The sequence below is a fragment of the Diadema antillarum genome, unplaced genomic scaffold (assembly GCF_040938485.1).
Source record: "Diadema antillarum isolate AM-2024a unplaced genomic scaffold, OU_Dant_1.0 seq00000484_RagTag, whole genome shotgun sequence".
Taxonomy (NCBI): Eukaryota; Metazoa; Echinodermata; class Echinoidea; order Diadematoida; family Diadematidae; genus Diadema; species Diadema antillarum.
In genome coordinates, this window is record NW_027271447.1 from 156 (window position 1) to 144334 (window position 144179).

At 39.3% G+C, this 144179-nt stretch overlaps 5 protein-coding genes and 1 pseudogene across 5 annotated transcripts; 3 read left to right on the forward strand and 3 right to left on the reverse strand.

Moving 5' to 3' along the window:
- Positions 1–3997: 3997 nt before the first annotated feature.
- On the forward strand, positions 3998–36097 carry LOC139733594 (uncharacterized). The gene is made up of 16 exons (XM_071644406.1): positions 3998–4120; positions 8116–8176; positions 14872–15031; positions 16946–17013; positions 17559–19379; positions 23043–24854; positions 25662–25738; positions 26571–26753; positions 27507–27635; positions 28787–29050; positions 30577–30879; positions 31565–32002; positions 32731–33078; positions 33302–33757; positions 34042–34164; positions 34767–36097. The coding sequence occupies exons 1-16, from the start codon at positions 4058–4060 to the stop codon at positions 35358–35360; spliced, it is 6900 nt and encodes a 2299-aa protein (XP_071500507.1). The 5' UTR covers positions 3998–4057; the 3' UTR covers positions 35361–36097.
- Positions 36098–45885: 9788 nt separating this feature from the next.
- LOC139733595 (40-kDa huntingtin-associated protein-like) lies at positions 45886–67228 on the forward strand. Its single transcript, XM_071644407.1, has 12 exons — positions 45886–45979; positions 47377–47423; positions 47802–47874; positions 49139–49298; positions 51021–51089; positions 51809–51871; positions 56873–56930; positions 59514–59668; positions 61351–61429; positions 65270–65319; positions 66201–66256; positions 67141–67228. The coding sequence occupies exons 1-12, from the start codon at positions 45921–45923 to the stop codon at positions 67226–67228; spliced, it is 957 nt and encodes a 318-aa protein (XP_071500508.1). The 5' UTR covers positions 45886–45920.
- Positions 67229–75751: 8523 nt separating this feature from the next.
- On the reverse strand, positions 75752–129637 carry LOC139733597 (delphilin-like). The gene is made up of 28 exons (XM_071644408.1): positions 129495–129637; positions 122089–122772; positions 111510–111664; positions 110626–110700; positions 109770–109855; positions 109238–109402; positions 106443–106645; positions 105705–105775; positions 104826–104977; positions 104107–104259; positions 102293–102367; positions 99940–100011; positions 97384–97572; positions 96278–96325; positions 92957–93175; positions 91095–91489; positions 90198–90411; positions 88455–88660; positions 87575–87659; positions 85976–86011; positions 83989–84057; positions 83408–83535; positions 82843–82911; positions 81526–81681; positions 81132–81218; positions 80401–80583; positions 78146–78391; positions 75752–77313 (listed from the first exon to the last, which is right to left on the reverse strand). The coding sequence occupies exons 2-28, from the start codon at positions 122746–122748 to the stop codon at positions 77278–77280; spliced, it is 4233 nt and encodes a 1410-aa protein (XP_071500509.1). The 5' UTR covers positions 122749–122772; positions 129495–129637; the 3' UTR covers positions 75752–77277.
- LOC139733612 (uncharacterized) lies at positions 111925–114874 on the reverse strand (annotated as a pseudogene).
- On the reverse strand, positions 113184–116648 carry LOC139733622 (uncharacterized). Its single transcript, XM_071644433.1, has 2 exons — positions 115282–116648; positions 113184–113308 (listed from the first exon to the last, which is right to left on the reverse strand). Exon 1 carries the CDS (start codon positions 116646–116648, stop codon positions 115299–115301), a length of 1350 nt encoding a protein of 449 aa, XP_071500534.1. The 3' UTR covers positions 113184–113308; positions 115282–115298.
- A 5381-nt stretch (positions 129638–135018) lies between the features above and the next one.
- Positions 135019–143173, forward strand: LOC139733583 (palmitoyltransferase ZDHHC4-like). Its single transcript, XM_071644396.1, has 5 exons — positions 135019–135166; positions 139645–139727; positions 140390–140694; positions 141349–141593; positions 142683–143173. The coding sequence occupies exons 1-5, from the start codon at positions 135038–135040 to the stop codon at positions 143022–143024; spliced, it is 1104 nt and encodes a 367-aa protein (XP_071500497.1). The 5' UTR covers positions 135019–135037; the 3' UTR covers positions 143025–143173.
- The last annotated feature ends 1006 nt before the right edge of the window (positions 143174–144179 follow it).

Here is a 144179-nt window from a genome sequence, read left to right on the forward strand (position 1 = left end):
ATAATTAGGCATGAATATTCATGATGAAAAACCAATGACTAACACGCAGCGGACCAAGTAAAAACGTTTTTTAAACGTTCATTAAAGACGAAGTTGACTTAGTAGACCTAATAAAAACGTTTTGTGGACGTTCATAAAGGACGAAGACGTTGCAGACATAATAAAAAGTTTTGTAACGTCCATTGACGTTTTTAAAACGTTTTCCAAAAAACCTGTGCTTTGCGGTAAATGCCAAGTCCCCACTTTGACGTTGTATGTACGTTTTAAAAAAACGTCCATTTTATACGAAGACGTACGGAACCTAAAAAAAAAAACGTTTAGGAAACGTTCTGAAAACGTTCTGAAAACGTTCTGTGTTTGCTGGGCTGCTTCTCTCAATAACTTTCCTAAGCGTTTAGGTAATGACCATCAAATTCACACCACAGGTTCACCAAAATTAACACGCAGGTCAAGTTTGAACACTGATGAAGTCCGACAATTTAGGTCAAAGGTTGAAAGGTCAATGAACTTTCCCTGATAAGCACCGTTATAATTAATACTTGTAATATTGTGATGTATTCTAAGCAACTTTCCACAGGTTTGAGCTATGACCACCAGACTCACATTACAGGTATGCACCCTACATTATCACCTGAAGATGCCTTAGTTCGAATGTTGGTGAAGTCCGACAAGGTAGTAGGGTCAATGAACTTACACTATAGCTGAAAAAAGTCTATACTCACAAATGCAGGCGAGACATTGCCTGGCGTTTGCCTTGTTTATATCTTTTCCCTACCTAAACGATGGTAGCGAAATTCTAACCTTTTCGCTAAGAAATTCGGGGTGTTTCATAAAGCTGTTCGTAAAGTTACGAACGACTTACGATCACGACTGGTGATCAGTTCTTGTGCTGAATTATGGAAATTCTGATAAGAAGCACATCAGAACAGATCACCAGTCGCTCATAAGTTGTTCGTAGCTTTACGAACAGCTTTATGAACCCCCCCCCCCCCCCCCCCCCCCCGGACAGGTCTTCAGTGACCTTCACGTTAATAGGGAGTTTTCGATTGGGTGAACGAGAAGGACGTGCCGCCGAGCGCAACCGTACGTCAAGGCGTCACGTCTGTACGTTGACCCGCTGCTAAAACACATTTCGATTTCGGGAGCCGGCAGGCGTCACGTCTCGTGGCGTGTGCAGGAGGCAACCTGTGCCTTGCGTGCATATATGCGGAATTTGTGACTCGTTTCAGTACTTGTAATATTCATTTTGACTTTGACTAGATGCGTATCCTGGGAGGAATTATGTGGATTTTAAAACATGATGCATGGTAAGACTACTAGGCAAATGCACTGCTGCACTAGCTAGGCCAAAAGCACCAAGATCTGTTTGCGTACAGCATTACGTGTACATGCATGTGTGGGACTACGGTAGGCAGTTGCAAAGTGCGAAACAGTGAAAACGGGCAAATAAAGTAGGTACCAGAGGCTGTAGTTTGTATGTCAGCGCTGCTGCTGTGACGTATCAAGATCATAAGCTTTCATGTAATTAGAATATAAATATTCTCTCGAAAGAAAAAGGAAAACAGGTGAACTGAGCACGTATTTCCCGAGAGTCATCGTGCTCTTTCGCACGATACCCGAGAGGAGTGTGACGTCATAGCAAGGTGGGTTGAGCGCGGCGCAACCGATTTGGGTGGACGGTGATAACCGGGGTTAACGCGTTCGAAATTTGTACGATGAGCCGAGGGTCGACGCTCGCGCATGCGCAGTACGTAAAAACTACGTCATAACAGGGTGACGCCTGGCTCAACGTGCAAATCGAAAAGTCCCTAATATTGCGGCTTAATTGCCTGTAAGTACTCTCAGGCTGGCTTCACAACAAGAAGGCTTTTTACGATTTCTAAGCTGGCTGCTCAGCACTTGTAGCAAGAATAGACGCGACGCAATGCGCAGTGCGAGACTTCACGACAGGGCGCGGCAGCGCCGTGCATGCACGCGCGCTACGTCACCTCATTGCAAGTGCACGTGCGTGCACGCCTCGCCTCGCATGCACGACGCAGCACCCTCGAATCCATCACTCTTTCAATGGATGGTAATTATAATGGGGGGAAACTTTTCAAGCTGGAATCTCTTGGAGAAAGGAAGAGAACATTGCGTCAAATCATCATTTTTTTTTTTTCATAGGAGTGTCGGATGAGGTCATCGAATAAAGCTCTCAGACTGTAACATGCAGCCATAGTTACAATGAAATTTGCTCGGTTTAGAAGGATCCAAATCTCTAAGGCCCTAAACTGGCATATCCTTGACCAACGATCATAGGACCTTGCTTTTAAATATAGGGCCTACACAAAAAGTTCACTGTTTGCTAAGGTGGCAAATAACCACTTGACCTCAGTGAGATATGTTTACGATCAATTTGTTTATGTAAGATTAAAAAAAAATTAACTTGGAAGTGAACTTAATTTTTGGTAACTGTGATGTGCATTAAAGGCCTGTCAATATTGCAGCATATAAGCGTACAATATTAGGCCCGTAGGCTCAGTGTCAACTGCACAGTGGTGGTGTCAACTTTAAATGCTGTGTTTCAACAGTAGGCCTACTATATTGTGTGGTAGTTCGTCATAATGTCCTCAATCACGTGTTCCCATTTGATTTTGAACTTTAGCTTTGCTGTTCTAGCTAGTCACAGTAGGCCGCACTCCCAAAGTCTCATGGTAGGCCCTACACATACACAGTGAATTGAATGGCACTCGGTCCACGAATACGTTGAGAAATGGCTGTATGACATCACACAAACGTACTCGGATAGGACCTTTATACTTTCCCTCTGAAAAGTAAATGTCTGGAACGAAGATCGATGACATAAATTTATATTGTTGTAGGCCTATCCTTTGCAATCGTTGATCGTATCCATGATAGGCCTACTGTATTTTTTTTTTATCATTCTTTCTTGACCCATGAATAGAAGCATAATATTGCACATTTTATAATCTTTAAATCTGTCCCAATGCCATATGCACTTTAAAGTTTGAGCGAAATGTAATCCTGATTTTTGTTGCTTTGTAAATCAGAGATTTTTAAAAAAAAAAATCAGAGAAGTAGAAGGGAATAATCTATACGCAAAAGGTAGAATTGTAAAAGTTTGGAGAGGAAGACGAAATAATAACGCATGTTTTTGAAGTTGAGCATCTTTTCATTCTGTGTATACACAAAAATGAACAAATTCTGTCTCTTCTCCAGAGGGAAAAAAAAAATCTTCAGACAGGGTTATGGCTTATAACATTATGTATTTAACAGTCTTATTTTTTTTTTTCATTGTCCTCAGTGGATAATTAAAAAGTACTATTTACCATTGGGAGCAGTGATTAAAAAAAAAATTGCAGTAAAGCCTAAAATATAAGGAGATAGCTAGTCCTATCACTATCTTCTCAATAAACCATAACTGTAGACGGTTTAGTCTAGAAATATTTTTATTATAACCATAAATCTTTTACATTTAACTACAGTCTAGGCCAAATGTTTACATTTTTGGTTCTATTCCTGACTCACATTTTAGAACTATTTTGAAGCATTGAAATAAGCTGGGTTTTTGTTTCATTTGCAAATGGTAAATTATGCCTTTAAGTTCTGTCTGTACCCAAATATTTGGAGGAAATCAAATTTACCAAATTTTTGTAGAACATGAAAGAACCTAGAACATCTAAACTCTTAACCCTAAACGTCTATTGTTCCTTTTTTGGGAGGGGCGCTTGTCCGATTCATAACTCATTTTATGTAAGAATATCCCCCTCCTCCCGAATTTCACAGATTTAACTCTGATTAAGTTACTCACTGGTTTCCCGTTTTCATACAGACCAACTTAGTACTAGTATCTAAATAGAATTTTCAACGAACGTGTCGTCAGCCAGGGGACTTATGAACTAAGTACATCGACATGTAGGCCTACATTTAAATTTTCATCTGAGTCGACGGCGGCGCGCGCGTGAGAGTTCATAATTTTTATGTTTATCCGTATAAAACCGTGCTCGCTTTAGTTGTGACGCTTGAAAGACACCATACCGGTGAACAAAATCCTCGAATGTTCAACTTTTGTCCGAGTGAGTGCGAACCTTCGTGTAAAAATGGCGTGGTAATAGCCCTGGTAAGCGTTAATTTTTATCAAGCTTTTGTGTATTGCCAATTCTGTATCCATTTTCGTATTTACTATAGTATTAGTAAACCGAATATTGTAGTGTTGCACGGACTCGAATGCCGCTTCCACCGAAATTCGACTTCGTGCAGTACGCGAACGCGCTGCGCTGCGCCGGTCCCGCGGTGTGAGTTCTTTCCTCGCAATAAACCTTCAACTGTTCAAGAGATTCACTACGCTACGAGCGCTGGAAGGCATGCATAGTTTGTGGTTTCGCGTGCTACAGTAATCCGTACATGCATATGGCTATGGTTCTATTTTATTCGAGATAAAGTGTAAATAACATACCGGTAGCTCACTTTTAAGTGCTGCTAAGAGATCAGGCAAACACGAAATTCTTTACCTCTACCCCTCCTTCATGTAAAGGCCGATTATATATTAGAGTCTATCCCGACAGCCTACGACTACGAGCCATTGCTTTCAAGTTAAAATCAGAAATGAGCCGGAAAACAGTGTCCAAAGACAAGTCAGCAATCCTTGGCTAGTAAAGATTCACATGAACTTTTTATTGAATAAGGCAACCTCACGTAAATTAACGAGCAGATAACTTTATCATGTAACGTTACACAGGGTCTACATCAACTATGGACGGGGCTCTACATGAGTATGACCCGAGTCCAAGTATAAAACATTCAATAGTAGAACCAAGAAGTCTACTTTTTTACTGTAGATTTTTATTTATTTTTCTTTTTTTTTAAAGAATCGAGTAAGTAGACTGGTCTAGAAATTCTACAGTTGTACACCATTTACATAACGCCCAACGGTTAGGCTAGTCAGTTAATCTGGCATTTATTTTAACAACTTAGATTTTGTTATCTTTACGTGTAACGTTTTCGTTACTGTGACGTTAAGATTGTTTTATTTTTTTAGATTTTACTACCTATTTGATATGACCATGGATTGTACGTACTTCACATAATAACTGTTGCATTTTAACACTTCCATAGTTCCATACAAACAATGTCACTAATGCAGAGTATTGTTAATCAATGTCAATATTATTGTATCATTCTACTTTGCTTTGGCCATTGAATAGAATAAATTAAATTAGAGTCTATTGTAGACATTGATGGATGCTTAAGTTGAACTTCCACATTATTTGGTTTCCGTGCACCCAACAAAAATGTGACAGTCGGTGTCGTCTGTCCATGCATGCAAAACCTACATAGACCAGCAAGTCTATGTAGGTGACAGAATAATCAGCATGTTGATTGCGGTCACTCACCAGGAAGAAGAAGTCTAGAAGTGGTATAAAATACAGTATTAAAATTTAGGGTTGTTATTTAACACCAAGTAATGGCAGGCCACTCAGTTGAAAAACAACAAACAATTTTCAGTGAACATTTACTATTAGATTTGACCATCACAGAGACAAATATATTACTGTATGAGCTGAAATTTTCATGTACAGATATTTTCGCGAATTGCTACTTGGAGGACATTTTCATGTGTTGTTAATTTCGCGGTTGCGAGGGTCTAACTGAACTTAGTTATTCACGCGTTTTTTCGCATGTTGTTATTTTCGCGCTTGAAAGACGATTCGCCAAATTCGCGAAAATAAAACCACCGCGAAAATTTCAGCTTGTACAGTAGTAGATACCGGTAGGCAAGTACCGGTATCCTATTACCAAACAGTATGCACACATTGAAGCGTTTTTGGAGAATACATTTTACACACATGGGACTATGCACTGTTTTCTCACAGGGGAAGCCAGTGGTGCAGAAAATTGCTAAAATGTAGTAAAAGAGTAAATATAAATTTACCTCTACAATTTGCATAAGTACTAAAAATTTGATGTTCGATAAATCCTGCAATATCACCCTGACGGAAAATACAATGTATGAATTGCCCCATATAGAGGACATTTTCATTGGTTTAGGGGCCTAATACAATTTGCATTAAAATGGACAGCTTCTGTAAGGTTTATTTGAAACAAAGATATTTAAAGAGCCTCTACGTGGCATATTTTTCAAGGAATACCATTACACTAAAATCATCGCATTCAGCATTTCCATTATCCAATAGGAGATTTTTAAGTCAAATGCATAATAATGCCTGCTTGGAGCTACTGAATAAAAATCCTTTGGTAATAAATAGTCCATATACTTCCATTTACATAATTGTCCATGAAGCATTATAACGTGTGTCTGCCCCCAAATTTTTATTTTTGGGGGGAGGAAAAAAAATCTAATCATTGCTTGTTTAAACAATTTAGGGTCATGTTATGTCTCAAAGTGTGCTGAAAGATCATATTGTATGGGGGATAATGCACAATTGAAACAGAAAATAACATGACATCCCTGAAATGGCCCCTTTTACTGTGGAAACACCCAAATACAAATGATGTGGAAAAATGCCTTTCACCAGCATTACATACCAGTACAAGAGGCAAGCACAACAATTAGTCAAAGAACAGCATGTACAATGTTTGCATAGACACACTACAAAAAAACATCTGGCAGACAAAAATTTGGAAGCATTTTTGTTTATGAATATATCAATACTTTATTCTGTATGAGAATTGGTATTCTTACAGTAATTTGTGTGTGTGTAATATGCAGATGTATGTTAATGTTGGATTCACAGGCTTTTGTTGGTTACATGTTCTCACAAATGTTACATAATTACTGTGATGTGTAGAAGGTGATTGATGATTATGTATGCCTGACAGGCATGGGGTCACTTGGCATTTTGAAAGTGTCTCTGTTTAACCCTAAAACGGTTGGGGGATGGGATTGAATCAACTCCCCCCCCCCCCCCCCCCTTATTTTTTTCCCTTTATTTTCAGGGGGGGGGGGGATAATTTTACAAGCATATGAACCCATTGAGGACGAGTCCCGAGTATACTTGGGCAAGTCTATGGGAAATGCGCATTGTAGCAAAATCAAATTGTCCTCAATGGGTTAAAGGTTTCTCCAGGCCTTTCAAGATCATTGGAGCCATGAATCTTACACATCATTTGATACAGAAATAACCACATTAGGACCTTCAGTTCTTGCGCAACGCGATATTTTACAATCATGCATGCGGCCAAAAGTGATTTTTTCCTATGTTATAACACACGAAATAGCATGTACACTAGTATGGGATGAATTGTGTATATACAATATGTATGAATCATCTGTGTATGTATGCCATATTGTTTACCAGTGAACAAATACATAAAATTATTTTTTTTAAATAAATATTCATGAAGGTCAAGGTCCTCAGCCCTATTTAGAGGCAAGAAAACAGAAAACAGATATATGAGACACAAAACACAGGGAAAAACTAAAAAGAATTCATGTAGAAGAAAATTTTAGAATAGAAAACAGAAGTTAATTTTTTTTTGTATAAACCTAATTTTAGATTCAGTGTTAGGAATGTTACAAAGAATATTTACATCAAAAGTGAGGATTCTAGGAGCTTTATTTCTGATTTAGAGGAAAGTGTATGATTTTACCCATAAATTAGCATAATTACTATAAAAAAATTTTAAAAGGATGAAAATTTTATTTATTTATTTTTTATTTTTTTAATTATTATTATTATTTTTTTTTTTTGGGGGGGGGGGTATAGTTTGATAGATTCTTTGCCTCGGGTTAACGTGTGTGCCAATTTTTTATGGCGATTGCAGGAGGGACAGCACAGCTGGGCCTCGTCTTATAAAGCCTTCAAATCAATCACAAGTCCCCAAATCAATTGCAACTTGCATTGCAGCACACACAAAACTTGTGATTGATTTCTATCACAAGTCTTTATAAGACAGGCCCCTGATCTCACCCCTCCCCCCTGGCCAATATGCTTCTGTACTTACTTTCATTTTGATCAATGAAAATGCCAGTTTCCAACAACAATGCTAACACTGATTAGAACTATGTCTTCAGAGAGTAAATATGAAGTATGCTTTTCATCATGTTTTCAAAGCAATATTAATTTGCTGCACCTTTTCTTTAATACTCTGCAGGTTGTATTGCCAGGAAACAAAGCCCCTGATCGGACAGGGCTACTGGGGACAATGCAAACAGGTATGTTGTTTTCTGTTGTTGATTGTCAGAATATTAAATCATTAGGGTTATCAAGAAAATTCTTTGATGAAAGTGCAAAGTACCTGCCGGTTGGTATACATGCAAAGCAAATGAATACTATGCCAGTTTTGTCACAATTATGTTACCATGGCAACTGCCTGAAAATGCTTAAATTATACAAGCTCATAATAATGTAGTTAACATGTACCAACATTAAAAAGGTCTTAATGCCTTTAAAAGTTAGCTCAGTACATGTACTTTGATTTCCCTCTTGCTTCATTCAGAGAAACTTTTTGTCCGTCTGTCTCAGAAATTCACTTTTACTGACCCTGCATGGAGTGTTAATTGATTTGGTTTTCTCCCACAGTCGTCAATTCCAAGGGTGCGTTCGAACGCCCTAAAGCGAACCAAAGCGAACTGATCTAAAGCGTACCGTACCGTACTTGTGCCAGTTTTGGAGCGTTCGAGCGCTCTGTTGAGAAAGCGTACCTCACGAGCTATTTTTAGAAAAGGTCACGCTTGTTTACAGCAAGAATGTCATTCACCTTGCGCTTGACCTACTTACAGTTGTCCCGAACAAAGAGAATGATGTCTTTGCATTGTGACGTATGCGCATGATACGTGCATGCTTTACAACGAACTTTTGGTACGCTTTGGTACGCTTTTGGAGCACATCGGGAAGTGGTCCACTTTTGGCTCGGTACAGTACGGTACGGTACACTTCAGGAGCGTTCGAACGCTCCTCTGGCGCTGGTACGGTACGGTACAGTTCGCTTTAGGAGAGCGCTCGAACGCACCCCTAGTTTCTTCAATTCCTTTAACCCTTTCACTATAATTCAGTTAAATCATGTAATTATCACTTCTGTGGCTATGTCAAGGCACATCATTGTATTTTCAATACAGTCAACTCCCACTATAATGAAGTCCTTGGGACCAGCTGTATTCCCTCGTTATATCAAAATTTTGTTATATAACCGAACAAAAAACAGTAAAAAAAAAACAAAGTGGGGATAATGTTTGGACCCTAATTTTTGCTTCCTTGTTTCAAATTGGAATTTTGTTATTGTTACATAGTAAACACTGTTATTATAAATTTGCAGCCACAATGAAGCATTCACAATGTAAAAATATAGGCTGCAACATTATATGCTCTATGCTCTGTATAGTTTATTTGTTCAGCTAGTACTGTAAAAGTGTATATTTTCGGTGTAGTATTTTTTCGTGCTCGGCTGGGTTAGATGAATTTCACGTGTTTTTAATTCTGCAGAATCAGGACATTAACTACAGGAATGTATTGTATGCAAAAATATTCACATGCTTTTTAGCTCACCTGAGCCGAAGGCTCAAGTGAGGTATTGCGATCACTCTTTGTCCGGCGTCCGGCGTGCGTCGTCCCGTCCTGCGTCATCCGTCGTTCGTATACTTTTCAAATTTTCATCTTCTTCTTGAGAACCCCACGACCGATTTTCACCAAACTTGGCAGGTACAGCATCCCTAGGGGGATAGGATCTCAATTTGTTCAAATGGGCACCATGGCCCACCTGGGGGACCCCAGGGGGGCCCAAACACCCTAAAATTAAGGAATCTTTAAAAATCTTCTTCTCTAGAACCAGAAGTGATAGGGCTTAGTTGATACTATGAGTAAGTACATTGATGACTGTAGTTTCAAGTTTGTTCATGGGGGAATCAGGGGTGCCCCCCTTGGGGCCTAGGGAGGGGGATGGGGAGGAGTCCTAATGGGGCCTAAATTGTACATTTTTCATCTTCACTTTGAGATTGCCATGTCTGATTTTCACCGAACTTGGTAGGTAGCATCCCTAGGGGGATAGGATCTCAATTTGTTTACATGGGCTTCATGGCCCACCTGGGGGGCCCCCAGGGGGCCCAAACCCCCTAAAATTAAGGAATCTTTAAAAATCTTCTCTAGAACCAGAAGTGATAGGGTTTAGATAATACTATGAGTTAGTACATTGATGACTGTAGTTTCACATTTGTTCATGGGGTTGGCAGAATCAGGGGTGCCCCCCTCCCCCCTTGGGACCCAGGAGAGGGGATGAGGAGAAGTCCTACAGTTGTAATGGGGCCTGAATTGTACATTCATCTTCTTCTGGAAAACCTCACGATGAATTTTGACCAAACGTAGCAGGTAACATCCCTAGGGGGATAGAATCTCAATTCCTTCAAATGGGCACCATGTCCCTCTTGGGGGCCCCTAGCCCCCCCCCCCCCCCCCCCCCCCCACACACACACACACATTAAGGAATATTTAAAATCTTCCACTCTAGAACCAGAAATGATAAGGCAAAGTTAACTCTTAATGTGCCAGGCCCAAAACCCCTAGCGTGCCAGAGGTTTTTACCTAACGCCAGAGCGTTTCGAAACTGGATTGACAATGAAATTTAAAACCGCCATATCTCTGAAACTATTGACTGTTTTGAATTGAGTTCTACACAACATATATCAAGAAATGTTTGCTCTTTCGTGTCATGCAGTCAGTTTGCCACAATATCTATCTGAATCTGAAATATTGCAGAAATATTTGATACATCAAAAAAAATTATTAGAAATTTTTGTGTAGTATGGAAAAAAAAGAGTCAGTCATGTTTTTTCTTCAATGGAACGCTCCCGTGACTCTGTGAGAAAGTTTTAGAGCAACATCTCCTCTTTCAAATAATAACAAAATTGCCTTCTAGAATTTTATGATTCCAAAGATACTAGCAGTTTATTTTGTCTTAGCAATTTCTCTTTCTGCCTCAGTAATTCATTCCCAAATCTGAGTCTTTTAGTCCCAGATCCTGTATTTGAAACTAAAGTTATTGTCCGGGGCCCTGGAATAGTGTCTTTTGTCCACCTGAGAAGGAAGAATCTGCTAATCCTCCTTTTGTCTACGCGGACAGCGGGCGGGCGTAATCTATTGAAATCGGCAGGCCTTCGTCCGCGCGCAATTCCTATGCTATCGTGGGGACGATTAGTGACGTTCACCAAAACAAAAGGATGAAAGACTTGACCGACGAACGACAGCTGACCCTCTTTGAGGGACAAAATCAAAGCAGCTTCCCGCAGGACAGCGTCCAAGCGGAACAATGCGAGTGGACCCGCATAGACAATACACGCAGAGTCAATAGCATACACACGCGTGGTTTACCTATGAGACTTTTGATCCATACACATCTCGAAGAGTGTGCGCCCGCTGCGGATTTTCCCGATGTGAAAAAAATACATCTAGCTGAAAAATCGTGAATTTACTCAAAATTTTCCAATGTAAGCATGCCCATATTTTTAGTGGAAACGATGGCTATGCTAATCAGCTACCAGTACATATCATTGGCAGTTGCTGGGTGTAACACATTACGGAACCGCAAGAACTGAAATGATCAATGCTTTTCTCGCTGTTCTTAGTCGCCGATCGGCGACCATGGCACGTCAGGTCTAAGGTCGCCGTTTGGCGACCATGGCACGTTAAGAGTTAATACCATGAGTTTGTACATTGATAACTTTAGTTCCAAGTTTGAATGTGCTCACCTAAATTTCCAGTGTTCGTAGGTAAGAGTGTGCATGAATGCATGGAAGATGAAATTGGCCTTGTGATACTCAGGTGAGCGTGTGACCCCCGGGTCTCTTGTATTTACGTGCTAGCTTCCCTGGAAGTGCAAAATGCATGAAAATTTTCACACCATAAAAATTCCTCTTTTACAGTATAACAAAATTTTGATCTAATGAAAGAAAATTGCCATCCCGAGGACTTCGTAATATTAACAGGAGTCCACTGTACCGGTGCTTTTCTAAAGGCAAGCTACCTAGTCTATGAAACGTTGGGTTGACAGGATTTGGGTTAGGTTTGTTTTTGTTCTTTTTTTCTTTGTCAAACTGGTAAAACACAAATACTTGTGATTTTGCAAATTTGGAATATAACTCTACTGTAGACATTACTTACCAAAGTCACCATGTTTTCCTCCAAGTTCATTTTAGATGTAGAGTGGTCATGAAGTCTGTGTATGAAAATGCAGTACTTTAAAAGTAGAAATTGCATGAATATTTTTGCTTCTACTGAATTATCCCTTAGATACTGCAGAATTTAAAACACTCGAAGTTCATTTTATCCGACTGAGCACAAAAAATAACTCTGAAAAATTTCAACTTTTACAGTATAGATGTATTCAACACAGACACACAATGGGCATGCACCTGCTTGCCAGAGTTGCCATGATTACAGTCTCTAGCATAATTTTGACCCTGTAGCATTTAACTTTTGTTATGCCTCTGCTGCTTAGTATTGCCAAAGACATTGCATTTTGGGGTTCTCCGTCAGTCCCTCCTGTTTTTATTTGATTTTGTGGATGGTGTAACTTATGAACAGCTTGAGATACCCAAATGAAACATGGCATACAAGTATGTATGAGTGGATGAAGCTGCTCTTGCTGTGAAACCAGAAATTTTCATGTGCATGAAACTTTTGCAAATTTCGTAGGGAGCCAAGATTCGCAATTTAAGTAAAATGCATGCCAAAGTATTTGTTCACACAATACTGTATACGCTATAATTTTCGCGTACATAAATTTTCGCAAATTGCCGCTGTCACACATTTTCGCAAGTGGTTAAATTCGCGATTGAGGGACCAGAGAAAATATGAAGTGGCAAAGAAAGTGAATTTTCAACTTACTAGCAAATAAGAATGATACTAGTTATACACTGCATGAAAAAAACTCACCAAACGCTGCGAACTAGTAAGTTAGAATTCAACATTTTTGAAGTGGTTAAGTCCATCGCGCTAGATTTCTGACGAGTGGTCCCCTTGCGATAATGGATTGGCTCTCTACAGTATTCGTAAGTAGACGTGGACGTGCGGAAACAAGCTTAGCCAGTATGGTCTGTTCGTAAAGCCATGACATAGTATACTAGTACTGAAATGTTCCTATCATCAAGGCAAGGGATTCATTTTGGAAGGTAATATTTTCGTGTGTTGTTAATTTCGCGAATAGCTCCCGACTCGCGAAATTCGCGAAAATAAAACCCCCGCGAAATATATAGCGTATACAGTATCCACTGAATGCCAGTTGCGATTCTTGAAAGTTTTGTGCCGCGACAAAGGCCTTTGGCTCTAAATCTCAAAAGATTCATGCTACAAATGTTTCTAGTTGTTAAAACATTTAAATTTGTGGATGCACGCTCTCAAGGTCAATACTGGTAGTCATACTTCAAGGACAAATTTTAAAATTTTACTATTCTTCCCATGTTTCTGCAATGCCTGAAGGTACGTGAATTCATGAAACGTAGTATATTACCCTGTATAGACTCTCCAGGGAAAATTTGGTGCTATTAGTCAAAGGTTAAAGTCAACTGACAAAGCTAAAATTTCCCTTGTTTCTCCTATCTCGGAAATAGGTCAAAATATCTCCCTGAAACTCAGAACATTATGCATATTGCCTGACAGTGATTCTTATTGGGAAGTTTTGTCATGTGGTCAATTGTGAGGTTAGAATTTGGTAAGAGTTCACTTATTTCCTCTGAAGTTAACACTATTTTCTTCGTACATTTGATATTTGTATGCATCATTGCACAACAATTCTGTATTGAAGAATCTGGTCAATGGTATCAAAGGTCAAGTCAAAACTGTTACCATAATTTCACTACTTTTTCCCATAAATATGTTGAAAATGTATTGACATGAAATTTGATGTACACACCAGATAGTAACTTTATGGAGAAAGTTGTTTGCCATGGGGTCAAAGGTCAAGGGTCAAAATTCTGTCCAGTCATGTAAAACTGTTGTCTTACATTGTCAAAATGTACTGTAGAACCAATGGAAGGATAATGTGATATAGCGGAGGCATACCAGTCACCATGTGAAAACATGATTTCAATTTTTTTCTTTTTCAGACAAAAGCAATGAAGCACTATATATCTCATTGGCCCAAAGCATAATTTCAGTTCTGGTGTATGTACCACATGGATCACAAGTTCTTCTGAAATTGTGCCCGAATATGAGCAATTTGTTCTTTTTCCTTTCCATTCTGTGCTTAAGCCACCTTTTTGCAGTCTCTTTGTGCTGACCATCCTTACATTTATTTTGTTAATTGTCAGCATGGTTGTTACCACCACAAATCGTGGTTTACTGATGGCAATGGCTGAATGAACTGAATGAATATCAATGATATGTAAACTTTGTCACTCTTTGTTTTTGGTGCAATCAGGGGGGCACTTCAAGAAGCACTCTGTCCGACAAAGTTGTCCGACAAATTTGCCCTCAGCCAATCAGATGCAAGGATTTCAGTAGCTTGTAACAGTTTGCCAGAAAAATATTCGAACAAAACGCTTCATGAAATGCCCCCCCCCCCCCCCCCCCCCCCCCCCGAAGCATACATTTTGGAATGAAGTTTCAGTCTCATGACCCAAAGAGCTGCCGGGGTAGTTGCAAAGAGCACGGAGGATCTTATGCAAAATGTTTTTGCCTTTCAGATCACTCTGCAATTTGCTTTCCAAATATTGTCTTTTATGGTTTTGATTCTTTTGTTGTTAATGTCTCTTTCCATAAAATTTTAATAATGGCGAGTGTGTGGACTTTTCCATGCCTTCTCCTTCCCCTTCTCACCTATAGAATGGAGGCTGAGAGTCAAAAGTGTAGTGCTGCAGCTTATAAAAATTTCAATTTTTTAGGTTCAATTTAAATTGATTATGTTGTCACATTTGTTTTCCAGGCCAATTAGACAGTGCCAACAACATAGGTGTTGTGACTCGCTCTCTTGCGACCCTCAACCAAGGCATAATTCACAATAAACAAGTCACTGTCCCATGCCTGGTGAAGCTGGACAGATTGTCCCCGTCTACTAAGAAGATCCGAGTGAGGTGCAGAAATGGGTGAGTTCTCGCAGCAAGCATTGTCCAGGTGTAGTCTGTGGGCTCTAAACAAAATTTGCTGATGGCCAGTGCTTTGTAGTCTGAGCATGGCAACACAGAAGTTGGGACATCTCAAATTTCCCCTGAGAAGAGATGAGTTATGGAAAGGACTTGAATTTTTCAGGGAAAAGTAGACAGGAAAAGAGAGTGAGAGAGAGGATTGTTCTGAGACAAAAAGAAACACACACAATTGAATTGCTCTGCTCTTTACCATCAGGCAGCTCAATTGAGAGGTTTCCGCACGCTCATTTGTGTCACAGCAGGGCATGCTAGCACAGAGTGTGAGACTGGGCTACCTATGCTTGTAACAATTTGTGGCCTAGAGAATAACAGGTCAAAAGACTATGTAAGATTATTGTTCATTTTGGTCATGTGTGTGAGAGATCTACAAGCACATGATATACAGATTTTCAAAGGCAAAGACTGAATTCCAAGTCTTAAATGGCCTATGATACTAACCATACTCTTCTCCAACGGCACACTTTCAAATGTTTCTGCTTTCATGCATCGTGTAGTGCTGTGCAGAGCACTACGACTGGAATGTATTCACTGATAACTGCATCTAGTTACACTGCTGCATACACCAGTACTTGAAAGGATAATGTATTTGAGGTTATATTTGAGGAAATGTTGGTATGTAATGACACCCCATGCAAAAAGGGAAAATGCACTGGTGTCGTATATGATTATTAGTAGATTTGCATGGTGGGGACAAATGTCATGTCATTTACTTGAGGTGGAGACATGGATTCTCTTAATTGAAATGCAAGTCAAAGGAAATCTTCATGATCAAATGTTGCTCACCAAATTCTTCACCTCATGCTGTATCGAGATCTGTACACTTGTACTTAAAACTGTTCTCGAAGCACCTCAATGGTGACAGAGGCATTGCTTTGAGAACAAATTTCCTTTTGTCTTTGCCTTCATGACTTGTAGCTACCACACTAACATGTACTGTAGTGACTCAAAATGACTGAAACTCATGTCATTGAATGTAATTAAGTGTGCATCATCATTTGCTTAGATTTGAGGCAAGATGAATGCAACTAGTTTCAGATAAATGAGCTGTATTTTAATCTTAGGATTAACAAGAACCAAAGGTATTCGAAATTTTTTGCGTTCAGAATTTACAAGCCATCAGAATAGCAAGCATCTCATGATAGCTCTCATGTACCGGTAATCATCTTTAGGAATCACGATTTTAGTTGTGTTTTGAGGTATGTTACCTTTCAGGTACTAGAATGTAAAAAAGAGAGCCCTGAGTTTCAGATGATAGAAAAATGTCTCTTGTCATCATATTTGTGAATCTCATTTGTAATCCTGATTCAAGTTCTGGAGGTACAGTGTACAAGCATCCTGACCTGTCAGTCAAACTCACAAACCACATATGCTCACTAGTGCAGTGCAGACCTGTAGATTGCTGTACATTTCACATGGTCTGTAGATTGAAAGTGTACATTATATGTAAATGTAGGGTCAAGTTAAGCTCCACCTCCTTGATATTTTGGACGTCAAGCCTTTCAGGCGAGAAGCGTGCTCCATGAATCAAGCAGATCAAGATTTGAAAAAACCTCTGAACTTCGATTTGCTAGTCCAGATTCTAGAAGATGATTATAAGTTGCTTGTCAGATGCAAGAAATATCTTGATTATAATCGCAATTCTTGTGATAGAGATTATAATCATGATTGCAGGAGAGATTTGTCTGCCTTTGGAAAGGGGGAGTGTTTGCATAATTAGAGTAATAATAACATGGTATGGTTAGTATAACTTACGTGTAATTACACTCCATGAATAGTGCCAAACTCAGTGATACTCGATGAACAAGCTTTATCGTTATCAAAGTGACAACTTATGTATGTTTTGTATCCTTGCAGTTATTACACTTTGGTGAAAGATAACCAGTTCTACAAGATTGAAGAAAGCAGACTCCTGAGAACTAGAAGTGAGTCCTTCTCTTTATTCCTGTTGTACGAAGATTTGTTTCTTGTGTTGCGTTGGTATGCTGTCATTATGGATTCTTGGTGAGATTACTGCAACTAAAGTATGAAACAGATTTTTACCTCACAGAAGTGATATGCATATGTGCTGTTGTTGAGTTCATCTAAACTATTATCTGGTGATCTCAGACAACATGACTCAAAATTATGTAAATCAAATTGTGAAATATCCACTTTGCCACAGGCTTCATTAACAGGTGACTGATTTTGTGAGATGAAATATTAGCCCTCGGTGCTGTGGGATGTCTACCACAAATATTGGCATCTTCTTGCACCATAACTGAGGGCGAAGGATTTCAAAAAGTTAGATTTGACACCATGCATTTTTTGAGTTATGGCTGATTGTGGGGGTTCATTAGCTGAAGGTCCATTTTCTTGTGCATTTGTTGTTAAAGTACATTCTCTCTTTTAGAATGTGTTTATGAAATAGATGGTAATTGATTTGAAGCACACACTCATTGAAACTGTACTCTTTACTTTCCCTATTCAGACCGATCCATGTCAGCCTCTGCCCTGAAGAAATTATCGAGTATGAATCGTCCGGATCCGCGAAAAGGTGGCAGATATCTGCCCTTTCAACATGGCAGAGCCAACAAGCGACCATTCGTCCCCTCACAACAAGAATACTCGAAGCAGCACCGCTATGAAGATTTTGATAGAAGCTTTTCTGGACAATCTAGAGATGTTAGGGGGGAACATGAATACAGTACTTCAAGGAATTCATGGCAAGGAAGGGGCCAGTATAGACATAGAGAAACAAGGGGACACTATGACAGGTATAGACCTGGTTATCGTGGACATAGAGCCCGAATAGCCTCTGGAGAGTTCCACAAGAGTAGAGCTTTTGGATCATCCATGGACAAGCATTGTGACAGCAGTCACAGAATGGACAATTCTCTCTCACATGGTGGATCAAACAGATCCTTTGATATTGAGCATGAGCACAAACTTGAACGGAAGAGACACTCGAGTGAGCAAAGCCATCAGCAGGAGAAACAGTCATTGGCAGCAACTTACAGGCAGAATAGTTCCAGGTCGGCTGAGCGGTCCTTAGCTCGGGACAGCTCAGACCCTATAAACTCAACAGAACAGTCTTCAAAGGATTTGAACAAGAATGCACAAAAACACAAATCTGGCACTCAGGAAGCAGAGGCTGAAACTTCTGCAGCCCTTACTGGAAGGGGGAATGTAGGTCACCAGTTTAAGACAGTAAGCCACAAAAGTGACCAGAATCCGGCCAAATTACAATCTAGCCATGAACCACCTCTTTCAGTTGAGTCAGTCAGGGATAATGACAACAGGAAGAAGGAAAGTTCAGGAGACACACTGCCAAATGGAAGTTGTAGTAATATAACAGAATCAGAGGTGAAGGTAGCGGATTCTGTGAAATGTGTAAAGAATGCACTTCCAACAAACTTAGACATTTCCAAGGAAGGAAGTATCCCACCTGGAGATTCTGCTTCTATCAGTGAAAATGTATCAGTTAATAAGAAGAAAAAGAAGTCACACGGCGTGCTGACCATGGCCCAACAAATAGAGATGTTCAAAAAAGAAAAGAAATCAACATCTGTATCGTCACTGCCTGTAAATAACCAAACAAAACTTTCATCATCATTACCCTCGAATAAAAATGATAAACTTGATCCTCATGAGCCAGGAAATCAGCCATCAGCAGGCCCAGAGACTGAAGAAAAGGTTAATGCCAATACAAAATCGGTGTCTGAGAGCACAAACAAGCACAAGGATACTGACTGTCAAGGAAGTACCAACTCTGGTGAATGCTCAGTGGTCGTTCCATCAGATTCATCTGAGAAATCAAAAAGCAGTGCAGCAAAAGGCAGCCCCAAGGTTGACAAGCAGCAGAAGATGGCTGTGAGTCCAATGAGAGATGGGAAAAGAGTGTACAGCGCCAGGAAGACCGCTCCATCGTCTGCTGTAAGCAGTACGCAACGGAAGGAGATGCTGCAAAAGCAAGCAGTGCTGAAAGCTCAGCAAGAAGCAGAAAGCAATTGCCAAAATTTGCCAGAGTACACCAAGAATGCAAGAATTGGTTCTCCGTCGGCGCCATCTGATGACAGAGAACCTACAGCTGTCATTACTACTGACAACAAGCCGGTCAGCGCTTCTGTTGTAGAGGAAGACACTGTCTCAGACATGAATGAGGACTATGCATTTACTCCTCCCAAATATGAAGATCTCATTGTCCTGTCTGACACAGAAGATGGAAGGAACAGTCCGCCATCCACAAAAAGTGGAAGTCCACCATCCACAAAAAGTGGAAGTCCACAAGGAGCAGGAGTAGCAAGTCAAGGTGAGATTTATAACTTCTTTAGGGTGCACTTTATGCAGTAGTAGTTGACATTAATTGATACAGCCTGGTTAGTGAATGGCCTGTTCCAGCTCGAGATGAGCCTCAATGTATTGTGATGTACTGTATAAGCTGTTATTTTCGCGAGGGTTTAATTTTCGTGAATTTCGCGAATCACGGCTGGATCGCAAATTTAACAACACGCGAAAATGTCTCCATGCGTCCTGTTAAATAGTGCATTAACAGAAGCATCGGCATCAGTTCGCGAAAACAACATCTCGTGAAAATGTCTATGGCCTTGTCATTCGCAAAAATATCTGTACGTGAAAATAACAGCGTATACAGTATACCAAGGCTTTTGCAAGTGGAGAACTCTATTAACAGCCAACATACACAACAGGTTTAAACAATTTAAATTTTTTTTTTCTTAATTCTATGATGTCCTTGCCCAAATATGAGAATTCTTTATATGCCTCCGCCACGAAGTGTCGCCGAAAGCATTATGTTTTCAGGTTGTCCGTCCATCCGTCCATGCATCATTTTGTCTGTCCGTTTGTCCGTCCTTCCTTTCATACGTAATAAATTTTGTAGACAGTGTAACTAAACAAACTGGGTGATTTCAAGTTCGGTGCTAGTGCTAGTGCTAGTGCTGAGATAGCACTAGCACCGGCGATAAAACCGAACTTGAAATCACGTCGGTGTTGGGAGTTGACCTCAAAATTATGACGTATTTCCGGTTGCTGGTGCTGGGCTCGGTGTTGAATGTCGTCTGCTGAACCGAGCTCCGCCGTTTGTGTTAGCGATTTACGTGCTTTTTCTCCATTAACTAACACTAGCCCCTAGGGATTATCATTTTCGTCATTTCAAGTTCGGTGCTGGTGTTAGCGTTGCCGTGCGAGACTCATATTTACGTCCATAAGTAGTTGCACGTTTTACGTGCAAAGTCTATGCTAATGCAGTGGGTCGCCCACGTAACGTAAACGAACACCATCGACATGGCTTTATAAATTTGAGCCTATGAGCAAAATAAGGATAATTGTGTTTTGAAGAAGTGATGAAATTTGTGGCATTTTAATCCATCTTCCTTGTTATATGTCTAAAACTAAGCAATTTTAGCTACATTTTTAAGTATTTGACTGTAATGACACGCCATCACTTTTTTCGTCGCGCAATTCCCGCGGAGCTCGCGGTGCTGCGATTCCAACACCTAGTGCTGGTGATCGATAATTTTGATCGGTATCGCCTCGTTAATCTGACCGTCGGTGTTGGAGCTCGATTTAACGCTGTTATTCGGGGGCTAGCACTAGCACTAGCACTAGCACCGAGCTTGAAATCACCCACTGTTTGAGCTATTCTAATGAAACTTGGCATGCATAGTATGAGTGGGCAAAGTTGTGCCTATCAAGTATTGGGTGCACATGCTCAAGGTCAGAGGTCTCAAGGTCGAATGCTCAAAGTTTTACTATTCCCCCAGTATCTATGCACTGCCAGAAGGTATTTTCTTGAAACTTAGTGTATACATGTACTACCCAACAAAGATTCTCTAGGCAGAGTTTCAGGTCATGAGGTCAAAGGTCAAGTGAAATGGTAGAATTTCACCTTTCTCTCCATATCTCGGAAATGGTTCAAGGTATCTTCGTGGAACTTAATGTGCATGTACTAACTGGCAGTGATTACTGTAAACGCCATATATTTCGCGAGTCTAAATTTTTGCGAATCGAGACTTCCCGACGATTTCGCGATCGTGGAGTCCAGTACTGAACAGAGAAATGTGTACGGGTACGTCACATTTATATCAGGATCAGAGTCAATATTTATACCCCCGCCAAACGAAGTTTGAAGGGGGTATATAGGAATCAGCGGACGGTCGGTCGGGCGGTCGGTCCGTTGCAAATCTTGCGTCGCGAACTACTTCCTCAGTTTTCAACCGATTCCCATAAAACTTGGCACAGATGTGTGCCTTGGGTTGTAGATGTGCAAGACGTATTTTTTGACAGTACCCAAAAGTACGTTGCCATGGTAACGGCATATTATGGGCAAAAATGGGTACAAATCTTGCGTCGCGAACTCCTCCCACAGTTTTTGATCAATTTTTATGAAATTAGGTACAGATGTTCATCTGAATATGTTAATGTGCAAGACACATATTTCCGCAGTGGCAAAAAGTGCGTTGCCATGGTAACGGCATGTTATTGGTAAAATATAGGGCAAAATGCTTCATGGCAAAACTGCTTCATCAGTGTTCTTCCAATTCTCATGGAATTCATATTGAATGTTTGTCTTAGGATATAGGTCAGCATGACACATTTCTTGACAGTGACAAAAAGTATGTTGCCATGGTAACAGCTCACATATTATGAGCCAAAATGATGGAAAATTTTGTGTTGCAAACTACTTCCTCAGTTTTTGCCCAATTTCCATGAAACTTGGTACAGATGTGTGCCTTTGGTTGTAGATGTGCAAGACGCATTTTTTGACAGTACCCGAAAGTACGTTGCCATGGTAACGGCATATTAATGGCAGAAGATCAAGGAAAGATCTTGCAGATTTAACTACTTCCTCAGTTTTTCAACCAAAGCTTATGAAATGTGGCACACACCTTGATCTTGGTGGGAAGATGTGGAAGACATCTTTTTCGGACGTGTCGGAAGCTGCGTTGCCATGGTAACGGCATATAAATGGCAGAAGATCAAGGAAAGATCTTGCGGATTGAACTACTTCCTCTGTATTCGACTGAAGCTCATGAAATGTGGCACACACATTGGTCTTGGTGGGAAGATGTGCAAGTTTTTTGGACGTGTCGGAAGCTGCGTTGCCATGATAACGGCATATTAATGGCAGAAGATCAAGGAAAGATCTTATGGATTGAACTACTTCCTCAGTTTTTGACAAAAGCTTATGAAATGTGGCACACACAATAGTCTTGGTGGGAAGATGTGCAAGACATATTTTTCGGACGTGTCGGAAGCTGCGTTGCCATGGTAACGGCATTTAAATGGCAGAAGATCAAGGAAAGATCATTCCTTGGGTAAGACTGTCGTCACGGGGCGGGGGTATTAATCACCTTAAGTGATATTTCTAGTTTCGTGTGTTTTTAATTTCGCGAATAGCAGCTGACTCGCGAAATTCGCGAAAATAAAAACCTCGCGAAATATTCGGCGTATACAGTATCTAGGGAATTTTGGGTCATGAGGTTAATGGTCAGGGGTCTAAGGTCAAGATCATCTCCTTTAAAATGTCATTATTTCCCTCATGTCCATGCAATGCCAGCAGGATTTTTCTTGCAACATATAACAAACAAGTCATTACATTTTTTGTGTCGCTAAATTTATTGTCACCTCACATTGTCAAGAGATGCTGTAGACCCACTGGGAGAACCATGGAATGTGGCTGAAGTATACCTGTCCCAATAATGACATTTCTAGTTTTGTATAGTTGTGTGTAGTTCACTTGATTTGGTGTTGTTGTTTTCTGCATAACGATGGAAGCACTATTTCATGTAGTGCCGTAACCCTCAAAATATCCTTGAATGGTAGGACCATGGATCATTCAAGTTATCATGAAAGTAAAGCACAGACAGGATTGGGAGACCCACGTAAACGAATAAAGAGTTCTTTCAAAATTAAGTATACTATTACTAATGAGATATCCTTGTCTCATATCTAGAACCAGCCAAGGAGCTTGCCAAAGACGACAACATGAAGGGCAAGGAGAGAGCCATTATGAAGATCAAGGAAAGTCTTAAGTACCTCCGCAAAATCAGAACCTCATCCCCAGGATTGCCAGCCATTAGTCGTCCAGAAACGCCAGAGGAAGTGGAAGGAGTGTCTACTCAAGAGGTCGCTGCCAAAGTTGCCGAGTCCAGCGAACACAGTGTTTCAACCAGTGGCGATGATATCAAGGAAACTCCAAAGTCTTTGAATACCAAGCACATTCCAAAATCACCAAAAGCAAATGTCACAGCAGAAGACAGCCTTTCTGGTCTTGTAGAAACCAATGATGATAAGGTCAGCATGAGTGCATCTTCAAAAGGAACAGACATCTCTGATTCTAGAACTCTTTCTGCAGGACCTGTTGAAAAGGAGTTAACTTCCACAGTGACCAGTAATACCATGGATTGTGCTGAAGAGGATTGTTTACCAAACGTTAAAGATGATTGTGTAGCAAATGTTGGTGAGGAAACACCATTAGAAAACTCTGCAGTCATTGAATCAAGCAAAACTGAACAGGTAGCATGTAGAAAAGAGCAACCTCAGTCTCCCAGTGCTTTGGTATGCAGTAGCAGTAATTCTCTTGTGCATGAGCCCTTGAAGAAAGAGAAGGTTGTTGACACCAGTGCTGAGGAACCAACAGGTTCTGGGGAGCTTGATGACATCAGTATGGGCTTGAGTCCTGAGCCTTTGAAGAGAGAGAAGGTCATTGACACCAGTGCTGAAGAACCTATAGATTCTGGGGAGCTTAGTGACATCAGTATGGACTTGGGTGTTGATGACCCAAATGATATGGATGTTGAATCAGCAGATGACGACATATTACTGGAAGATGAAGGAGAAGTTGTAGAGGACTGCACTCCAGAAACGGGAGTGTCAGATGGAACACCATGTGAAGTTCCTCATGTTACAACCACAGAGGCTGAACAAGAGAAGAGTGACAGTTGTCTGGCTGAGAAGGGCTGCTCAGAGGAGAACAAGCCGTCTGAGATCTCTGACGCTGAAGACATAGATATGCCAAGTGCTCCTGCTGAGTCACCTCAGGATTCGAAAGATGTTTGTATGGTGACTAAACAGGCTAAGTGTGTCATAGATTCAGTAGATGTAGAAGCTAAACAGAGTGCAGAAGAATTGTCAGAGGTTCCTGCAGAAGAGCCAACTAGTTTAGAGGATACACCAGAGACTCTTGTTAAACAGTCTCTCAGTTCAGAAGACGAGGTATCTACAGAAGGACCTTGTGCCCAGGAATCATCCAAGGCTGCTGCTGCAGAAGAAACCGAGGGACCAAAGGTGCCACCAGTATCCTCTTCTGCTACAGAAGAGCCTGAAGGTCCGAAAATGCCTTCAGAATCCTCTATAGAACAAGATAGCTTGGAGGAGTCATCAGTAGCACCTGGGCAGCCTTCTTTTCAGGATATCTCAGAGACTCCTAATGAGCAGCCTGAATGTGTGGAGGATCCCTCAGCTCCTTGTGTGATGAGTGAAGAAAAGCCATGCTCATCTGCATTAGAGAAACAGGATTCAGAGGAAAATTTCCAATCTGTTGCTGGAAGTCAAGAGGAAAATGACACAGAACAACCCAATAACTCATCTAAGAGGATGACAGATCCAGTGGAAGACCTCCCATCTGTTGCTCAGAATCAAGAACAGAATGACACAGACCAACCCAATAGCTCTTCAAAGAGGGTGAGAGATGCAGCTCAGAAATTAGAGGATGCAGAACCAGCATCCAAACGGACCAAAACTGATAATGATGGAAATATTCAAGGTAAGTAAAGCCTATTAATATGTTTTTGAAGTAGCCTGGATGAGGGATTTACTTAAGTATTCTCCGAATATGGGAAAATTTGATGGAGAAGAGCCATTTTTTAACAGTAAATACATCTGTGTTTAAAGGAAGCAGAGCAAACAAGAAAAAATTTAAATTGTAATATTCTTGTAGAACTTAAGCTTTGCAGAGTGTCTAGCACATGTGGTATCAGTTATATTCAAATTTGGCTGTATACATGAGGAGACATTTTGTGTGTTGGTACAAAGTCTGCTTTGTTTTCAAGCGTTTTCCACATGTATTTATATACAAATATAGTGTCAGCTATGTTAAAGTGTATCTTTGGTCAAAAAATACTTTTTGATATGTGAAAGAGATGTATTTTAGTAATCTGTTGCACCAACAATCAGAAAAAAATGTTACATATAAATGAAGAAAAAGTATATTTTGATATAGAAAATAAGAACTAAATCAGTGAGTCTGAAAGGAAAGACTATCAACTTTCTTTTGTTCTCAGGAACCAGCAAGGGATTAAGGAACCAGCAAAAGATTAGACAGGCTGGGAACAATAGCAAAGTTATAGTCTTCTTTTCAGACCCATTGGCTTTAGTGGTATGTTTATAATTTTAAATGTATTTTTTTTTTTGCTAATATTGATCTTTTTTTTTCTGATTCTTGGTGTGATAGGTTACTGAAATGTAGCTCTTACACATATCAAAAAATATTTTTTGGCCAAAGATACACTTTAAGTATAAGCCTTGACGAACTCTTCCACCAAATCTCCTGCTCGCCATTCTTGTACTTCAGGTTCCAATAGTAGCTCTGCCAGCAGTACCAAGGAGAAGAGTCAGACAAGTGACGCTCCAGTAGTCTTCACTGCACAGGTATTGTGGTTTCTTTCTTTTGTCCAACAGTACACAGATGGATGCTATAGAATGCTGTAACTGTCTCGAAATTGTAGAGATAATGCAATGTGGCTAGTTCTGAAGTGGAAACGGAAGACTTGGCAAAGAGAATGGCTTTGAAGTTATCTCCCTGGCAACAATGAAATAAAGCATCTCACTGTTAAGGATGACATGTATAGTGGAATTCAGTGCATATTCATGTCAATGTAGGGCAATTTATAGATCAGTTGCAATAATTACATCTTGACAGAAGAATTTCATGAATTTTAGAGATTAGTTTTTGAAAAGTGTGTGGTCTTTACATTGTGTGAATTGACTGGCAGGTCACCCAAGTGAGAAGAGGAAAAGCTTTTCCTACAAAAAGAGAAGAAAGACAAGAAAAAAGGAAATCCTTCATGAGGGATATGCCTTTACAGTGTAAACTTGGCTGTCAAGGTCATCGCAGCAGGAAAGGTCTTACACACCCAGTTAATGGTCTTATGAGTGGCAGATAGACATTTGTATCAAAATCCATTACTAAACATGCTGATGTGTTGGGCAAGTGTATTTACAGTTCTCTGTGATGTCTGTATTGGCCTTTCCATATCCTTTTGTGGTGTTGACTGTTCAAACCATGATTATAACACATTTTAGCATCTCTCACATGAAATGTAATATCACATACTCACCGCCCTAGCTCAATTTTTTTGCCCTCTCAAATTTTCTGACATCTGCAGAAAGCTGGACAGGAACACCTTTCTACCATCTGTTGAATGCAATGTTGCCCACTTTGTCCCCATTTTATGTGACATATGACCCTTTTCCTCTACAGGAGTGGAAAGAATTCTCTCAGTCCATCAGGGATAAGTACGAGAAGCTGGTGCAAACCTTCAACCAGAAGACCAGTGCCGTCAACGAGGCCAACTTTCGCTGGCAGCAGGAGACACTGCGTCTCAAGAAGGAGTTGGCCGAGATGACAGCTAAATATTCACAGCTACATTCCAAGCTCAAACAGGTAAATTTCCCTTGCAGATTTGTGTTTCCCTCTGCAAATCTCTTACGGCATCCAAGGTGCAGATGCATCACTTTTGAATAGTTGGACAAATTTAATCTGTTGGAGACTAGTCCAGAGCATGATTGGGCAGGTGTCTATGGGAGGGTGTTATATCAAAATCAGCTCATCATCAACGGGTTAAAAGAGCTTAACCTCAGAAATAAATTATGAGTGTCCTTCAAAGAGTTTTTCCACCTGTCTTTGAATCTACTCGAGACTTTGTAAATTTAATCGTGGTGAATGTGAGTTAAGATAGGATGACTCATTGCCTGATTGCTCTTCTGGGTAGCATGGCAGATGGGGGGACCAAGTTTGGTGTTTGTACTTCTACTCTGTTGGTACAGGAGGATATAAGTCAATTGTCATCCAGTTGTTAACCACTTGAGGACAGACTGACTTAGCTACAACACGCATTTTCTACAGACCACTGCCCGAGTGTACTCGGGACTCGTCCTCAATGGGTTAAGGAGAAGCAGAGTATGCATTATATCTTGTGAAACATAATAAAGAGATAGCACATGGGTAGCACAGGACTTGGACCCTGATATTTGTCTGTAAACACTGTTTTGCCTGCAGTTTAGTAATGTGCTTCTCCCTTCTGTGTGAGCCTTGCAACAATTCTACAGGTTGGAGTCATTTTTGTTTTCTTATTTTTTATCGAATTATTCAAGAAGTACAGCTTTCATGTGTGACACTTTCTCCTTCTGTCTATAGGAACGGACTGTGAGCAGCAGAAGTGTTGACGTACAAACTGTCACTTACAGGAAGACACGACTCTCCAGGAGAAAGAAAGAGCCACTAAAACACACTTCTCAGGGAACTGATGTTCCAGCAAACCAAATGGTAAGAGTCCATTCACCCCAGTGGTCGTGCATGCAGAAAAGTTGCAGAGGGCACCCAAGTGTCCCTTATTCTGTATGAGGCTCCCCTGAAAACTTGAATATCTCATCATGTCATAACAGGAGAAAATCAAAGCTTTCCTTATTTGGGGATGGTTTTTGGTTATTAAAATTCATGGAGCACACAAGTATTTTCATGATTACTCTTTGGAACCTCCCTGATTGTGATATTTGAATGTTGGCCACCTTGAAGGTGTGGTATTTGAGTTTAAAGGGATGGTATAGTATTGACTGAGGTGAGGATTCCATTTTTAAGTATTGCAAGATATTTAGAAACCACTTTGAAATATTAAAGAGCATACAATTCTAAGATGAATTGAAGGTTAATATCCAGAAACAAGGGCAAACGAAGAGATCGTAATAAAAGTTGTGGCCTGTCACATTTTATTAGTATTACTTCTTTTGATATCAGCCAGTTAAAAACCAATTTTCATGAAATAAACTGTGCATTCCTCTAAGAATTACATGTTCTTTCATATTTGATAAGAGGTTTCTCATTATTTCTCAAATATACACATACGAAAAGTTGGAAACCTGCAGCCCATCTGGACCAAAACTGGACCATCCCTTTAAGCATATCATTCCAAGCATGATTGACAATATCGTGGGCAGTAGATTTTCGTACATTGTTGCTAATGAGACCAATGCTTTGAATACAAAATGACCGAACAAGAAATTTGTGCTAGAACACCTCTCACCTACCACTCAAGTTATAATGGGTATTAGGATAGTGAATTTCAGATGTCGTCAATCGTTGACGGCATTTTCTTAAAGAGTTTGATTTCTGTGTGATGAACTACACAGTATCAGGGAATCGCTATTTTAAACTCTGTTGTAAGACTCAGAATAGTATTTTCTTGCTCTTTATTTGATGATGAACAACATATATGATATTGATTGCTTTACATGTCTTTGAATAAGTAAAGAAGACTTTCAACTGCTTTTATAGGGCAATTCTGTTACCTTGCACAGTATCTTTTTAGTAGTGATGTGAGTGCAGTGGTAACATAGAAGAGGCCTTATGAAAGGCACATTAGTACAGGTTTCTGCAGTGTTCTTGTTTTCACATTTAGCACCTCTGCCTTTTCCTTACAGGAACCTGTATCAGGGACAGCCCAGAATATGCAATCCCCTTCTGCTGCAGGGAACAACTCAACTACCTCGGGTGCTACGTCAGAGTGCCCACCTGCACAGGGTGCTGCTTTGTCAACCTCTGCCGACCAGGACAAACTTGGAGTGTCCTCCGCCCCTCAGGGCAACCCACAAACCACCCTCACTGTCTCCAAGCCTGGCTCACTCCTGCAGGCAAAGCGCAGCTCCTTCAGTGCTACCCTCAGCAAGGCCATACAAAGTGTGAAGGTAATTGACTATCTAATTCACCGTCAGCGTTCAAATTCCTTTCCTAGTGATCACATTTTAACTACTGCAAATAAATGGGTTGGTCTGATTACTTAAAAAGATACAGTGTTTTTCATTTCTTATTCATTTCTTTTTTGTCTCGCCCACCGGAGGTGAAGGCGAGACTAAGGGATCCAAATGGCGTCCGTCCGTCCGTCGTCCGTCATAAATGTTAAAGTTTACCTGCAAGACTCTCTTATGATGCATAACTTGGCAACTGTTATTGCAATGGCAGCCACACTTGGGTAATAGAAGCACTAGGGGTATCGTCATGTTATGGTGTTGTCGGAGGTAATGTGATGATGTCAAAGGTCATTTGAGGTCATATATTAAAGAGTATGTGCAAGACTCTCTTTTCTATGTTAAAGTTTACCTGCAAGACTCTCTTCTGACAAATAACTTCACATAAGTTGCTTGGATTACAACCTAACTTGGGTCATAGATGCACTGGGGGTACCTTCATGTTATGGTGCCGTTGGAGGTCACAGGATAAGGTCAAAGGTCATTTGAGGTCATACATTAAAGTTTACTTGCAAGAATCTCTTATCACATGTAACTCGACGCATGTTGCTACAATGGCAATCAAACTTGGGTGATGGATGCACTAGGGGTACCTTCATGTTATGGTGCCGTAAGAGGTCACATTATAAGGTGAAGGTCGTCACAAGGTCACAGACAGGGGTCAACAAACTTTTAGGGCCCAATGTTATGTTTTTAGGGCGCGTTTTGATTGTGACTCATAACTTTTGATCCCTATGTCCGTTTGTGACCAAACTTGGACGGTAGATGTCCCTTGGGGAGTTAAAGGTCATCAAAAGGTCAAAGGTCACAGAAAGGGGTCAACAAATTTTTAGGGCCCAATGTTAAGTTTTTATGGCGCGTTTCGATTATGGCTCATTACTTTTGATCCCTTTGTCCGTTTGTGACCAAACTTGGATGGTAAATGTCCCTTAGGGTGTTGAAGGTCACCACAAGGTCAAAGGTCATAAGCAGGTCAATTAATCTCTGGGAGTTATAAAAAATATTAATTCCTTGTACGCGAATGGGCGAGACACAATTTGGCGATTGCCTTGTTTGATCAAATGTATTTCATTGTTTTATCATTTAGAAAAGTTATATGTATTCACAAGTGACATTAACTAAAAAGAACCCAATGAAAATATAGTTTGAAAACAGTATGTGTAATATATTCTAGTCCCCACTGACACAAACAAATTCAAAGTATCAAATTTTCTTGACATGCTATGTGAAATAACTCTGTAATCGTATATGCAGGGCGTGCAAATTTGGTATCCAAAGTTTCGCAAAACTAAAAAAAATTCAGGATTACAAAATAATCACATTTTGATAAGGGGGGGGGGGGGGGGGGGGGGAGTGGGCTTGGGCTTTTAACCCCCCCCCCCCCCCCCCCCCCAGTATTTTTGGGCTTCAAGATTATGCTGCCTTCTGGAAAACCTAATTTGAAAACATTTCATTCTTCCCACCAGAACTGTGCCACATCCGGTGATGGATCGCCATCTCCGTCAGCCCAGAAGTCATCCCTAGGGGTGATAAACTCGATATATCCGGACTCGTCTGACCAGCAGTCATCCCCATCCAGCCACCTTTCCCCTCAGCAGACCCCTGGCGGTGACACAGGGGCTACTGAGCAGGACAAGATTACCCCTACTGCAGGGGCAGTCCCACAGGACCAGGAGAAGGAGATTAACCAGTCAGAAAAAGTCAGCACACTCTTAGACTCCAAGGCCATGTCCACGAGTCAGGAATCAGCAGCCAAACCAGATGAGATGGTATGTGTTGTTGTATTTTTGTAGAAGCTTCTGCATGGATGGCTTCATTTTTGTATGATGAATATCTGTTTATCAAGCACTGATTGATGCTTTTTTACTCAGTTTATGAAATTATCCAAATTTCCATATCTATATTGCGTAGAATAGTTGGTTGCTGCAGAAGAGAACATAGAGATTGTCTGTATTCTTTAGTGAATACTAAATTCAAAGCTGCAGTGGTCTTTCTTTATTTCTAATTGTGAGTAGTTGCAGGAACTATAAGATTTAACAATGTTAGGTCCTGGTGGAGTGGGTGTGTGGGCCATAAAATTTAAATTTAAAGGAGTAATCAGATTTCAAACTCTCTTTTAAATGTCATGGAAGGGTTTTTTCCTCTAAAGTTGTGCCAGCACCATTCATTTCTGTCCTGTAGCCCTAACTGTGAACTCTTTTTCACTTGGATGGGAAACACAATGATTTGGATATGCAGATAAACCAATCTCACGCTCTTTTCGCTCTGTGTTGATATACAACCTTATTCAACATTCAGAAATCAACTGGTAAATCTTGTGTCAGTGAATCTTCCTAAGCCCACTAGTGATTTGTACCTCTGACCATTTGCTCAGAATGGAATCACTCTCTTTTTTTTTCAGTCGTAGTATTAAAGGCATTCTGATAAATCTATCCACATGATTTTAATTCACAGGCAACATGTGGACCAAATGCTGCAGTCACTGCCTCAGTCAAAACCACTTCTGCTGCTCAACAACAGTCCACACCAAGTGCTTCCATACCATCACCTAGTCCTCATCCAAAATCTACACCACCACCACCACCGCAATCTCCATCAAATGCTGCACCGACAAAGGCAGGGCCTGACTCTGCTGCTGGATCACCCAAGGGCTCACCAGCCCGAAAATCCCCTAGTGATGGCGCCAACGCAGATCAATCGTCCAGGCCCAGTGAGACTGAGGTCATAGACCTCACTGACGATCCAGAGCCAATTCCTGCACCTTCAGACAAGCCTGGAAGCAGCACATCGGTACCTGGTAAATCTGCAACACCATCTACCATGAGGCATGCAACACTCACCACAAGATCTCCCCATGCTCTAGTTAGTGCTCCACCTGTTGCATCAGCGAAAGTGACTCCAGCAAGCTCAGTCGCAGGTCAGAGAACACTTACATCAGCCAGTGCTAGCCCATTGCCTGGCTCTACTATGACCATCGGTGGCACTGCAGGAGCTATAAACCAGTCTGCAGTGCGGCCAGGATTGTCTGGTGCATCAGGGTCAGCCTCGTTGTCAACTTCAGGAAACTCTGTGACCACTCTTAAGTCTGTCGTGCTCACTCAGGGAACACGGGTATCAGCACCTGCTGTTGTACAAAAGCCACCCAATAGAACTGTCCACAGTACTGCAAATCCTTTTCCAGCCAGTTCTCAGGTAAGCCCTGTTGAAATGACTAAAGCTGAAGAATGTATCTTACACTTTGCTTTCTTAAATTCTGAAAATGCAACATCAAACTACGTACAGTAGCCAATTTAGTTCATATACTCACTAGGTTGAATTTGCTTTCACATATACATCCCAAACAGATGTCCTATTGTTTGTTCAAGCATTGCATGAATTGGAAGGAGTGTTTGAATTTAAAAAAATAGTAATAATAATTAAATATTATAGATAGCTGTATTACTACCACAAAACCTGATCCAAAGCATGTTATCTTTTGATTGACCAACAGCTCAGGAACGTCAACCCTCCATCTCTCGCAAGTGCCCAGTCCCCTAGCACCAATCGTCCGTTCGCCAGTGGTCAGTCTCCAGCATGGCCAGGGACAGAAATTACTCCCTTCACAGGTGACACCCATGCAGATCACTGCGCCCATCCAGATTCAGCCGGGCGTCCACACCGTCCCACCAGCAGGCCTGACAACAGCAGCCACCTTTGTGTCTGCTCCCTCCTCCCAGCAACCGGCCGCTCTTCTTCAAGCACAGGCCAAGATGCAGCAGCAGCAGCAGCAGCAGCAGCGGATGGCATCACCACAGCAACTGCAACAGCAGCAGATTTCACTTCAGATGCTGCAGCAGCAAAGGCAGACGATAGGAATGCACCAGCTGCCTGGGGTGGCCTCTTCGGCTGCGGCACTTGCCACAAGACAGCCCCAGTCGGCATGGCTGCAGCAAATCAACTCTGTGAGGCCAGGTGGCGTAGCCCAACAGGTGAGGGGATAACTTTCATACTCTGATTTTGTGGGTATGTTCTTTTTGGTTTTGCAACTCCTGGATAATGGTTACCTATTATTGCATTTCTGCAAAACTTTGAAGAGCTATTCAGTCTGTGATACAACATGACACCCAAATGTTGTTAAAGTCGAGAACTGATGAAGACATGAGAAGCAATTACCTGTCTACTTTTCTTCTTTTATGTTATTGAAATTTCCAGGCACCACGGACCCAAGCTGGTCAAGTTCAGCAGCCTAGCATGCTGACCCCAACCCAGATACAACTCCAAATGATCCGGGCACAAAACGTCAACTCAGTAACCCAAACCGCCCCCTTCTCTGCCATTGTGCCTAGTCGGCCCCAAGCCCAGGGAGTGACGCAGGTCGCTGCCCCTGCTTCGACAGCATCTCTCAATCCCACCCAGGACCAAGTCTATGCCCAGATGGTCATGAACCAGGCCAAGGCCAAGGCCAATGCCCTCCGCGAGCAGCAGCAGCAACAGCAGCAGAGGGAGCAGCAGCAACAGCAGCAGGCGAGGCTGACGGCGGCCCAGCAGCAGTCCAGCCGGATCAGTCAGCAGCAGGCCCAACGCAGCCAGCTCCGCAAAATGCATGACGACAAGCTGGAGCACCAGCAACAGGCACAGCAGAACCAGGCCTTGAAGCGCATGATTACAGTGAGTGTTGCAGCTTTCTTCAGAACATGACTCTTACCTTTATTTGCCTTTGTTATCTGCTTTCACTCCATTTCTTGCCCTTTGTCTCCAGCCTTGCTTATTACCTAGTCATTCTCGTAATCACTTACATGAGACTTGCAATAGTACACCCTTTAACAGTCACCTGGATTAGCTGCTGCAGATTTGTATTTGAGGCCATCTGATATCTTGTCTATCTTATATACCATACTGCACTTTTAAGAAATTCATCGTATCATGATTATTCCTCATGCCATCACTTACAGAGTCGAATTGTACGTGGAGAGGAATTCCAACGAACCTTGACTGAGAAACTGAGGGACATGAAGCAGAAAGGAATTAATACCCAGCTACACCACAGCTTGGAGCAACAGCTCAAAGACGTCAAGGCAAGGGCCTCGAATAATCCTCGCAATACAGTGAAAATTCAACATTTTGCTCCCTGTAGGCATTCCATCTTTGTCCTAGAGATATGAAGTGGCCCAGGGATTACTAGAGAAAACTCATATGCAGACTTTTCTTTGAAGTCCTAGGGTATTTCACTGGAGCCTGATGGATTTGTCACCTTATACGTGATCACTCACTGCATTTGTTTCACCAACAGATGTGTGATTTTGTTTTTATGCTATCATTTGTAAACAACACTGCAATATTTGCTTACTCAGGTCTGATGGTCCTGTATCTGTTTAGTAGTACAGGGAAACTCCGTCATCGTAAACTCGCTTACGATGAGATTCCACTTTCAAACAGATGAATTTGACAGTCCTCATTTTTTGTTACTGTATCTGGCTGGTCTCTTTTGAAGTGCAAGGTGCCAGTGATAAAGAGGTAAAATCAGCAGTCCCAGTGACCTTGATACAAAGAGGTTTCCCTGTACTTATGTCCTTTACATGAGCCAAGCTGTTATGTAGGAAATAGTTCATGTATGGGTACAAATTCTGCAGTCTAAACTGAGCTATTTTTATCTATTGTCATGTGATGTAACCCGCAGGATCAGGACAAAAAGCTACGGGCTGAGCTGAAGAGTGTGGACGAGGCATTGAGGTTGCACCAGCGACTTAACGAGCAGCTGGATCAGCAACTGAGGCATTCAACCGGTTCATCAGCCCAGCTGACCCCCAACGCTACACCATCCTCAGGCCAGGGCCAGCAGCAGCAGCAGCAGCAGCAGCAGCAGCAGCAGCAGCTCGCCAGCAAGCCCAAGCACCCGGCAGAATTACCCGACTTGTTTCAGCTCCCAGATTTCAGTGCCGCCAGGCACCTCCCCCAGCCCTTGCGCCCCCTCCTGGAACTCAAGCACTCCCAAGAAGGCATTGTCCTGTCCTGGAAGATGAACCAGAACCAGCCAGCGAACAATGTGGAGGTGAAGCAGTACCTCCTGTACTCCTACCAGGAGTCAGAGGCAGCCGCACCCAGCACGGAGCTGTGGAAGAAGATCGGGGCGGTGAAAGCATTGTCCCTCCCTATGGCATGCACCCTCACACAATTCAAGTCGGGTACCACCTACCACTTTGCCGTGTGCGCCGTCAGCAAGCGCGATTGTCCCGGACAGTTCAGCAACATCGGAAGCATCAATCTACCTTGAAGAACTCCCAGAGGATCATCTTTGATTCTCATGGTTTGCATCTCTACTCAAGATTCTAAAATCATCTTGTCAACCCTCCCATATTATCCTCATAGTTGTGGCACTGAGAAAAAAAAAAGCAAAACCTGATTTAATATGAGGCACTGTTTGTCAGAAATGTGTTTGTTATAAATTCCCATTCAACTCTTTTTTGGTTTGATTTACTTTCAAAAGTTGTCAACAGTTAGTCTGTCATTATTGACCTAAAAAATGTTTTGCATATATTCAAGAATTGAAGGCATATTGGATATTAAAGAAATAAAATTAAAATTAAAAATGACAAAATTTTCTTTTTCTGTGGTGATGTTGCCCACTAACAAGAAGGAAACCCCATTTTCTTTCATCATGAGGTGCAAATAGACAAAGCTGAGGTAGTGAAGATACATGCTTCCACATTAGAAAATCATGAAGCCTTATCAGTTGTATAGAGGACTTTTTGACTATCGGTAGAAATGTATCTTTGTTCCTGCTCTTAGACAGTCTTGCTGCATCGTCAGCCAGATACCATATCAAAGTGCTGATTCATCACCGAGAAATCATATTTATCTTTTTTAGAATACATTCCAGGAGTGTCAAGGTATGTTTTATGCCTCCCTTTTCTTTTTCCAGGGCATCGTTGTAAATATGTAAGAATGTGATGTGTACATAAAGTAGTTTTGATAGTTTAGAGCCCTGTGTGGGCAGTGTGTGAAGAGAAGCCGGTGTGTATTAATAGATTATAGAATGATTATAAAAAAAAAAAAGAAAATGAAGTAAGCAGAGACGTGGTTTCTGAGTAAGATGATTTCTTTATGTGTACTTGTCAAAATGTCTAATGCACAACTGTCAACCGAACCTTCATTGGTGGCGTGCATTCGAGAAGCGTTCTTGTATTGCACCCTGTACTTTTCTTAGATGAGTCATTTTACTCCCACTTTATCATAGTTTTTTTTTTTTTTAATGATGTCTGTTGTATTCAATTGTGACTAATTTTGAGAATATGAAATGATTTTATGACAACATGTTCAAACATGCTTTTATTTCTTTTAATGATATTGCTTGTTCAGTGTGCATGGTATCTACTATATGTTGTGTCTTCATTACAATGAAATCTTGCACAGTATGAAGCTTAATGTCACCTCATGGGAGCAAGCAAAAGGAAAAGATGATTGAATAAAAAAAGTCCAGTCTGTTTATAGCTTTAGCCCACTCATGTAATAGTGTCATCACAAGAACAACATGGCAATATTACTTCAGTTTTAGTGCCAGCTCCTCCGACTACTTGCAATGACCTCGCCTACCTCCAATGTGGCAAGTAATACTTTCATAGGTACATCACTGATAAATTATGATGTTTTGTCGCTCCTCATATCATATTATCATTTCTGGTTTGAAATAAAAAGGCTCAGCATTGCATGGATATCTATGAAGTGCAGATGTCATTTTGCACTGTTGCTATGTTTGTCCTCATGAAATCATATGGCCATTTGCTGATTTTGAACTTTCCAATTTTTTTTTCTTGCATCCAAGTAGCTGTGTCACTGAGCAGAAGTCCAAGTTGATTTGTATCTTCAACATACCATGTTACATACAGCACCACTCAGGCATGGCGATTACTGTGATGCAAGCAGCTTAAAAAGCAATGTCCCTATCGGAGCAAGCACTGTAACCTTAAAATACTTTTGCTCTGTCATGCCAGTGCTTGAAAATATATGTGAAATATCTCTTGGTATCAACTATTTGGTAGGAAGGGGAAAAAACCCTCCTCACAATATGTTCTGTTGTTGTTGTTGTTGTTGTTGTTGTTGTTGTTCTTGTTGTTGTTGTTTTTAGTCAGTATACTTAATAAAGAAGTTAAAGGCAGAGAAATTGATTGCATTAATACATGTGGTTGTGTGTTTGGTCAAGCGGACCATGCATTCATAGTACGAGAGAAAACGGATGAAGGCCCTCACTGATTGTGAAGCACCATGCTCCTTTCTCTGTAAAACCCTGACCCAGACCCAGATTAGTGCATGTTGTACTGGAAGTTAAGCAAGATTTCCTGAAAATGCGAATGGGACAAATGTTGCACAGTGCTATCGCCATTGTCGTGCCAGTTTGGGTGTTTGGTTATATGTAGCATGCATTCCCAGTGTGACAGCGGTCAAGACTGATTGTACAGCATCATGCTCATGTTTTGTAGAACCCAACCCAGACTCAGATTTTTGCATGCTCCCGGAAGTATAGCAAGGCTAATTGACAATGTGAACGGGGCAAATGCAGCCAGCACGCTGATGCCACTGTTGCACAAGTAATATAGAGTAGAAGCTGTCCATGCCTTGGAAAACAAAAGAGATTTTTATTTAAGTGATAGGTCAGTTTTAGACAATGAGGTTGCCAGTGGGAGTGTATCAAATTTCCACATGAGATTTACACTTTCGTTTTGTACTGCCCCATTTGTTGATAGAGTTTGAAATTTAAAGGGTGTGTACAGTTCTGGTTGAGGTGAGGATTTAGCTTTTCATGTTTTGCGAGATATTCAGAAACCACTCTATGAGATGTCAAAGAGCATACAATTCTAAGGGGTATCAAAAGTTTATTTGATGAAAATCGATTTGGAAATTGCAGAGATATGTAAAAACAAGGTGAAACAAAGAGATCCTAATAAAAGGCGTGGCCTGTCGCCTTTTATTATTATCGCTTTTTTGGATATCTCAGCCATTTGAAAACCAATTTTCATCAAATAAACATTGAATCCTTCTTAAAATTACATGCTCTTTCATATTTCATAAGAGGTTTCTCCTCATCTCACTTATTAATGTTATAAACCTGAATTCCCACCTCAAGCAGTACTGTACAGTCCCTTTAAAATGCAATTGCAATCTGTCCCTCACTGTGGTTGCTTGTGGATTTATTGTGGTCATTCATATCAGTCATTCATTTGATCCGTATTTCTAAGCTTTTTGTCTGGTGAATTTTGTTCCAGAGCATCAGCTTTTGCAGTGAGGACCAAATGGATTATATCTTCTTGTTCTCATGATATAATTCTGACACCGTGTATTGTCTCAGTGCTATTAAATTTCATGATGATATCTGTTGGTGCTATGCTTGGATACAGACTTTGAAAGATGTGTGGTAACTGGACTTGAAAGAAGAACACTTTGTTCTTTTGGACTGCTTGACAGAATCTAGTGAAAAATAGGACATCCTTTGTATTTTGTATGCAAAAGAGAAAAAAATGATAATCAGTAAAATTAAGAGAATTACAGGTGTAGTTAGATTTGAGAGTGTGAAAATATTGCATGTGAAGTTCCCAAGCCATAAAGAAGCACTATGCAGAGATGTTGAAATTCATTAGTGAAATAATCAGTTGATATTGGTACATACGCTGCTGCTGAGCCACCAGTATCATTGTACATTCTACACATACATTGTATATCTGTTGCTGTTGTTTTTAATTCTTTGTATTTTCATTGTAGAAATGACTATGGAGGTGATGTAAATACATGGTACTCAAGTTTGCAAAGGGCATTCGTAGTATTTTATCCATTTTTTTCTTTTAAGCACTGCAGTATTCAAGATATTTGTACAAGCATTAGGTCATACCGGTACTTGACCAGAATAATTTTACTTTTTCCACTTTCCAGAAACCTTCAGTTTCACCAGAAAACAGAAGCTTGTTTAACATTAAGATATCAGCTTGAAACGGTTTGATGGACCTTCCTTTTACCACCTAAAACAGCTGAAAATTCTAAGCAAGATGGTGCCATACACATAAGAGACCCTCTCAAAATGCAAGAAATCGGGTTCCCAAGACTTCCTTAGTCAATAGTTCTGACATATCCACTTGCATGCAACATTTAAAAAAAAAGGGGGGGGGGGAATCAAAAAAAAGTCACTGAAGTGCACCAGCTTAAAAATGTTTAATTAAGTGAGTTTTCACAGAGCAGTCAAAGAAATGGTGCACCGTTTCTTATATTAAACTCAACTTTGGTCATCCTAATACACATGATTGTGACCAAGATAGAAGATTGCATGAGGATCTACATTTATGTGAAACAGCCAAGCTTAGTAAATGCTGTCCCGCACACGTATATTCCTATTGGTTTCAGTGTGCTATAGTTAATATGATGGGGCTTTACGAGAAGGCATTGTATGTGGTTTAGAATACCAAGACAGGCCCCTTGATGAAATCTCACCTGTAGCCGTCACAGTGATTCAGATATTTTGAGATCCTGAATTGCAGTTATCTATCACCATGAGTATTGTAGACACCGTGTGACATCATTTCCTTGGGTTTTGGTCTCCAAGTATTGACTCCAAATCAGTCTCGTCAACCAGATCTTTTATTTCTTTTTGCAGTATTTGACATGTGATGTCAGTTGTTTACAAGCGTTGGGTGTAGCTTCTGGGGAAATGTCCCTTGATTTTAAAGTAGGTTTCATGTTTCATTCTTTTATCAGCTCCGATTTTCCAAAACATTTTTAAAAACGTTCAGTACGCACAAAGAGAGGGGAATAACTGAAATTGTAGCCGTAATTGCACACAACTTGTAAATGAAATGTTGGCACACTTGTCTGGTTCACGTGTAACAAGTGGCTGATGGCAATTATTAAACTGTCAGTGCTGTCTGTTTCAGATACTGTTACAGGTTGAGTACCAGAATGAGGTTAGGACTGTAGACATTGTACGGCATTGGTGCCTTCTGGTTCTCATATGAGTATGTGGAATGAATGAGAATGAGCAAGTGGAATAGATAGATTATATCAATCTTTATCTGCAGGCATTCTCAGGGACTTTCCACATGGAGCTACAAGATGTTAATTTTCTTCTGCAAAGTTTTGGAACCAAGAATTAGAATGTTATAGTATAGTGGATGACAAAAACCAATGTGAAAGCATATATGAAAGAGTACAGTGCTTCAGTCAAAATTCACAACTGTGTTGCATGTATGAGTGTGTGTGTATGCATTTTTACTGTACATATTGTAAAATATTCTTGCATGTTACCAAACAGCGTTTGAGGACCATCAAGCATTACATCACTTCATTTTTATTCAGGTACCTGTTGCCATCAAAGGAATTGAAAATAAAGTGATTTGACCAGTGATGGCCCTCCCTGTATTTATAGGCAATTTAGTTATAGAAAAAAGGACAAGGGTGTACCCGTGACTTCATTCTGCCATTTATATGTGAAGAATAAAACATTTGTACTATTTCAATCAATCCATGTCTCTTCTGTTTTGTTGTTCCCTAGTTCTGTGTGTGTGTGTGTGTGTGCATCAAACCTGAATATAATTACAATGTATTACACACATGGCCGGCGGAACCATGGGGGCTGTGGCGGCTCGGGGCCCCCACACTTTTTTGTGCACCATACAAAGGAATACATATAGAAGGTGTCATCACTTTGGGCCCCCACACTTTTTTTAACCCTGAAGGATGTAAGTGTCACTAAATAGAAATGGATAGAGATCTTGAAGTGTGAGCGCGGTAAGGTTATGTTTTTCCACGTACTGAGGATCTTTTTTGTTTTTTGCTTGTCAGCTGAAAAAACCCGGAAATGGAAGGGGAGAGATGAGCTGAGGACCTTTTTTTTTTTTTTTTTTTTTTTTTGCTTGTTCGCACATGAAACCCAGAAGTGGGCCCCCACACTTTTGAAAATGCTTTGCCAGCCCTGATATACATGTACATGTATTGCAACAACTCCACTCTGGGATGGTTACCTACATTGTATGTAGTTGCAACATCAGTGTGTCATGTGAAAAGTTTGATTGCAAAAGGAGTTGACTCCATTCTTGTCAATTTGAGATATTTGTGATTAAACGGAGTTACAGTTGTACGCTGAATGCACTTTAAAATGCACTTTAAAAACCTATAATACACACACACACACACACACACACACACACACACACACACATACACATTTTTAGGACCATGACATCAGAGGCAAGGTACCAAAGCAGCTTTCCCTCGGGAGTAAAGCCATTTGAGTGTTCCTCAGTGGTACATCTGATAGTGTATGCATGAGATTGTGTGCATGCATTTTTCACTGCCGAATGGAGACTTGCACAAGTTCACCAGTATCCTTTATGGAGACTTATTTCCTTCTAATATGGAGACAAAATTTTGCACTAGGGAAACTTAGCTGAAAATAGATCTTTTTTTTCTTTTTTTTAATGAAATATTACAAGTCCCTAAAATTTGTGAAATGTTTCCAAATTTATGTTTTGTAGAGACATTTGTGTGTGAAAATTTCTTGTAGGTGGCTGGTGGGGGCGCTATTGAGCTTTGAGTATTCGTACTGCTCTAGCATAAAAATTACATAATCGTTCGTTTAATTGTGCGGATATCTGATGTGGAGGTCATACAGCTGATCCTTGTTGCATAACTGGGAAGTTTATAATTACAGTCTGAATTCAAATATCCACCATCTCTTTTTCTGATCTCTCTATTATCCAAATGTGAGCTGGTCTACAGTTATCTCCATGTTTTCGCGCATTTCATTGTCAATTCTCTACTTAATGATAACTGTGGACTTTGATTTATTCCTGTGAATAATTTGTTTTATGAAACTGAAAAGTAAACCTCTGCAAAATTTAAATAGTTTGATCTCAACTGAAGTTTACTCCATTCTTGTTAATTTAAGATGTTTGCAATTAAATTGCTAAGCAAGCAAAAAAAAAAAAGTTTACAGTAGTTTTTATCTTAACATCAAAAATATTCCTGTGTTCCAAGTGATCAATGGAAAGGTTTTATTTTGCTCCATTTCATTATGGACTTACTTTAAGATGTTTTAAAATTGCACTTAGCCCAATTTGCAATATACTGTTCATTTGTGCATTCAATTTAAAGTTCATTTGTGTTTCAACTGCAGGTGTTTGATTTTTTCCTATTTTATTCTCCCTACCGAAAGAGGGACGGGGGGTCCTCGCCAGACGCGAATATTTTTTTCCGTCTAATGCAGTGATATTCTTGTGCATGCCAAAGTACAGTGTAAAATACTCAGGGGCCTACTCCCTCCGAGCCCCTCCCTTGGTCCGCTGCCATAGAATTCATACACAGTGAAGACGTATATGCCACACGCGGAAAAGGACTTGATACAGTGAAACCCCGTTAGAACGAGTTCGGTTATAACGAGGTGAACGCGTCGGTCACGTTTTCATTTGCGTGTAAACCTATGGTAAAATGAGTCGGTTATAACGAGTTCGAATTCGGTTATAACGAGATTCCGGTTATAACGAGGACAATTTCGGTGCATCATGAAAGAAAAACATAAGCAATTTGGTCGGATATAACGAAGTTCCATTTCTTGACTTGTCGCTTTCAAAGACGCGACAAACGATATAATATTGAAAACGGAATTCACGCTAACCATGTCTCTTTCCCGTTTTGCAGAGTACCGTTCTTTCCATGTTTTCTTCTAAACCACGCGATAAGACACAGGAATACCTTCCGATGTTCCTACTATGTTATTGAATAATTATAATCATTCGATTTTCTTTCTCGCGAGATACGCGTGCGTGATATTATGTCAGACCACTCCGCAACGAGAAAGTAAAAATAGCTCATTCAAAAACTTTTCATGTATAATATAGCGACACGTGTGGCCCAAAACGGATAATTGAATGCGTCTGCAACTCATCATTATATCCTTTCCATTTTTAGTTCCAATTTAATTTCCAGTTGTTTCACTGGTTATAGGCACTAAATATGAATGTGTATGATTACAGCCGAAATAATTTATGAATTCATCGCAATCCTGCCGGGTGACAGTAGCGTAAAAATAGTTGAATAAAGCGTGTTAATCTACTAAATAAATGAGTGAGTGTTCAGAAAAAGGAACAAACGCATTTAATAGTTTGAAAAGATCTGGGTTTGTTCATTTCATTTAACAAATTAACAATAATGTAAATACGAGTTGTATGATTAAAGCCGAAATAATTAATGGAATCATCGCGATCCCGCCGGGTGACAGTAGCGTAAAAATAGTTGAATAACGCATGCTAATCTACATGATAAATGAGTCGGTGTTCAGAAAGAGAAACAAACGCATTCAATAGTTTGAATAGATCTGGGTTTGTTCATTATCAGTTAACAAATGATAATGATATTTATAAATATGAGTGTGTGTGATCAAAGCCAAAATAATTAAAGAAATCATCGCGATCCCGCCGGGTGACAGTAGCAGGGGCGGATCCAGGAATTCTGTAAAGGGGGGCGTGACTAATATTTCTAGTGCCACTTCCGGGTTTCATTTCATTGTTTTTCTTTTTATTTCTTTTGTTTTTTACGAAAATTAAAGGGGGGGGCGTGCGCCGGTTGCCCCCCCCCCCCCCTGGATCAGCCACTGCAGTAGCGTAAAAATAGTTGAATAACGCATGTTAATCTACTCAATAAATGAGTCGGTGTTCAGAAAGAGAAACAAACGCATTCAATAGTTTGAATATATCTGGGTTTGTTCATTATCAGATAACAAATGATAATGTAAATATGAATGTGTATGATTAAAGCCTAAATAATTAATGAAATCATCGCTATCCCGCCGGGTGACAGTAGCGAAAAAATAGTTAAATAACGCATGTTAATCTACTCAATAAATGAGTCGGTGTTCAGAAAGAGAAACAAACGCATTCAATAGTTTGAATATATCTGGGTTTGTTCATTATCAGTTAACAATGATAATGTAAATATGAATGTGTATGATTAAAGCCTAAATAATTAATGAAATCAACCCGCGATCCCGCCGGGTGACAGTAGCGTAAAAATAGTTGAATAACGCATGTTAATCTACTTAATTGAGTCGGTGTTCAGAAAAAGAAACAAACGCATTTAACAGATCTGGGTTTATTCATTATCATTTAAGACTGCATATTTCACAATGAAGATTTTTCTTTCTTTCAGAATGGATTACGAGTGCCTCAGGTACAGATTTGCGTACAAAGGATCACAACCTTTCAAATTCAACCCTGTTGCATATTTTTCAAGAACGGATGTACGCGAAGAGATGTTCGGAAGAAAATAAAGAACGCAATTTTAAACCCTTCGGGCGCAACGATCATACATTGTATAAGATTACAGCCGAAATTGTTCATGAAATCATCGCACCAACAGCGTCAAATACCTCGCAAGTTACGGTAAACAACGCATGTATGTTACTCTATTTGCGCTGGTGTTTATAAAAACTTACAAACGCATTTTATACAATCTCATTTTGTTCATTGTCATTCTTGTACACTGTATTTCACAAACGAAAGAATATTCTTTCAGAATGGCTCACGAATATAGGCCTACTTCTCGGAAAGAACATAATGTGCAATTACTATGCGAAGAGATTTTCGGAAGAAAAATAAAGAATTAACGCATTTTAACCCCCACTTTTTTTCGTCTTTTTTTTGGGGGATCAATTCACAAATAGATTCCCTTTATTCTCTCAATAATAATGATCCATAACTGTGTAATAACGCAAAGGATGTTCTTCAGTTTGATTGATAGGTATATGACGTCGTGCTTATGTTTTTCTTTGTTTTTGATGCGTACGGTTAAAACGAGGTACCGGTTATAACGAGGTAATATCGCCGGTCCCACGGACCTCGTTATAACGGGGTTTCACCGCAATGTATCCATTTGCACATTGTCCCTGAATGTTTATTTTTCTTACTTTTTATATAACAATTTTTCCAATTATTGCGCAAAAGGTGTGCGCCAGACAACTGAATTTCAATTCAAAGATCAGTTCAGATAACAATTTAGCCATTCACACGTATTTGGCCTGAATAAGACCTCCAAAGTTTTTCACTTTTTGATTGAAAATTTTCAGAATATTTCACTAGATGTTCACCAAATCACTGAATATCAATTCTAAAAAAAAAAAAGATGAAAAAAAAAAGAAAAGAAGAAGAGCAAGAGCTCCTGGCATGTGGAGGGGAGAGCACAGAGGGGAGAGGGGGACTCTCAGCACGAGCTCCTTCCCCGCTCATGATTGGTCCAGTTCAGTGGCGGATCGGGGGGGGGGGGGGTGGCCTCACAAGGCCCCCAAATCAATTTGTTTTCCTTTTTTTTTATATATATTTGCAGAATTGCAAAGAGTTGTAAAATCATTGAAAAATATACCAAACGGTACCCAAAGTATGCATGACATCGCACAATTAATGACCATAATTTATCACCCTATACCGCGGAAGGTCAGGATACCCCCCCCCCCCCCCCCCCCCCGAATTCCAGAAGATGCACTAGCTGAAGGGGAAACATGAAACATTTTAAAATATTGCACAAAAAAAAAATGTGCACCAGATTTGAATTTCATTTATGAAGATTTAAAAGCTTAAGCCCACACCAGTATGAAAGGAGCTAGGATCGAGGGATACCCCGTGCCCACTCCCTTACCTTCCCCGCCCCTCCACTTCCACAGCTGGATGCGCTCCCTCACTTGCTCATTACAATTTCCCCCACAAGTACAGTAAGTGCCGCAGTTTAGTATAGGGTTGTAAGGTTAATAAGGACTGTATACACGCGCACTCACATACACAACTACTGTACCGTGCAAACTCGACAAAAGATGGACCGCGACAGTGACTATCTGGGGAAGTATCGTGCCATTTCAGGAAAGCTAAAGAAGTAAGTAGCTTTCAAGATTGGGTGTCTTTGGGAACTTTCCTATGTAAATTACATTTCAGAACAGGGTACCCTACTAGCCAATGTTACAACTGAAAGAAAAACCAACCCAATAGGGGCGTGTGATCAGTCCGGTACCTTCACTTCTGTGTTGGGCAGTGACCTTGAATATATTCGTTATAGGCCTACACTTAGTTAGTGTATCTCCCATGTTTTTTGTTTGTTTGTTTTTCAGTTTTATGTTAAGATGTTACTCTGCTATTCTATGTTATCATGGTTATGGTCTTTTTGTTTCTCTTTTATTAGCATAGACACCTAAATTGTACCGGCATAGTTGCCGAACGGACTCATAAGCGGCTGCTGCATGGGAGCTAGTGTAGTATTCTGTTGTAAATTTAATAGTAAAATATCTAAAAATCAATTTGACTGAATGATTGGTCTACTAGAGCTAGAGGTATCTTGTTGTCAGGGATTATGTTCCACGGACTCTACGTCTGACTTCAAGGAATCCCCTCCTCATACAGAAGAGAATTGTAAAAGTCGGAAAGTGATAAAAATAACTCCTCCGAACATACAAATTTTTCTGTCTACAAATCAGTGTGCAATGATTGTGGCAAGTTGAAAAAGTTGTGATTCTTGAGAATATATACATGTGTGTGTATGTGTGCATGTGTCTTTGTCCAACATCAGTCATCTTGAAATAAATCATTTTGTACATTGATATTTTGCTCCTGGTTACTTGAAAGAGTCGTCACATAACATTAGATGGCTAACTTCAGTGTCAGATTGTGCAGGCCAATGTATGTCACACTGTTACATAGCGAGAGATCAGTGGTATGCAAAGAGCAGTTTTGAACAACAACGTGAAAGTTGACTTCAATATCGATGCTTAGGCCTACAGATGACTGATTTGGTTCAAATTGACATTGAGTGATCGCAAATATTAAAGCTAACAAGTTTATCTTGAGATTTGGTGCAATTCGGTTCAGTCAAATGGTTACAAAAGTACATTAGCGCCATGCACATGTTCTGAGCTGTGTGCATGTCACATGTGCATGTATATGTGTGTGGGATTGTGTGTCAGGAGGTGTGTGTTTGCATCTGTAATAATTACTATAAGCATGCAGTGGACTTTTTCGTATAGTTGCCCCGAAAATCATAAACTTCCATACGCTGCCTAAGCAGGGGCAGGGCCTGTGGTGGTTCATATGATTTCGAATGAATGAATATTGCATCTCATTTTGGGGAATCACTTAGAAACCTATTGCAGAGTATGTCTACTGTCCTTACTGATGTCATTCTTTGAAAATAATGAAAAAACTCACAGATTGAGGTACTGATGATAAATTTAGGTACCAAAAGTACATGATTGCTGAAATCTCTCTGTGTTTCCTTACTAGGCGATTTCTACGCAAACCTAACGTCGCTGAAGCAGCAGATGAATTTGGTAAGTTCTGAATCGTGATTCAGAAATCTTCTGAATCATGTATTTTACACATGGTATGATGCATTGCTTTGCATTGACATTTGCACCATGTATGGTGTTCATGAGGTATCAATTGGAGAAAAAAAGAACAAATATTTTGTTACATAGCAAACAAATAATTGATGTTCCACTTGATAAGGCCTGATTGTATTGAAACACCTCTGCTCATACAAATATATTTATTTTGATTGAGGTTTTTCAGGATTGATGTGAAACACAAACTGATTTTGTCTACAAAGCATATCAACACTGCTGCTGCATTCTGCATAGACCATCAGTAATAGAAGAGGGTGTTTCCTTCAATTCTTACTTTGTTTCTTCCCTCTATTTCTCCTCTAGGAAACCTTTCTAAGGTTCTACAGAATCAAGAGTGCCCCTCATACGCTGCCCTATTCAGTCTAGCAAAGGCAAGGTAGGTGTTGACATTAAAGGTGACAATCAGACTTAAAGGGATGGTATAGTTTTGGTTGAGACCTGGCTTCAGGTTTCTAATTTCTTTGATGAGATAATGAGAAACCTCTTCTGAAATATGAAAGAGCATGTAATTCCAAGAAGAATCGTTTGTTTATTTGATGAAAATTTGTTTTGAAATGGCTGAGATATCCAAAACAAAGCAATATTGATATTGCTTTCTTTTACTTTGTTTTTGGATATCTCAGCCATTTCAAAACCAATTTTCATTTATAAACCTTGAATTCCTTGGAGAATCAATTGATGGTATGCTCTGTAACATTCAATAGGCATTGGTCTTAGTATCTTGCAAAAAGTTAAAATCTAAATCCTCATCTCCACCAATTCTATACCATTCCTTGAATCTGACTTTGAAAATCGGCCAGTGCAACATTATATAAAAGTCATGACAAAGTCTTTCTGGTGGTGTTCAGTATTCATGCGAGTTCCTGCCATCATTCATGGCTTTTCCCATGTCAGTGAATACAGTTACAGACAATTTTACTCTATGATGTAGTCAAACTGACCGAACAGTCATACACCAACTCTAAAGTAACACCAGCCTCTCATTACAGATACTACATCTCCTTTGCAAGCCCTCTCTATTTCCACAAAGTCTTTGCCTGTTATTTCATTCAATTTTTGAAAAAAGCATTTGTCAACTTTCAGCTTAAAAGCACTAGTGTATGTAGCATTATCAGATAAATGTCACTAGCTCTGTTCCTGTTATATATTCCTTGAATTTGTATGGTGTCTTCCAGTTGATCTGAAATTACAGAATCAGGTACCGTATGGTACATGTTACAATCTGAGTATGAACTCAATCTTTCCAACTGTTTACTCCATTGTCCCCAAAGCTCTTCGTATTAAAGCTTTATTTGACTCTCCCACTGCAGTTCTGTTAGGGATGTGAGTGCTTCACAAAATATCATCCCAGAGTGTGTTCTAACTTTATGTAATGTGGCTACTCGTGAAGCAAATTTAAATGCTTGTAAGCAAGCAACCACAGGAATGACGGCTATAAGTCGCCCTCCAGAGGACTACCTGGTACATGTAGGCATATGGATAACATGCCTTGCGTATGGGCACAATCGCTGCTGCTGACAGACTTGAACCAGGGACCTTACACTTTGAGAGTCTGTGGTCTTAACCACCGAGCCACAAATATGCCTCTCAGTGTGTTTTGTTGTAACCAATCACATTGATTCTCATCCTCCACTCACCAGATGTGAGCACACGCTAGCCAACCACCAAGCTGAGGTGCATTCCCTGGTGGAGGCTGCCCACCAGTTCATGGATGCGGAGTGGAGCGATCGGTCGCTGCAGTGCCCCAGCTTTGAGGAGAACCTCACAGCAGCCATCAACTGTTATAACCACGCTGTCAGGGTAGGGGCAGAACAGCATATAATCTTTTATTTCAAGTACTATGATTTTCTTAGCATATCTAAGATGTTTTGCACAGAATGGGTCCTTCCTGTATTTTTTGTTTCTCAGCGGCTCTCTGGGTTCATGCATCTGTAAAAATAGGCAGTATTTAAAGGACAAGTTCACCTTCATAGACATGTGGGTTGAGTGAATGCAGCAATATTAATAGAACACATCAATGAGAGTTTGAGCAAAATCGGACAATCCGTTAAAAAGTTATGAATTTTTGAAGTTTCTGCTCAGTCATGGCTGGAGGAAAAGACTACTATAGCTTGTGATGTTACATGAGTACAACGATATAAAGAAAGAATAAAGAAAATTCAACATATTTCCATTTTTCTCACATAATAAAAGAACACTCGACTTCTCTCTTTCAGAAGGCAGGGGGAATAATATTACCCTTAACATACGTCAGTAGCAAGTCGAAGAAATGTGCACTTTATTCGAAAAGTAAAGTTTTGTGAAATTCTCTTTTTATTTTCCTTATATAGTTGTACGCATGTGACATCATACACTGTAGTAGTCTTCTCTTCCAGCAGTGACTGCGCAGATACTTAAAATATTCATAACTTTTGAACGGATTGTCCAATTTTCCTCAAACTTTCACTGATGTGTTCAACTAATATTGCTGCATTCTCTCAATCCTTATGTATATGAAGGTGGACTTGTCCTTTAAGCATATGGCATCACTCATAAGCAGAGTGGTGCACAAGGGGTTTGAGCATGCTGCTGCAACATGCTCAATTTCTTGTGCAACATCTTCAAAAGTCAGCAACATGCTATGCAACATCCTCAAGAATTGGCAACATGCTCAAAATGAAATGTGATCAAACGTGTGCAAAACTCGAGAAACATCAAATAAGCCACTGATGATTAGAAAATTTGTGAGCAAAACATGAGACAGAACATCAAATGTACGCACCACAATGGGAAATACAACTTTGTTAGTTGCCAGTTGTGCGCTAAATGCTTGTGATGTGCACTCTGCGCACATACATTTTTTTTTTCATAATATTCTCACATCCAGAGCTGCGACATGCTCAAATTTCAAATTGTGCACCACCCTGCATAAGCAAATTTGATGGTCTATTTCCATCCCAAGGGACTCAAATTTCCTAGTAAATTTGAAAATGAACAATACACAAAGAGAAAGAAATTGAAATGAACACTTATGTCTGTTTGTTTGTTTGTTGGGGAGGCAACTAATGTATTATGTGTGTGTTACTTTAATTGGTATGTTTTTTTGAATGTTATGGTCAAAGTCACAATGTGTGATGGTTAAAATACATCTTCCTTCTTCTTCTTTTTTAAGACTGTAATGTCAAAGAAATTGACCAACTGAGTAGAATAGAGTACATCAAGTAAATCATGATATTCATTTAATTGCATACAACCAAGCTATTGTAGTGGAAAAATGAACATGAAGGTGTAGCAGTTAAATATATGAGATACAGATGACAGTAAGTGTCAATTTTTTATTTGATCATGCTTTACCTGAGAAGATCCAAAGAGATGTTTGAGTTTGCTCATTGAGGACAATTCATCTCCAAAATTGGAAAACATTTTAATCCTATTTCTGTGCAGAATTCAAGTGAGGTGTACCAACTCAAGTTTTGTTTCACTCAATTGTGTTACAATGATCTAACCAAAATTATTTCTTCCTGTTCTTGTACTTGTTCGCAGGTGAGCATAGAGAATAAGCAACCATCTGTTGCAGCAACTCTGTGTCTGCAACTTGGCAACTGTTTAATGGTAAGATATGAAATTCATTCATATTTTGCTCAAAGTATATTTTTCTATTTGAAAAAAAACCCAACAACCTGCACTTTTGAATTCAAAGCAGATAAAAACAGTGTTGAAAAATGAAAGGTCAATTTATGTCATTCTTGATTTCCTAGTCAATAGAGTGTGTTCAGGCAGATGGTATTGATGACTGACTAGACTGCTTTTCTTCTTTTACCTTTCTTTCTCTCATCTCTCATTCTATGTGCACTTTTGATGGATGTGTGAGTGAGTGAATGTATGTGCGAACAAATTTAGGTATATATTTGTTTGTTCATTTGTTTTTGTCAACTGGTGTATTATGCATGTCTTACTTTAATTAGTTTGTTTTTGTGTATATTCTGTCAATGTCACAGCTTGCGATGGTTAAAATGTATCTCTTTACAAGTCTCTTTTTTTTTTAGGGCTCCAACTACAAGCACACATTGCTTCTCAGGAGTCCTGGCATTTAATGTTATATTTGCTTCTTTGTTATGACTTTTATGTTGTTTTATGTTTTTCCAAATAAATGAATGAAATAAATCAATCTTTAAGTTATCTTTTCCTTTATATGTATAGTATATTTTAATAACTTACATTTTGTTTATAACTATTCAACTGATAGTTCACGTCTGAAAGTAGGACAATTGTCTTCCTGTTGTTGTCCAGGTTTTCTGTACGTTGTCAATATTCCTTTTTTTTTTCTCCAGAAACTGAAAAAGCCAGCAGAAGCCATGGGCCACTACCAGAAAGCAGCAGAATTACAGTACCAGGTTAGCAATTTCTCTTTACTTTCATTGCCCTCCATGAGTTCAGGTTTTCTTAAATGTAACCTTCCTATTTGTAATATGTGTTTTATTCAATATAGACATGCGAAATACCAAAAATCTTTTGAAAGAATTGAGCCATTGGTAGAGAACGTAATTAAGATGATGATATATCAGAAAATTACAACATTACTTATGGTTTCATTTTGCAAGATTCAATGTTGTAGCCACTCATGCAGTGTTATTATTCAATTGTCTATTAAAGATGATGCATAATAGTATTTTTCTTGGGGGGGGGGGGCAGGGGGGGAGACTCATGTACGAGATGTAGGGGTTGAGCTTGTTAGCTCACCTGAGCCAAAGGCTCAAGTGAGCTATTGCCATCGCCCTTCGTCCGGCGTCCGTCGTGCGTCGTGCGTCGTCCGTCGTGCGTCGTCCGTCGTCCGTCGTCCGTCGTCCGTCGTCCGTCGTCCGTCGTCCGTCGTGCGTCGTGCGTCGTGCGTAAACTTCTTACATTTTCATCTTCTTCTTGAAAACCCCAGGACCGATTTTCATCAAACTTGGCAGGTACCATCCCTAGGGGGTTAGGAACTCAATTTGTTAAAATGGGCACCATGCCCCACCCAGGGGGCCCCCAGGGGGGCCCAAACCCCCCAAAATTAATGAATCTGTAAAAATCTTCTTCTCTAGAACCAGAAGTGATAGAGCTAAGTTAATACTATGAGTTAGTACATTGATGACTGTAGTTTCAAGTTTGTTCATGGCAGAATCAGGGGTGCCCCCCTTTGGGACCCAGGGGAGGGGGGTGGGGAAGGGTTCTAATGGGGCCTAAATTGTACATTTTCATCTTCTTCTTGAGAACCCCATGACCCATTTTCACCAAACTTGGCAGGTAGCATCCCTAGGGGGTTAAGAACTCAATTTGTTAAAATGGGCACCATGCCCCACCCAGGGGGCCCCAGGGGGGCCCAAACCCCCCAAAATGAAGGAATCCGCAAAAATCTTCTTCTCTAGAACCAGAAGTGATAGAGCTAAGTTAATACTATGAGTTAGTACATTGATGACTGTAGTTTCAAGTTTGTTCATGGCAGAATCAGGGGTGCCCCCTTGGGACCCAGGGGAGGGGGTGAGGAGGGGTCCTAATGGGGCCTAAATTGTACATTTTTATCTTCTTCTTGAGAACCCCAAGACCCATTTTCACCAAACTTGGCAGGTAGCATCCCTAGGGGGTTAGGATCTCAATTTGTTAAAATGGGCACCATGCCACACCCAGGGGGCCCCCAGGGGTCCCAAACCCCCCAAATGAAGGAATCTTTATAAATCTTCTCTAGAATCAAAAGTTATAGAGCTGAGATAATACTACAAGTTTGTTCATAGGAGATCCAGGGGTGCCCCTCTTGGGTAGGGGGGGGGGGGAGGGGGGGGTTGGTTGGAAGGGTCCAAATGGGGGCCTGAATTGTACATTTTCATCTTCCTCCTGAAAACCTCATGATGGATTTTTGTCAAACTTGGCAGGTAGCATCCCTAGGGGTCAATATCTCAATTTATCAAAATGGGCACCATGCCCCACCCAGAGGGCCCCAGGGGGCCCCAATCCCCCCAAATTAAGGAATCTTAAAAAAATGGGCCCTTGATATTGTACATTTTCATCTTGTACTTGAGAATGCCTGGTCAAATTTTGGTAGAGCTGTGAATGATTTAGATTAGTGACTGCGTGAAAGGCGAACTTGCGATACTCAGGTGAGCGCTAGACCCGCGGGTCTCTTGTTTATTCAGATTTCAAATCATTATTTTATGTGCCACGATAGTATACTTTTACGTTTAAATAAAGTATTCAATCAAGACATCTCAACTGTAGAATCTTGACCATAAAGTGAGAGTGACATAAATGACGATTAAAGTCCCACTTTCCTTACTATACTACCAAAATTGAAGGTTGTCTGAGGCAAATTTTCTCTGAGTTGACTTTCAAGTCAGGCTGTTGGCTAAAGTCAAATGGGCAAAGTCAGTCCCTAGGATGAGTTATCTTAGGGAGGTTAGCATTTAGTTTGTTTTTAAATAAATGGTACAAAAGATATGACAGATATGTGCTAGTTGAGAATACTTGTGAACAAATTTATTGATCTGATTTAAATTTGTTCTCAACCATCAGGCACAATGTTATCTTGATAGTGTACATGTTAATGAGTTATCAGAAATTTTGATATAAAATTGTAAGTAAAATGAAATTCATTGTTTCATTTACCAGATGTGAAGTTTTTGAAGAGTAGTTTTCAACATTATGACAACATTTCTTGAAGGAGGCAAGTTGGTGAGGTGCAAAGGAAGATTTGTCAGACAACCATTGAATACCCAAGAGATGATGTCACAATCTTTTGTTATAGCTTGGGTTGGAACCAGGTGCAAGCATGGTTAGCAACAATAGAGTACCAGGTGATGATATAGGATTGCACCAGATGTGAACATGGTTTAGTAACGATAGAATACCAGACTGTGTGATGATATGGGTTGGAACCAGGTGCGAGCATGGTTAGCAACAATAGAGTACCAGGTGATGATATGGTATGGACCAGGTGTGAGCATGGTTAACAACAATAGAGTACCAGGTGATGATATGGTATGGACCAGGTGTGAGCATGGTTAGCAACAATAGAATACCAGGTGATGATATGGTATGGACCAGGTGTGAGCATGGTTAACAACAATAGAGTACCAGGTGATGATATGGTATGGACCAGGTGTGAGCATGGTTAACAACAATAGAGTACCAGGTGATGATATGGCATGGACCAGGTGTGAGCATGGTTAGCAACAATAGAGTACCAGGTGATGATATGGTATGGACCAGGTGTGAGCATGGTTAACAACAATAGAGTACCAGGTGATGATATGGTATGGACCAGGTGTGAGCATGGTTAGCAACAATAGAGTACCAGGTGATGATATGGTATGGACCAGGTGTGAGCATGGTTAACAACAATAGAGTACCAGGTGATGATATGGTATGGACCAGGTGCAAGCATAGTTAGCAACAATAGAATACCGGGTGATGATATGGTATGGAACCAGGTGCGAGCATGGTTAGCAACAATAGAGTACCAGGTGATGATATGGTATGGACCAGGTGTGAGCATGGTTAGCAACAATAGAGTACCAGGTGATGATATGGTATGGACCAGGTGCAAGCATAGTTAGCAACAATAGAGTACCAGGTGATGATATGGTATGGACCAGGTGTGAGCATGGTTAACAACAATAGAATACCGGGTGATGATATGGGTTGGAACCAGGTGCAAGCATAGTTAGTAATGTAATACTAGGTGATGATATGGGATTAAACCAGGTGTGAGCATGTTTAGTAACAATAGAGTACCAGACTGTGTGATGATATGGGTTGGAACCAGGTGCAAGCACGGTTAGCAACAGTGATGTTCACAGATATTCGAGCTTGTTGAAGTTGTTCAGAACCAGTTTCCATGATGATGAATTAGTCCATGGGCCAGGTGGCAAAACCTTTTTGGTGTCATTTTGTTTGTCGGGCATAGATATGCTTATCAAGCTATGATAGCATTTCGAAATGAGTAGCTTAGTCATAATAAATACATTTTTAACCAATATGGTCTCGTTGTTATATCCTTATACTTTTGAATCGAGACTAACCGCTATACAAAGAAGAGCACCGTCTTCTGTATGTTCACAGGTGTTCTGTTGTAAACGCAGTGCACTTAGTCTTTATTCAAGGCAGCGAAGGGAATATCCAAAGGTTATGATGTCCACAGCGCTTAGTCTTTATTCAAGACAGCGAAGGGAATATCCAAAGCTTATGATAGAGTGTATATACAACAACAAAAAAAGCAATTCCTCGTGAATTTTACTGTATTTTTCAATTATTTATCATTTTCCGGTGAAAACGCTACGGTGAAAACGCTAATACCACACCAATGTCGCTTTATTTCCATCCAACAATGAAAGATAATGCAAAAACAATGTACCAGTACACTACAATACATTATAATAAATAATATTGTAAATGAACAGAGTGATTTTTGTTTAAAACTGATGTATTTGTTGGAGGGTAGTATAAAAACAGTATAGATAATCCCTTTTATTAGGAACTTTAGATATGATAACGGTACATTGTTCTAGATAAAGACTAAGTGCACCGCGTGACAGCTGTGGACATCATAACCTTTGGATATTCCCTTTGCTGCCTTGAATAAAGACTGAGCGCACCGCGTTCACAACTGAACATCTGTGGACATACAAAAGACAGTGCTCTTCTTTGTACAGCGGTTAGTTTCGATTCAGAAGTATAGGGATATAAAAATGAGACCAAACTGGTTAAAAATTCATTTATTATGACTAAGCTACTCATTTGGAAATGCTATCATAGCTTGATAAGCATATCTATGCCTGACAAACAAGATGACACCAAAGAGGTTTTGCCACCTCAGGTGGTACCAATAACCCATTTTTTGGGTCTGGGCCCATGGACTAAATGGCTATGGCATCACATTTTGGTACTCTATAAAAAATAAGCCAGTTCACAGTTAGCTCATGGGCACATTGGTACTAATGACCTTTCTTTTTTGTCAATTAGTAAAGCACTTCACTCGTTTTCAAAGCAGCATGATGCATAAGCATGCCCACAATTTATGGAATTCACATTCAAACAAAGAATGAACTTGCGCAGAGCCGGTTGACAAGAATGGTCTGTCCATTGACACCTCGAGGCAGGCATTCATTTTATAGTTTTGTGTTGAATGCATAAACAAAGTCTTCCTACCAACAATGCTAAATACCAGGCTTGCTGTCAGGTGGATGTGCTAGTAAGCACCATTTACAAGGGTACATGAATCATCATTACATCAGGGATGCTTATCTCAGTGAATCCAAAGACAAACATGCCTGATTGTACAAATGACCTTTTTCTGCTCTTGGCAAAGTGGAACTGTAAACTGGCTGACTGGATCCCTCTCAAATTATGTGCTGTAAATCTCTTTACAGTGTCCTCTGGATTGTCTCCATTCCTTGGGCAGAGTGGCTTCATGCAAGATTGCAATAGGTATGACAGTGTGTACAGTGCAGACTATATTAACCCTATTTTAACGGGACTATTTGAGACCAAGTTTTTACTGGGGGGTGTCAATTTGACCCCCCTCCCCACCCCCCCCCCCCCCCCCCTTCAGATCTCGGCCGCTGATCGCGCGATTGCCACAAAATTTTGCCTAAAGATAGAGCCGGATTTACATGGTCACACAGTAGAAAAATATTGGCTTTCTATTTTTGATAAATGAATTATGCAAATATGTGCATGAAATCATTTTTTCACCTATAACTCCATTAAAAAGACTGAAGGATTGCTAAATTTTTGTGTCAGAGTTCCTCAAAACACATCAAACAATTTTCTTGTAAAAAAATAGCACAATCAAAATCAATTTCTTTTGTTTTTTATTCTTTTGTTAATTTCTTATGTATTTTATTGTTTTTCGAGCTTTTTTTTTCCTATAGTTTTTTTTGCCAAAATTTGTTGCAGGCACTTCATGCCGTCAATCCCTCGTTTGAGGCGAGTCCCCAACTGGGGCATACCCAAAGTGGGGTGCGTATATTTGTCGTTTGGGAGTTGGGAGTCGAAGGACTTGTCCATTGCAAATAAACTTTCTGCTCAGGCGTGACAAACCTGGAGGCCAAGCCAGGGTTTGATGACTCCAGCAGCTGTCGTATTACGTAAGAGCATGATAAGGATATCTGCCTGTGGCAGACCATTCAAAGTAAACTCAATTTTCTCTATCCTTTCTAAAGTTTTCAATTTTATATTCTATTGAGAAATTCTATGGTCATCCATTTTACATTTCGAACGAAAAAAATTGACCCGTAAATAACGAAAATACAGGAATAAGAAGGAGAGCATTGCTAGTTTGCCGGTGCTATTTGGCAGTGAGTTACAACGGGGAGGTGAGACTACCTCCCTGGTTACAATCAGCCTGCTGACTGGATCATTGAGAAAGCAGCTGTCGTATTACGTAAGAGCATGATAAGGATATCTGCCTGTGGCAGACCATTCAAAGTGAACTCAATTTTCTCTATCCTTTCTAAAGTTTTCAATTTTATATTCTATTGAGAAATTCTATGGTCATCCATTTTACATTTCGAACGAAAAAAATCGACCCGTAAATAACGAAAATACAGGAATAAGAAGGAGAGCATTGCCAGTTTGCCGGTGCTGACAATGTGCTATTTGGCAGTGAGTTACAACGGGGAGGTGAGACTACCTCCCTGGTTACAATCAGCCTGCTGACTGGATCATTGAGAAAGAGAGAGAGAGGGAGAGAGAGAGAGAGAGAGAGAGGGGGGGGGGGGGGAGAGCGAGGGGGAGAGAGGGAGGGAGAGGGGGGGGGGGAGATGGGGGAGGGAGAAGGGGAGAGCAAAATGGAATGACAATAGTTCCGGTCACTACAGTACAGGCATGCTCTGTCTGCATACGCTGAATGTCTACACTCACACACACACACGTACACACACACACGCACCATGGAGCTACATGGCCCATGCCAAAACCAAAACAATCTCCTCTTCTCGCGGTGCCCCCCCCCCCCCACCCCCCCCTCCTGTGGCGCTGTGGCGATGACTGATGCTTAGATTAGGCCAGGGTCAAGAAACAGGTGTTTTATATCTTTGACTTTAAGTCATTGATTGCCAAGATATGCACTGGCATTATTTACTGGGGTGTAGCCTCTTCAAACGAGAGATTTGCGTCATGTTATCAAGCTTATCTACACTAGAATTGATTAATTTCAATAGTTAAAAGTTGAAATAATCTAATTTATATCAATTTAACCAAAAAGCACAATTTGCATTGGATTTGCACACAATATCATGAATTTGAGCTGTTTTCAGGTTGACATGCATATGCAAAACATTATGTAACTTCAGAATGGTGTACCCGGACGTCGCAAATTCGGTCTCAAAATATGCGGCAGACTTCAATGAAAAAAGTCATGAAACGACGCAGCAAAATCTTTGCGCGTTGCGGAATCGTGGTGCGAAATGTCGAGGGGGGGTCAATTTGGTGATGCAGGCAGAAAAATTCTGTAATCCTTCATGTTTCTGCCATGATCTTATTGAAAGACAATTCTTACGTGTGCAAAAAAAAAAAAAAACAGTAAACAATTTCAAGTGAAAAGCATCTCTTCTATGGCCATGAAGAGTTACTCAAGTTGGGATTTTGCAAGCTCAAAGGGTTTCAGCCACCTTTTTGTTGTATATTTTGCAAGACAAGAACAGTAACTTACCTAGACTAGAAGCTGTCAGTTTGTAGAAAAGTTATAGGGTCACAAGTAGTCATATGTGTCTACACTCGAAACTGCTAATAAAACACTCCCATTGCATTACAATTCACTTAAAATGTCCTTGATAATCTGAATTTTTTGTAGAGACTTTGAGATCATTTGAATGGCGAAATAACAATTTCTCTCTCGTTCAAAATTTGAATTGTATCATACTTGTATATACATCTCCTATACATAAAAATCTGAATTCTTTGTATCATTACAAATGCAGTGAAGCTGTATACTCTGACCAGACTTGGCCCAAAATGTATTAGATGTATTTGTGTGAAATTTGTTCTGCTCACTCTCACTCTCACAAGGTGACTTTGATGGGGCTCTGGCTGTACTGACGGAGATGGAGTACCTGGTCCGCGAACGTGGCATCACGGGGTCCAGCGGTCTGCCCATGGGGGCGTTCTCCGACATTCTCGCGACTTGCGAAATCAGCAGGGTGCTCCTCCTAATGTTGCTACAGGTAACCAGGCCATCAGTTTATATTTGAAATCTGTCAATTTAGTATGTGAAAATGTGCAATATCATTTCTTTATCAATTGCTTGCTTGATCCTGTTTTTAGCATTCTGCTTTGGTATCCGAGGTTTAAGGTAGGCAGCAGGAAGCTATAGAGTTTAGCATCTGCCCTCCATGCGACCCTGTCCAGGAGGTCAATGGCGGTCAGGCCACACATCCTTATGTCGGCCCTAACACATTCAGACCACATCTCCCACGTCTTCTGAAGCTGTATGCACCATATACAAAGCTATTTAGCAAGTCTAATTTTTTTCACAAAATATGGACTTCCCAACAGTTTCAGGAGTGATTGAATGTGCCATCATGGAGTACAATAATTGGGGAGAAATGTATGCGTGCATGTCAGGATAATGGTTTAAATTCTCTGAGAGCACCTGACTTACGAAATTCACAAAATACATGGCATATACAGTAATTAATCTGTGGTGTTTTGTTTGTTGTTGTTTTTTTTGTCATTGTAGCTCCTCTTCATCATCAAGTTATGTTGTCATAATTTAGCCTGCTTTTTAACCTGCTTGTTGTTGGTAGAGGTAATTTCAGTGAGCTAGCACTGTTGCTTGCTCACAAGCACTGCAAAGATTTGTTTCTGCCAGCCATTCATTATTCCAGTAAATGACCAGGAGTTGCTGCCTTATAGATACTGACGCGGAGCATTCCATCATGACTTTTTAGTCAGCTGCAGCATGAATACAAGGATTTGAACACAATGTTTGCGTTACTCTGTTGTGTCGGAAGTATGAACAGTAAAACTTTGTCTGCACTGCACTGTGAATGTAAAATTTAAGATTAGTTTATTTGCTTTATACTGTGTTGTGAGTATGAATGAGGATTTAGGTGATTTTGCTTTACACTACACTGAATAAGTGACTCAGTTGATAAATAAGTTGCAGGTAATGCCGAATAAGTCAGTTGTTTAAATGGCTGAATAAGTCAATTGTTTAAATGGCTGACTAAGTAACTGTAGACAGTGTACAGAGCTGGGCACTTTTCATGAAAGTTATGAGGATAGCAACTCTTGCTGGAATGGCAACTTTCAAAAGCAACAGCCAATCAGGAAGCTATATTCTTGTTGTTACATTGGCAATTGCCATTCCTGTAAGAGTTGCTATCATATCAACTTTTTATGAAATGGGGCCCAGGAGTCCTACTCAACTTAACCGTTGAAGAGTCGCGAGTATACTCGGGCAAGTGCCTATGGGAAATTCGTGTTGTAGCAAATCAGTCCGTCCTCAATGGGTCAGAATGTTGTACTGATTGTTGACAATTATATAGTTGCACAGGAAAGAAACATATTTAGCTTCACAATTTGTTTTATGAGAAAGTGGTGTTCACACCAAACTTGAATGCCATTCAGACAGCAATGTGTCAAACCTTATTTTCAAGTTTTCATCAGTAGTGACATTCATCACAAAGACAAGGCAGTAGCGCTTCCTGTTGATGTCATAGATGATTATTAGAGAAATCAGATTAAATTGTGAAAGATTGTTTTGAGGACTTGGCCATGTTTGTAAAAAATCTGACTATATGATCCAGACATTGGCAGCCTAGGACAGTGTTGCTGTATACTGTGTTGATATCTACTACTGCTATGTGCATTGCCCACGGTTTGATCTGTTATTTTGTCACAGCCCACACCTCAGCGGATACGACCAGAGCATGCACAGACATTGGAGAAGTATACGTGGGAGAGTGACGAAACAAACCCTCGTGAGTCTCACGCTGTCTTTTTGTGCTTCAATGTATATTGTATCTTGTGTCTCTGTCCTGAACTTGGGGTGAATTATATCTTGTACAGTCTGTATTTGTGGTCGAAGTGAGAGTGAATGTGATGATGATAATGAAATGATGTGCAAAAAAGAAAATAGAAAACGTGACTGCTTGAAGATGTTCTCCAGATGATAATGTGGTAATTAGTTGTTATAAGAATAATTGTATACATAAAGTGCACAAATCATGATTAAAGTAGAGGTGGGCTATAGAGGGTCAATTTTAGGTCACATTTTCAGAACATGCTCATCACACCTTAGTTTGATGACTTTATGCCTACTGACACCATTTTTGAAAAAAAAAACGAAAAAAATGCGAAATCCAGGGTGCCCCGGCCGAAATCGTTAAAAATCCAAGATGGCCGCCGTTTCGGCTTATAAAAGACATTTTTGGCTATAACTCGGCTATTTTTTGGTCTATTGTGATGGTTTTGGTGTCTATCCCCATGTTTTGGGAGTCAAGGAAGTGGATTATAATGATAATTTTGGTGTAAAACCTAATCTTCCACATAATACTGACCTTTTGCCCATATTTAGGGTTAAATTTTCCTTGTCCTTTACCCCTACCCCACCCGCCATTTTTTGCACTTTTTTCTGTATTTTTTTAAAGTCATGTTATCTACCATACTCTTAATAGCAAGTACTAGCTATCAAACTGGTGTTTTCTACTGACGATACAACAAGAAACACAAATAACTTATGCTATATGTATGTGTCATGCAGATACCGGTATGTGGCTGGTGCATTCAGGATGCATGGTAACTGTGAAGCCAGTGCTTATACTGTATCTGCTTTGTAGTGCTAATTAGCATTTGGTCATTAGTCATGTAATCATACACTACGGTTCTACTGTAGGTGCACAAATTGAATTTTAAAATGACTTGAATAAGCCTTCTGTGATATGCCAATATTGTCCAGCACAAAGGTAATGTTTCGGCTGGATGATGCATCCCATGAGTCAATGTATTATACATGGAAGAATCTGCATCAGCAGTACTGTTTGTACACCAGCTTGCTTTGGGCATCACAAGTGTTGATGCTGACCTGTCCCTTTCATTTTTTCCATGTGCTCGATTCCACATGCCTTATGCTCTTGGTCTCAACACATAACAAGGTAGCATTTTCTTGCACCTTTGTATGTAATCCAATATCACAATTAAGATGCAGAATCATTGATGCCCAGTTCACTATCAACAATATCTTCAAGGTTGGTATGGGCAGTTGGTTGTATGATGCCATTGGTTGACTTTCGATTGAATGCATTCACCATGTCATCTTCAGTAGGCAGACCAGGGGCAGGGAGATTATCAGACTCTCCTCCAGTCACAAGAAGAGTCAAGTTCACCTTCATTTTCACCTTGAGCAGAGATTTGGTATCAAGACCTTATACACATGTGGGTGTACAATAATCTCGATGGGATATGAGTCTGTGGTATGACAGCTCTCCACCTAAAATAGCTATAAGTTGAGTTTGGTGAGATCTCGGGTATCCAGACATTCCTTGAGTTCGTCAACATTGTTAATGGGCCTCTCCATGTTTTATGTTCCTGTAACAGACAGCCTACAAATGTAGATGCACATACTCTAACTGCTTGTTGTGCTTGGGCCACATTTTGGAATTGGAAAAGAGAACTGGAAATAACTGATAAAGTCAACAGATATTAATTACCTCGGCTTTAGGCACTTTCAGTCACAGAGAGTGAGATGATGACTTTACCATTATGATGCTATGTGAGGAACATACATCGTACATACACATTTGTTTGTCATAGAACTGGTTGGATAATCACTCAAATGGTATCAAATTACCCATCCAGTGTGAGGATTCTTGCTTTGAAGTACAGCAATATACCGTACATGGTAGGGAAAAGCAGGCATGAGAAAGGGACCAAGTGGTGATGGTGAAACACCAAAACTAGGCTAAAAGATGAAAAAGCTGACTGAGTTATAGTAAAAATGTGTTTTTAGGCAAGACGGCAGATACAATGTACATCATCAAGTAAAGTACATTTGGCTTTGTGCTGGACAATTGGAATATAGAAGGCTTATTCAAGTCATTTTACAAAATTGTACACTAACATATTTGTACAACACTAGAATTGTACACATTGACTATTGTTAAAGGTCTAATGACCAAATGTCAGTGGGCGCTATAAAGCAGATACAGTATTAGCACTGGTTGCACAGTTACCATGCATCCTGAATACACTGTCAGCCACATACCGGTATCTGCATGACACATCATATAACGTACATGTAAGTTATATTTCTTGTTTATAATTGGTAGAAAACACCAAATTGATAGCTAGAACTTGTTATCAAGAGTATGGTAGATAACATGACTTAAAAAAATACAGAAAAAAAGTGCAAAAAATGGCGGGTGGGGTAGGGGTAAAGGACAAGGGAAATTTAACCCTAAATATGGGAAAAAGGTTAGTATCATGTGGAAGATTAGGTTTTACACCAAAATTATCATTATAATCCACTTCCTTGACCCCCAAAACATGGGGTTAGACACCAAAACCATCACAATAGACCAAAAAAATAGCCGAGTTATAGCCAAAAATGTCTTTTTTAAGCCGAAACGGCGGCCATCTTGGATTTTTAACGATTTCGGCCAGGGCACCCTGGATTTCGCATTTTTTTCGATCTTTTTTTCAAAAATGGTGTCAGTAGGCACAAAGTCATCAAACTAAGGTGTGATGAGCATGTTCTGAAAATGTCACCCTCTATAGCCCACCTCTAATTAAAGGCATAAATTGCCATTTGAAGATAAAACAAAAACCCAGCATTAGTGCTTCAAAATAGTTCTAAAATTTGAGCTGGGGATAGAAACAACCAATGTATAAATTTGAACCAGTTTAATCGATGTTAAGTACTGTTACATAGGCCCTATACAAAATGTGAACAATGCTTAAAATAAAAATGTTTCCAGACTAAACCGTGTGTAGTTATGGTTTAATGAGGAAAATAGTGATATCTCCTTATATTTTAGGCTTTATTGCAAACATTTTATATGGTAGGATGTTTTGTCATACAACTGACCTACACATATGCATCAAAAGTGATATATGATATCTTGAACATTTTTTAAATCACTACTCCCAAAGTAAACAAGACGTTTAATGTCTCCACTTTGCCTTGTCCTGAACAGTTCCAAGAATTATGTGCCCTTTTTGCTTGATGTCTTTTGGTTTAGGGGGGAGTTTGGAGGGAATTGACTGTTTTGTGTTTCCGTTCTTTTAATGCTATTGTGAAATCAGGTGCATGATATCACTTGTACTTTTACTAGCTGTGTAAAAACAGAATTGGCACTATATCTATACAGTGAACTCCTATTATAACAAAGTCCTTGGGACCGGCAATTTTCTTTCGTTATATAGAAATTTCATTATAACTGAACAGATAAACTATGGAAAAACAGAGAAGATAATTTTGCTGCCTGAATTTTTATGATGTTGTTACCAGAATTTCGTTATAACTGTGTTCATTATAACAGGAGTGCATTGCATAAACAGTAAGATTGTATGTGCTAAAGCTGTATAACATATGTTGTAGTAGACAAACAGAGAATGATTTTGCAGAGATCTCCTTTCATTTGCTTTTTTAAGTGTTTAAAGGTACATGGAAATACTAGAAAAATATTACGTGTATATCCATGTTGGCTATTGTCCACATTCAAATAGCATTTTCAGTTGAATAGTACTGTATATTCATCTTTTTTTCTTTCTTTCTTTCTTTGCAAAGCAGTGACTTACTCTTATTTCATTGTTCCTTTCAGCAACAGAATGCATCACAGAAGAAGTTTTTCTACTTCTTCAGTCAGTCGTGGTAAGAATCATCCCAGAATAGCAATTAAAACAAATATGAATAATGATGATGATGGTAGTGACAACGATCTATACAAATTTTAAATAGTGCAAGAATCTGAAGAGATATGTTAAGTTGTGTTAAGAATCATCTCATAACTAGAAGATGTCTTGGGAGAAAAAAAGTTGTAGGATTGTTATGATTATAGTGATCATGATAGTGATAGTAGTAAGAGTGATAATGATAAAAATAACAGTAATTATAATGATAATAACAACACAATGATAGCAATTTTATTGCTACTACTAATAGTAATTTCGAAGGTGCAAAAACTATACAGATGTATTCTACACCTGCATTGCAAGCATGATATGAAATAAGATTTTATTGAAAACAAATAATTTGTTCCTGTTCCAAGATTGCTGTATCCCTTTGTATATTGTAGCTTTTCCTTTAGAAAAAAAAAAAGAAGTAAAGCATCCTTTCGCAGACCACATTCCACAATAAATGTTATGTATGCCTTACACTGACCCTTACATCATATTCATATAATGTGCACAAACTTATGATCCAACTACAAACTTCTGTTTACACAGAAAAGTAGTCCTTGTGTTTCCTTATCCTAAAATTTTACAAGGTGTACATGGGAACCGCTTTATAACGGAGGATCTAAAAACCACAGCAATTGCCTTGTTATGTCAGATTTCTCACTATAACAGGGTACAAAAAGAAATATAAAAAGCTGGGACCCGCAAAATCATCTTGTTAAAAAACTGTTTTTTTATGTTCAGCCTCTTTATAAGGTGGTTCCATGATAATAGTGTGTGAAGTATGATGCATGTATTTAATTCTTATATTGCTTTTGACTTCTTGTGTGGTTTAATATTTGTTTGATACACCAGATGGCCTGCCAGTCAAGAGATCTTACTTCACTGAAGAAGTTGCAAGCAGACTTATGGTAAGATAAGTTTTCTGGTTTTCTGGTTGACTGTCTTGGTTTGTTTCAAAAGTGGAAGGGGGTGGGACAGCTGTTATGGTTTGTTCTGTTATTCCATTTTGTTCAGTTCAGATTTGATTAGGGTATGGATATGCCTTGCACCATGCCCAAGTATCAGTGAAAGTAGTAAATCCGGGAGAGGAGCAATATAGATATTCCATGCTGGTAGTGTTTTACTGTTTTGCCCTTGAAAGTAGAAATATTTCTAAATATTTTCTATGCAATTCAGCATCGCTTTTTTTATCCATTTCATATGTGAAAATTGATGAATAGTGGTTACATGTTCTGTTGAAAAAGCAGGGTGTAGAAGTAGTACTTCTTCACTCATCTTTTGTTGTTCACTTCCTGAATCTTGTTTTCATTTTCTGAATCATCTCCTTTCATTCCCTGAATCTTTTCTTATATTTTGTGATTTTTTTGTTCACTCCATGAATCTTGGTTTTTAATTTTCCGAATCTTCCTTTTCATCTTCTGAATCTTCTTTTTCATCTTGTGAATCTTCCTTTTTATTTTCTGAATCTTCTTTTTCATCTCCTGAATCTTCCTTTTTGTTTTCTGAATCTTTGTGTTTTTTTTTTTCATTTTCTGAATCTTCTTTTTAATCTTGTAAATCTAACTTTTTATTTTCTGAATCTTCATTTTCATCTTCTGAATCTTACTTTTTGTTTTCTGAATCTTCTTTTCCATTCTCTGAATCTCTTCCCTCTCTCTCTCTTTGCAGCATTTTCACTCTTTGAGGCTTTTACACTTTCTGATTTTTTTTTTCATTTCCCTTGGAATTTTTTTTTTCTCTGTCTGAATTTTACTTTCATTGTGTGAATCTTCTTTCTCTCTCTCTGATACAGGTGTCATCTATCCACAGAGCAGAATCACATCTTACATCTCGTCCTTGAACACATAGCAGTCCCACCTCAGGAAGCGAGTGCACCGTGAGCATTGTCCCAATACTTGTGGAGACTCCAACCGTATTATTCTACTCTCTCTTATCAGACACATAAATATGCGGAAGAGAAAGCGATATGTGATTAACAGAAAGCCTACCACTGCTTACCCCTCCCAGATCTTAACTGTTCCAAGCCTACCAATGGATTTCATCGAGAGTAGTCAGAATGGATAGGAGATGTGGAGACATTCCAGATTACTTTCTGCAACCAGCTTTGTTTGCATGTGCGGAAGTGTGTCCTTATACATGAACTCTTTGTATTCCAAGGTGTAAACCCCAGCCTGTGTGCCACATTATTCTGTGACCACAGCGCATTAGCACTTTCATAAAACATTCTGTTTCTTGTAGCCATGTAACTTTTTATGGAAGCATTAATGCTAGAAATGCAGCACAGCAAAGTTGTAGAGAAAATTGCAAGCTTTGCTGTCTTATACATTCATGACAAAGCTATGGTTATGACTCTTTCAATGTACAGTGGCATACCCATTGTATTGTGATTTATCGATTGGTTTGTGCGCGGTCGTATGCTTGAGCAAAATATCCAAAGTTGGCAACCTCAGACGGCAACCTCAGACCCCCCAACCTTTCTGACTGAAAAATAAGAATGATTTGGCTCATAAGTAGGAATAGAAAGAGCACTTCCCATAGGAGTGTGCAGTAAAATTATCAAGAGAAATAGGATAACTCCTTCTGAAACAAGAGCTGTGAATGGTCTAAATTCAGATTCTTTCCTCCAAATTCAGAATGGTTGGGAGGTCTGCAACCTGTTGACTGAGATTCTGATTGGCGTGTGAACGTGGCTCAAAAAGAGTGGACAGCAGCAGAGAGTACCAGTGTATGGATGTTGTTGCCACACATTGCTCAACTCTTCAAAAACTTTCTAAAATTTATTTATTCTTGTTTTTTAGCTCTGTGGTTGAGCTATTAAGTATGGTATACATAGTACAGGTGACTCCCCTTATAAACAAAGTCCTTGGGACCAGCAATTTTCTTTTTTGGTTATGTACTAAAATTTCACTATATCTGAACAATAATATACAAATAATGAATACAGTCAACCTCGGCTAAGTCGACCTCGCACAAGTCGAAAACTCGGCCAAGTCGAAGCTCCAGAAAAGTCCCGATTATCTCTTTACCTATTTCTTTAAAATAATCTTTCACAAGTCGAAGTTTTACAAGTCGAATTTCGCCTATGTCGAAGATAATTTTGGGTCCAGATTTGTCTAAATACATGTTATTTCCCTCGCACAAGTCGAAGTTTTTTTTTTCCTCCGTAGGTCATTCAAACATCGAAGTAAAAAAAAAAGCATTCTTTCATTCTTTAATAAACAAAAACACACTATAAAATACTCTTGTAATAAAATGCTCCCAAGGGTCGAATACAAGTTAATCCCAATATCCCAGGTATCCTCGATGTCCAGCTGAGAAGAACATAAATCACAATCATGTACAGTACCAGGTTAGAGGCGAGCCATGTGCGGGCGGTGCAGCGGGGTTTGTGGGGAAAAGAGAAGAAGAAAAAAAATCCTCGCACAAGCCACCCAATCTCATTTAGTGGCGAATGTTTGCGAGCGTAGCGCGTTGAAAATTTATCGACAACAAAAACTGTTTCCGACGATAAAAAGAGTCTGCGAGTTTGACTGCATTTTTTTTTGTTTACGAATTTGCTTGCAAATTCCCTAGTATTCGCTACGCTCGAAAACATTCTCAGCTCAGTGAGATTTCGGGGAGTACGCGAATGATATGCGAAGGACACTAATGGCAAAATCCAAAATTCGAAAGTTTTTTATCCGAATGTGTTCGGACAATGAAGCAAAAAAAACAAAACAAAACATGCCTTTTTGCGCAGTATGTACCAAGTTCTCAAGATGTATGTGTAAATGTCGCGTGTACTTTTGCTAGAATCAGTCAGTTACGTAAACGAAACACAAGCGTCGGAAAAACCACGCAAATTTTTCAATAATCATTGCAGAATAATGTTTTAGTTGAAGAATTCTCTTCCTGTACTTCTCCTTTCTTTCCCTTTCATTTCTCCGTTGCGTATGTGTGTGCAGACCATTAGTTTGTTGGGTTTTTTTCTAATGATCTAGGCTACCCCACGATGTAGGTGGTCAAAACTTACATTTGAAATGAGAAGGTGGGAGCATTTGCAGACATTTGTAAACATCCGACAGTTGTTTTAACATTGTAAAGAACCGAAAGTTACCGTTATTCATTTCTGATTTCAAAAGCAATCATCCAACATTTACTAGTATCTTAACACCTTATCGGAGCCGAATGTTACCGTTAATCATTTTCAAATGTAAAAGCAAACAACCGACATTCATTTCAATATCTTACGGAGCTGAATGTTATATCCTTATTCATTTCCGAACGTGAAAGCAATCATCCGCTATTTATTTTAGCATCTAACAGAGCCGATTGATACCGTTAATCATTTCACAATGTAAAAGCACCAATCTGTTATTTATTCTATCATCGCATGGAGCAGAATATTACCGTTATTCATTTCCAAATTTAAAAGCGCACATCCAACCTTTATTTTATTATTGTACGGAGCCTAATGTTACTGCTGTCCACTTACGAAAGTGAAATGAATCATCTGACAATATTATTTTAGCATCGCACGGGGCCGAATGTTACTGTTTTTCATTTTTGACCGTCAAGGCAGACATCATTTACTATCAAACGCAGCTGAATGTTACTGCTATTCACTTCCAAACGTAATAGCAATCATCTGACATTCATTTTGGCATCTTCCGGAACCAAATATTATTGTAATTTATATACTTACGAAAGTAAAAACAAACATCCGACATATTATTTTATCATCGTACGGAGTTGAATATTATTGTTATTCATTTCCAAATGTCAAAGGGATCATTCGACATTTATTTTAGTATCTTCCTGAGCTGAACGTTATTGCTATTTACTTTCGAACGTAAAAGCAAACATCCGCCATTTATTCTATCATCGTACGGAGTTGAATATCATTATTATACATTTCCGAACGTCAAAGCAAACATTCGACATTTATTTCAGCATCTTCCGGAGCCGAGTGTTATCCTTATTCATTTCCGAAGGCACAATCAAATATCTGACATTAATTTTAGCACCATACGGAGCTGAATCTTACCGTTATTCATTTCCAAAAGTATAAGCAAACATCCGACATTTATTTTAGTATCATACGGAGTCGAATATTACCGTTATTCATTTCTGAAATTAAAAGCAAATATCTGACATTTATTCTAGCATCTTACGGAGCCGATTGTTACCGCTGTTCATTTCCAAAAGTAAAGGCAAACATCCGACTTTTTTAGGTGGCCCGACGTGCGTTTTTTGGTTGAAATTTAGTTGCCGAATTAAAAATGATATCCCCAAACACATGACGACGCCCCGAACTCCCGCGTTCGTTTGGCGATCTTTGGCAGACATTACGTGCAACGCATTTCGATTATCGCAGTCCAATTATTGGGCTTCAGGATTCTTTTTTAAAACTTAAACAAAACAAACACACTAATTATAACATATTGATACCGCCTACTGTAATTTCACGGCCAATAAAAACATAGAAAGACGTTGAATTATGAAAATTCGTCAGGAAATAAAAGTCGAAAAAAAATTCGACTTTCGCGGAAGTCGAATTTCGCGTAAGTCGAAGTGTTTTTGTCGGTCCCAATAGATTCGACTTAGGCGAGGTTGACTGTATTTATGAGTGCAGACAGCCAGAATGTTCAGGAGGTGAAAGATCTTTCAAAGCATTATGTTTTTAATACATGTATATAACACCTAAAAATACAACTTGTCATTTGATGTCTTATGAATTTAGAAACAAGTGAGAATGTGCGAGATCTGAGAGCTACAACGTATATACTGTATATGCTAGAGCGCTGTCCATCAATATGCTGGATTGCATGCACACTGCAAAGACAAGCGTTTTACGTACCAGGTATGTAGTGTGCCGGGCTCTCAGCATGCGTGCAAATTGAGCAAATCGCATGGATCTTAGATTTCACATTAAGATGACGTAGTAGTAAAATTGGACATACGTGTATCAAGTAACCAATCAAATGACAAGGATCTATTTGGGTGTTATATAAAGTATGTTGAGATATATACTTATAATAATAATTTTGAGGGCCTGAATTTATACTGTTCTAACGAGAGTTTCAGTGTAAAAGTGTTTGTTATAATGGGAGTGCACTGTATATTTTGTCATAATGATGTGATAAAGTACTGATTAATCATAACAGTATGTTGTTAATTTATAAACTGCTCATATTGGCTTCCTATTGCATGATAACTCTACATCTCGAAAGGTCTGTTGTAGCAAAAGGTTGTCAATATTTGCGATATTGTAAGAAGTGAATGTATTTGAAATATGTGCTTTGAAATATGAAAAAAAGATAAATGTATGCAGCAAATAAAACCACACACAGACATCTGTGAGACAAATATTGCACTTGAGTCTGTTTTGAGTTCTGCACACATCTTTATTTTCACATAATCTGGAGATAATCAATTGACTGTACATCAAAGTAGGAAAAGTCAAGGTGAAGAAAAGGAAGAAGTTTATTTACAGGTAAAAAAATTCAGCATGCTTTACCAGAAACTTTACCTTGTACTTTATTCTGACACGCGATGAATAATTGTGCAATACTATCTAGGATAACCATGTGTAGTCCTCATCTGAAATTTCCCTGTAACGGGAATCATATAGTTTATAATATCCAGAGAAATCATCACAAAAGCATTTGATTTTCATTGATAAATCTTGTGAAGCATAAATAAGACTGACAGAATTTACAATAGCATGAGTGGACACACAAAGAAAATAGTGAGTTAAATCCAATATTACATTGAGAGTCTGTGTAAACAGTAGTTACTTGCATTTTCCAGATCACATCAAGGTTTGTTGGGGCTCCAGTGACATTCACATTGCTTCTGAGTTTGTGTCATTTGAAAATATGGAATTACTACACAAAGAATTCTGTTAATGGATGGATTAAAGAATTAACATACATTAGTACAGTGATCAGATGCCTGCCATACAACTCCAAATTTTCAGCTCAGATTTCTTTTCTTTGGTGATATTCTCATTCACTTCAAAAACCTGCATTTACTACATGTATGTCATGGACTGCTGATAAAACAGGAATTTCCATTATCACAGTTCAATTCTTGACCTTGATGCCCTCCCTTCCAGGCAGCTTGCTACTGTGTACATGTATATGCATTTTTTTTTTTTTTTTTTTTGTCTTCTTCTGTCAAATAAATGGAAATGAACTGGGAAATCTGCAGGAATCTTCTGCATACCAGAAAAACATCTGTGCAGTGAAATGTACCATGGATTCTTGATACAAAGCACACTGACTTAACAAGCTATTGTCTTAACAAGTATGTTTTCCTCCTCCCAAAGTTCAGCTTGTTTGATTTTTTGAAATATTTTTTCTGGTGATTTTCAAACCCTGTCGTATCACAATTTTCTTTTTTTATAAATCAAAAACACATGACAGAAAACAAACTAAATTGGTCTCAAGGCAGTTGCTACTAGGATAACCTATTGTATTGTAAAGGTTATGTAACAATTGCCAGTGAAACAAACAAAGCACTATACGGGGCATTCGAACTAGGATGTCAGCAAATTTGCCTCAGTGTCATTAGAGTAAGTTTGTTGTATCTATGTTTGCCACTAAGCACAATTCACTCTATTCATTTTCACCACATGGTTCTTTCATTCAACCGCCGTTAATTTCTCACCAGCACAACCTGGTTCCTAACTCTCTTGGCACTTAATATTAGCACACTTCTGTATTACCCTGTCAAAACTTTGTGGATTCCTTTGCGATCCTAGCACATACTCTCCGTACAGTTCCTGGCCTATTTATTTAAAAAACCAAATTCAAAACTACAACATTCAAGATATTTGGGGAGCATGGTAAGACATTACACTTGGTTATGACAGCTGTTGTTATCTTACAAAACAAAGTCAAGGACTGGTGTTTGATGCAAGTCCGACAGAGAATTAACCATTAATACTGTGTCAAGAAGAAATTCCAAAGACATCACAGAATAGTCTTGTTAAACATGTACTATTAATTAAACAGACATGTATAATATTACAAATGCTAATGGCATTAGCCCACAGGAGGTAACTATTGTATACAGATATGCTCAAGGTGATGTATACAAATATGCTCAAGGTGTTAAGATGCCATGTAAGGCAGTACACATGTAAAGTGTTTCAGAGGGACACCTGTTTTACTTCTTTTGGATTATTCATAGTAAGTGCAAATCATATAACAATGGTGAAAGTTGCCTTATATGCAAATGTTATCAGTCACTCAAAAAAACTGTCTCAGTATTTATTGCAGCAGATATACTAAACACTTGCCAGATAAAATTATGTGTGTAAAGATACCAAACAATAAGCATTTCCGGAAAAAATAATAATACATTTTAGCACATTCACACCAATTAAGCAGGCCAGCCCTATCTCTACAACATGTAATGAAACAAAGCTTGTGAGTAAAGCAGCAAACTCAATACACTGTACATGCAATGTAGCACTTTGCACAATGTACATAAAATATACAATATCCACAATCACAAATTTATGCACAATTCACACCGCTGATGCACGCATATTATAAACAACATTATCAAACAATATTAATACAGATACAACCTTCAATTCTTTGTGTACTTTCAGACCAAACAAACACATAATTTATTTTCATAATTTTTTAACTGAAATGTAAATACTGCATGCAAAGTTATTGGCCCACTGATTTACATTGCAGAGGCTCACATATTTCAGACCACACTTGTGTTTGTAAACAAATCCACCACACACACACATACACACAAATAATACAAAGATACAATGACAGACCCTTTTAACTCCATTGAAACAAATATATGTACTATGATAAAGAGTACTTCATAGGTCAAAGCTCTACCTTGTGCTCGTCTCAGATTTCATGGTGCCAGAAATGTTCTTTTTATTTTTCCTTCATAGTTGAGAATGATTTGACAGGAAAATTTCCCACAAATTTCAACACTTCAATGATGTGACATGATTTGATAAGTATGTCTGTGGTCAAATTGAGCTCATTTCATGCCCTTTGAGCACTCAGACTGAGTGGTAAAGAGCAATATAAATACTCATTATTAATAGTAGTTATTCTTTGAACATCCTTGCAGAGTTAAACAGGTGGTTGCTAGTAAAAGAAGACAAGGAATAATTCATATATGATATGGGTAACTGTATTTCCCCTTTGCTTTGCTCATTATCAAAAATAATGCTACATCTTTCAGTCTTCACACTTCATAGTAAAGATTATTTGATAAGGTGAACTCATTTTGATTTCACTTGGTAGCAGTACAAGGTCATGGCATCACCATTTAAAACATAGTTATCTCCCAAGCCACAGAGTTTTTTTTTCCCCTTTTCTCATTAATTCGATTAATTGTATATAATTGTATATGTCATACATTGCTTGTCCTGCATTCAGCTTAATACTTCCTTGTTTACCTTGATTCATTTGCTGTGGTGGGAAATTTAACATTGATCCTTCCATCATCATTCTTTCAGTGAGATGGGATACAAGTGACATGAATGATTCAAATTTTGACATCACAATTGTAATATCTTACATTAACACACACACAAAAGGGAGAACAACTTTATGCAATGAACACAATTTTGATGTGTGTGTGTGATCAAGTAATATGATTGACGTACCTTAGCACAACCATCAAGAGCACAAATCAAGGAACAGCACAACAAAGAACTTTTAACTTTCTGAGAAACGAAACCAAAGATCATGGAAATCCAACAAAACGTTCACCACAAGCTAAGCACGATACTTGAGAGAATTTGCCACACTTGTGCAGTGTAATACTCAGTTGAGCACACGTCAAATTGAATGCTGGTGTGTGTGTGTACGAAATGGCAAGCAGTGTTGCTTGCTGGACAGTTCAGCCTTATCGGGCCGTGCACAGAACACAGAGCAAATTCCAAAGCATGAGTTACAGGGAAAAAAAAAATGATAGAAATCATCACACTTCAAAAGCAACAACAATTAGAAATATTTGAAATACTGTATACGCTATAATTTTCGCTTACATAAATTTTCGCAAATTGTCGCTGTCACACATTTTCGCGAGTGGTTAAATTCGTGATTGGGGGACCAGACAAAATATGAAGTGGCAAAGAAAGCGTGAATTTTCAACTTACTAGCAAATAAGAATGATACTAGTTATACACTGCATGAAAAAGACTTGCCAAACTCTGCGAACTAGTAAGTTAGAATTCAACATTTTTGAAGTGGTTAAGTCCATCGCGCTAGATTTCTGACGAGTGGTCCCCTTGCGATAATGGATTGGCTCTCTACAGTATTCGTAAGTAGACGTGGACGTGCGTAAACAAGCTTAGCCAGTATGGTCTATTCGGTAAGCCGTGACATGGTATACTAGTTATACTAGTACTGAAATGTTCGTATCATCAAGGCAAGGGATTCATTTTGGAAGGTAATATTTTCGCGTGTTGTTAATTTCGCGAATAGCTCCCGACTCGCGAAATTCGCGAAAATAAAACCCCCGCGAAATATATAGCGTATACAGTATGCTTCCCTTGACAAGTCTTAGGCCACAATACCAGGACCTCAGGTTTTACACAATCATTCCATTCAGGGTCTCCAAACAATCAATCTTACAACGGGAAAAGTTTGCTGTCAAGTTGTCTCCAGACCCGAGCGAAAGACACTGCAGTACCCAGCACATGCATACAATGGCTTGTGCCACAGAGACTTGAAGTGGACTTCCTGTAATTACAGTGACCCTGGAGGTCCTCTCTCTCTCATTACCAAGTTCAATGAAATTAGTCGATCACAGCTGGAGCTTATACTTGAACTCCGCAATTTCGGGAGTAGACTGTGATCCTTATTCCTTGAGCTATGATTTGATTTGTCCAAGACCTTGTCAGTTGCCATACCATTCTACTTCTATTGTGTAAAGCTGAACAATGTTGTGTCCAACATTTCCTAGTGAGTTCTGTGTGTGAAACTATAACTGCATGACAATGACATATGAACTTTGCCCTCAAATTTTGCCCTTATTTTCTCAGCATTTTTGCTCTCTCACAATACATTGATTTGTAAACACAGCTGCTGACCAATGCTAGCTACCCCAAACTTGCACCAAAGCGATTCTGCGAAATTGCCTCACAGAAATTACATTCAAACACAGAGTTTCAAGAAACTACTGTACATTGAAGACTTCTAGAGTAATTAAGTGAGCAATAAAACCTCTGACCCTTGACCCTTGTTTTTTTTATCATCAAACTAGTGAATCACAGCACATAATCTCAATTATCACGATCTTATTTGCATGATCCATTTTTTTTTTCCTCATACACACATCAAACGAGATAAATATCAGCCTTCTAACTTGTAAAGTTTTGATATCCTAAAACATAAAGAGCAAAAAAGTGATTATAAAAAACACACAATAAATTAAACACCTGCTATCTGCAACATTGTGTGAACCTTTGTTACAGGAGTTTGTCTCTCAAGTTTACATGAACTTGACAATTAAAATGCTGAACATCTTCAGTGCTCTTCAACAGCCATGGAGTTAATGCCCTTTTTTCTCTTAAAGGCACAATAAACTGTACAACGTACCTCATTAAAATCCAGAGAGTGCAATTAAACACATGTACTTCCTCAAACCTCTCCATGTCTTGCATCCAATCAGCATCCCAAGACCACAGTTGTCATTGAAAATACCTGTATGACGTCAACTTGAATTTTTGCTGTGAATAGCTGCAGGTCCCTTGGTAGTGCTGCGCGAGGGTGTGCCGCCTTTACACGCCTGCAGGAGCGTAGTCCTATTATGAAATGCTGCGCGGGGGATGCCACACACACTTTACTCAGGGAATCAGCTACATCTATGAACCGTCACTTGTGCCGGGGCAAGTCTGGGTGTCTGTGTGGTTCTGTCCTCCTACCCTCGCTGTCTCCCGTTCTGACTGTCACGAAGGTCTCTGTTGGTTGTCTGCATGGGCTTTCTGAGAGAGAAAGAGAGGGGGGGGGGGGGGTGAGGAAAGAGAAGGAATGTACTCACTTACCTGACAAGCTCAGTGAGTCAAATAATCTGACATAAAATCCTTACAGAGAGCAAGCACCAAATATTTCGAGAGTGCCCATCATATCTAATATGTAGTGTGCTTCTGTGACACATCTATTCCGGTTTCTGATGGTATGAAAGACTCGAGTAATGACATCTTCATTGTACCAAGGTCACTACGATTCATCTTCACAAAAGTCCTCAATGATCCAACTTCATTCCAGTTATTTCCACAATAAAAACAAAACCTAACATAATACAGAAATGCAGTTCTTCAAGCAAGTATTTTATTGTGATTACTACCATAGTGCTCTGTAAAAAGTGGATAGATTCACTTATTACTCCAGGAGCGTCCAATGATCTACAGAGGGTTTGCTGCAGAACTTTACAGAACAGCAATGAGCTACATTTCAAATGCAAGATGAAGTGTGAGTGCTGTGTTTCCTAGGTCAGTTTCTCTTGGTTTCTCCCTTGACTATTCATCGTCTTGCGATAGAAATAATTATATAATAGTATTAATAATGCTTAAACTTGGGAGAATTCTGAATACGTGGACAATTTCACAGTGCAGAATTTTCTTCAATCTTGGCGCTTAAACTGCACTATCGCAAAATGATAATAAACAAATATTTGTTACAAATATTTTATACATAGCAAAGTGAAACTGGCCCCACAAAAAAAAAGTGTCAAAAAAAAAAATGGCATCTCATCAAACCATACATTTGGATGATAAAGAAATACAGAATTAAGATGATTTGTCCAGTCCAACTTACAGCAAACTTGTTGATGAAGAGTGAGAAGATACTGAAGAAGTTGTCACTCTCGGTGGAGGATGGGTCCTCGCCGAAGAACTGGGCCGTCTTGAGGAACTCCTCGTGACTGTTCTCATACTGCTCCTGGACACTGGCCAGGTGATGGGCGGCACTCTGGAGGAACGTCGCCATGACTTCACTGAAATGGTCCTCCTCATTGACCACCTTCTCCTGCTGGTTGTAGGCGTGGACCTTCTCATCCATCTCCTGGATAGGTGGGGAGAGAAGTGAAGGAGGTGGGGGTGGGGGTTTAGGGTTATTATAACTTTAGATATTTGTATCCCTCTTTCAGCCAGGGATGGATAAAACAGTGTTACATCAAGTATCTAAGCTAAATTCTAGGCAGCAATATCTGTACATATCTGAAACATGTTTAACAGGCTTTTTGAGAACAAATAGGCCTACTATTAGATAATCAAATTAACTAGGATATTATCATGTATACTTTTTGAAAAAACAAGCATGTACTACTTATCTGGCTTATCTTATCTTTTGTTTTCTTTCTTTTTTTAGGGGGGGACATTTGTTTTAAATGCACAACTGGATTTCCAACTATTTTGATTGCATTCACATACTGCTTCAAAATATAAGTTTAAATCTACATGAACAAAAAAAAAAAGAAAATTGCTGCACAGAAGCATCTTAACACTGAACACTGTCAAATCTATGCCTGGGGCCTTTCCAGTTTGCATTTAAAAGACAAGCATCATCTGAAACCACAAAAAACTAGAATTATCACTGAAGGTGATTGATACCCCCGCCCCTAGTGTTGCTTTATAGTATGTGATGTCATGAGGGCAATGACGTTAATATCAAGTTTGTGCATTTGTCGAATTGGAAACAGAATAATTTTAGTTTACTGTACAATTACAGAGTTGACACCGAGTATAAAACTTACAGCAAATGGAAACATGCTTTCCCCCAGCATCACTACATTTAAAGACCATCACACACACCAAATTTGACCTTCATAGCTTGAATAGTTTATTTTGATACAAAAATGAGTGGTTACCATGGCAACACATTTTCCTTAAACTAACACATTGGTGTCTTGCAAAACTACACTTCTAGATCATGATACATATCAAATTTGACTTTAATTGCTTGAATGATGGAAAAGTTATTCGATCTGCAAGGTTTTGGTAAAATTGTGGTTACCATGGCAACGGTTTGTGTGACAAACACAAAAATTATGTGTTCCACATCTATACCTCAGGGCTATAATGCCTACCAAATTTGGTTCCAATTGCTTGAAAACTGTGGAAGAAGTTCACTCCACAGGAATGAAAAAAAAATGCGGTTACCATGGCAATGCATTGTCTGATACAAATACAAAGGACATTTTGCAAAACTACACTTAAAGAGCATCATACACACCAAATTTCACCTTCATAGATTAAATGGTTCAATTTGATACAAAAATGAGTGGTTACCATGGCAACACATTTTTTTTATATAACACATTGGTGTCTTGCATAAATACACCTCCCGATCATCATACATACTAAATTTGACCTTACTTGCTTGAATGATGTGGAAGTTATTCAATCCACAAGGTTTTGGTAAAATTATGGTTACCATGGCAACGCTTTGTCCGACAAACACAAAAATTATGTGTTTCACATCTATGCCTCAAGGCCATAATGCCTACCAAATTTGATTTCAACTGCTTCAAAACTGTGGAAGTTGTTCACTCCACAAGATTTCAAAGAAAACATGCGGTTACCATGGCAATGCTTTGTCAAGTACAAACACAAAGAGTGTCTTGCATAGCTACACCTATAGATCATCGTAGATACCAATTTTGAAATTGATTGCTTAAATACTATGAAAGTTATTCAATCCACAAGGTTTTGGTAAAATTATGGTTACCATGGCAACACATAATCCGACAACCACAAAAAACACGTCTTGCACATCTATACCTCAATATCATCATTTACCCTAAGTTTCATTTAACTTGCTTCAAAACTGTAGGAGGAGTTCGCGACGCAAGATTTTGCAACAGACCGACCGACCGCCCGCCCTCCCGCCCGACCAACATCACGGTGATTCCTATATAACCCCTTCACACTATGTGTGGCCCCCCTTAACTAAGCACACTAAACTACCAAGAAAGCTACAGAAACCTGTCTGGCTAATGCAAATTGGAATGATTGCTGAGAGCAAAGGGTGAAAGCAAACACAAGCCAAGAAAGAGACTGGGATGGACTCACGGTGAGTTCTCTGGCGATGCTGTTCAGCTCCTCACCCAGCTGCCTGAGGGAGATCTTCACGGCCTTGGGAACCGACGGAATCTCGTCCCGGAAGTTGATGACCTCTGGCACGTTGGAGTGGACGGCTTTGGCCACGACGTGCAGAAAAGTGGCCTTGTTGTCGGATGTCTTGGTGGTATCCAGCTGTGGTAAGAATCAATTATAGCTGGTGAATGAGCTTCTTTTCTTTTTTGCATTCAAGTTTTTTCATAGTTTCCCTCACAATGTCATCAATGTACCAACAATTTACATGGTTTTTCAGCCATTCCTACCAACTGCGACAAATCTGATCAACCCTGTCACTCCATGAATTCATATAGTGATGGAAGAAAAAATTAAGAAACTCATATATTTACATTTCACAAGGGGATATCAGTTTAAATACCAAATCAAGCTAACTATCATGTAAAAGCAACACATATTTAAAGTGTACAAAGCTTGTCTTTATTTTTGCGCCATTGTAAACTTTCCTTATCATAGATAAGTCCTCTTGCATAATAAGAACTTTCAGTCTCTTATATTAACATTTTAATCATTATGCCCTTTCAAGAGTAAAAAAAAAAATAGAAAGAAAAAGTTACATCAAATAATTTTAAATAAAGTCTAAGTGATAGCAGCATTAAGATATGTATGTGAACTCATGTGATATTTTAAAAGATAAATGATAATGCCAAATACCCATGGTCACTCACCTCTGTTAGAAAGCTGATTCTAAATCCTGTTGCCCCCGCAACACGCTGGTTGCCCTGATTCATGTAATTGCCCATTGCAAGGACGAGCTGTCACAAGAAGAGAAAGGAATTATTTTCTTGCTCAAGATAACAATTACTGAATAAATTGGTAATAGGCTTGCACTTCTGCTCAACATACATGCATATTTGCTATAATTTTAAATGTACACTTATCCTACATTTTTTCTCTTGTTGGGAAAAAAACATGTGTCAAGTAAGAAAATACTTTGTAGGGTTTCTCATAATTTCCGATACAAATTGAGGGGGGAGATTTGCCACCTCCAAAACTTTTAAGTATATTAAACATGAACTCCTAGGAATGGGGTAGTTGTAGACACATAGTGACAAGACTTACCTCCAGGACTTTAGCTAGTTTCTGGCTGTGCCTCAGTTCAGCTGACGCCCGCTGGATGACGGACAGACAGCCTGACAGCTCCTCAACCTTCTCGTTGAATCCTGCCTTGAACATGAGAGCAGTCAGCCTCAACCTGAAGCCTGGGATCCTTGACATCTGGAAGATGTATAGATTATATCATCTTCATCACCATCCTTTCATTGTTGTCATTTTCATAATCACCTTTTCATTTCATCATCATCTCTTTGATCATCATTATCATCATCTCTTAGTTGTCATCATCATTTCATCATCGTCATCACCACCATCATCACTATCATCATCTCCCCATCATCATTATCACCATCATCATCTCTTCATCAACAACTTCATCCTCATCATCTAATCATCACCTCTTCATCTATCTTTATCTTATCATCATAATCATCACCTTTTCATTAACATCATTAGCATCAACATCATCATCTAAGCATCATCTCATCATCATCATCATCTGAAAGATGTTCAAATTATATCATCTTCCATTGTCATCTTTTTGTTGTCATTATCATAATCATCTCTTTATCTCATATAATCTCTTTATCTCATCATTCATTTCATTATCATTATCACCATCACCATTACCATTTTTCATAAAAATCATCACCTTATCATCAACAGCATAATCATAATCCTCACTTTTTCATGAACATCATTATCACTACCATCATCACCACCAACCCTTCATCAACATCTTCATCTTCTTTTCCTTCTTCATCATAATCATCATGATCATCCTCATCATCAATGTCATCATCCTCATTATTAATGTCATCATCATCATTATTATCAGTCATTGTCATTATCATCATCCTCACCATCACCATTATCACTGTCATTCTCATCATCATCATCATCACTATTATCATCCTCATCATCATCATCACCATCATTATCACTGTCATCATCATCATCATCACCATCATCATCACCATCATCCTCCTGCCAAGCGCCATGTGATAGCGTATTGTTTAAGAACTCCCCTCACTTGCTTTCCCACATAGTCTTCTTGATTCTTCTGGATTCACAACAAATTTTGTATTCTACTGTACACTCCAGGGAACAAGAAAGCCATGGGTTACCTCAACATTTGATATGAAGGGTTAGATGTTGGGAATGATACTCCCCATGTCCTTAAACTGAGTTACACCAGGGCTTTACAAATCTGGTTACATGTAATGCTTTCCGTCAGAAAAAAAAGGGGTCTTAGAAATTCTTTTATGACTTCTGCTACAGAAACAACACCAGTGGAAATTTGCCATGATACCACTCACTCACCTCATACGCAAACTTGTCTGGTTCGCTCAGCTGTGATGCTTGGCCAGCATAGCGAGCCAGATTGGCAACCTGCACAAAACATTTTAAAAGAGAATGGGCAAGTTATCTTGTAAGCATGTGGTTCAACCGATTCTACTATTTAAATCAATGATAAGATTCACAATATCTGCACAGATAAATCTTGATAAGATTCACAATATCTGCATAGATAAATCTTTGCATACCACATTAAAATCACCCCCTCGACAGATAACATGACTCTTGATCATATCTATCAGTTTTTGTGTAAAAGCTTATAAGTTGGATTTATCCAAACCTTCCCACTGAAGATGAGTCCCGAGAATACTCGGGCAGGTGACTATGGGCAAAATCAGTCCATCCTCAATGGGTTAAAGATGTATTTTACATTCAGTTACAAAGCAATTTTTCATGAAAGTAAAAAGGAGGTATTTTCAGGGCTGGCACAGTTCCCACTACCCCCACAATAACAAGAAAGACCACACATGAGCTGTACATTTAACTAAAGAGGGCACCATCGCGGAAGCCAAAGCCCATATAAACCCACCTCTGAGTCGTCCGGTGCGAACTGGGCCAGCTGTTGGATGTGGGCCACTGAGAGACGCCGACATTCCATGGTCAGGATGTCTCTCTTCAGCTCCTCCACGGGGGCTCGAAGATGACCCAAGAGGATGGCTACCACGGCAACAGATGAAGAGAGGGAGAGAGGTGAATTATCTGATTGATTTACACACATACACAAACGATGCACTGGTACATTGACAAACATACACACACACACACACTTAAGTTACAACATACATGATGCACCTACACACGCATAGAATGTAAACAAACATAACAAGAGCACACACATTTAAATGCACACACATAACGCAGACACAAACATACACACAATGACAAACAGACAAATATACAACTAAATGCAAACACACATACAAACAATACATGACATACATACACATTGACAGACTAGCAAACATGCAGATAAATCTTTCAAAGAGGATATCTTCGCCCTTCTTCACCCGATCTCCAAATCAGACATGCACAACACACAGCCATACTTCTCACCCATTGTACCTCCTACACACAAATTGTACTTCTTGCAAACATTCTCAAATGTCTTACCTGTGTTATGAGCCTTCTTGTGGTTGATGACAAAAATGTGGTTTTTCTTGTCCTTGGGACTATTCAGTGCTGTAAGAAAATAATAACACACAATGTTGACAGAAATCTTTTGTTAGTGGACAGAGTGGTAACTGCTCAGCTCTGACATCAAAAACTCTTTTAAAAAGTTCTACCAGCAAAAAAAAAACAACAACAAACAAAACAAAACAAAACATAGCAGCACATATGCTAAGGATTACAAAATTTAGGGAAACACAAAAAATCATTGTGATACTCAGAGGGAGGCCAAAAAAGACCCTAACAAATACAACGTATACAAACACTTAGAACAAACATGAAACAGACACAGAAAACAAACAAACCTACAAGTAGTATTTTAAATGAGTGGAGTACAAAGCGCAGAGGAACATTCATTGAATTTTCTGATGTTAGAAATAGTTTTCACAATTATAAGATATTTCATGTTTTGTAAATCTTTGGAGGAAGACAAAGGAAATATTTGTGTAAGCTTTTTAATTATCGGTGATATTTGGGGCGACCGTTTCTGAATCACATTTTTAGTGAAGCCATATTTAAGATGGATTTGAACTGAAATTTTTGATTAACTCAGCATCTAAAAAACAAGTGTTTACATCTAAAAACCATGGATTAGAGGCAGTTGATAAAACCTCACTATTCCATTGTCTACTGCATTCTAAAACAATTAAAGCACAGGACACGACCAAAGAAACCAGTGAGTACACTTTCTACAATGAGTTAAAGCAGTTGTTACAGAAGCCACATAATTGTTGCCTATTCCTGCAAAAGCAATGAATGGACCAGCACTAGGTACAACTTTTGGCAATAAACAACACAAACAAATATAATGCAACACTTGATTGCACACAGGACAAGACCAGACAAGATTAGACAAGACAAAAATAAAAACAATGTGTGATCCAGACTTATTATGGCCCCCTAAACGTTCCAGCTTTATGAATGTGTGACTCTGCTGTGTTACAAGATAACAAGGGACATTCAACAGATTAACAGTGAAGATTTTCTGATCACCAGAATATATACATTATATCCAGACACCTAGCTTGGGAACATAAGGCATACCACCAAGTGCTCAACCAAAACCAATATTTCCTTTTACTACCCAAACTAACGGATGTAATAATAGCAAGTTAAAATGGAAATAGCAACACAAAATGGAGTCATCATGATGTCCATGGAAATTTCCTAGCATTTTAAGACATTGTTAAAGCTTCTAGCGCAACAAGAATACACGTCAGTGTTTCTTTTTTTGCTTAGTCCTTACAAATTTCATAACAGATTTGATGAATTGCATATTAGTTTAGATGCATTTTATTATTCAATTGAATTGCGGTCTTAGGTGTTCACTATGTATCTCTGTTGGTCAGATGGAACCATTTGCTTACACTTATTGTGTGCACCTAAACAGAGCCAACTTTATGTGTGCTTGTGACTTCCCTACAACTCATCACTGTACTGTGACTACTGCACCTTGGGAAGGCATATCAATGCCAGTAGTGTATTCAAAGGATATCATTTACAGTGTAGTTGCTACAAACAGTTGAGATGAAATGAATGATTAGTGCAATGTTCTATCTCCAGCAAGCTTTACGGAAATCTTTCATCATTTTAAATTCTTGCACTGAAATCTGATCAATCTGCATTATGAAGCCTAGCCTCAAGCAAGCTTTTGTTTGTGGTTGTGTGTTTTGCACGTACATTGTATCTCCTCTTAGAAGCACATATTGACATTGAATGCAATTAATATTATGCAACTTCAGACTTCACAAAGCAGTACAAACAAACAAAAATAAAAACACTGGAAGAACAAAATGAGTTAAAATCATATGAACAAAAAAAAAGCTAGTCTACTATTTTTTTTTCTTTTTGCTCTACTGAAACTAAAAGAATGACGCATCAGAAGATGAATTTAACAAAGAGTACATGTACAACAAATCGGTTATCTGACCTAGCTTGCCTACTCCACTCCTGCCAGGGCCAAACTCTGTGAAAAGCACAACATATATATTTTGTCTGAAGACACAGGAATGCAGGTGTATAAGGAAAACTTCAACAGGATTTGACTTCAAGAATCCAGACAGAACTCGAACTGTACATCACTGATTGTGATTTATACCCCCACCTAAACCTGAGGGAGTTACCTCAATCCACAACATTTTGTATGTTTACCATCCAAAAAAAAATTTACCAAGCCAGGCAATGCATTGTCTAATGTTGACAATAGAATTTTTTTGCTTCTTTAAAAATTATACAGATCACAAGTGCCAAATCTCAAGTCAAATGCTCAAAAACTGAGAGATTTAACCCAATATGCAATATTTCTGTATGTTTTCATAGAAAATGCTGTTACAATGGCAACACGTTATTCGACATGGACTAAAGATGAAGTTTGCACATCTTCATAGGCAGTAGTTTGATCCGCAAGATTTTGCAATGGTAAAACCGACCGACTGACCGACCGACCGACCGCCCGACCTCAGAGTGATTCCTATATACCCCCATACACACACTGTGTGGGCTGGGGTATAAATATGTTTTTCTCTGTCCTTACAACTATTGATTATCACTACCACATTGGTACATTCTTTTAAACCGTTGAGGACGGCCTGAATTTTGCTACAACACACATTTCCAATTGGCACTTGCCCGAGGATACTCGGGACTCGTCCGTAACAGGTTAATACAATCTGAAGAGCAAGACTGTAATTAGTCTGTAATGCTTTGCAGTATATTCTTGGTGTATGCTACACAAGCCCATGTGACATTTTTGGGTACACTGGTCTCCATACCTTATTTTTTACACAAGAACAACCAACTCTTTGTCACCAACAATGTAACCAGTTGTGTAACCACCAATTAACCTACTTTCCATAGATTATTTCAGCTTGTTTCCACTTTTTACTTGTTGATAGGCTTGCTTGTTCGTCTGTTTCCTCTTTTAATTGCTTTCTCAGAATGGAAATTATAATGAATAAAATATTTTTTCACATATTCAAGTATTTTGTATAATTCTAACAATTTGGACTGACATGCCTGTCATCAACAGAAATCAGCAAAAATACAGACTGGAATTAAAAGCAATAATTATGTTTTTCTATGGCTTCCCTATATTCATGGCTTCAATACAGCCTCTACTAATAACATTAAAGGGACTATACAGTACTGGTTGAGGTGGGGATTCATTTGATGAAAATTGGTTTTCAAATGGCTTTGTTCTTTTGTTCACCTTGTTTTTGGATATCTCAGCCATTTCAAAACCGATTTTCATCAAATAAACTTTTGATACCCCTTAGAATTGCATGCTCTTTGACATGCCATGGAGTGGTTTCTGAATATCTTGCAAAACGTTAAAAGCTAAATTCTCACCTCAACCAGAACCGTACACACCCTTTAACCTGTTGAGGACGGTTTGATTTTGCTACAACATGCATTTCCCATAGACATCTGCCCAAGTACACTTGGGACTCGTCCTCAACGGGTTTATACAAATATCCCTGAAGCTCCTAGGCTTCATTTTCATCTAAGAATGAAATGGGAGCACACTCACCTTTCCCTTTGCTCACTGTGCTGAATTTCTCCTCCAACTCGAGATGCTTGATGACATCATGGAAGTAGCCGTCTTCATCTCCAAGCTGAAGCAACAAGGTAAAGTATGAGAGAGGAATTCAGTGAGAGCGATGAATGCACAGAATCATCAGTTCATATGTCATGTCAAAGACATGGCAGGAACAGACACTAACCAATCCAAGTCCCAGAGTGATTTCACTGCATGCACCTCCGCCAAGGAAGGAGGTTGTGTTTTCATCGGCTTTGGTTTGTTCATTGGTTTGTTTGTCTATGTGCAAAATAACTAAAAAAGTTGAGCACAGCTTTGGACAAAACTTACATGAAAGGTTGAAAATGACACAAGGAACAGATGATTACATTTTAGTTGTGATCTGGGAATTTCTAAGGACTTTATGAAAGATTTTCGATATTTTGGTAGGTATGGGTCAATGAACTTTGGAGTTCAAACTGCGCATGTTTTTGAAGTTTGCATACGCGCTCTAAAGCACGTGCTCTAGTTTCTGCTAGGGTGAGGTGCCACACAGCTGGAAGTTGATGATGTAACAAAAGGCTTCTATATTTGGAAATCGGGCGATTCTCAACATGCATACGTATGGGTGGAAATCACTGATCTCTTTGGATGAATAAGATCAGTGGTGGAAATGACCTGCTTTGCCCCGTAACACATTGCATTTAGAATAATTTCTATATGATCATATCCAGTACACGCATACTTTACAGATAAAATAAAAGTATTTTGCACAGTAAAATATAATTTTCTAAAATTTACCAATGGATGCTTTAAGCTGAAAGATGAGGGAAATGGCACTATGAAAGAACATTTTATTCAAAAGGAAAAAAAGTGGGGCCGTCTTTCTCACCCCACTCCAGACGGTATTCTCTGTGTCCTGTAGTTTCTCCCAGTTGAGCCTCTTGACCGACATCTTCCCCTCTCTGGTCCAGTTATTGTTGACCTCTCCCGGGACCGGTGGAGGGGGAGGGGGTGGCGGCGGTGGTGGAGGGGGCGGTGGGGATGTGGGCGGGGGCGGAGGACTCCGTGGAGAGGATGTTGAGGAGGAGGCAATGTCTATAACAAGAATAGACAAAAAATGTTAGTATGAAATTGAAAGCTCTATACTTTGTAAGGATAGAAATCACCGGGTGAGAATAAGAAACTAAACCCATAGTGTTCAAGACAACTTAACGCCCTTCTCATTCTCAACCCACGAAACAATCAATGTACAGGTAATACATGTTTGTATGTGATGGTGTTTGAGAAGTGTAGGCCCATGAATCGTCCAATGAACTAATGGCTGGATAGTGGAATATTTCTTACAGCCATTTGTCTGCCTCAATAAGACACACTGGACACATTTCTTCCAGACATTTCAAATGTCAGACACAGAGGGTAACCTCAATTGCTGTATTAATAACTTGGTGAGTGTTTTTCCCACCTACACTCCATGTATCTACAGTAAAGAACGCAAAGTCAGTAGAGCGTTGAATGAGTGATCCAATGGCTTGCTTTGGATACTCTTGCTTGCTATTGCTCACAAGAAGTAAATTTCTTCACACAACACTTCACTGTCTTTTCTTTCTCCTTATTAGACATGGCTGTACCACAATCACACATCAAACTCACTCTACACCTCACTAGAGTTGCATGCTACATTTACTTCAAATCATTTTGATTTCTTTTTAATAAAAGAAGGGAATGATACAGTCATTCGCACTGAGTATGTGTTAAATGTAGCTATAGTATACTGTGTTGTAAAAGCTGCTCGTAATATTCATTGCAATATTAGTAAAATGTTGGTATTGGCTTCAAGGGAGAGAGCTCATGCTTGTTAGTAGGGCAGATGCCAGACAAAAAGAGGTTACAAAAGAGAACATTATATCAACCAGATATCAATCAGTCAATCAATCAATCAATTCATTTATGACACAGATATCACAAGCTTCAAAGACTCGGCAACTTAGAGCACCAAATCATCAGCATACTGAATTTTCAGCATGTGTGCTTGCTTAATATACAACAATTCCTCTAGCAGAACACATTACATCATCAAATCCTCACTAACTGTCTACACAGAGCAGCAGTAATGCAATGTGAGTTTGATTTAGCAGTATTTTTTTATTTTTTTATTTTTTTTTGGCTGAATTCACATTTGCTAGGGTCAGTACTGGCACTGTTCCTGTTATTTTGGGTGCCAAGAGTGCACACAAAAGTGTGATACTGCTAAGACCGAAAGAAGTTGAGATATATTTTAGCATGGAATGCAAATGAGATGGCAGGCACCAATACTACAGACAAAATTCAAGTATTCTGGCTCTACTTTTAGGATCATCTCTTCAAATTCATGTGGTAAATATTTCTGAGAAGGTACACTGTGTATAATGGTCATTACCAATATTTTGAATGATACTACAGGACACCAGATGTATTATCTTCTTTCTTTCTTTTTTGTCATGATATTAATTTTGTTTACAAAGAAATAGAGTAACATGTTTACCACCTTTCTTAAAGATGTGCCTGACAGAAAGTATATTGTGCATCACAGAGCACAAACATGAAATAAAAGTGAAAGGATGAAGGTGCATAAGATGCCTGCTGAAATTCTTACCCGCCTCATCACCATTGATCATGGTAGACTCCAGCGAGCCATTGTGCTCCTCCGTGGGCAGGGGAATGACGGGGGGTGGGAGGGGGCGGGCCTGGGTCTGGGGCGGGGACTGGTGGCTGTTGCGGATCAGATCCTCCACCCGCTCCTGGATGCTCTTGTCCGAGAGGGGCGGGCTGGCGGAGTGGTTGAGGCCGGCGCTGGAGCCAGGGGAGGCCTGAGAAAGGGACGGGGAGATAGGGCAGAAGATGATATTATCCTGAATCTGTGCTTCAACATATAATCATGACCAGTGAAGGCAGATGTGTTTAATTTCTGGATGCTCAGTAGAGTTATGAAATTTACGTTATTATGTTTTAGTGACAAATTGAGCAAAGAAAATGGGATTCCATCAGGAATATTCTACTGAAAAATGAAAATAAAATTTGAATTGAATGGAGTAAATGTGATTTCCTACTCTTTTCTATGTGTCTGTGACCAAATGACAGCATAATGCTACATTGCACTGTCATTCTCCATATGGTTTTGTCCTGTGAAATTCTGTAAATTCTTTTAAACATGAGGTCTTCTTGAATGATCCCTTTAACTTCTGTTGGTCAGTACTCAAGTAGTTCTTGCTATGACTTTCTCCTTATAACTGAATATGACTTGTGAATTATGTGGTTTTTAAAGGATTTTTTTTTTCTATGTACTTTGCCTGAACTATGCATGTTATTATTTGCCTGTTGCTATTTTCACCTTGATGGCAATGATCGTTTTGGTTGGAAGAAAGACTAACGAAGTATATACAACGTAGTATGTGTTCCTGCATCATTCTGTATCTGTATCTATATCTATGTTACGGTGACTGAACTGCTAGTAAATTAGTTATCATAATCTTGAATTACTCTAGAGTCTTACATGTGACTCCAGATTGTAGGAGTTGTGGGCTTGGGATGACTGTCTCCTGGAACTCGATTCTCGCCTCCTCTCCCTCTGCCGGGCCGGAGGACTGCCTCCGCTGCTGTCGGACACGCTCCGCCGGAACTGTTGCTCCTTGGGCGTGGAGAAGTAGAAGTTGGGCGAGGCGCTGGACGCCACCATGTGGGCCTCGCCGTGGGTCTCGCCGTAGGCCTCGCCGCAGCGACCGCCGGTGGCGCCGCTGTGTCGTGAATTGTTGTTGTTGTTTGCGCTGTCGCCTGGGGCGCTTCTTTCTCGCTGGGACCTGGGGGGTCTTGGCACCGATCTTGATCGGGGTTGGCGGTTGCTAGGGGGCATCGTAGCACTCTCCTCATCTGACACTAAGTCAGCGACAACTAAACGAGACAATAACACAATCACGTCATGCATCCTCTTCTAAATGAGAGTTCCATAAAAATGATTTCCGTATCGTCACTGGCGTGACAAGACCTTGCGTATCTCAAATTTTGGTGAAAATCACTTTTTGGGGATAGATTGTCAGACAATTAAGTTCTGTCATGTCCAAATCCTACTCTGTCGATAACCCCAAAAATGAAGCCAATAAGGCATGTCAGAGCAAAGGCAATCCCAATTTAAGATACAAGGATTTGTCACTCCAACAGCAGTATTCATCTCTTTCTTCCCTGCCCTCCTAACTGCATGTTGACTGCTGAAAATCAAGTCCACTCTCACTTCCAGCTTAACCTTTCATAAATGGTTCGAGTAACAGAGAGAGTGCACTTTCAACATTCATATCAAATATACTGATCTGGTAGCCATGGAAACACAAAGACAAATCTTGTGAATTACAAAGCAGTTCTGTGAGGGAAGCATAAACATCTACATGGCATGTGGGTAGCGGAATGTCACAGTGGTATGCATGCATGAAAAATTCTGGCCATGTGTCATTTTTACCAATTTTACAAAGGCAAATGCATTTGTGATCACAGAAACACAACATGTATGTGCTGCAACTGTTGTGGATCTGACATGACATATAAATGTGTGCACACAGTAACATCTCAACATTGTCATGCATTAGGCAGTTAACAATGTAACAGCATTCATGCATTGGTCCAGAGTGTGACACACACGACCTGCAACTCACCTTTGTTACAATGTGCAGTAACTCTGCGAGCTTTTTGTTGTTATGTGAAACAGCCACAAACAAGCATTATTCATTTCAATTTATCGAAAAAAAGAGTCTATCCGGAGTAAGTCATCCTATAATCCATCACACATCAAATTACATAAATCAGTGAATGATCATGTATTTAAGATTCAGATCTAACATTCAATATCTGTTCAAATCTTAATAAATCAACCTCAGCTCTAGTCTTGAGAGCAACATAACAGCTTGATATTTCTCTGGTATGCTCAATTCAAGCATCACTCGCAGTGCTCATAACTTGCTAGGCTGATTGTAGACAGTATTCACATGTAGCTCTGACAAATGTTGTCTACGCGAATGAAATGAACATAAAATTTACATAATGACTGTATGTTCATACAAAATAATTTGAATGATTTCACTTTATTTGTGGACCCCATATAGTCACAATTCAGAATTACTGTGAAGGAATTCCTTAAATTCTACAACCAACTGAAGTTGTGTTACTATTTTGCGTTTTTTAAACATGGGGGTGTCATCGAAACCTGATTATTTTCACAAGGGGAACCATCATTTTCTATCTAAACTGATGGAAAAGTTAATCTCAACTAACTGTAATTATGAACTGATAATTTGTGAATCTCCCCAGAGAGCCATTCCATCATTAGAGGAGCTTGTCCAAAAGATCGTTACTACAGTAGCTGTTACATACCTGCCATGGGGTTCCTCACGTAAGAACCCATTTCCCCGTGCTCAAAACCCCCCGTATTCGCTAAAAAAGAATCCGACAGGCGTGATCGTCTGCGGCCAGCAGGGAGGGAGTGAAAGCTGCCGTATCGGCCCGCGCGGCCCTGGGGCACGTAGCGCGGGGCCGAGGCCCGACTGTAGAACAGGCGCTCGTCGGGCAGAAAATCTTCAGCCTCTTCGAAATCTGCCATGCAGGTGGGGGGAGGGAGTAGAAGGGAAGGGAGGGGAGAGTTACAGGTGTATGAGGGAGAGGAGATTTTAGCCAAGTGGCATTTTAAGCTGCAGGGTTTTTTGTTGTTGTTGTTGTTCATGCACTGAGTGATTCAGATGCAGGGAGGGAATTTCACAGCACACTGTTTGCTCATAAAAAAAAAAAATGAATGACATGGAACAAATGCGTAAATCATCCAATGTCCACACTGAGTGTCCAAAATCTCATGCTGAGCTACAGCTTTCTTTCTCCTGTGGGGCTGATATCCTAAATACTGGCAACCATTCTAATGTGGTATAGAAACATCTGCGGCAGTAAAGTTGCCCATAATTCACTCAAAGTGACTGGTTATGCAGTTAATAAAGAGCCCTTGTTTGATACAATATCATAGACCATTACACCAAAACTTAAAAGAAATAGATAAGACCCATATATCTCTGAAGCTACTTATATCTAAATAAATATAACAAAAATATTATGACAGAATTTTAGATTCTTGTTGTTGCTAGTCATTATGAGGAAATATTACTTTTGTGATATAATTACTAAAATTGTATGTCTTGAACAATTTATTTTTTCTTCCATTCTAGACATTACTATCAAGGTATATTCTTTGAAACAATTGGAGAGTAGATGGGACATTAAATTTTGGGTTTTGTGTTTGTTTTGTTTTGTATTTTGTTTGAAAATTTCATTTCCTTTCATAACTGCTTTCTACATTAATAATTACATAGTTTGTATTTACAGCTGGAGTTACAAATTAGTGATTATTGGGGGCTCACAAACTTTTTACTATACCCTGTTTAAAACTGTTGTAGATGAGAGTTAAAGAATCATTTCTTCATGAATGAAGTGAATTAACAAATCCTGGTTCTAAAGTGCTTATCTGTGTAACCTTTGCATACAAGATGATGATATAGTGGTAATGCACACAGGTTCAGCAATACATTTACATTTTGAGTACAGAAGAGATACATTTTGTGTTTTTGAAAACACAAAACATGTGAATGCATACGCTAGGATGTTGTGCAATGCAGTGACTCATACTTACATACAGCTGTAAACCTGTTTAATTAAGACAGTACTCAAGCTTTGTCACTATATGTAGCAACCCAAAACCTACCCAGGTACATGTACGTCTGATAAAGTAATGACACAGATATAAAATTTAAGAAATGTATATATGCAAATGATAGAAATATATGCATTGTAAGCAAGCATCACCATCATGAAGGAATAACACATAAGGAATTATGAGATTGATTGGTTTCACAGGACAATTCCGTAACTTGGATAAGTGGCATGGTTCAGGTTGCTGGCTAAAACTTCTCGTGGAATATTTCTTAGTTATCCTTGCAAACATGAGCAGTCACTTGATTTCAACTCATGCATACAGGTATCATGCATATATGATGTTTTTCTTACCATCATGTGGTACTAAAGCTCTTCACACAGAAAATTGCTGAACGCCCCTTGAATTGTTGTTGTTTGCCTATCCCCCAACCCCATTCTTTTTTCTTTCTTTCTTTTTTCATTGTTTTATGGGTGGGGAGGGGGTGGGGGAGAAGAAGGTTAAGTTTGACACACATGTTTATATAATTTTTCTGTGACCAATATTCACATCATTTTTGTATATTTTCCAAATACACTTGCATCCATATTATTTCTATTTCAAATGAACCGTTCAATACTTATCATGAGAATTAATTTGATATATTCTATTCCACGATAAACATTCTAGAATGTCCTGCAAAATGACAGAATGGTGCACATGAAATGGACCAGAAATAACAAAATTTTACCACGACCCAGGACATAAAGATGAAATAAGTGAAGGAAATATATTGAAGAAACATAACTCAAAGTATATATATCAGAACATGCAAAAAAGATAGAGACGCAGATGATTATAGATACATAATTCTTAGTAAAACGATATACAGGATAAACAAATGAGACTAAATAATAGCAAATATTGCAAGAAGAGATAGAAAGGAGACCTGAGTTGACATTTAAAATGGAGTTGAGAGGTACTACACACATTGACAACTACTCCCTCAAGGAAAATCCAGCATATCCAGCATCCCCAGCAGAAGCCAGTTGTGAACATTTCTACAAACACTGCTGCAAAGATGTGTGGGTGGCTATGACAAATACATCTACAAACTTCAAAGACACTATTACAACTGTCTTTAAACGTCTAACTTATTGTAGACCACTCTGCTACCTATATTTGCAATCACATTGCAAAATATAAGAATGAATTGAATGAGACATACACTTCTCATTGCCATAGAATTCAATAAGATTTCAAGCATTTTCAATTAACCCATAGTAAGAAGAGTGTTCAAATAGATGAAATTCTTCCATTGAGTTGTTTTTATTGCAGCCCATTGACAAATCGCTCTACATCAACACAAATAAGCACTGAATTGTTAAGTATTTTAGTAGTACATTGTATGTACGCCCATGATTTATTTTGTCATGGCTATTACAAAAACACTCATTAATTCAGTGCTTACATGTATTTACGTCAATGGAGGGCAATTTGTCAATCAGCTGCATAATAAAGAGTGTACTGCTTTGGGACCTCCTCAAAATATGATCACACACGTTATGTATTACTGCAAGAGACAAGCTACAGGTGTATCTATGGTCTACAGTTAAAGGGCAACTCATTTCTGTTCAAGATATTCAACAATTCCAGGCAAATATAGGCCTTAAAGACTTTAGAAAAATAAACACAAAGCCAAAATAGAGAAGCAGAGGAGATGAAAGGTTGAAAGTTATAGTTGCAGATTAAATGAATACTTAGTCTGAAAATAGAAATGGGTACTGTGATGAATTGAAAATGAGCTGTAGACCATAGCCTGAGAGGCAGGTAAATGATAGAGAAATATGGTGTATCAAAAAAATGATTAAAAACAAAATATTTTGGAAAGTTTTGGCAAAATATAGTGAGAAAGCTGCAAGGAAATACCACAGGAACCAATAGAAGTCGAATGGTGCATATATGGTATATGAGATGACAAGCTACAGATCTTGACTGCAGATATTTCTAAGCTTCATCTTTACCTCTTTCATTGACGGGTAAGTATATCTTGTGAAGATTTCGTTCGGAAACTACAGGAAACGAGTGAAACATAATAGACTCTAATCACATATTGATAATCAAAAATAATGTATCAGCACTTGTCTTGATGCCTAACAGTAATTACACCAGCTTCCAATGCTGAAACTACAAAGTGCTGTTGTGGGTAGAACAACTAACCATGAGCTATAAAAATCCGGTTTAAAAGTGTCATTAAAGCAAACTTGTAAAAGTTATTAGCCCATTTCTGATGAGCATTACAGACTGAAGTTTTCTGGTTGTTTACTAGTCAGTTTTTGCTTGGAAAGATGGTATAGTAGTACCATGGTATATATTTTGCAGCGCATGTGTGGTTCAAGATCCAATGGTCCTCAACAGGACTAGCACACAATGTACACCTACACATTAAACCATCATAAACTGTGGGTTACAAACAAAACTTTACAGATTTTAAACTGATTGACCATATTAAAGGTAAAAATTCATGTCTTGTATCATTCAAGGTCAATAGGAGAGAAACATTAATGTCGTAAGAAATGAAGCATTTTAAATGCCCACCGTCACTGGCTGACATTTTGAGTATTCAACTAGAAAGTATCCCCATAGGAGGAAATCATGACAACTTACGCTTTTTTATTTTATCTTTTTTTTTTTTTTGACTCTTGTCATACTCCTCTCATACACTGTGCCATATGAGAACATATTAAAGGTTGGAAACTGAGAGGGCTTGTAATAGCTTTGCTAATGTTACATTTCTTTGCTGCTCACATGTATGCAAAATACCTTGTTCTATGAAATTGTGCATCACGATTATTTTGGTATGTGGCAGGCATTTTTTAATCACACACAATAAGACATATTATCACAGTTTTTTAATAAAACGAGTTCAATGATTTTTTAATTAAGTATTAGCACACATTCTTTCTTTCCGACCATGTTTACCTCATGGAAGTGTAGATAGCAGAGTTAAACTGCACATTGTCATAATTTAGCATATACATGTACTTCATATTCATTACACACTGAGAGCCGGGAAAAATGTAGTTATTATTTAGTACTTTTACATCTGTGAATATGTAATTTTCTTTACCATATCTTCTGCCCCTTCTTCTTGGAATGGGGAATATGTCAGAATCGTCGTCAGTGTCGTAGCTGTCGTGGGTGAGGTCCGGCTGGCTGCGGTGCCGCATTCTCCGCGGATAGGTGCCCGCTGCCTCGCTGTACACCGACCCGTCCACGGAACCACGCGTGGAGAATCGCGGTGCTTCGAATTCATCAGCTGCCGATTTCAATTGGGATGCATGTTAAGACGAGGGAGCAAAGCAGAAACGGGGATGTTGTGGGTTAATAAGGGATCAAGCTGGCAGCCAAGGGGGCGGCATGGGGGGTAGGGGTTGTTAAAAGATTTTCCTATCTGAACTTCTCAAATTTCATGCAACATTTTGAATAAACAAATGCAAGATATTGAAAAATGAAAAGCACAGCCACAACTATAAAGACTATAAGACTTGATTTCTTGCCACTCTCTACACTTCAACATCTAAAAATGATAAAATCATAAATGCACTAGATTAAGTCTCACGATGATGAAAGTTAACACTGCAACTTACTTGCCAGCACTAAGCCATGATGCATACTGTATGTTTTCTAGCACATGAAAATTCTGATGAATATACACATGAAATAACAATGGCAAATGGATGTGATGTATGCAGTGATTGTACACACTTGCACTATGATATGTAGAACACACCTGAATATATTGTGAAGTCCCTATATTGATCCAACAGTGCATATAAAGCAACAAAATTTGCAGCCAGGTGCTGTATGCAAAATAAACATGATGCAACACACTACAGAATAGCAGGATGGAGTATATCAACATATTATATGCAATGGAAATTTGAAGCAATCCGGTATTTAATTGCTAGGTCAAGCCCAAGAGTGTCTGCTGGTCAGTCAGACACAGAATGAGACTGGACTGGCCCAATCCCCGACAGACTTTTCCAAACACAGATACTGGCAAGATTTCGAAAGAAAAGGCATGAAATATAGTGAAAAGCTACTTCAAATGACATTTTGTCTGCCAGTACTGCTGTCTCTGTTGTAGATGATGACATGTTATTCTCACTCATTCACTACTTAGTTTACCTCTTCTTTTTTTTCATCCTTGACTGTCACAGTGTACCAATTAATTTTGAAATATTAGGAATCATTTGGAATTATTTAGAATTATTTGGAAAATATTTACACATGAATAAATTGCTGCTCATTTTGCATTTTCATACTAGATACTTTCACCTGTTTCATGTTTAATGCCACGGGATTCCAAACCATAATGCGAACAGAACGGTAGCGTTACAAGTAGTAGAAAACTCATTAGACTATCAAACTGAAAAATAAACAACTAATGTGATGGATTTGGCTGCAACAAACACAAATATGTGATATGATTAAAAGTGTTCAAATGGAATTCGGACATGAAATGGATACAGAAAAAAAAAAAACAATCCCTGATTGCTAATACATGTAGTTAAGGATGATTGATGACAATAAAGGAAAAAATGAAAAACAAAACAAGAACCTGTGTAAATGAGAATTACAAATGTAAGTCAGTTTTAGCATGCATTGTTAGTACCTGGAAGGATATAAACAACTGGTGCTGTCCAAGCTAAACAGTGAACAAGAATAAAGGAGAAAATGAAAGGTCCTGTCTCATATGATATGATACAATGTATGATGGCAACACACATTCTTTTTTTTTTTTGTGAAGTCAAATTGATTTACCCAACTGATAAACACAGAATGCTGCTAATCTCAAAGAATTAGCATGGCATGATAGGTATTGTATGGGCGCACAACAACAACAACAAATCCTTATGTATGTATACTAGAGATATACATTGTTTCAATTTACACAAGGAGTAACAGCAATAAATATGTGCTGGTTTAAAAAAGAACAGAAATGGCCAAAAGTAACAGGAGTTGCTGACATTGTGATTTCCAGCTAAGTTGTGTGAAAAAAAAAGGTTATACAAACTGCAGAAAATTGGTGATAACCATCATGCAAAAAAAATAATAACCATCATCATCATCTTTGAGAAAGAATCTACTTGGGGGAGGCATAAGGGTTTTGTGGAAGTGCATATTCAACATCAACACTGCAAGGTACTCACAGGGAAATTATGAAAAAAGGAGATAATACCAAAGAAAAGGTGTTAGTACAGATTTGTGTTCGTGACTTGGGGCCATCGTTGTCACACAGTGCGGGTTTCTGAGGTCAATATTACTGATTTAATCTCTCAAACAGTGTTATCAAGCATGATGTTACCAACTGTATCAATACACTTTATTAATTCGGCCATTCACTGATTATGTTTTACAACATTGGCAAGGTCTGCATTGCAACTTTTCTCTCTAATGGCTGTACTTCCACAGAACAACAGGGCATGAATTAAATACCAGTAATGATGAACAGATGATGATATTAGTGCTTATGCTTCTATTTCTTTTTTTTTCCTTCATGGTATCAGCACACAAGGTCATGTATAATTAGTATAATGATTTTGTTAAAAAATTATGTGTTGACATTTGACATTCTGTCATTTCTGGAAAGTGGTTAGAATGCCAAGGATATTGTTCGTACCTGAGCTGACCATAGCAGGTGGAAAAGATCCATCTGTGTAGCGTTTGCTGATCAACTTTGGCTCTCCAGAATCTAATCAGAGAGATTGCATTTCCATCAAGCAGATTGCACATTCATCAAATTATAGTTGTGTTCACACTACGCTTGAAATCTTCAAAGCTTCAAACTTTGATTAGCTTGGAGTTTTAAAATACAATGCACGTCCACATGGAAGCCTAATCTTAAAGGACAAGTTCACCTTCATAAACATAAGGATTGAGAGAATGTAGCAATATTAGTAGAACACATCATTGAAAGTTTGAGGAAAATCGGACAATCCGTTCAAAAGTTATGAATTTTTGAAGTTTTTGTGCAGTAACCGCTGGATGAGAAGACTACTGCAGTGTGTGAAAAACTTAGATGTCACATGCGTACAACAATATAAGGAAAATATAAAGAGAATTTCACAAAATTTCATCTTATGAAAAAAGTACACATTCCCCCGACTCGTTACTGACAAATGTTATGGGTAATATTATTCCCCCTGCCTTTAGAAAGAGGCAAGTCAAGTGCTCTTTTATTATGCGAAAAAAGTGAAAATATGTTGAATTTTCTTTATATTTTCTTTATACTGTTGTACGCATATGACTCACAAGCTGTAGTAGTCTCCTCATCCAGCGGTTCCAAAACAAAAATTTTAAAAATTCATAACTTTTGCATCGATTGTCCAATTTTCCTCAAACTTTCACTGATGTGTTCTACTAATATTGTTGCATTCTCTCAATCGTTATGTTTATGAAGGTGAACTTGTCCTTTAAAGACTGAATCTTCAAGTGACAGTCCCACTCTATGATTAAACCAAAGGACCTGAAGAAATACAAATAAACAGCACGAGCAATAAACCCGATAATGTGCAATGATACCGTAGTGTACAACAGGCACTGGAGGTTGACCTAAAAGCTGTGGGGTAATAGGCTTCACAGAGAGGTTACCCTAACCTACAAGTTTGTTGATTATGGTGTCTACACAGCACAAATCAACAAGTAGGGAACCCTCCGTGGCTCTTGGATAGAGCATAAACCTTATAATGGCTTGTGGTTTTAATCATCGACTGATCTTTAAGGTTGCTATAACTTTCAAGTCCATCTACATGGGATTAAAGTACAAGCTAACCCTCAAAGATTGAATCTTCAAGCTAATCTTTAAGTTTAGGAACATCATGTCAACATAATGAACTTATGGCACAATCATCTTACAAAAGCCTTCCAAAAAATGGTCACATTTAGCTGGAGTTCAGAAATCAACTACAGGGGGTGGAGGAAACATGCAATGCGGGTATGCATGGAAACTTGTATTATACAGATACTACTGATTTATTCTAAGCCTACTGGCATGAAATCTGTAACAGGGTATGCTGAAATTTTTGGTATCTTTGTACACAACTGTAAACAAATTTTATGAAGCAAGGGTATGCAAAAGGAAAATGGACTTTAGTTATGAATATCGACATTATACTTAAAATTACTTTGTCTTAATCATGAATGTTAATGCTTTAAGGATTTGACAGGATGACAAAAGCTTCATCTACTCTCTGTGGTCTGTTAAAATTTTCTCATCTATGCAAAAAAAAAAAAGTCAACTTAAACTCAGCAAAATTCCATACGAGTCTGAGAACTACCAGCTACCACATTCTGTGAAAAAAAAACCCTAAAGTTTCACCATGTGGAGGGCATACGTTGTACTTGAGTTTGCTTTTTAAACTCTATTATCTTGGATACTTTGCTGTATTGAATTTGGAGGACACGATTGTACTTCTCAGGATATTCTGGTAAAAAAAGAAAAAAAGAAAAAAGAAAGACCCAAGACTTGAAAGCATGACATCATGTTTCATATCATGGATACCCATCTTAAAACTACCGACACGCTGGGATGGCAGCAATTGAAAATGATTGTTCATTTGGTTGTTGTTGCTGTTGTTGTTGTTGTTGTTGTTGTTGTTGTTGTTGTTGTTGTTGTTGTTGTTGTTGTTGTTGTTGTTGTTGTTGTTGTTGTTGTTGTTGTTGTTGTTGTTGTTGTTGTCATTGTTGTAGTTGTTTTTGCTGCTGCTACTGTTGTTGTTGTTCAATATGGCAAATGAATATAGAAGTATTATGAATCGGGCCTTTCTGACTAACTTTGTCTTGAAACTAACTGTCAGGATATGAAGGCAAAAAAAATCAAAAAATCATGATAATAATATGGACAGCGGAGCAAGCAGACCCTCTAGTGCAATAATGAAAAAAAAAAGGACAAATAATAGCAACTTTTATAGTGAAAACCATTAACTTATACACCTTCTACTAACTCGCCCCAAAACTTCAGGAGGGATACTCACAGTCCAGGTTGCCCAGGGAGCGGTGCCGACGCATCCTCCGCCTTCGCTCCTGCTGAAACATGTACGCTGCCTCTCCTAGTTTGGGGTATTCGGAATGGGACGGGATGGATCGAGTTCGGTGGGGGTGGGTTTATTTTGGTTTGTTTTTGGGTGGGTTTTTTTTTTAATTGTATTCCAAAGCAAGCCAAGATGGACACGCATGCAAAACGGCAGAATCACAGAAAACAAAGTTGGATAGGAGACAAAGAAAGAGGGAGAGAGAGAGAAAAACAAAGAAGAAAAAAGACAAATAGAAAAAGAAAGCAGCAAAATAAGAGGGTCAAACCAGGAAGCACAACAAGCAAACATCGTGCACGCAACTGTGAGGTGCTGAAGTCTACAAGAGGTCATGCGCATGCATTCAGATGTTACGTGGTGCCTACTGTACAATGGGTGGTGGAATAATTAACTGTATAGCAAATCATGTCTGGTCAACACAACGTACTGAGAATGCTTACTCTTGCAACTCGTTATTTGTAAATATATACAGCGATTGGTTCTAACCTACATGAAGCACATGAACACCTACATGAACCTACATGAACATGACATTTATCATACAGCTCAAATTGTTACATGATCAGAATACTATGAATGTACACCGTAAATATTGTACATGTACAGTATACATACAATGTACAACTGTATATGCAACACATAGTACAAACACAACTGTACACCTTGTAATGAATGACAATGGACTAAACTTGTACTGCTCCACTGAAATTATTGTATTCATAAAGTATAAAAAAGGCAACTTAAATTTCTACAATGCCTCTCCCTGATTTTCTCATGGTTGCACTTATTTTATAACCATACTTTTCATAGAGTTCCGTCGCACCATGCCAACATATCTTTCTCCTATGTTCAATCTGACAAAAACTAGTATATTAATTTATCTCTAGTGATGACTAAGTCATTACAATTAACACATTAAGACATTTTTCTAATTCCAGGCAGTCAGATTATAGGTATAGCTTCAAAACATATTCACAATGTCAAGATGATCATTTCCATGATATAACTATTTACTTTGGTGGGTCTTTCCATTTTTTCCTGAACTTTTTGATTCTCAAAGAAGACAATAAAAAAGCCTGCTATTCCAACTTTAAGTTGTTCTGCATCTACGCTTTTCTTTCCACAGCATATCAAGGCAGTTTTCATGAACCTACAGAGCTCATTGGCTTGGTATAAAGAAGGTTTCATAATTCAGCAAAAGCTAAAATTTCTACTTGCTACACAAACCAGGGTGTGTAGTACCAAGAAATAAACAGCTAGCTCTAATGACTCTTATCATCGAGGCAAAATGCCTGTGACTGTAACTTTCACAAACCACTTGGACGACACAAAATGAACTGCAATGCAGTGTTGTGATTTTGACTCAGTTTTGTATGTGCACACCCACACTGAGCCACTACAACAAAACTTGATGCACTGAGGTTCAGTTTATCAGCATAAGGACACAACTGCATGCAATTCACCTCTACTACTCAATCATGTATGATTGTGTGTCTTTTTGTGTGTAATCAATTTCAAGGCCATTGACTCAATATCTATAATCGAGTATCTCAGCTATGTTCTATTCTATGTGCCTTTCTCTCACATCACCTATGGTATGGCTGTTAGCTGGCTGTCATGTTTTTCTTCATAGAGCAGGGCGAGCAGCAGTGGGAACTAAATGGACACACAATGAAGAAAATGCACATTGACACAAACATACATTTTATACACACATACACACACATTTGACGTATGCACACTTCATCACAGCTCACCTGGCTCAAACTCCCCGGGAGCGCCGAAGACAACGTCACCGTAGGAAGGCGTGATGTCGTAGCTGGCAGCACGGTTGTGGTTGCGGGACCTGGCCCGGCGTGACGTCTCCTCGTCGGGGTGAAGCAGGCTATTCTTGGGCTTATAAACAGCATCTGTGAGCAAACGGGTCACATATTATCTACAATATACATCATGCTTCATAAACGATCTAGTGAGCTGCACACAGAAGCACTGATTCCACTATGATCATAACAATGACATCACCTTTCTCAATAAAGCGAACCATCATGAATTATCACCATCACTGATACCATCAATATTAAATCACCAACAGCATCAACACTATCATCATCATCATTAACATCAACCTTCTCATTATCACTATCATTATGTTCATCGGTATCATCACCAACATCATCATCAGAATCATTGCCATCATCATCACGACCATTACTATCATCATCTTCATCATCATTATCAGCACTATCATCAGTATCATCAACATCATCATCATCATCATCACCACCATCATCATCATCATCATCATTATCATCATCATCATCATCATTATCATCATCATCATCTTCATCATCATCATCATCATTTTCATCGTCATGACCATTGATCTTACCCTCATCACCATCATGATCATTGGCAATACAACCATCCATAATTCTCATCTCATCATCATCATCATCATCATCATCATCATCTCTACCTGCGGCATGTCTGTCGATGAGATAGATGACCTTCTTCTTGCACCGCTCCTGCTGGTCGTCGGGCAGGATGTGGATGATGTAGGGCCAAATGGTTCGCTTGGCATTGGTGTCAAGGATCGGGAAGATTTCAACAATCAGAGCATCCAAATTCCTTTATACAGGAGAGAACAAAGGATGATGTTAATGACAAAGGATGACTTTGATTCACTAAAATGACAACCATCTTAAAGTTCATAAAATGCACACAATTTTGATAGGATCTAGCCATATCACAAGCATGAGAACATCTCCAGTCTACTTCTGAGAAACCATGATAATGACAACTCATAATCTTCAAATGAATTTTCTAAGCACTGCTACAGATATACTTGCTGTACAACACTACAGGATTCAAAAGCTTCAAACACAAAAACCTAAAATTTCCTGAAGCTGTTAAAAGTATGAATCTCTAGACTCAACACACAAGTGATAATAACCATGTGTGCAATGTTGGTGTGATTTCCTATAAATCCTGGAATAACTGGAAAAGTGATGTAATCATGATGAAATTATACAATATCAACATGGTGACAATTTAAACGCTTACGATAGGAGGCAAATATGAACAACAAAAGAAAAGTAGTCCAATTTAATGGTGACTGGCAAAAATGTGCCATTCTATTTTTCCTTGTCTGCTACACACACAAAAATGAGCGAACAGTCATAAGTTCTCTCTAACTTGATTGTAGGCTCTATCCTATTCAACTATCATGTTTTGTATGCTTGTCTAACTTAACAATGTGGCATATCCTTTGCTAAAATTCTCACGCTTTTGCCCTTTACATCACACGAAGATGGGACTACAACCGTACATACCACAGAATATCGTCTGCACTCACCTGGTGTGATGGTAGTCACGGAGACACTTCTTGATAACCTTTCTCTCCTCAGACGTAAGATGGTGCTCCATCTGATGGAGGAGTGAGAGAAGGTATGAAGAAGAAATCATTCTCGAAGGCAAGATAACTGTGCTGATAATGGGACACACACATGGCAAGTGCCTCTTTGAATCTCTATCAGTTGATTAAAGCACTAGATAATTCCCTTTATCTCCCAATTGCACTATCGTTCCATTATGTGCATTATTTGTTTTATAAAATGATTACAGCATGATATCATCTGATGTCAAAATGTCTGCTACTCACACAAAAATGTGTGATTGATTTTAAGCTCTGTCTTATTCAACTACATGTATCATGTTGTATATAACACTGTGGCATATCTTTTTGCTACAATTCTCACACTTCTGCCCTTTACATCATTGATTAAAATATCTTATAACTATTAAAAAACATGACCTCATGTTTTTGATAGAAATGTAGCTCTATGATTCACAAGAGATGCAATTTATGAAGGAAAGTACATCTGCTCTCTCACCAATGAATAAAAAATTTGACATTTGGTATGAATAATACAACATTTACTGATGTGTGTGGTTACAAGTACATTTTACCTTTTTAGAATATGAGACAATGTCCTTGCATTTTGTACAAGAGGTTTATCCTGTTATTAATGTAAGGTTTGATTCTATTGTACATATTATTTTCTTCATGTGCTTGTAATGTAGATCATCCTACCATTTCCTTGAAGGTTCGTCCTAGAGAGTACAGGTCCATTTTGCCCAGAGACTTTAGACCCGCCACACTCTCCCCATCGTAGGCCGTGGTCGTCGCCCGACTCGTTCCAGACTCCGACCACCACCCCGCCACCGACGTGACATCACTCTGCAGCGTTGTGCTCGCCGCGCTCGACACCACGCTTGCGCTTGCCACAGATGTGCCTGCAGCAATTAGAATGCAGTGGAGTTGGTAAGCACATCAAATTGTCCTCAAATGCATTAAGCTACCAACTCTGCCATAACAAACACACCATCTGTTTGACAGCATGAATATATGACGATGCAGAAGCAATTTAGAAATTGAGTGATTTCATTAGCAGCTGCATGGTGCCTCGCATCTGCAGAAATGTTAATTGATTCTTCTTCATGCAAACTGCAATATCAGTGGGCATAAGGTATGACAATTACATTACCATGTTGCTAATAAATTGATGTTACATTTACATTACTGCTACCACGCTAACCATGAGGTGCAAGATGTGTTTTTATATGGATGCTCATTTATCTATTTGTCGTATTCATGTGGCATGTGTCAATGACGTACACATATCCACAGATATGACAATCCTTTCACATTAGCAACCGATATTAGCAATGTGACACACTTCCATGAAATAAATGATGCAAACTCTGAGGCGAAATTTATGACAAGTCAGACACCACAGGCTATTCTACACTCCTAGAATCAAATGTCACACTTGAATGCACATACTGTTCCCCACAGACCTTTTAAATCATGATGGAAGGCATTACAATGTAGATGGTTTTGAGAGTAAATACAGAGGGGAAGAAAGAGATTTCAAATGAAAGTGAATTTCAATGTTTATTGCGACAAACATAAACAAAAAACAAACTTTAATGTTTCGCTTTGTCTATCAGAATACTGAAATAGAGTGATAGCACATCGGTTCTTGAGGAGTTCTGTAGATATGTATCTTCATCTCATTCTTACATATGAAAGGAAATATACAGACTGTATACTGCATTTGCAATATATATGTTCCCTAGTTTGCACTTTTGTATTCAACATCTCAAAAATTTGGACTAGTACAGCAATTTTGCACATTGTAAAATTTGCAATTGAAAACCACTTTGACAGAATGTGAGAGATAATTACCCTCTTTCAAGACAAAAAATAGCGATTTCCCGCCTTGGAAGCATTGGTATTTTTTGAATATTGGTCAACTTGCTACTGTACGAGCTAAAATTTTCGCGTTCAGATATTTTCGCAAATTGCTACTTGGAGGACATTTTCACGTGTTATCAATTTTGCGGTTGCGAGGGTCTAACTGAACTTACTTATTCGCGCGTTCTTATTTTCGCGGTTCAAAGGCGCTTCGCGAAATTCGCGAAATTAAAACCACCGCGAAAATTTCAGCTCATACAGTATTCGCATAAATAAAAGCACTGTGACTTTTATCACCTACACCAGAGCTTGACATTAAACTGTTTCTCTTGTGACCTGTTTGGGCCACTAAAATAAGAAATGTTGGTGGCATGAAAAAGATATGTAAAAGCCTCGAATAAAAGGAAACAAAATAATTTGTTTTTTAATTTTAGCTGTCCAACAGGCCATCAAGGGGTAAACTTTTTAGAAATACGGTAGACCTACATAAATTGTTGACTCCTGAGTATACAGTAACACTGCATCCAGCAAGGTTTAGAGAGAGTAAATGTGATCAAGCATTTAAAATAAGCTTAACAGTCTCATCTGAATGATTATAGTTTATCACAGAAAATAAATGTCATATGGAATCACATGTCTGCATGTGTGTGTTGGCCAACTGGTTGATTTGCGCCTGTCTGTTCCTAAATTCTCACAACCACTCAACTGCAAAAATTGCAACCAAGGATAAAGCCATCATAGAATATGAAGCCGACCTACAATTAGCATAATGATAGACAGCACAGCTTTTGAGCAGCACGTCCCAGACGGCTGCAGCCCTCTAAAATATTGTCAGTTAACTGAGTGGGCTTTGGAATTCTGGCATAAACGTCTCAATGATGATAACATGAATGCTTAATAGATTATGCCAAGATGCTCTACCAAGGAAAAGGGGTGGCTTTCAGACTGTGTTTTGTCTAAACAGCTGTTGCCTCTAATCTAATTACACCCTATTGTGCCATAACTTTGCTGTCAAAACAACAGGAGGCGGCTATCCAATTTGCTACTGAGACATAAGTGTATACTTTTCACTCGGAAATACGTTGTAATCAGTATCTTTTTCCTTACCAAATGTGAGAGGCAAAATTTGTACAGCTTAGAATTGAGCCATCATCTTGAAAGTTTAAAGTAAAGGAAAGACCCTTGTTGAACAGGTTGACAGTTGCAAAAAGGGGAAGGGGTGGGGGATCAAAGAGCAACATCTGAATTCGTTCATTAGTGCACATGTTTTTCTTTTTCTCTTGCTCAGAAACATTCATTCTTTCCTGTTCTACCTTTCTACCTTCTATTTCTTTTCTCCCATCTATTCTTTTCCTTTCATGTCCTCCCATTCTTAACATTCCTCTCCCTGCAATTGTGTTTTGTTTTGTTTTGTTTTGCTTTGTTTTTTTGTTTTTTTTTTGGGGGGGGGGAGGAAGGGCTTCAAACAGTACATGCTGCAAAAATGATGTAATGTCCAGATTGTCCATGGTGTTGTACTTAAACACTGAATGGCAATTCCAGCATTATGACAGATCCCTGTCATCACTCCATTGTTTCATTTCACTTTGTTTTGTTTTGCTTTGCTTTTAATCACGTGCAACACTCACCGGAGGATGCTACCACAGGACCGGTCTCTACCACCAGCGTCGGGGTGGAGCCACTCCCCTTCAGGAGTTCCACCAGCTCGTCATGTGACTTCTTCTTCACGTTCAGGCCGTTGAGTCGCAGGATGCGATCACCCGTCCTCAGGCCGGCTCTCTCTGCGGCGCCACCTATAGGTAACAATTCATTCCCATCAAAGCAATTTTCGTCAAGTCAATGTTTCATGGCAAGCATAAATCTGAATGGTTGCATTCCTGGGTTGGGAATATTCCTGGTATCACACTGCAATATGAAGAACTGTGGGGAAAATTATCAACTAAGCCTCTATTCTTTTTTTTTTTACACTTAACAAGGTGAGTTTTACTACAACTGATTAATATAAAAATCACAAAAATGTGGCAAAAGATAATCTGATTCAAGTCCTACACATTTGTTTGACTTTCCACGGGAATTAAAAAAATGCCTTTACATCATATTGTTTGTATCAATCTTACAGTATTGCACCGCTAGTCCCACAGGGGTTCCTTTCTCACTCACCTTTGTCTATGGTTTCAATAATGACAGGGTTTTCTCCAGCAAGAACAAAACCAAATGATCCACCTGCTCTGTTGATGGTGACAATCCTGTAAAGTTTCAAGATGATAGCAACAGTCAGATACTACAAATGACTTTTGGTTGTCTTTAATTGTCTATGGCAGGTAGGTGAACATGTCGCTAAATAGCAAACTATATCCAATAACTTTCATATCCACACAACATGCAAGAGACAGATTTGAATATCCCTTTAACAAAATATTTATAAGCACAAATATCCCTGCGTAAAACTATTTGAGTATATCGTAATGCTTACATGGGTAATTTGTATGCTTAAATACAAAGTCACATGTCCTAAAGCTTGACATGATATTCTCAGCTTCACTCTACTATAGGAGAAGTCAGGGAAAGTGCAATCCTCGGTCTTGACCTACATTTGATGACTTGTTATCGGTTCTACAACCAAAATTAGTGAAGTAACAAAAATGTACACAAACATATTAGAAAGTGAAACAATCAACATAGAACTAAATTGTATCACTTGAACAATCTAATATTTCCAACAGTAAAACAAAACCTGTCATTTCAAAAATATCAGACAATCTCAATGTAGATGATACATGCAATATACTTGTAGGTATCAACCTACTCACAAATCATTGCAGCATCCATGAAATGCTGTTTTACGCATCAGTTGTAATCACACATTGTATTGTAAACAGACTACATGTATATGTGAAATCACAAACAAATGCATTGGGGGGGGGGGGGGAACGTTTGTATTTTAACAACCCTCCCTAGTTCACATCATGCAAAAATATTGTGGTAACAACGCAAGCATATCAGATATCACACTTACCTCTTTCCTGTTGCTGGTTCATCTTTCGTCACCAAAAAGTCAAACCTGTCACGATGCTTCGGCGGCACAAATATCCTGACAAAATAAATGAGACCAGTGCAAAGTCAAAATTGATGACATCCCTGTACAGAAAGGCATGGATACTACAGAAAGCAGTCTGTTGAGAGGGAAAGAGTGAGAAATAAAGTCTTTCCACATGGACATAGAGAGCTTTATCACTGAGAAGTGATTTCATTGTAAAAGTAAAGTAGTATTACTGTATCAAAGTCTACCTTTTCCACTGACTAATATACTGAATAGAGCCTCATGAAACTATAACATTTCTATGTCAGCATTTATATTTCTATACAGCTGTACAACCTTGTGAATCAATAAGCTTAATATTTTGTATATCTCATGTTTATGTCTCATGAACCTATCACCTTTAGCTGTAGATGTAAATGTGCCAAATGCATGGAAAAGGTAGTTCACTCTCTCTTTAATATTCCTCTCTGTCCCTTTTAAGTTTTATGACCCTTTTATACATGTACTCTAAACATTCAATAGAATTTGTATTCGAATCAATTACTGAAAATGGAAGGTATAAGAAAGCCGAGGTTGCATACAAAATTTCCACACACAAAAAAAAACAACAACACAGGAAAAGCGGTTACTTATGAATCATAAATAAATGCATTTTCTTTAAAGATTTGGAAGAAATTTTAATCTAAAGAAAGTAGAGTAATGGACAAATGGAGACTACAAAAGATATATCGGAATAATATCGGAATGACAAAGAAAGGATGCAATGTAACAGCTGTTGACAGTTTGAACACAAGTGATATTCCTCACCCCCCTCCCCCTCCAAATTTTTGTGGAATGAGGCCAAAAATATCATCGCTTACCTGATGTCTTCAAACAGCTTCCGCTCTGTGGGTGTGTCCAGAAGCCCAGAGAGTGCCCTCCCAAACATGTCCACTTTCTTGTCCCTGGCATAGCGCTTCAACAGTGCCAGGAGGGTTTCCTTCTTCAGAGGTTCATTGTAAAATACCGCATCCAGCTGTCGAGATGAAAGAAAATATATCACATCTAAAAATATGGAAATAAAAAACTGATGTGTTTCTCTTTTATATCTTTTTGACTTTGTTTCAAGCAGTATGAAAATACTTAAGTGGAAATCAAATGGTTTTTGTTTCAGATGATGTACTGTAAAAGTGGTTTCTTTCGCGGTGGTTTTATTTTCGCGCTTTTCGCGCTTTGAGGTTGAACCGCGAATTTGACATCACGTGAATAGAAAGATTAAACGAGAACTTACCTGTTTGAAGTTTGATCTTTATTTTATGAGGGAGTTGGAGAAAGAATTCACAGTGAGAGCCCGCTCAACGCGCGCGCAGTCATACTTCGTAGCAACAAGATGTGACTTCTGTCAGAGTGGAAAGATTGAGAACTTACTTGAAGTTGATCTATACATTTTGTAATAGTATTCATGCCATGGGAAGGGAGAGGAGGGACTGTGAATTCTTTCTCCAACTCCCTCATAAAATAAAGATCAAACTTCAAACAGGTAAGTTCTCGTTTAATCTTTCTATTTTATTTCGTGAGTTTACGCAAGAACTCACAGTGAGATTTTGTAGCACAGAAGTCACATTTGTTCCAACTGAACAAACTCAAGCATGCACAATGGCAAGCAAAATGTAAGCTCAAATTACCTTGGTCTGAGGCCATTATTCCCTCACAATGAGCTGTGACAGGCACTGTCCCTCTTCTTGTAGAGGTTTGTCGTAGAATTTACGGAATGTTCGTTCTTTTGACCAGCCTGCTTTTGCGAGGATCAGAGGAATAGGTGCATCCGCCCTGTTTGCTGCTGAGCTAGATGCTGCTCGGGTTGAATGTGCACTGAACATTGTGGTGTCAATGCCAGCGCCAGTCATGATTTCTTTGATCCATCGAGAAATTGTCTGTGCCGTTACTCTCTTGAAAGGCTTGCGAAAACTAATGAAGAGATGACTTTCCTCTCCTCGGATCTCTTTGGTTCTCCGAAGGTAGGCCTTAATGTATGTAACTACACACAAACGTCTGTCTGGGGGGTACGCTTTCAAAAGTACGTCCAATCCAAAATTCCCAGGTCTAGACTGCTTAAGATGTTCATTAACTTTGAATGACACCATAGATTGTTTGAGAATCATGCTGTCTAGATTCAGGCAATGCAAAGTCTGTACCCTCTGGGTGGATATCAAGGCCAGTAACATGCACAGCTTCATCGTTAATTGCTTCAAGCTAAGCGAGTTAGCGGGAGCTAGACTTCTCAAATACCGTATCTAAAAACAATATTCACGTCCCAAATTTCCGAATACCGCGGCCTTGGGGGCCTGAGCTGGAACACACCTCTCATAAAACGAGAGAGAAGCGGATGAGTGCTGACAGTAAATTGTTCATCCTCTAACACTAGAAAGGTAGCAAGTGCACTCCGTGCTGAGTTAATAGCTGAATAGCTCAAGTTCTCTTCATAAAACATGTGTGTAAAAAACTCCAAAACAAAATTAATCTTGGCATGAAGGTGACTTTCCTTCTTAAGTGTACAAAACTTTCTCCATTTCCTTATATATGTACAATATTGTCTTTGGGTTGATGCCCTCCAAGATGCTGCCAAGATGTCCACCGTTCTGCTGCTCATGCCAGAGTTCTCGAACGGCAGCTTCAAAACCTGCAACATAACAGATCAAGGCAAGCGTGTAAAGGGTGCGGTTCCCCAGATACTGGTTGCGTAATCAAATTCCTGTGTCTAGGAATTAAGAGTGGTTCATCTTTAAGCATTCTCCTCATGCGAGGAAACCACGCTTGCGTAGGCCAGTTTGGGACAATCAAGAGACCATGTGCCTTGTCGTTTTCTATTTTTTGGAGACATTTGGGGATGAGGCAGAAAGGGGGGAATGCGTAGAAATACAGATCACCCCAATTCAGAGTGAATGCATCCACAGAAACCGCATCTGGGTCAGGCAGCCACGTAACGTACGCAGGCAGCTGCTTATTGAGTCTGGACGCGAAAAGATCAATTTGGGGAGTACCACATTTCTTAGTGATATCAGTAAAAACTTTCTTATTCAGCATCCATTCTGTTCTGTCATTAAAATGACGAGATCTCCTGTCTGCTTCTGTATTGTCACGACCTGGTAAATAGGCTGCTGTGATCCAGATATTCCTTTCCTTACACCAAACCCAAATGTCTCGTGCTGCCCTGTCGCAGGCTCGAGATTTAATGCCTCCCATATTGTTCAGGTAGGCTACAGCTGTTGTGTTGTCAGTTCTAATGAGCACATGTGTATCATGCAGGTGGCCGCAAAATGACTTCAAACCAAGCCCTGCAGCTAAGATTTCAAGATAGTTGATTTCATTGTTTTGAGCATGCACTATCTCCTGATCATCCCATCTACCGCCAGTTTCACTGCTTAAATCAGTGGCACCCCATCCTTGCCCACTGGCGTCAGTACGTAGCTCTAAAGCTGGCCGATCTCGACTAATTGGTGCCGACTGGCAGTGAATGTTATTGAACCACCACATTAACTCCTGTTTAGAAGCTTCAGACAAATTCATAGGTCTATCAAAATGCCCTTTGCTTGATTTTAGTGCAAGAATTTTGTCTCTTTCTAGGTTACGATAGAAGAGGGGGCCATATTGAATAGCAGGGAAAGTAGCAATCAGTTTCCCAATGACCTGCGCCACCTGCCTGATAGTAGGGTTTTGTTTCCCTAGCAATTCCGCACATACTGCCCTGATATTTTGACATTTCTCATGCGGGAGCGTTATAGTCATGCTTTCCGAATCCAAGATAAACCCCAAAAATTGGAGCCGTTGCTGAGGCTCTAGGATAGATTTCTCTGAATGAATGACAAAACCAAGGTCAGAGAGCAGTTTTGTGGTTGCTTGCACCGCTTCTAGTGCTTGTGATTCAGTTTCACCGATTATGAGAGTGTCATCTAAATACCCCACAACCAGGTGGCCTGCCTGTCGCAGCTTTGCGAACACCGGCTTCATAAGCTTTGTGAAGAGCCTAGGCGCTGTACTAAGGCCATTGGGGAGTACCTTAAATTGCCAACATTTCTCGTGCCAGACAAATCTCAAATACTTGCGATATGAGGGGTGAACAGGGACAGAGTAGTAGGCATCTCGAAGGTCGATTGAGGCAAGGTAACAACCAGGGGAAATTAGGGTTGTAGCCGTATGGATGTTATCCATTTTGAAATGCTGTACATTCAGACTGTCATTGAGGTCCGATAAATCTAATATTAGGCGTATGTCCCCATTTTTCTTTGGGCGTGTAAAGATATTGGACACAAATTCTCCAGCCACATGCTGGCATTCTTCGATTACGCCTTTCTCGGCCAGTTTTCGAATTTCAATGTCAATCTTGCTCTCCTCAGCATTACCCACTCTGTAGTGGTAAGGCGGTTTACCTCTATGAGGTGGGCTACACGCCTCTTGAAATTCAAGTTTGTAACCGCAAATTGCATCAAGTATGAAAGGATCAGTGGTAATATGATTCCACTGTTTGCTAAAATGCCTCAATCGACCCCCAACGGGCAGGTCTAATGGAACATCTACATGTTCAATGTCAAAAACTGACTGTACAGTGTGAGTAGATTGTGTATTTCCACAACAAGAGCTAGGCCTGCAACTTACCTCCTTGGGTAGTGCAGTTACTTTCTCCGTGACACAGTGTTTGGCTTGGCTGGGGTTGCTGTCGAGTAGCTCTGCCCCCGGTTGTGCGCATGAGCTGGAGGTGGGCGAGTCTGCGTGTGCGGGGCTGAATGTCTGAATCCCCGCTGCTGCTGGCCTAAAAAAGGCCTGGATGTATCGCCAGCTGCGAGCCAGCCTGCGTTCCGATATTGCTTCCGGCTGAATCCACCGCTGGCCGCGCGCTTGTATGGGTGGTACGGCTGATGAGTAGATCTCTTAGCCTGGCCTTTAACCACACTAAAGGCAGCCCTATTCTCCTCCTTGAGATCTTTTACACGTTGTCCCAAGTCATCACCGAATAGAAACGCGGTCACGGGCGTAGTAGGCTTGCACAGATGTGCGTAAGCAGCGTTCATATCGGGCTTGATCAGCTCCTTTCTCAGGCAATTCATCTCGTAATTGGCATTACAGAGTAAAGCGAGTGCGTCCTGTTGCGCCTCGTTCAAGTCAGTAGGAAGAGTTTGTAGGAACGCACACAGCCCGCGGGTAAGAGATTTCTGTACTCTCTGCAGCTTAACGTCTCTGCTGCGCGTAGTCTGTGTCACATTATCCCAAATCACTGGATTGACTTTAGGGACTAGTAAGTTGGGGCAATTGCTCGGTGCTGGGTAGTTTGCCGCTGACTCTTCCATAGATTTTTCCTCCAGACAATGGGAGATGAGATAATTTGTAGAATTTGCCAATTCGTCATTGATAGGGTCGCCCACACAGGCGGAGACCGCAAATTTTGCAGCAAAGGATGGCACTTGTACTGGCCGCCCCGTGAGCTCTGCGGGTGCGTAACCCGCTGCCGCCGCAGGGAAATCGCATTCATCCCCACTGTAGCTGCTGCCGCCGTGGTCGTCGTGCAGCGTACCGCGTGCTTGCGTACTATCGTCTGTAGCACACACATCCATGCCCCCAAACGGCACACCGCCGTGGTTTTCTGCGGTACAAGCCGTGCCAACATGGCCGGCACGTAATTGCTGTTGTTGGATACGAGTAGGCTGAGACGGCAGTATTTCCATGACCTTTTCAAACATGGATTCGAGTTTAGAAAGGCGGGAAAGCACCTCCGCGTCCGTCTTCTCTTTAGGGGGAGCTGCCTTCTTACTTAGGCCTGGTTTGGTGGGTTTTTTAAGGGTTTTCCCATTCCCTTCTTTCTTTGTTGGAGCCTTAATACTAGCCGGCGAACACTTGGGTTCATGATGCACGGCTGTAGTCACCATCGCCACGACAGACTTAGCTGTATGTAGGGCGCTCGTACTAGTGGTGCCACCCACGACAGGCTTAGCTGTATGCTGTGGGGGAGCGGAAAGCGGAATTTCCATCCCGCGATATCTCGTGAATAAAAATCCACTTCCGAAGCAAAGTCAGCTCTAACTGAGCTATAAATAATAACAATCCACAATATGATAAGATATTGCGACGATGCACAGTTAAAAGGACGAATAAAACTGGATTTAGACTGCGATGAGGGAACTTAGCCCCTCGTGCAAAACGTGCGAAGAAGCGATATGACTGCGCGCGCGTTGAGCGGGCTCTCACTGTGAGTTCTTGCGTAAACTCACGAAATAAAATATGTTTTAAACTCGTCGCTTGTACAACGCTATCATTACCGACCGCGAATTTAAACACACACGAAAAAGTCCGCACCGATGGAAACCGCAAGTTTCTGTACGCGAAAGAAACCACTTTTACAGTACCAGTACATGACACTGCTCTGTATGAAAGTGATTACTATAGTGCTATCACCTTATTTTCTGAATTACAATGAATGATGAGCCTACATGTACACTGTACAACATGTGAGATCACTTTTCTGTTAATTCAACAATTTTCAAAGTCTCACTCAACAGACATTACTTGAAATTTGCTTGCCCAAAACGGGTATAATAATGAGTGTGACTGAATGTAAATGCTGAGCATCTAAAGCTACCCAACAGAGCATGGGCATTGAGGCCCAAAGGTAAAACTATATGTCGTACAATGTACAGGGCCAGCACTACATTTTTAAAAGTAAAGGGGCCCAGTTTATGGGAACAGGGACGTCAATTCATTTTGAGGATGGGGGTGGGGGAGACATTTTGGATGAAAGTTAATTGTATCCCAAAATGGGCTGACAAGCCCCCCACCCCCCCCCAAAAAAAAAAGGGGGGGGGGGGGCTTAACTCTTTACGTGCCATGTTCGCACGCCTGACCCAGTCAACGGCTCAAATGCACAAACCCACCCAAACCAATCCATAAATCGCCAAATGCCAGCTGTACAATGAAAGTGTTTCTCCCAATTCCATTCCTGTCACATGTAGCCTGCATATTATGTGGTGAGTGACTATCAAGCAGTGTTCCCTACTAGATTTGCGAGTAAATTTTAAGTTTCTATCACTTAGACTGTTATGTGTGCAAAAGTTGTACAAAAGAAAAGAAATTGCATTGTTATTGGACACTGCTTTTCTTTAGCTCTTTTAGAATGACTGTACACTGAATGAAAGATTTTTTCCATGTTTTTGTTGTTTTTGCATTTTTTGTGTAGCACATTTACAATGATGAAAGTGCATCATACAGAGCTAGTCCCTTCTAATAGTATGATACTGGTAAGCTAAATACCGATTTTCTTTGTCAGCATCTCACTGCAATAAGAGCTATAATTGTACATGTATGTAGTTCTCATACAATGTATTCAACATTCTTTCAAACACTAGTACACCGTATGTGACTGCATTACCTGCATTTAATTTCAACTAGTTTTGAAATCTGATGTTAAAACCCTTTGGATCATTTTGTCCTTCTGAACATGGAATGGATGCAATTTATTAACCATGTACAGCCAGATACAGGTATTCAAGTGGCAAGAAGATTGACAATGCAAGCAAACAGGACTAACAGATTACCAACTCTGTCCCAGCACAAATTCCACGAAAGAAAATTTGTAAAAGCATTAGTTTTTTTTTTTCTTTTGTGGCTTGACCACAATTCTCATGACTGGGCAGTCACCACATTAATGTCGGCCTACAGTATTCAACCCACTAATTCTTTTAAAATCAAGTAAAAAAGGCAAATTTATCTTATATAATTGTTGTGTTGACAGTCTACCCACAATTCCCATGTAGGGGTTTAACTACAATTGTATTGTGATTACATAATCCCCTTTTTTAAATGCCAGCCATCTCATCCACTGTGTGGAAAGGAACCCGTCTGTTTCTGTGACCCAAATCTCCTTGTAATACAAAAATTGAGCTTCTGCAGACAAGTCAATGCAGACAAGAGCATGTTGTGGCTGTCAATAGACCTCTGCTTTTATCTCGCAGGTGACTACATTACTTGATCAAAGCATTTCGAGGAGATTGTAATTCCCTTAGTCACATTGATGCGTGCACAACAGAAATTGCGGGTCACAAAGGAGCGTGGCTGCCTGCCTATCGATCGCTGGAAAGCCAGCGATCATAAAAGAACCCCCAGCCGGCACGCTTGGGTGGAAACAATGCCATTCTCATAACCCCCCTGCTTGCTCTGGTCTGACAATGGCGGACAGGGAGGGGGGACAATGGTCATTTGCACGAAGCGGATTCACAACGTCATTGATTAGCGTGCACTGAGGAATTCAATGTCACTGAGAAAGGCATGTTTGTGGTGAATCATTAGGCGAGACTGGATCTTCTTTTATTGTTCTTGACTGAATGATATCATCGTGCATGCAACAATTTAACCCCACCCACTCCACCCAGAAACCATAAACATGCAAATCAGTAGGTTGAATTCTACTTCCACTCCTTTGCAGGACTGCAGACTGTCCAATTGGTAACATCTGGACACTGATCTTTTTTTGTACATTGCTACGTGTATCATCTCTGCACAGCATTAATAGCACTCATGCATCCAGATAAAATTCTGAATAAACCGTAGTGAAATTGAAATTTCAATGAAATATTGTGCAGTACGTAAGAGATTTAGATACCAGTATAGATAATAAGGATTTATTGACAATTTATATACCCTCAGACTAGGCGTATGATTTACCAGTAATAATGTTATCATACAAAACAAAATCTTTACATTCTAATCAACTCAATGGAATGTTCAATTGCATCTTACATCAATATATGCATCAATACCTGCAATTACCGATTAAAAATCTTTTGCTTATTTCTCATCCAGCGTACTTTTATGAAATAGGATTATACACACAAACAAGCACATTGTACACACACACACACGCACAAAAGAAAGTCAGTGGGGTCTACCCACACACTGTACGGACGATGCGATTAAATATTTACCCTTCCCCGACCTAGTGCACTCCGCTAATTAAAGTCAGTCAAATTCATCACCTGCTATAGACCACCACTTGCACACTGTAGCCTTACATTACATTGTTGTTGCTGTTTTGTGGATAATCTTTATTACAACAAGATGAAAAGTACAGCATAAGTCAGCTGGCTTGACATCTTGCATGAAATATCAAATCTATGTCTAGCACTTTAGTCAACTACAGAATAATATTGCGAACAACATTTCTTTCTTTGTTTTTTGACAAAGTCATTTGGAATCATACAAACTGTCATCTCAAGGAGGTGAAACTACCTCCCTGGTCATCTCGCGATAACATACATCCTTGTAGTATCAGAAAACTTCCATAACCATTCCTTGTCTGAATTAATCTGCAGAATATTGATATCATATCATGATCAACGTGTATCTCATTAAATATACAGTGTACATGGGTGCAGGCCTACATGTATCTCGTCTATATCATATCCATAATCAAATGAAGGACAAGCTACAAATTGAAGTACCCCTAAAATTTCTATTGCACAGAATCTACATATTAAAAGGAATATGATCTATCTACTGCTTGGTTGCTGTACAGATAGCCTACAGGTGTACAATGTTTGTATGCTTGAAAAAGAGGCCACTCAGCATTGAAACCAACTGGATGTCAATCAAGTCATAACAATTATTTCTTGGTGGTTTTGAAGAAGATATATTTCACTTCCTCTCCCCCCCCCCCCCCCCCCCCCACTCTTTCTCTTTCAGGATACAAGTACATTTTGTAGCTTGTATCCAAACAGGTACAATCTATGCTAAGTAAAGTAAATCTCACTTTAAATGCAGAACATCTTTTGTGTGGCTGTCATACATTCTGTATGCCCCAGGACAGCTACTGTACCATCAATTATGCATTAGAGTCAGGTCTCAACAAATACAGCCCTTTTACCCTTAATATTTGGACAGTTTACAAATTGGTTTGAATGCCAATAAACATGTCATCCAATCAGTCTTGCCCTATTAGTTTCCCTCTCCAATGCAAACAAGGCTCCCAGTCAAGCAAACCCAGAGCGCTGAAAGAGCAGGCTGCATGCCATCCGGCAGCATCTACTTCTGGTTACCATGGCAATGGCCCTGCACATGGCAGGAAGCCATTGCCATAGCAACAGGTGTTGGGAATTTCATTCCCATAAGTCTGCTTACTGGGCCACCAGTCTCCCTGGCTTTTCAGCCTCTGAGAATTTCAGCTAGCTGCCTTTCTGTCGAGACATGTGCATTGTACATATTGTACATGTGGACTTCCAAACACATACAGTGTACAGCTGTATTTTGTTTTCTTTAACATAAATGTACAAATGTGTGTTCATTCATTGTTCTAAAGAGTACTCAAATTCAAGATACTCATCAATGGCAGATTTGCCATAAAGTACAGGTATCTTAAATTTGCTAAGTAGTAATACTCTTTGAGACATTTTGTTTTTGCACTGTTGGTTTGTTTGTTTGTCTGCACATGGTTGAATCTGGAAGAATTCTAAAAGTTTACTGTCAAAGGAAAGGGTGGTGCATGTGTTCTTCTTTTTTTTTTTTTTTTGCTATTTTTTTTTAAATATCAGCTAGTGTTTTTAACAACACCGAGCATGTAGGTATTTTTATCTCTACAAGTATACGGTTGTACATACATTTTACTTTTAAAAGGCATGCATGTCATCAATGCCTAGTGTACATTCAGAATGAATTTGAATTAGAAATCATCGCTCACCATTGTTGTAGGTATTATATTAAGATTTCTGATGCAAATACATGTGTAGTGTATACAGATGCAATCCTCTGATCCATAACCCTGATTTATACATTGTACTGTATATTTGTACTTGATGGTGACAATATTTACCAATGATGATGGTGTTGATGATGATGACAATGACAAAAGACATATTACATTGTATAACATTAGCACAGTAATCTGTTCTACTGCACAAAAAAAGTTTCTACTACGTAGATGTGATAAAGAGAATTCTGCAAAGGGGAATTCACTGTCAAAAACACAGTCCGAGTCACAAAATAGTGTAGGCCTACACACAAATAGCATACACTGCAAACTATATTTGTCCTCAGTTTTATATGTTCTATCACAATGTAAATACCTGAAACACTTAATATCTACAAATACAATATTAGGTATATTAAAAGGTCGACTCTTCTTTTTATGTAATACACACGAGTAGGATGGTAACATGAATATGGTTCAGATAAAGTATAATTTTCAGCAGCAAACAAGAATGAAGCAAAGAACTGACTGTAGGCCTATACAGTTTTTGTGACAGCAAACTTACCTCATGTTTCCACTGGGTTTGTTTGCACAAGCTACTGTACAGTGCAGCTGACTTGGCCTGCACCCAAACCTGCAATATTTACTTTGGGAAACATTCTATATTAGTGTATCAATTGGTTTGAAACTGAAGGTCATGAAAATCAAGGGGGGGGGGGGGGAGCTATTATTTTTACCTTTCTGAAGAATCCTTCTGCTTTATTTTTCCTGTCCTGAGCGTGGGCCTCAAATCGTTCAGCAATTTTCTTCACAGACTGATGTCCAGCCCCAGGTATGATGACGAGCTTGAGTTTTGCTGCCCCCGTCACAAATAACTTGGCATCATCGGAATGCTTGATGGGCAGCCCGTTGATTTCTAACACCATGTCACCCGCCTTGAGTCCATGGTGCATGGCAGGGCTTCCATGTTCCACAATCTCTATGTAGACCGGTCCTGCCCCGATGAGGGTCAGTCCAAACCGGCCCTGCCTGTCGCGGTAGAGTTCGCATGTCTTGACGCACGATACGACGACAATGCTGGGAGGCACCTCCGGGCATCGTCGTGCCAAAGTTCTGATGGCGTCCGATCCCAAATGTAGCACGCTCTGGTTGTTGAGTTCCACGAGTTGATCGCCGGGCTGAAGGCCCGCAGCGTAGGCATGGCTGTTTGGTTCCACAGTGAGAATGTATGTGGGCGCATCGCCACCAATGGTAAATCCGAATGACGTTGGCCAGTTTTTGTTATTGACAGGCATGGGGAGCGGAGGTCGCTTGTGTGGCCGCTTGGAGGATCCGGTGGACGGTCGCGAGGACCGCACCGACCGAGATACTCTCGAAGAGGTTGATCGGCCAGGCATGTTGACTGCCGGCCATATGATTTTCTGTTGTACAAAGAGATGTAAACAAAACATTTCATTATGATCATCACACATTTAACTGATGTATACATACAAACCTTTACATGGGTATTGTTTACGCCCTTTCTAGGAATTCTTGTTTCTATCATAACATTATCACGAATTCCTAAAAAGGGCGTAAAGATTTTGTCTTGCCTCAACAACAGTGACCTTGCCCTGAGATGTTGTACCACCTATTACAAAACTTCAAAAACTGAAGTCCACGGAGGATGAAAATGGTGTAAATGTTGTACTATTGTAAGTAGTCATTTTCATATTTCCTGCCATACCCACTGCCAAGAAATATGGCAATTGCAGAGCCTGTTTAGACCACCATGGGCATAAAATTCCAACTGCATACCATGTGCACTTTATCTTAAATGATTTACTTTAAATTGCTTCATAAGACTGCTTAATAATACTATATAGTACCTACAGGTGTTCAGGCCTCGAAATAGGATTTTGGAGGGGCACGGCCATTTAGAAAAGGGCACTTTTTCCAAGAGGCCAGGGCACTTAAGTCAGTCAGAGGGGCACCAAGGCCACATTGGAAAGGGCATGTTTGGTGTTTATGAAAAAAGAAAGAAGAAAAACAAACCGAGAAAAACAAACAAACACACACACACACACACACACACACAAAGTGCAACACACAACAAAAACCTCTTCCCTACAGCTGTAACACATTCCCGATCTCCGCGTTTCTATCAGTGAAACAACATTTTTTTAAACAGGAATAAAACAACAATAGGTATTGATTGAAACTCGACACCCTTAATTCAGGCCAGCCAGGCTGCCATGAAACTTCAAAGCACATTCCGACAGCTGGCTGGCAAAACCACAAGGCAAAGGAATTTGCGTGCGCGCGTGTAGATTGCTATGATTAGTCTGTGACAGACAGTTCATGACCTCCAAGAATGCGCCAGTACGCGCGGTTTCTTCTGTTGATTGGTCTCTCTCTCTCTCCACCCCTCCCCATTCCCCAGTCTGGCACACCTTGGCATCGTGGGATTTTTCTTTTTTTCTTGGTGAACTTGGGAGTTCACTCTTCACTACTCTATCTGAATATGCGCTGCCTAGCTAGTACATACTCGCGGCCGCTGCGCTGCGGAGGCAGTCTGGACAGTAAAAGCCGGTCGGGCGTACATGTAGGTACACGTCGTCTCGTATCTCGGAAAGATACTTTGAGTTTGAATCAGATATATCGGGACGCGAGTGAACTGAAGGTATGATATTTGAGATCAGGAAAGTTGTTTAAGCTTATTAAAGAGACTTTGAGAAAGGGCATATCATACGTCATAAATAATAACTTTCATTCTAAAAGGGCACCACGGCCCCAAGAAAAAGGGCACATTTTTTTTGGCCGTAACTTTGATCAAAAAACAAAAGGCATTGCGGCCAACGAGAGGGGCACCGACGGCCATGGCCGTCGGTGGCCGTCGGTTAATTCGAGGCCTGGGTGTTTTACCTATTCAATCTGCCTATTAAAGAAACACCACTTTCAGAAAGTGATATAATTGCAAACTAAACAGTCTGAAATTTAATGCACTGCAACACAACACCAACAACAAAAGGATATTAAATGCACTGCACAAAACTGGAATCCGAACGAGCAACCATCAATAGCCTATTTTGCTATTAATTGCAATAAAGAAGGCTCCTACAATGTAACACTTCCACTTTACATGGAACAATTGACAATTTTGTAAGTTGAACATAGAAAAAAATTAAAAATGGTTCACAGAATATTATGCTCCCGTACAACTGCTCAAGTGTCAAAATGTTTTGTTGTGGTTGTTTTTGCTTAAGAAGTTTTGTTGACAATCTGCAGGGCTGCTCCCACATCCTTATTCAAAGGGAATGAGATCATACATGTACAATGTACAACTGTATACATTGTGAGACCATGCACTTACATCCTGTATTTTCAGAAGTGCATTTCCAGAGAGACAAGATCCCGGTTCCTGACTTATTGTCACACATACACTGTATCCCTCCTTGAGGAGTCCTAAAGATTGGCAGACACAGGTTAGTAAAAACAATATGAGATTCCTCCCCCCCCCCCCCCCCCCCCCCACCCAAGTGCTGTTGTTGGGTGTTGTCAGGTGTCCCGTTTCAGCAGCCATGACCCTGGGTTTCTAAGGTCAGGATTGAGATCAGGCTCATTTGACCCCCTGGCTTGGCGCATCACATTACGTGAGGAGACACACAACAAATTTTGAACAAGTTTTCTCCTGTAGGGCGAATGAAAAACACTTGGTGCTCATGTTCGCTTTGTTCCCTGTCGTTGAATTCATTGAATCTGTGGATGACTTCAATTTACCTGACACAGTTGCAGACACACGTACAACTTGAAAATACAGAACATCACCAGAAGACATAACATGTACATTGTAGTACCTCCTCAGTGCATACATGTAGATTCTAGGAGCTAACCTGCTCACAAAGTTACTTTGATAATTTTAAACAATATTTACCTCAGCCAAGGGAAGAGGTTGTTTTCATTACCGCTGGTTTGTTTGTCCGTGTGTGCAAAAACGTTCTCAAAAAAAGTTGTGAACAGATTTGGATGAAACTTGCAGGAAAGCTTCAAAATTACACAAGTAAGAGATGATTAAATTTTGGTAGTGATCCGGACACTTTTATGGATTCTATGAAGGATTTTTGATTTTGGTAGGTTGTACAGACTGTAGGGTCAATTGAACTTGGAAGTTCAAGCTGTACATTTTTTAGGTTTTTATACGCGCACTACAGTGCGCGCTGTAGTTTCTGCTAGAGTGAAGGGCAGCGTGGAGCTACAATTGATGTCATAACAAAAGGCTTCTATTGTGAAATTGGGCGAATTTCAGTATGCAATATATGGGTGCGAATCACTGATATCTATGGAAGAACAAGATCATTGGTGGAAATTAGCTACTTGGCAGAGATCTGCACTCTCAGAGTGCTTAACTGTAGTTTTTCACTGTTTTTCTCCTCTCTAAATCTTATCTTCAAACGTGTTGCCCTTGAGCAGGACATTATTTAAAAAAAGATACGTGGATTTGGATTTTGACACATCACGCTCCTTCCATTCAGCTCAAACAAAAATGTGAAGAGTGTTTCTTAACCCCTTGAGGATGAGTCCGAAGTATACTCGGGCAAGTGTCTACATATGGGAAATGTGTGTTGAGAGGCAAAATCAGTCCATCCTCAACAGGTTAAAGAGGAAATCAAGTCCACATACAAGTTAGTCTGATAAGAAAGAGTAAAATATGAGCTCAATGGTATAATTTTGATCAAAATCGGATAAAAATTAAGGAAGTTATGACATTTTAAAGTTTCACTATCTTGGGGGTAAACAGTTCTTGAACTTCAAAATGTCATAACTTCTTTTAAATCTTTCATCCGATTTTAGTCAAATTTTTACAGTTGAACTCGTAAGATTTTATTCTTTTTTTTTTATTGGACTAACTTATATTTGGACTGGATTTGCCCTTTAAGTCTTGATCTCTTTGCTGTTGAACAATCAGACACAACAAGCTCCATTATCTGTAATTTAACCATATACATGTAGGCCTCATGAAATGTATTTTTGTACCACATTGTAAGTAGACATCTTTGAATCAATCTGCTTTGAGCATGACATGCTTTGAAAAAACTAAACTGCACCCTGAGGGGGAAGAGTGTTCTTAGGTCTTCTTCAATGATATCAATTATGGAAATATGTTAGCAACTCTTGCTGGGATTGCAGGGTTCGAAATTGGCGATGGTCCGCTGGCCATTGGCCACCCAAAATCACGTCGGACTAGCTAAAAATCATAAAATTCTGAAGTTACGAGTCCGTCTGGCTAGCCAAAATATTGCTTCAGTGTCAAAATTGATTCTAAGTAGTCCGCCTGGCTAGTTAAAAAAAAAAGTTAAGTGCGATCCCTGGATTGCAATTGTCATGGTAACATAAAAAATCCAGCTTCCTGATTGGCTGTTGCTATTGGAAGTTGCCATTCCAGCAATGCTATCCTAACATCTTTTATGAAATGGGACCCAGATGCCATGTGAAGCACGCACTTGTGTACAGCGACAGGGCTGTGTACTGTATCACCCACACAAGCCTCGCCCACGTGGGTGGTTTGGGCAATTTGTGATGGGGTTGGGATGGATGACGGAGGCATATTCATGTAGTGTTCTGTAACTAGTGTTGTGGCTAGCCAGGATGTTCAGAAATGGAAGCTATAGATTGTAGACGGTCTATCACAGACTTACTGCCAACATTCTCAAATTTAATTGCACATAAATGATCACAGCAATTTTCTCCAATGTAACATTTCAAATGTAATAAGTTAGAAAAAACTTGATAATCCTGCAGTGGAGAGCGAAGGCACGCGATATCAGGATCGGATCGCACAGTGTTCGATGTGTCAGCTACGCAGCTAGTGTAGTAGTGAGTAGTACAAGAAGCGCAGTCAGTGACAGTCCGGGAAATCCACTCATGAGGGGGACTCTGTCGAACAAGGCTCTCTCCCTGGCTAACCTTAAATCAATGGTTTATAAGTTAGTGTTAGGTTACTCTAGAGGCTCCCTGCCCACAGTGCTCATGATGAGGCCTCCTTACTTTTAATATTATTACTTCTCATCCATCTCACATCCAACAATATTAACTGCGACCAGCCCCAACGCTACGCGTCAGCGCACTGTAGCATTCAGGATCATGACAGGGGTAGTATCGCGGATAAACGACATCTTATCCGGTCAATGGATTTGAAATTTGTGCGCATGCGCTGGCCGTCAATTCAGTGTAGCTCTCCCAGGTTTCTCTCGACCGAGTCACATTATTAAAGTCATCAATTCGAACAGAAAGGGACTATTGGCAGAACCAGACGTTGCACAGTACCTGTTGTCAACACTTCAACTTCACCTGTAAGTCTTCAAATTGAAGAAATGTTTTGATTTTAAGTTGATACTTATCCGCGATACTACCCCTGTCATGATCCTGAATGCTAACTGTAGTTGCTATAGTGCAGTGGGCTACGCGTTGGGGCTGGTCACAGTTAATCTAACAAGCGAACTGTTATTTAGTGTTACTGTTAGTTTAGACCCCTAAAACCCAGGATAGCCAGTAACTGTTAACTACTAACGTTAAGTCGTTACACTCTAACGTCAATTACCGTATGGTCGCCACTGCGGTAAGGTCGCCAGACATTCACATCGCATGTAACGCGCGCCGCGATCGGAGATCAGCTTGGGCAACGGATTTTCATCACTCTCATAATACATTCATAATTCACCTTTTTCTTCCATAAAAACACAAATAATTGTAATCAAAATATATTTTACCATATGTAAGAGGTGATAAAACCATTTTTAATGCAAGGATGTTTTTGATTTAGAATGGATTTCAGGTTGCAGACTAAGGGAGGTTTTCAAACGCGGTGACGGACGATGCATCCTTCATTGAAGTGTGTGTATAAATACACACGCTAATAATATGTGGCAGGCTATGGGCGGCGAACTAATTCAGTGCCGATATTAGTTCGCCAACCCGGAAGTGCATAGGAATTACACACAAGTGGCGACCATACCGTAATTGACGTTAACTAGTTACAGGTTAAAGGACAAGTTCACCTTCATAGACATGTGGGTTGAGTGAATGCAGCAGTATTAGCAGAACACATCATTGAGAGTTTGAGGAAAATCGGACAATCCGTTCAAAAGTTATGAATTTTTGAAGTTTCTGCTCACTCAAGGCTGGATGAGAAGACTACTATAGCTTGTGATGTCACATGAGTACAACGATATAAAGAAAGAACAAAGAAAATTCAACATACATGTATTTTCACTTTTCTCACATAACAAAAGAACACTTGATTTCTCTCTTTCAGAAGGCAGGGGGAATAATATTACCCTTAACATATTGTCAGTAACAAGTCGAAGAAATGTGCACTTTTTATTCAAAAAGTAAAGTTTTGTGAAATTCTCTTTTTATTTTCTTTATATGGCCATATGGTTGTTGTACGCATATCATCATAAACACTGTAGGTATCTAGTACAGTAGACTAGTAGTCTTCTCATCCAGCAGTGACTACGCAGATACTTTAAAAATTCATAACTTTTGAACGGATTGTCCGATTTTCCCCAAACTTTCACTGATGTGTTCTAGGCCTACTAATATTGCTGCATTCACTCAATCCACATGTACTAGGGTCTATTTATGAAGGTGGACTTGTCCTTTAACGTTAACATTTACAAGATAGATCTGATATAAAAATGGTCGCAAGTTCAAACTGTGATTTTTTGTTACACACAGTCACAACTATTAGTACTTGTCCACTCTCTCTCTCTCTCTGTGATGCACTGATGGATCGTGATGAGCAGAAGAAAAAAATTCTATCTGTACTGTAACGGTGTTATGATTAAAACTCGAAACGTCGAAAGAATACCTTGCCTCATTTAACGGAGTAACATAACAGTGTGTTACACAGTAGAATCTACATGATGAAGTACTTTCGAAGCTTTCTCCAAGTACTTTTTTTGTACCATGTTGTACTAGATCTAGACAATTAAAATGAATAGCTTCATCATCCAAATTTCATTTACCCGACATCACCCTCGGCCCTCATCGACACTGGACATGCGTATGCAAAATTTTAGTGTCAGTGTCAGTGAAGCCAAGTCTGTGAAATATTGTTGGAAATATGTTTAACTCATTTAACGACTATCATAGGTCTACTCACCTGTTTGTGACAGCAGATGAAACTATCCGGGTATTCCGATTCTACATAATTCCAAAAGTCTACGTCGAAAACATGTGCAAGGCGAATTTAAATTTCTTCATCTTCCCCTGTCCTGTACGGCACAGCTCACTGACTAAGCGTGTGCGGGTACGGGTGGAAAAGTGCAGTGTTGTTGTAATGGGTTGTACACCAAAATCGCCACCAGCTGCAATACACTTGTTCACAATGCAAATCGCTTGATACGTGCGTCGTACAAGTACCGTACTGCCGTTACTCAGTAGATGGCGTCTCTAGCAATCAAAAATTTGGACCAGCCTTTGTCACGTGACATGATAAAGCCAATGCGCAGCATCTCACTATTCATTGTCGTGTCGTATCGTGAGCGGATCGCTTTGTATGCGGAAGCCGCGCTTTCCTGCATGGTAGTGCACTGGCTATGGTACTATAAATTTACGCGATGCGTGTCTCAATCGGATCGCGGATAGGATGAATGAAAGGTGGGTGACCGTGATGACTGCAGAGCTGTGTCGCGTCTGTCGGAAGGACGTATGGCAAGCCTTTTTTACATTTAAAGTTAATTTCTGATATCACAAATTCCATTTTGTGATATCAAAAAATCAAATTTTTGATATCAAGAATTCAATTTGTGATATCAAGAATTGAATTTGTGATATCACAAATTCCCGTAAGTGTAGCACATGAACTTAATTTGTGATATCAAGAAATCGAATTTGTGATATCACAAAATCCATTCTTGATATCACAAATTCAATTTGTGATATCAGAAATTCGAATTTGTGATATCTAAAATTCAATTTGAGATATCACTAAATGAATTAGTGATATCAGAAATTCGAATTCTTGATATCAAAAATAGGTTTCACGTGAAAAAACAATGGTAATTCGTGATATCACAAAAATGATTTTTTGATATCACAAATTCGAATTTGTGATATCACGAAATAAATTTGTGATATCACTAATTTGAATTTGTGATATCAAGAATTCTTATTTGTGATATCACAAATGCGAATTTCTGATATCACAAATTCTATTTTGTGATATCACGAATTGAATTATTGATATCACAAAATCGAATTTGTGATATCAGTAATTCACAGGGAATTTGAGCGTTAGTTTTGCGCTGATATTCAACTGTGAATTCGAGCGTTAGTTGTGCGCAGAAATACACGGGGAATTCGAGCGTTAGTTCAGTGCAGTAAATCCCTGTGAATTCGAGCGTTAGTTGAGCGCAGAAATACAAAGTGAATTCGAGCGTTAGTTTTGCGCTGAAATTCAACTGTGAATTCGAGCGTTAGTTGAGCGCAGAAATACACAGGGATTTCGAGCGTTAGTTCAGTGCAGTAAATCCCTGTGAATTCGAGCGTTAGTTGAGCGCAGAAATACAAAGTGAATTCGAGCGTTAGTTTTGCGCTGAAATTCAACTGTGAATTCGAGCGTTAGTTGAGCGCAGAAATACACAGAGATTTCGAGCGTTAGTTCAGTGCAAAAAATCGCTGTGAATTCGAGCATTAGTTTAGCGCAGAAATACAAAGTGAATTCGAGCGTTAGTTTTGCGCTGAAATTCACCTGTGTATTCGAGCGTTAGTTGAGCGCTGAAATACACAGGGAGTTCGAGCGTCAGTTCAGTGCAGAAAATCGCTGTGAATTTGAGCATTAGTTTAGCACAGAAATACAAGGGGAATTCGAGTGTTAGTTTTATGCTGGAATTCAACTGTGAATTCGAGCGGTCTTTTTTTTTTTTTGGCGCAGAAATACACAGGGAATTGGAACATTACTTTTGAGCTGATATTCAGATGGAATGTATACTACTACTAACTTTTTTTAGAACAATGTTCAACATACAAATAACTATATATGAGAGATTTACACATCCATCATTCCCTAAATGATCATCAAGGTATATTCGATGAATTATTGATACAAATCAATTGTTTTGCAACATATTGTTATCATGAATTCAATGATACTTTGTACACTTAGGGCCTACATTTAATTCATCGTTTCGTCCTCAAATTGTCATCTATTACTACATTATTGTTAATCATAATTCATTTTTCATGTGGTAATCCCCTTTACAGTAAGACTCTTCCGCCAAATCGATGATAATTATGTGTGGTTGTATGTGTATGTGTGTTATAAAAGCATACCATGTGTTTGTATTGCGGAGGACCGACCAAGGGCAATCACCCCTCTGGGCAATCACCCCTCTGGGCAATCACCCAAGGGCAATCACCCCTCTGTGTATGTCAGCAGCGGAGAATAAGATAGAGAGACTGTGAGTCATGCAGGGTGCGAGAGGGAGTCGTAAACTTGCCAAATGTCCACCACTGGTGTCGGCTGGTGGTCACATATAGCAACGTGTTTCTCCTAAAGACATTTTTTCACTCCTCAAAATCAGTCCTCCAGAACAAAGGGGTGTATCCATTAAGACCAATAGTGTAAGGTGTACAGTTTGCCTGCCCCAATATGTTCATGATTTTGTAAAATAATTTAAAGTGTAGTTTATTATAGGAAAGTTTATTCAAGAACCAAAACCGGGGAGAACAAAACTGGAATGCACAAGCCCAAAAGTCTTCAGACCAGAGCAAGAAGAGTGAAGATAGGGCCTATCCAGATCTTATGAGGAGTTTATGCAGCAGTATGCATGGCAAACAAACAGTTAGAATTTGTAGTAAGAAAAAAGCAGTGGTACGAAGGACTTCAATTTTGTTAATCTGCGCAATGAGAAATTTCTCTTATTAACTCGGAGGAGTAACAGGGGGAGGTCGGGAGAGAGTATCTTTCACGTGACAGAGTAAAGAGAAACGCAAACAAAAGTTGTAAGTCAACCAGTCTCTGCCAAATCAGTGGCGAGAAATGGAGAGAAATTAAGAATATAATCCTTGTGACTTTGAAGTAATTGACAACATATCAATAATGGCATTTTAGATATGTTGCTAAACGATTTATTTTTATCGATTATTTTAAAACCAATTCCTAATCACTTTAAATGAAGACGAGTTCCCAAAACTCTTCATTTAGGTTTTTTTTTTGTAACTATCGTTATATACTATGTAAAGATAACACCTGAAATTCCACAGGAATATCTGCGCTAAACTATTGCTCGAATTCACAGTGTATTTCTGCGCTCAACTAACGCTCGAATTCACAGTTGAATTTCAACGCAAAACTAATGCTCAAATTCCCTGTGTATTTCTGCGCTCAACTAACGCTCGAATTCACAGTTGAATTTCAGCGCAAAACTAATGATCGAATTCCCTGTGTATTTCTGCGCTCAACTAACGCTCGAATTCACAGTTGAATTTCAGCGCAAAACTAATGCTCGAATTCACTTTGTATTTCTGCGCTCAATTAACGCTCGAATTCAGAGTTGAATTTCAGCGCAAAACTAATGCTCGAATTCCCTGTCTATTTCTGCGCTCAATTAACGCTCGAATTCACAGTTGAATTTCAGCGCAAAACTAATGCTCGAATTCCCTGTGTATTTCTGCGCTCAACTAACGCTCAAATTCCCGTTGGTTTTCTGCACTGAACTAAAGCTCGAATTCCCCATGTATTTCTGCCCTCAACTAACGCTAGAATTTACGGTTGAATTTCAGCGCAAAACTAATGCTCGAAATCAAATGATTTCTTTGCGAAAGATATGTGCTGAAATTCCATGTAGATTAATGATATCACAAATTGGAATTAGTGATATCACAAAATGTATTTCTTGATATCAAGAATGTGAATTCGTGATATCTCGAATTGAATTCGTGATATCACGAATTGAATTTGTGATATCACTAATTCGATTTCGTGATATCAAAAATTGGTTTCACGTGATAAACCAATGGGTATTTGTGATATCAAAAATTGAATTTGTGATATCAGAAATTCGAATTTTTGATATCACGAAAGGGAATTCGTGATATCAGAAAATCTTTTTAAAAAGTAATATGGCTTGCCATAAGGACGAAGGTATGGAGCCCAATCTGCGAAATGGTCAAGCGAACATACGGGTATTTCTTCTTTAGAGTAATTTGAGACAATTCAGTCGCTCTAAGTAAATTCATGATTACGTGTGACGTGAACGTCGGGTGTTTAAACCAGGTTTTTCGTGAAAGGAGTTCGGATCTAGCCACATAAATGAGAAGATCGACCGGAGCGGAGAGAGTTTGCTCTAAAATTGCGGGAACAGACGATATATGGCCCTTAGGTACTTGTCCCACCTATTAGTATTTGTGTAAGTAATGAACATGCTAATGACAATTTCCATGCATGCTGCATTGTTGCCATAACTTTAATAAGGGATCTAATCTGCATGCAATCACGATTTTCATTTTAGTATTGTGATAAACATAATCTGGATGTACTAAGTTTATCAACTGTAGATAAGCGCAAATTGTGGCTGTTTGTCGATTGTGTGTGTAGGTGCAAGTGTTGGCCTAACCCCGTCGCGGGGCGCTGTAACACAGTATAAACAAACACCTTTACGGTACGTATTTGTCCGTATGGGGTCGCTGCTGCGGTTAGTGTTGGCCCAGCAAGGCCAGGTCAAGGATGTTGAATTGCCACAATGTAATTTACAAGTAAAGTTAATACGCCATACACACGGTTCTTGTACTCCACTTCTACTAGGAGTTCTAAGCTAGTAGAAGCTCTAACTTTAACCCTTTTTAATAGACAGCTTTCTTCAGTGAAACTGAACTGTGAACAACTCAACCACATGCCGCATGAAGACACAAGACTACAAGTACAACTTAAAGTCCTACCAGAACAAGTGAAGGGTGTTTTTTTACTTTTTTCCTTAAAAATTAACCATTTTTTTTTGCCACGTGCCGCGGACATGGACCACCCTAGCAAAGTTCAAATGGATGTCTAAAAAAAACAACTGTAATTCGACTATAGAAATGCCGTCCAAATTTGACCGCCAACTTAATGTAGGGGACATGTACACAGAAACCTCTTTAATAGCGCGAGGTGGAATTTCGGCACGGAGGCATAGCGCATATTGGTCCTAAACTTGCTAGAAACTCTATGATATGCAATGAGGATATACACAATGCTAAGTTTACTTGCAACTATATCATATGCAAGATATTTCACAGAAAAGTATAGAGATTTGTAATCAATCAATTCTGTGTTTGGAGTTGACTAGCTTGCAGACCACACAAGGAGATGAAGAAAGTGTGGTTAATATTGCTTTCTTTGTGTGTGTATGTGTGCTTTATAAATGATTCAAATATGTGAGTATATGGTAAGATAATTGGTGGCATATTACCGTACAGTAGCATCAAATTAACTTACAAAGCAAATGAAAGCATTCAGCTACAGGGATATTACAAAAATACCATATTCTACCCTTGTGTACAATTCTCATACGAAAGAAAAAAAAAAACATGTAAAAATGTGCATTACCATACTCAATTTGAACATATGATGTTATCTGCTAGCTTACAGGCATCTGTGTCATCACGCTGCAGCTTCGTTGGACTGAAGAGAAGTTATGATGCTGAAAGAAAGCAACTGTCTTCAAAATGGATTTCTTGACTCTAATGATTACATATGGAGTAACATTTGGTGTGGCTTCTTACATTCTGTTGCTCGGCGATACTGACTTTCATCGTAATGGAGTCATTGGAAGCATTAGAAGAGGTTCCATTCAGGTATACCAGAAATATTCTTTTGACTGTTTCATACAGTGCACTCCCGTTATAACGAAATGCTCGGGACTGGCAGTTTTCTTTCGTTATAACGAAATTTCGTTATAACCGAACAAATACAATATATAACGAAAACAAGGAACCATGTATATGGGTCATTCCATGGGGTTGGGTCTTCTCTAGATTTTCATGTTGTGTAGGGAATAAAAGTCATATTCTGAAAAATTTATCAAATAATTGTCCGTGGTTTGCAGTTATTCTTGGAGAGAAATGTGTGAAGAATTATTTGTTTAAAAAAAAACAAGCCTGTGTACAAATGTATTTTGTCTATGACTGTTTCACTAATGATGTCCCATGGTTTTTTGTGGTTTATGTTGTGACATAAATATATGCCATTTTCATGGCAATGTAAAACAGGAATATACAACCTTTCAGCATTATGCCTATCATAATTAAGAGAGGCAAGGTGACTTCTACAAAGACTATAAGGCACATAAACATTTGTAACAAAATAAGAACACCAGAGCATCTTCAAGCAACCTCATACCTATGTTACAAACGATGTCCATGGCAATTTTTGTTGTAACATAGGTATAGCATGGTTTTACATACACTTCCAATCATAATATGATTAGAAACTTTATTTCTATAATGAGATTTATATTTCAGGAGTATTCTTATCCAAAAATTAGCAGCAAAATCTTCCAAATAAACGAGAAAATACGGAACATATCACTGTACTTCAGTGCGATGTCCGGCCTCTTCGTGTAACGTAGGTAAGGAAAGACGCGTCTCGCGATAAAAAGAAGAGCTACTAACTTCAGCAATCGTATTCATGTCACTGGCAGTCCTCCCCCAATGGCAGAAAAACTACTCACAGCCAATATACACCTACCTGGACAGCGCAAGATCTGTTTTTCTGCCGTTGTCCATGTAACGTAGGTACAGGAGTTTTAATGTTTCTGATGTCAATTGGTAAGCTTTTACGTTATTTTACGAAAATAATAACATTTGTCATATTCTGTAACTCTATTAGAGGAAAAAAAACGACATCTAAACCTCTGAACTGGCCAAAAATACTGTGGACGATGATACTGTAGTCCCACATACTGAGATATTTGTTACAGGTTCATGTTCATAATTTTGATTGCCAAATTTTCCGTCCATGCCGGTCTCTGCAAAAGGAGAATATATTCCTCTCTTAGAAAACCATACAAAAGTATATCAGTGTATCTTCACTGCAATATAAAATTGTTTTACCTCCCGATTATTGTGAATTTTTGGACCCTTTTGTCATTAGGTATCTACCAAGGTAGACGTGCTAGAGTTAGTATTAATCACTATATACTAGTTGGAAAACGTAGATGTCCAGACTGCATCTGAACTAGAGAAATAGAGTTTGCCTTATTTTGCTGGTGATATTGAGGGAACTAGGAGCTGTGAAATTCTTTCTCTTTAACAGATTTACTTCGAAAATGTCAATGTTTTCCTTCCAAGATTTCACTGACCTGTTAGATGCTCTGATGAAGTTGTTAACATTTCACAAGGATTCACCATTTCCATTCCATGTTCACCCACTGTGAAGTCTCAAAGCTAAAATGCCAGTGTCCTATTCAGTTTGGGTGGGTAGTGGGTAGGAAAGGCTTCAATAAAATTATGAACCCCAATCAAAATTGGACTATTATTGCTCTACACTATCATTCAAAAAGAGGGCGACAATTTCGATGGGGGATGAATATAAAATAGGGCCTAGTATTATTTTGGGAGTCTATTAAGGACCATAACCGTAAACGTAACCCTGACCCTAGCCCTAACCTTAGCTAGGACACTGGGGGCAGCGACCTGCCCTTCCTACAGTGTAGCTTGCATCTGAAAACAAGTTTTTAGCATAGAGTATGAAAATGATATTTTCCTATGTTTTACATGCTATATTATTATTATTAATATTTACACTGTACATCATTTTAAGCATAACCCATTTTTTTTTTCAATTTTGGTGGGAGGTACACATGGAACTCTAGCTAATGGGTATGCCAAGAGGTAGAAATGTAAGCAAAATTGTTAAAATTATTTAATTCCATTCATAAACACACAGATACATCAACAGGAATATATAGTCAACCCCGACAAAATTTTCTTTTAATTTTTTTATTCTATTTCTCTTTACACCTTTTGTTCAGTTTTTTGATGAATCTGCCATGGCTCCTCCTCTACCACCGCTACGTATTAAACTACATGAAAGAGTGAAAAGGACACATCCACAGCACTCCACAAACAGAGAGGAAGCCGACAAAGCAACACCCAAGAAGAGCGAATGTAACAAACTAGACAAGAAGAAAACTGCACAGAGGGAAAATGGACAGAAGAAAAACAAAAATCGAGGGCTAAATGGACATTGGACAAAAGAGCAGAAATTAATTTCAAACAAAGAACATGGAGAAGACAAGAAGACTTGTCTGATTTCTCTTTATTAGTTTTCTTAGTTAGTTGACAACTAGTTGATGATGTTGTTAGTGTATATTAGGTCAAATTGTGTAAAGCTTCACTTTCTTCTTCTTCTTCTGATTAAGTCTGCCTTCTTTCATATCAGAGTTACAAAGAATTGAAGTCTGTGTAACATAGGTATTGTTCCACAGGTGTGCAGTAGATATAATTCCAAAGAACTGTTACAATAGTGTTATTTGTGGGAACATACATAAAGTCTATATGTGTAGGTTTTAACATCTCACACCACAATAAAGGAAATCAGTTGATATGTCGTAGTGTACCTATGTTACAAAGACATACTGTCCGTGTAACGTAGGTAGTACATCGTAGGCGAGGTTGTTGTCTGAAAACCCCTGATTATAACAATAAAATCATGTTTTCACTTGAATACCCATACAAATCACTTGCTTCAATTGTGGTGCTTTTAAGAATATTGTCATTGTATCACTCTTGATGAAAAAGTTAAACCTTTGATTGAAATTGTTAATGGTTTGTAGAAAAAAACATGTTAATAAAAGTGGCTTGCAGTTGACATCAGAACATACAATCTTACTAATAATGATCTCATGCACCTGTTAAATAACATGTTGATGTGCTATGGACGAAAAAAACATGGATGTGTTCATTGTTATCATTTCAGAACACAAAATGATGAAGGATGTCAACAAATGAAGTCCGTGTAACATAGGTATTTTGCTATACCTGTTTACCCATGCTGACTGAAAGTGTGCGAAGTAATAAACAGATTTCTAGTGGAATATGTTGAAGAATGGGAGTAACAAATCAGGGGGAAAAAGGAAATTTCAATTTACCCAACTTGAATTTTCAACTTGTATGTCACAATTTCAGTCCCAACCCCATGGAATTACCCATATATATCATATTATGTTTGCTGAATACTCATCATACACTGGAAAGCTATGTGAAATGTGATGGCATAACTGTATTACAATAATAAACGCAAGTTCCCCCTCAGAAACTGCGTGACACAAGGAGCGAACACACAGTGGTATGAAATGTTCACCCATGCAGAGACGCTGTAAATGCTTGTTCCGCTTCGTATTTTCAAAAGCAATTTACATTTCATTATAATGGAGCACATTTCTTTTGTTTTTCTTTGTCTGTGGTGCTCGGAAAAGACTTCGTTATAATAGAAATTTTGCTATAACTGTGTTCGTTATAAGCGAATTTGTACCATAGACTTTAATGGTGATAATTTTGGGACCAGAAGATTTACTTCCTTATAACGAAATTTCGTTATAACCGTGTTCGTTGTAACGGGAGTGCACTGTACATGAAAAGTTAGGACAAGTCAAAGAACATGCATCATGGCTTTACCTCTACATTTTAGCTTCGAGCTGCCAAGTCTCCGTGATTCTGGAAAAAGAAAACCAAACCAAATCAAAACAAAACAAAAACTGTCTTTTCTCAACATAAGAATATGAAAGCATCTCTGATTTTGAAATATTTTCACCTATTGAGATGCATGTGACACATAAGTATCTCCTGTGTAGATCTTAAGAATCTCTGTGATTCTGATGTGTGGATGTTGGCATTGGTTATACATGACATTTGCTCCCATGAAATATCTGTACGCTAAGCTAAATGTAAAACCTACCCAGAAATATAACCCTAATCATGTTAAATCCTTACATTTAACTAAACCTATACTCCTATCACAACCCTAATCCTAACCCAAAGTCTTTGGAGAAAATAAGACCAGAGCAGTTGTCGTTGGAGCAAATGTTGTGTCACTATTGACATTTGTACCTTCGTTGGAATATTTTGCATGCTTGTTTTTAATATCTTGTGGTTTGTAAGGCTTTGGTTTTTATTTGTTTGTTGTTTTCTCACAGGAATGTGAATTCAAATGATGTACCATTTTATTTATTTTTTTCTTTCAATCAAAATTATATTGATTTTGTATTGCATGTATTTATATCTCTCTCTGCCATCTCTCACTATCTCTTTACCCTCTCTTTCTGTGAATGCAGATTGTGACAAGGTTGTCCCTGCTGCTACCTCAATCTGTTCAAGATGGAATAAATAATGGACTCGAATATCTCCTGTACAAGAGGCAAGACAACTTCAGGATACTACAGTTTGCAGATCTAAACAACTGTAGACTTAATTGGTAGTGTCAGAATCTGCAGTAGGCATCCACTTTGGGGGAAATCCATCACTTGTAAGACTTGATTATGGGAGAGGAAAAAAAATGCTTTCTTTCATGTTTCCATCATTTTATCAATGTGAATTTCAGCTTTCAGCATTGTTGCATGACATTCAGAATTTTAACTAGCAAAAATTGTAGAAATATGTATAGTGTCTTTATTGCCATTACTATAATTCTTTGTGGGGGATCAAGTGTTGTTTAAACAAGATAGCAGTTTGATCTCCATGATTCCACATGGGCTGTGATTAGTATTAGCTGTGATAATAGGCCTAACCTGCTGCCTTCAAAACGATTTCAAGGAACTTGAGGGATTAGTAGTTTATATGCCACATTTTGAGTCTTTAGACTCAAACTGTTTAAACACCTGAAAATGTGATTGATAAGAAAGGCAATTTCACACACAAATCATAGCATAAAGATCATTATGAAGCCCACATTACACATAAGGGTATATTACTGCTCTGAGAAGTCTTGATTTTTCCACATGTGAATTCTATCACATTATTCCTAATGCTTGGTACCTTTTCTATTCCTCATTGCAATCACTTGTCCCGTACCTTTCTCAGAAACCCAGTCTTCAAGTACGTCTATGTCGTCATTCTCCTTCTTGTGGCCTACTACTACACTACAGAGGTCTTACCCGTTGCCACGACGGTGGGGGCGCCGCCCCTGGTCATCCTAGGAACCTACACCTGGTTTGTCTGGTGTCTCTGGCTGTACCTGTTTTGCTGCGGGACCGATCCAGGTGTCATAAGCAAGACCACTTTGCACCACTATGGAGATGTCTACGAGTTTGATGAGGAGCTTTATCTCACAGGAAGGAAATGCTGGACATGTGGGATTACAAAGCCTGCCAGATCTAAGCACTGTGGTGAGCCACGACAAAACCCTACATAAAAATGCAGCAGTGATGTAAATCTGTTAGTATGATCATGATTGTCATGGACATCGATTTCCTCTTCAGCTTATATGACAGTAATTATGTGAGGCAAGATTATATCTTACTACTGAGCATTACACTGCATAGATTCTGCAAAGTGTAAGTGTGGTGCAAACACCTCTCATGGGGTAAGAGAATCTGGAGAGGTTTGTGAACCCAAAGCTGAAGAACATCCTGCGACTGTTTTTGGATTTATGTTTCATTGATATATTTTGATTGAAATGTGTGAACCGTTTCATCATATTCATGTATGATATGCATATCTGTGCCTCAATCTATATACACAGAAATTAATCTCCCTACTTGAACTCATTATAAAGTTATAAATGTCATGATCATGATGCTATGTAGTAAATCAGTGGCTGACTGTTGTTAAATTCCTTTAACTTGTGTTTGAAGTGACATGGTGAAGTAGGTAAGGCATTCATGCTGTCATTCTAAATGCTAAATATTGTTGAGAATCTGTTTCTCGTGTCATGAAAAATTGCATAAATTATACCAAGTATTCTTTTGCTGGATAACCTTAAATTTGGTGAAAACAAAATTATGACATACATTTTTTTTGTCTCATGTTTTCTCTTCAAGTTACTTGCGATCACTGTGTCCATCGTTTCGACCACCACTGCACCTGGCTCAATAACTGCATCGGTGGGCTCAACGTCCGCTATTTCTTGCTCCTCCTCATGTCTCTCACCCTTGGCACGAGCTTCGTGTCATACAGCATCGCCTCAACTCTGAGGTTGTTTGCCGAGACCAGTGGTCTGCTCAGAGCCAGCTACGTTGGTCCCGACGGAATTCTCAGGCCCGTCACCTGGCAGGTTGCAGTCCAGGTATGAATATAATAGTCTCCTGTCGAGTCAATGCAGCCTAACAAATCCTAAAGCTACATTGTATGAAGTCACTGGAAGCTGTACTGGTGTTCTGAATCTAGTGGAAACCTGTATATAAATATAAATATATGCAAATGTCTTTCTATGAAAGATGAGACTGTAATTGTAACCCCAATGCCTATGGCAACCATACTGCATATCATGTATCAAGTCTATGAGACATTACCATACATGGGTATGATATGATCAGAATAATATGGACAAACAAAAAAGGATCATGTTGCAGCAAAGTCATTCTGTTAGTCCTTTGGTTTGATTTTCTTTGGAGTCCATGTTCAAGAATGCAATACCCTATTGATCAAAATTTGCTCAAAATTTGACTTACCATTTTATAGCTCAATGTCACACAACCCAGACAGCTCTGTTGCTTTCAGTTTTGCCATACCCTCCAAAGATGACTGTCCATGATGCAGCCCACCTACCTTCAGTTCTTGAGTTTGTGTTTTGTTCATCCACTAATTTTTGCATTCACTTGGGTAACAGTGGGTGTTAATCAGTTGAGGACGGACTGATTTTGCTATAACACACATTTGCCATAGACACCTGCCCGAGTATTCTCGGGACTCGTCTTCAACGGGTTAAATTCAGTTGAGAACAATACATACTTTATGTACTAACATGTCAACAGAGAACTCTGTAGAAAGTTTGTAAAAAGGATGAGCCATGACTCTTTGGAAAGCTTTCATTTTTGTCTTCTTTTTTTTTTTGTATAAAAGTGTATTCATGAAATGGAGGATTTAATCAGTTCCCACTTGTAAACTGTTGCTTTTAGTAGATAAATAGATAGATAGATAGATGGATGGATGGATGGATTGATAGATAGATAGATAGAGAGATAGATAGATAGACAGATAAATAGATTGATTGATTGATTTTGGTATGTGAATGTAGAGCATAATGCTGGATGCAGCTTTTTTCATTTCATGATCCAGCTAAGAATCATAACCATAATCTACTGAAAGTTTTCAAAGGTTAATTTTCTGTTGCAAGCTGTCATTGAAGCGTGACCTCTTCCCACTTTCGAAACAGCACCTCTTCATGGAGAGACCCATGCCCATCTTCATCATGGTATCTCTGGCGCTGCTCTCCATACTGATCGCAGCCTTCACCCTCTATCACCTCTACCTGGCCCTGAGCAACCAGACCACCAACGAGAGATACAAGCGGTCTCGCATCTCCACCCACGTCCACTCACAGGAAGCGTGTAGCGTCCACTCTCACGGTCAGAAAACCACAGAGATAAAGAATTCACGGAAGAGGCCAGGCAAGAGAAGACAATGTAGTGGTCATGTTCGTCGTCTTGGAAACATATACAACACTGGACTTGTTTCAAACATCGTTGAAGTTGTATGTCCACATGCTCCTAGGTGACTGAGTATTTATGTTCATTGGACAGCTATTACAGTACTACAATGTAACATAGAGTATAACAGTACTGGTCATAACACAACAGAAGGAGAGGATTTAGGGAAGAGGAGTTATAAGAGCAGTTAATGTTACAGTCTAGCCTGTTGATTATGAAACACATACACTACAAGCCTAGTTACAAACATATTTAAAGTCATGTTCACGTAATCTGAGGTGAGTGAACACAGCATATTTGTATCGGACAGCTATTACAGTACTTCCTATTGCAGTACACACTACCAGAGTATCTACTTTCTCTCATGTAATGACTAACTGCATGTGTGAACCTCTTGTGCTGTTACATTTTTAACATCTTTGGTATATAATAAGGAGTCAGGGAGTCAACAGAACCAACATCATAGCGAATATTTTCAGGGTCCAGCTTGACCAGTGTGTGTGTTTATTAGCTGCATGTAAATTATAATTATAAAATACTCCGGGATCACACGTTTGATGTGCATGCATGAACAGAAAACTGTCTTGGTATTTTTTTTTTGTCTTTGCATCAATCTGTGCAATTTTCACAAACAATTGTACCCAAAATGTGACAATTCTCTTTTTGTTTATTTTTTTTTATACCAGAAGCCACAAGAATTACATTTTCTTTTTGATGAACTTTAAAACAAGACCAAAACAATTTTTATTAAAACCTTAACGCAGTACGAAATCGCTCAGCTTCGCTGGGGCTCTTCTCTGGCGGCCTGACCGTCAGACTGGAACGGCGGGTGGCTTCCCATGTGGCCTGGACACCTCAGATGTGATGTCACCCTGGTTATTGTGGGAAAGGGGCTGGTCTCGGGAACGGGTAGGAGTTGCAACCCTAGACCTGTTGCTGGAACTATGGATGGAACCAGGGCTGGAACCGGGACAGGAACAGGTACTGGAACTGGGGCTCGAATCGGCACCATCACAGGAAACACCTGCCACTTGTCGAGAGTGCCTGAGTCTGTCTCCGGTTTAATGGTAACCAGCACAGGGTCCTCTGGACCAGGTGGTTCTCTGCTGGCCCTCAGATGCTCTCTGTTCCATCTATAGGTACCATCGTGGTCCACCTCATAGGACCGCTCATTCAGTCTGCGGAGTACTGTTGCCTTCCTCCAGTGATCCTCTCCTGGGCAA

Excerpts from the sequence above, each read along its gene's own strand:
- LOC139733595 (XM_071644407.1), top strand. The coding sequence starts at position 45,921 with ATGGACCGCGACAGTGACTATCTGGGGAAGTATCGTGCCATTTCAGGA. Across the intron at positions 59,669-61,350 it reads TCCTCCTAATGTTGCTACAG|CCCACACCTCAGCGGATACG; the intron begins GTAACCAGGCCA and ends ATTTTGTCACAG. Across the intron at positions 66,257-67,140 it reads AAGTTGCAAGCAGACTTATG|GTGTCATCTATCCACAGAGC; the intron begins GTAAGATAAGTT and ends TCTCTGATACAG.
- LOC139733594 (XM_071644406.1), top strand. The coding sequence starts at position 4,058 with ATGTTCAACTTTTGTCCGAGTGAGTGCGAACCTTCGTGTAAAAATGGC. Across the intron at positions 8,177-14,871 it reads ACTGGGGACAATGCAAACAG|GCCAATTAGACAGTGCCAAC; the intron begins GTATGTTGTTTT and ends TTTGTTTTCCAG. Across the intron at positions 27,636-28,786 it reads ATGTTCCAGCAAACCAAATG|GAACCTGTATCAGGGACAGC; the intron begins GTAAGAGTCCAT and ends TTTTCCTTACAG.
- LOC139733597 (XM_071644408.1), bottom strand. The coding sequence starts at position 122,748 with ATGCCTGGCCGATCAACCTCTTCGAGAGTATCTCGGTCGGTGCGGTCC. Across the intron at positions 93,176-96,277 it reads CTTACCCGTCAATGAAAGAG|ATTTCGAAGAGGCTGAAGAT; the intron begins GTAAAGATGAAG and ends CCTGCATGGCAG. Across the intron at positions 82,912-83,407 it reads TCGCACCGGACGACTCAGAG|GTTGCCAATCTGGCTCGCTA; the intron begins GTGGGTTTATAT and ends TGTTTTGTGCAG.
- LOC139733583 (XM_071644396.1), top strand. The coding sequence starts at position 135,038 with ATGGATTTCTTGACTCTAATGATTACATATGGAGTAACATTTGGTGTG. Across the intron at positions 135,167-139,644 it reads TTAGAAGAGGTTCCATTCAG|ATTGTGACAAGGTTGTCCCT; the intron begins GTATACCAGAAA and ends CTGTGAATGCAG. Across the intron at positions 140,695-141,348 it reads TGCCAGATCTAAGCACTGTG|TTACTTGCGATCACTGTGTC; the intron begins GTGAGCCACGAC and ends TTTCTCTTCAAG.
- LOC139733622 (XM_071644433.1), bottom strand. The coding sequence starts at position 116,648 with ATGGAAATTCCGCTTTCCGCTCCCCCACAGCATACAGCTAAGCCTGTC.